Below are 141,344 nucleotides of genomic sequence, written 5' to 3' on the forward strand. Positions count from 1 at the left end.
TTTCTACAAGCAAAAGCTCATGCCATCAGAATGATTTGAAAGATGCTACAGTCATAAAAATTCTATATCTGGGGGCTTTAAAAAATCAATTTGGATTTTACTGGAGAACCAGCGCCACTGCTTCAAATGTCCCAATTCCCAGACAACATGTAGTAAATATATCTTTTCCTCTAGAACATTCATGAAATATACTGTAGACTGTATCTAAATAGAAAGGTTCCTTCTCAACGAGAATCGTCCGCAGCTCCTGTTCTGCTGTCTTCCTCTAGGCTCGTTAACAGCAACAGCTCAAAAAAGAGATCCAAAAAAGACGAGGAGGGTTTATTCTGTCTTTGGGCCCTGTCACAGTCCGTAACGTAATTTCTCTGACAGCACAGTGCCACCGGCGCCCCTGCAGGGGAAACATGACTGAACAGTTCAAGAGCGTATGGATGAAATTGAATCAACACTCTTCACCTCCTCCAATATGCAGGCTGACTTACAGCCAAGTGCACTCAGCGGCAGTCTCTGAGGAGGCACAGACGACAAACCTGGAGAATACACAAGCATCTGCAATCACACCTTCAAACAGTCCTGCAGTGTTTTAGTGCTTTAAGTATGGTCCAGCACATTCTCAAGTGACTGCATGGAATTTGACCCTGGCATGGAAAGGTTTAATGCTTTAGTCAGCGAGTCGGGTTTTTCTCGAGCAGTCGTTTACCGTTGTCTTGAGAAGTGATATTTTGAAATGTCTCTGACTGACAAATCCTGTTGTTTGGAGGGAATAACACTTCAGACCCTGGCCATGTAAGCGACAGCATAACTATTGTATTGTGGAAGAAATGCATCAGCACCGATTGTGGTGTTTTTCGTTTTTCATTTTTATTTTTCTCTTGTTCTGACAGCATACAAGAACATGGTCCCACACTGCAGAAGAAAAAGACTGAAAATGTTCCTAATTACTGATGTTTCTGTGATAGTAATGGATTTACATGATGCTGAGAGCATGCAGCACTCAGGGCTGTTTGCATTACAGCAAAGTAACATGTTTTATGAGCCATTTGCTTTTCATGAGAACCCTGAAAACGGTTGATTTAGTGTTTCTCTTCCAGAAGGGTGTCTGACTTGAGAGACAGATTGTCAAAATCCGATACCCTGATCACGAGTCTCAATAGCAAAGTTTCACTACAGCCTCCCTGTTTGAAGCAAAGGCTTTCTGTCACAAATCTGTCGTTACGAAGCCGAGCTGAGATAACCCTGATGACATCACAATGGCATCATCTGACTGGCGTCCTCCAGACACCACAGATGACGTCTGACAACTGGTCAGTGTGGAAATGAATTCCTAATCTTCTCCCAAAAATGCCACCCCCTACCACAGTGCTTGCCCCCTGCTTTTCATCCTGGAAACTGTGATTGTAAAATAATAGAATTTTTAACCACCATTATATCCATAAACTATGCATAGCAATGCAAAAAACAAGAAATAAAGAGAAAATCGACAAATGATAAATCCTTCTGTAATCACTTTAGGCACCCAAAAGATTCAGGTACGGCACTGCACCAAACGCGCACACGCATGCTGAAGTTCCATATACTGTTGGTCATGTGATGACAACTGAGCCATCTCCATGACAACTGAGCAAACTGCATCCACTGAGGAAGCCCTTTAAATCAGAGTGAAAGCTTAGGAAAAGCTGCTAATTTTCCCAGGAGTCAAAATTCGTTTTTCCAAAGTCAGTACTGTAGTTTAATACTGTTCTCTGGTGATTGGTGCAAATAAATTAAGAATTTGAGAGCGCAATTGATTCATTTATGCACACAAATGATTTTTTTTTAGTATGTCATGCCATGTCATGTGCAGGACTCTGCCCTGGCTAAATTTAGTTTGCTATATTGTTCTCTGAATGCTCATGTTTCTTGCCACATGTAATTTGTTCCAGGGCTGTAGCCAGGATTTTAGCAACACTAAGGTTATCACTCCGAGTCCCCGCAGTGCACCCACCTACACACACACATATGCACACACATTTTGACCAGTTTTTATCCTTTTCATGTAGGTTTTCTGTATTCTACACATTGCCAAGAATACAATTCTGGTGAAGAAACTACTGACCATTTAATCAATCATTTATTGGCAAAAAGTAATTAAATGTAAACACTATGTTGTGTCTAAAAAACAAAAAAACAAACAAAAAAACAAAAACAGGAGAATATAAACTCCCTCCAAGCTGCTAAGTGACTAAATCTCCAGTCTGAAGACATGGGCTCATTGTCGTCACTGGTGACTACAGCCTTGGCAAAATTTCCGTGTTCCTTGATTTCAGCAATTAATGGAGTTGTGATAAACCAGAATTACCCTTTAACATCTAAAACCCCAAAAGTCTTTCTGTGGGTCAGCCATTGCAAACTCATGCTGAACAGAAAAACCCACAGAGCCTGTATTTTAAATTCTAGTGGCGATCCCAAAGTTTTGCAAAGATACCAACAATGTCAGGTTGAATTTTGGGGAATTGTGTTTAAAACTGATTTACAAAACCACAAGAATATTTCCATTCCTGTCTTGAGTCTTTGGTTCTGATATTTAATTCAATGTAAATATCACATTGCTTGAATGAAGAACCGGAACAATCCATAAGCATGCATTTGGTCCTATCAGACAATGTGGAAAAATATTATTTTAATAATCTTTTATTTCAGATTTACTGAAAATAAAAGGGGAAAATACAATGAGGGAAGCTGTTTAAACAAACTTCAAAAAGTAGAAGTTCCTGGCACTCTTGTTGAGAGAGGGCCTTAGTAAAGTAGTGGAAAACTGTGAGCAAAAAAAAAAAAAAGAAAGAAAGAAAAATAAAAAAATTCACCTGCTTATTGTCTGAAATGGCTGCCAGCTGTGGGCCCCTCATACACACACCTCTGTATCCCTGTGTCGCAGCAGGGCTTTGATCAGGTAATTGCCCTTCGGCCCCCAGATTTTGCATCCCATATATGTCGCTATGGCGACCACCTCTCCAGCATCCATCTGTGTGCCCCCTTCACAGGCCTTTTTAAGATGGACATACATGTTATGAGGCTGTGAGTGATGGAGGAAAATGGCAGCGAGGCACTACAAGAAGCACCCCGAGCAACCTTTTTATTGCTGCTCATGTATGGTGATGAACGTGTGTGTGCAGGTGTGTGTTTCTTTTTTGTCTCCCTCTCTGCGAGTCTGTCCATCTGTCCGTCCGTCTGTCTGTTTGCCTGCCCACCACATTCGAGACGCTCCTCATGTCAGTGTCGTCAGCCATCAGCAGATCCACATGTTCTAAGCGGATCAGAGTGCAGGTGGAGCTCAGGGGAAAAGAGTTTGGGGCCTCAAGATGCTGTTTGAAGACACTTTGACGAGAGTGACACATTTTCTCTTGCGGGGGATCAAGGTCTGTGAAGATTTTTTTAAGACAAGACCTTAAGCCCCGCTGTGACACAAATATTATGCATTTATTAGAACCCTTTAACACTAAATACGGCTATTAAAATCATGTTTTTCCACATTGCCTTACAGGATCACATATGTATTCTGCTTCAGTTTGTTCCAGCTCCTCACTGAAAGCTTTATTATATTTACATAGACATACACATTGGAAATGTTCAAATCAAATACTCCATGTTTTTTACAGCTGCACCTTTCCATCAAATTTAAATATTCTAGATGCACTGAGCATCGGCTTTAGACACATTTCCCCAAAATTCAGCCAGACATATTTGGTGTTTTTGGGATCTACACTGGAATTTAAAATCAAGTTCTCTGGATTTAAACAATGCTTTGCTCACCAATGACTGACCCACCAATAGACCATGGGGTTGAAGCCAAATAAGATCACACAGGATTCGTGGTTTCTGTTTCACATTCACGCAGGGAAAAAAAGCAAATCCACACCTGGAAACTGCACAGTTTCACATCTTCTGCCGTTGACCGCTTCCAAGGGAAAAGTTTCGCCTTACGTGCCTTGCTTGAGGGCACTGCAGTGGTGGAGCTGCTGCAGTACCCTCAGATGTTTAATGACGTCATGCGCATGAATGCTTGCAGGTGCTGGGTGACAATTATCTACACTGACAGACAGAAAACACTGAGGCAAAGATCTGAGGAGGACGGTCTGGAAGCACTGACAAACATGTTCACATAGGAAAAAAGGGGATTTGCTACTACATATGCAGAACTAAAGTTTTTGAAAATTTAGAGTGAAACTGAATAGTATTAAGAGTAGAGCAGGGCTGCAACCCCTGATGTTTTTCATTATATATAAATCTATTTTTTCAATTAAATGAGTAATGATTCAGTTTATTAAAAAAGCTTCCCAGAGTCCAAGGTGAGATGTTCAGACTGCTTGTTTTGTCCGACCAACAGTCCAAAGTCTAAAGATATTCAGTTTACAATGATATAAAAGAGAGAAAAACAGAAAGTCCTCACATTGGAGAAGCTGAAATCAGAGAATCTTTGACCTTTTAGCTTCACGAATGACTTAAATGATCAATCGATAATCAAAATGGTTATTGCTTAATGATCTGCTAAAGGACAAATCATTCTAATCGTTCACTTCAGTGAAGCCACAGGAGATTTCACATTCACCTCTTCCTCATTTTTGTCACTCACTTAACAACAAATTTCGTTTTCAAATGTTGAATCTAAAAGGCATGAATCTGTACACAAATAATAAATGGTGGTTTCAGAACAGTTATTAAAAATGATCTCTTTATTGAACATTACACAACATGAGGAGGAACATGGAGCTTCAATCAAACGATCACAGCTTTATCTATGCATAGGCTACAGACATCTCTGGGAATATTCAAGGATGGTGATCATCAGCAGTAATCATTATGAGCCCTCTGTTCGGTTTCAGCATCGATCTTGATTCAGAACAATCTCTTTGTGCCACTTTTACAGGCTGATGTTTTGTGAGTCTATGGTGACAGCACTAAAACTGAAACCATCACGGTCTGCAGAAATGACACTTGATAATTTTCTTGAATGCGCTCTGGAAGTCTTTGTTGAAGTACGCGTAAATGATGGGGTTGAGTAAAGAGTTGGAGTAGCCCAGCCAGTTTATCACGGCCTCCAGCCAGCGGGGCATGTAGCACGACTCTTGGCAAAAAGGCATGACCAGGGCGACGATGAAGAAGGGCAGCCAGCAGAGGATGAAGGTGCCCATGATGATGCCCAGAGTCTTCACCGTTTTGCGCTCCCGTGCCAGCGCGATCTTCCGCTTGGCCTCGGTCGCCTTCTCGTGCCTGCTTTCGAACAGCGGCACGGAGCTCGGGGTGTTGGGCAGCGGCAGGTTGCCCTTGGCGTTGCTGTGAACTTCGATGATCTCCAGAGACTCGCCGTCCTCCGCATGTTTCACCGCGCCGTTGACGTTCGGCAGCGGCCGGGGCTCCACGCTCCTTTTCCAGCTCTTACCCTGCGCGTCTCCGGGAGTGTTTTTGTGGAAGGGCGCCGGGGACAACGCCAAGCAGGAGTCGGACACTTTCTTCTTCTCCGTTTTGCGCACCGTCCTCCTGATCCGAAACCTGGCAGCTTTGAATATCCGACCGTATAAAACCAGCATCAGCGTCAGCGGGATGTAAAAAGCCCCGAATGTGGAGTATATTGTGTACCATGGGTCTTGCCTGATCTTACACTGCTTGGGGTTCGCCCTGTCCTCTGCCATGCTGTTGGGCTGGGAGCGCATGATCAGCATTGGCGGCACTGAGATGGAGAATCCGACGAGCCAGGTGACACTGATGAGGACCGCGGCTCTCCTCGGCGTCCTCTTCTTCATGTAGTCTATGGGCTCGGTGATGGCCCAGTATCTGTCCAGAGCGATGGCGCACAGGTGCAGGATGGACGAAGTGCAGCACAGCACATCCAGAGAGATGAAGATGTCGCACGGAGCCTGCCCGAGAGTCCATCGGTTCAAGACCTGGTAAAGCGCCGCCATGGGCAGCACCAGCACCGACACCATCAGGTCGGTGACAGCCAGAGAACCGATCAGGTAGTTGGCCACGTTCTGGAGAGACCGCTCCAGGGCGATGGCTGCAACCACGCACGCGTTCCCAAATATTGCGCACAGGATGAGCGCGCCGAGCAGGAAGGATGTGACCACCTGGTAACTCAGCTTCACCTCTCCGTCCTCGGGTCTGGGGGTTTTGGCGGAAAGGTTGACGAGCCGCGACCAGGCCGTGGTGTTGTTTGTGCTCTCCATTGCTGGCGAGACCCGGTGTGTTCGGAGAGCTTCGGTCACAGCCCGGTGCGCACAACAGCCTCGCTCTCGGCAGAGCGCATGTTGGAGTGTGTAGCTCTGCAGAGCGGGTCGGAAGCTGCAGGTCTCGGCTGCTGATGGAGAATGATGCTGAGTATTTATACCGATGATGGAAAATGCGTCACTCGTCCGCGAGGATGTAACAGAGTCCGGCTGTTGGTGTCTGTTTAGTCGGCAGCTCAGGCACTGAAGGCGTCGGAGTTATTAAATAAACATATGAAAACTTTCACAAATTTAACTTTAGTTTAATTGTATTTTTTTTTTAAGTTTTCTGCTCTTCAGACTGAAAGTGAATTTCCTGGGTGTCAAATGAGACTTTTTTGAGTCTTATCATTGATGCTAGTGAGGCCATCTGCAGTGGTTGTGTACTAAGGAATAAATGAAAACTCGCAGTAAAAAAAGTAGTGTGATAGTGTGATTTTCTAATAGGCTGATTCAGCACGTGCTGTTTCTTTGGAAGTTTAAAACCTACCACAATTTAAAAGTATCAGTTGCTTCAGGTTGACCTCGTTAGCACTTAACACGCTCTTCGTCCCCCCAAATTTTTAGGACTACTTTCACAGCAACCTTCACAAGACAAAATGATTCCCCTTCTTTTTCAGCCCCTTCGATCAGCGCACTGGGGCCGTCAGGTGTGACACTGCCACCTGGCGTTGGTCCACTTTCATAACAGTTACAAATTGACTGCGATCTTTGCTACTTTTAGTAACAATGACATTGTAAAACAAATCAAAAATGACAAATAATTGAATCAAACACACATAGAAAGTGGGGCCGTTATGTCGAAGTATTGTATGCACAACAAATATATACACCTCCGAATATATACGTATATATATTTTTTTTCATCAGGAAGATGGCCCCCAAAGATGAACCGCTAAGCGAATGCCTCAGGCAGCAGAAACCCAATGATGCAGAGGAGGAGGAGGAACCATTATGGAGGGACAAGCCCCTACACGGCATGTACCACCGACAGATAGAAGAAGTGGCTGATATCAAAAAATCCTACCAGTGGCTGGAAAAGGCCGGACTGAAGGACAGCACAGAAGCATAATCATGGCACAAGAACAGGCACTCAGTACAAGATCAATAGAGGCGGGGATCTACCACACCGGACAGGACCCCAGGCGCAGGCTGTGCAAAGATGCTCCTGAGACAGTTCAGCAAGATGCAGGCAGGAACAGCGTACATGGAACGCCATAACCAAGTGGCTGGCATAGTGTACAGGAACATCTGCACTGAGTATGGGTTGGAGGTCCCAAGGTCACAATGGAAGACACCTCCTAAGGTGGTTGAGAATGACCAAGCCAAGATCCTGTGGGACTTCCAGATCCAGACTGACAAACTGGTGATGGCCAACCAACCGGACATCGTGTTGATCGACAAACAACAGGAGAAGGCATTAGTGATAGACGTAGCGATCCCAGGCGACAGCAACATCAAGAAAAAGGAACACGAGAAGATCGAGAAATACCAAGGGCTGAAAGAGGAGCTGGAAAAGATGTGGGGAGTAAAGGCAACAGTGGTGCCAGTGGCAATTGGAGCACTGGGGGGCTGTGACCCACAAACTGGGAGAATGGCTCCAGCAGAATCCGGGTACAATATCTGAAGTCTCTGTACAGAAGAGGGCAGTGCCAGGAACAGCTAAGATACTGCGCAGAACCCCTCAAACTCCCAGGCGTCTGGTAGAGGACCCGAGCTTGAGGAAGACACACCACCATCCCCTATGGGAGGGGGGTGAGAGGGAGATTTTTAATTTTTTTATTTATTTACAAAAAGTATGTATTGGTAAAAAATGTTTTCACTGGAATTATTATGTTCACAGCAAAAGTCTGAGAAATTGGGACTGGCTGTTTTTCTTTTATAAATATGCTTCTTAAATGTAACTAGTAATTGTAGTACCAAAAAAAATCTGATTATTTTCTGTTCAGCCTGGCCGGATCAACCTGTTTACGGGGTGCGGGGACAAAAAACTTGCTGTTAGGCCCCTACTGACCTGAGCACTCCTACCCTTGGGGCACTGTTAATGTACCCAGTCATCTACAAGTTCCCGGGAAGTACAGCGCAGCCTCACGCAGGGCAAGTCAGTTAGCAGTGTACTTTTTTTTACTTGTGCAAATACCCTTAAACATTTGCAGTTGATAAAATTACAAACAAACCAAAACAAAATAAAATGAAACAACTGACGTACAGGGAACCTGCGTCTTTTGGGCCCCCCTGGGGGTTTGGGACCCTGGGGGTGTTGGCCACTTTGCCCAGTTGACTGTCTAGCCTCACTGTTAAGTTCTTTACAAATATGTTGGATAAGCTCTAAAAGTGTGAAAAATGTTCTCGCTAAAAGGCCTAGATTTTCAACCTTTTCAGGTTGAGGCGAACACTTTCACCTGAGATTTTATGCAACAAAGGTATATTTAGAATGTTTTTAAGTGAATTTCTCCTGGGTAAATTTAGGTCAGACCAGGAGGTTCTACATAATAATGTCAGTACAACATGACATGAATCTTTTTTTAGGCTAATCAAAGAGTTTTAATGGAGGTGGCGGCAGAAGTCTCAGTTTTTGGAATTGCTAGATGCCACTAAGGGAAAGTGGTCTTTTGTTTTGTGTTGTGTTGTGTTGTGTTGTGTTTTCTGCATTCTGGGCGTACTGACACTTAAAGCTGCCAGAGCGAAAGGGCGGAGAGGTTTTTGGTCTCTACCACTCACCGTTGTGTCCCAGTTTTCATGACGTCAACGCGAATGGCGTGTTTAACTTTCTCATTTTACGGACGTTTCCTCGTCGCCATCACTCCAAAACTCCGCCGAGCTGTCAGGTAGGCGACTTTATAGCATAAAAATTATATTACCCACATTATTAATATGATATTTGTCATTGTCTGCAGACTGTTTTGCAGGGGAGCCTGTTGTTGTTGTCGTTGACCGAGCTAAGTGAGAAGCTAGCATCACACGGGTTTTATCCTGCCACCGGGGTCGTTGGCTGTTGCACTTGCTAAAACAGGAGAAAAGTAAACCGTGATTTCGCTGTTGTTGTCCGAACTCTGTGGAAGAGACAGGAAGTCCTCTCAACCTGCTGCCGAACCGACACCTGGATAAAGACGTGGGTTTTTCACCTCAGAGCCTCATATCCCAGGGTCAGCAGGCTGCACGTGTGAAGTTCCATCAAAAAATAAATAAATAAAAAACGATAATAATAATAATATACAAAATACAGTGATTGTAGACAGGCGCGTGCTTCGAACTGTGTAGCACTTTGGACATGACAGTGCCCAGGAACACCAACTCAGACCTGATCACCAAGCGTCAGCGTTGGACTCACTAGTGCAGCTGCGGCTGAATGGGAGCAAATCCCCGCAGCCAGGCTCCACAAGCTGTGTAGAGATGGTGCAGTTAGAGCAGTATAGCATTGCCCATGGTTTCTTCAGTCACTTGTAGCTGTAATGTTCAGCTCTCCGCATACTTCTTTCATGTAAGTAGTGTATTGTGCTCTCTTTATGAATTTAACAGCTGTGTTCATTTGAAACAAGTCAGGGTACATGTATTTCCTGTTCTGGTCCAGTCAGAACTCTAAAGAGGATCACTCGAAAAACAGCCACATGACATACTGTACATTTAGTCCTAAGTACAGAATCAGGTGACCTCGTTTGTAAATAAGGTCCGTGCTGCCATAGCCTCTCTTACTATAACTCTTTTTAAAGGTTTATCAGCTCATAGGACTGAGATTTTATGCAACAGAGGTCTATACATAAACATTTTTTACTTAGTTTCTTTTGCCTTCATTTACACTACATGCAGAGAGCTTTGCAAAACAAAGGCAATTACAAACAAAATACAAATCTGATAAGAAATTATAGCATGTGAGAATATCTGGTAAAACATACAGTATATAGACACGGCTGACTATGCTGAGCCTCCAGTTTTTGAAAATTAGTTTAGGATGTTTGACTCCTCTCTGAATTCAGTCTGTCTGGCCAGACCTGCATGGACTTTAACCAGGACAAAGTCATTCTTAACAGAGTGTATGCTAGCGCAGCTGGGTTTTTAGTTATGTGTCTTGACTGTCGTTATTTTCACCATCAACAGAGCTAGACTTAAAAGCTAGTGTTGGTAAGCTTGAAGAAAGGAAACCATGCTCCGCTGCAGGAGGTGTCGGAGAGGCATCATAGACTCATCGTGTTTGGCCAGGGTGGGTGAAAATTTTTGAAAGTTTGGTCCCAAGTTGCTTCATCTGTAAACTCACTTTTGCATATATTCTCAGGCCATTCTCTACCCAGTAATCTGTTACTGTGCTGGCATTGTTTTGACTCATAGTAAGTTGCTGTTGCTGAGACAGTTAATCAGTTCATCAATTGCTTAAAATGAATCACCAGTGATTTTTATTATTGTGTACATCATTTAACAAGCTAAATGTCAAACATTCTGTGTCTCCAGCTACTGCTTTTCTTATATCATTTGGCTCTAGGAAATTTTGATGGGCATATTATACAATTATTTTCTATTTTATAGACTAATCTTTTAATTGATTAATCTGAAATACAAAATGAAAATAGTAAGTAGTTGCAGCTCTAATCAGGGTTATAGTCTTTGAAGTTGTTAGGGAATGTCAGTGTTGGTAAAGCTCAAAGATAACAGCTTGGGTTTCAGTCATAAAAGATGGTTGGTTATCAGGGTCAGAGAAACTGGGTCTGATGGGAACTGTCCTTATGGACTGTTGGTCTTTTACATTGGAACAGGTTGAGGCCACAGATGAAAGCTCAGCTGCTGTTTGCAGTATTTGGCACGTGAATGTTGACTCGCTGCCAGAGTGGATACTGACCTCACTTCACCAGGTGGGTATGTCAGCTTAGGAGTGAAGTGCGTGCAGTGGTAGATGGTTGCGCTCACGGCCATTAGGGCAAGCAAGGTAAACAACAGAAAAGAGGAAATGAATTTTTGTTCTTTCTCATGCAGATTTGGATACACCGTGATCACAGAGTTCCATATTTTTAATTCTATTAAATGAATACTAAAGTTAACTTTAGAGAAAATCCAGTTGCACAGTTTTCTAATAACCTTCACACAGTAGCTTCAGAAAGTGTTCAGACCCCTTCACCTTATGCACACTTTATTATGCTGTAGATATATTTGTAAAGACTCAAAGCTTTAGAAATGGTTTTATACTCTTTCTCTGATCTGTGCCTCACCACAATTTTATCGTGGAGGTCTACAGAGAGAGTGAAATGCTCAACCTTATTTACACAGGTGTGTGCCTTTCCAAACTATGTCCGTTCAGTTTAGTTTGCCACAGGTGGACTACAGTCAAATTCCAGGCACATCTCAAGGATAATAAAAGCAAACAGATTGCACCTGACCACAATTTTGGAGAGCCAGAGCAAAGGCTTTGAATACCTTTCTAAATGAGACATTTCAGTCTTTGATTTTGTTATAAATTTCCAAAAGTGTCTTAAAACATGTTTTTACTTTATCATTAGACATTATTGAGTATAGATGGGAAAATAATGGCAATTTTATCCAATGAAAATGAAATCTAAAACACAATAAAGTGTACAAAACATGAAGGGTCTGAATACTTTCTGAAGCCACTGTATTATGTGTAACTACTTTTATGTTTATGTGCTATTTTATAGATGAGTTTTTCTTAATTGTAATTTAAAACTTTAAATGAAAAAACATACATAAATTTACAATGAATGGATTTATCATTTAAGTCATTTATCAAGCAGAAATATTGAGATTTTTTTTAAATATATGATAGCCGAGCATTTACTGCTTTTTCTGTTTTTATATCATTATAAACTGAATATGTTTGGGGTTTTGGACTGTTGGACAGACAAAACAAGCAATGTGAAGACATCACCTTTTGCATGTGCTTGGCATTTTTCACTATTTTCTGACATTTTCAGGATGAAATAATAAATCAAATAAATAATTAACAGATAAATCGATAAGAAAAATAAACAGTATTTGCAACCCCATATTTGATCTTGCAAAAATGTTGATGGAGTTGACATTTTATTTTCAAGATGATGTTGTGATTTATATATCTGTGGTTTCTGTCTAGGCCCAGTGGACTGTAGGAAAACTGAACTGCCAGAACTGCAGAGCTCGTTTGGGTGGCTTCAACTTCATTAATCGCAGTAAGTGTCCCTGTGGCCGGGACGCCACAGTCCACCTCAACAAAAGCCGCGTGGATCTTGACCACAAGCGCTACGTTTTCATCGTCCAGCCGAGGAGGACGAGGCCTGAGAAGGGACAGGCTGGTCGGCCCAAAAACAGCACTCAGAATAATGAGAGGCCTGAGTTTAACAGGACTGCACTGGACAGTTTGCAGCTTAATTGTGCTGCTGTCATGTCCCACACCAGCCATGCACAGGACTCAAATTCACTGACTGACAGTGAAAACACCCAGTCATTTCCTCTCAGCCCTCTGTACTGCATCTCTAATAGGAGAAGGCGTAATTTGGAAGATGATGCCACCTTCAGGTCTTCATGTTTTTGCCCTTCAGGTCTTATGAACAGGTCTGCTGTTGATTTGACAAGGGCAGGGACAGATGAGTTGACACAGTCACCTATCTCATATCCCACAAGTCAGCAGGTTGACACAGATGGTGAAGCCTTAGTGGATGCTGCTGCCTTGCGTTCATTTGTTTCTGGGGGGAGACGGTTACCTCTGGATCAGCAGCTGCTGCAAACTGCGGAAGATGTCGAGTCCTCTGTAGAGTCCACAGCTGTCCACGAGGAGGTTTCTGATTCGACCGTTTTCCTCAGAGGAAGAACTGTTTCTGACATTGTAGCTGAGCAGGAAGAGGAGATGGTGGTATGTTGCTTACATTTCTAATCTGCATTAATTAGAAATGTAGCCAATGATTATTTTAATATACACTGCTCAAAAAAAATAATGGAACACTTTTTAATCAGTGTTTCATCAAGTCAATTAAACGTCTGGAATATTGTTCTGGTCAGTGATAGGAAATTCTAAAACTAACTCAGGAACACCATCTGAAATTCACAAGAGTAGGTTGTTTATTCTTGCGGCAAGGGAAAAAGTTATACACAGAGAGTCTGCAGTGCAAATGTCAAAAAAATACAGAGTTCACATGAGACTTTTATAATGCCAGATGGGCAGAGGCTTGCATTCTCACTGACATATATCACACACATGGTGAAGATAGTTCTTTGCTTATCATACAGGAACAGACAAGTGAGACGGCCTTGAGGAGAGGAACAAAAGGGCCCTGTTCCTCTCTGGTATTCACTTCCTTCCCTGGGCGCAGCCTCTGTTGTCATGAGATAGTTGTACAGACTCTCTCACAAGTAATAATATGAGGTCAATACGAGGTGATTACACGGTCATGAGCATAAAGGGTAAGAATTTTTCCAACAGTCAGTTAAGTAGCAGAGGGGGTTGTTAATCAGTTTCAGCTGCTTTGGTGTTAATGAAATTACTAACAGGTGCAGTGGAGGGAAAAAATTAGACGACCCCCAAAACAGGAATAGTTTTCCAGGTGGATGCCACTGACAGTTTTTCCCCTCCTCATTTTTTCTGACTGTTTTTCACTAGTTTTTCATTTGGTTATGGTCAGTGCCACAACTGGTAGCATGAGGCAATACCTGGACCCTACAGAGGTTGCACAGGCAGTCCAACTCGTCCAGGATTGCACATCAATACGTGCCATTGCCAGAAGGTTTCCTGTGTCTCCTAGCACAGTCTCGAGCATGGAGGAGATTCCAGGAGACAGGCAGTTACTCTAGGAGAGCTGGACAGGGCCGTAGAAGGTCCTTAACCCATCCGCAGGACCGGTATCTGCTCCTTTGTGCAAGGAGGAACAGGGTGAGCACTGCCAGAGCCCTACTAAATGACCTCCAGCAGGCCACTGGTGTGAATGTCTACGACTAAACAAACAGAAACAGACTTCAAGAGGGTGGCCTAAGGGCCCGACGTCCTCTAGTGGGCCCTGTGGTCACTGCCCGGCACTTTGGAACTCGATTGGCATTTGCCATAGAACACCAGAATTGGCGCCTTGTGCTTTTCACAGATTAGAGCACATTCCCCCTCGAGCACATGTGACAGATGTGAAAAGGGTCTGGAGAAGCCCTGGAGAACGTTATGCTGCCTGTAACAGCGTTCAGCACGACAGGTTTGGTGGTGGGTCAGTGATGATCTGGGGAGGCATATCCATGGAGGTACGCACAGACCTCTACAGGCTAGACAACTGCACCCATTTGCTGCCATTAGGTATCAGGATGAAATCCTTGGACCCATTTTCAGAACCTACGCCAGCGCAGTAGGTCCTGGGTTCCTCATGCTGCATGACAATGCCCGGCTTCATGTGGCGAGAGTAAACAGGCAGTTCCTGGAGGATGAAGGAATTGATACCATTGACTGGCCCCCACGCTCGCCTGGCCTAAATCCAATAGAACACCTCTGGGACATTATGTTTCGGTCCGTCTGACGCCGCCAGGTTGCACCTCAGACTGTCCAGGAGCTCAGTGATGCCCTGGTCCAGATCTGGGAGGAGATACCCCAGGACACCATCCGTCATCTCATTAGGAGCATGCCCCGACGACGTCAGGCAGTACTGAGTACCATTTTGAGTTGCTGCAATGGAATTTCAGCAAAATGGACTAGCCTGCCGCATCATCTTTTCACTTTGATTTTCGGGGTGGCTTTGAATTCAGCACTCTGTAGGTTGATAATTTTCATTTCCACCCCACGACGTGGCAATTTTTTAGATCCTAACACATTACCCAGTCCATATCAGTATAAATATCAAGCATGATTTTTTTTTCCCCATTGAGATCTGATGTGTTTCAAAGTGTTCCTTCAATTTTTTTGAGCAGTGTATTGTCACATTATATCAACATAATTCTACTATTTTTTTTATAACCAATTTTGTATTAGATTTCACATAATGTAAATGCATATGGAGCCCCTTTAAGGTATTTAGGAGCAGTATGTAAGAGCCCAGAAACCAGTAAATTCTGATCCAAAGCATAACACATCATTTGTCAGTTCTGGGTAAGTAATGACCTGAAATGTGCCGTGGATGTTGATGATCGCCAGTGGATTGTTGTTTATAATGACCTTCGGACCTTGTTTATAGGACAACCATCAGTCCAAAATGGTCTCTATGTCAAAATTCCCATTAAATTTACTGATGACGCTGAAATTCCCCAGGAGCTAAACCTTTAGATTTCAATGACCGCATGTCCTTTGCTCTACCCTCCTCCACTCTCAGATCAAACTTGAGAGCTTTAGTTTCACTAATGGTAGGGCTCAAAGAATTAGGTACCTCATTATTATAGTGTTATGTCCACTATTTTATTCTGTGTTGTGGGATACAAATTCATGTCTTCCTACCCTGTGTGTGCGTGTGTGTGTGTGTGCACGCATGCGTGTGTGCGTTTCCTTCGTAGATTCAAGCCCCTATGGCCTCCCCAGCCCTGAACAGCTTGAGCAAAACAGAGAAGAATCATTTGAAGAGTCTTCAGAGGAAACAGAGGAGGAGACAGCGATGGCTGCTGGAGCAGGTAAGTGAGCCGAATTCACACTGATATCATGGGTGACTGCAGAGTGTATTTCAAAAGGGGTCTTATTCAAAGGTATAGGGTCCAGATTCAATTCAAAAGTACTACCACTTAACAAAAAATGTAATCACAGCGCTTATATTATATTATATTATATTATATTATATTATATTATATTATATTATATTATATTATATTATATTATATTATATTATATTATATACACGCGCACATATAAATAATGAGGGGAAGAGAAGAGTGTGGAGAAGGAATGGAACAAATGGATAATGGCCCAAACCTACCATGAAAGCAACCCAAGAGCTTCTCAGGCCAAAGAAATGGCATATTGTTCAACGGCCAAGTCAGTCACCTGACCTCAACCCAGTTGGGCATGCTTTTCACTTTGTGAAGACAAAACTGAGGGCAGAAAGACCCACAAACAAGCAGCAACTGAAGGCAGCTGCAGTAAAGGTCTGGCAAAGCATCTCAAGGGAGGAAACTCAGCATTTGGTGATGTCCATGGCTTCCAGACTTCAGGCAGTCAGTGACTGCACAGGATTTTCATCCAAGGGTTAAAAATAATCCATATATTTATAATTAGGTTTGTTTGTCAAATTACCCTTGAGCCTCTTAAAAGGAGGGACTGTATAAAAATGGTTGGTTGAATTAAAGATGAAAGTCTACATTTCAGTTACATCTTGATGGCTTCGTTTCAAATCCATTTTGGTGGTGTACAGAGGCAAAAATACAAAAACTGTTACCGTTCAAATACTTATGGATCTAACTATATAAAGCAATATTCTCAGTTTCACAGATATATGTAGGTTAGGTCTTACAAAACATTGAAACTCAGAGATTAATGTGTTTTTTTTCTTTCTTTTTTTTTTTTGATATTTTCACTAGGACTTTGTATAAGAAAAAGTGCCATAAGTACATTCTGTACATTAATTGTCCTCTCTGAACTGTATCTTGAACATAAAAGTGCATAGAAAACAGTTTCTGAAATTAAATAGCTGATAGGGCTGCAAGGATTCAAATGTGTTACAAAGAGGTTTTGAAGGATGAAAATGTTATGAAATGCTGTAGGAAATCTTCAGAGAAAATGATTGGAAAGTAACTTCAATCATAAAAACAGACATCCTGTTAAAATAAAAGCATTTGTGAGACAATTATTATATTTTTATTATTGTTGGAATATATTAAAACTTTTAGCTTGGGAAAATTATCCTTTGTGTGTACATTTGTTTGTGTGCAGGCTGAGAGTATGAGTGGGTCACTGTTGGACAGTGAGGAGGAGGACAGAGAGGGCTTCACCTGCGCCGTGTGTCTTGACGTCTACTTCAGTCCGTACAGCTGTCAGCCCTGTGGTCACGTCTTCTGCGAGCCGTGCCTTCGCAGGCTTGCCAAGAACCGACCGTCGAACACACCCTGCCCTCTCTGCCGCACCCTGATCTCACACACCAAATTCCACAAAGGTGAGCTTCCTCCAGGACTCCAAACCAAACTTCAGAAATATCCGACCTATTGTTCTTCTCATTCCAGATATCTGTACTAATTGATTATTAAACAGTCAGAATGAACGATTTACAGCAATTTTGATAATTGATTACTGATAATAATTGATATTGCCAAACATTTGCTGGTACCAGCTTCTCAAAGGTGAGGATTTGCTGTTTTTCTCACTGTGCTGTACGGTTCTCATTCCTCCTCAGAGCTCAACCAGACTGCAAAGACCTTCTTCCCAAAAGTCTACTACGCTCGCAAGCAGAACTTCCAGAGTGCCCCGTGTGCAAAATGGCCTCTGCCCAGCTGTCGCAAGTGCCTCCCTACCTTCTGGGGTGAGAAACTGTAAAACTATCATGTGGTTCTGTGAGCATGTTTGTGTCTTGTGTCTTGAATGTACAGTAGTTCCATTGTAGTCTTCTGTCAGTGAGGACTCTGGATTATCCAGGGTAACCAGGATGCTGGAAAGGGATGAAATGTAAGATTCAGTGCTGTGAGGGTTGACATGGATGACAAATAAATTAAACCAAGTCTGTCTGCTTGTCGTGCGGTGACATTGTTCACTGAGAAAGCAAGAAATCTTATCACTTTGACGCTGAATTTACTGACAACAGTAAACTTAATCTTTCCAGCAGTTGACAATTTAGTCCAACAAACGGCCTTACAGACAATAAAACGCTGTAATACAAAGCCAGTAAGATAAACATTATTGCACAGTGAAATTACTCCACTCTGTATGAGATATGGCGTTGGGAAAAATATTTTCCACATCACTACACATTTCCTACACTGGTAATTGCAACAATAAAAAAATTTAAAAATTTTCTGCAAAAGCTCCTGTTTCAAGATATTTAGCCTGATATCTTTGGAAGTACAGGGCTAGATTAACATTAAAATGAAACTATTTATTAGAATTGCAACATTTTTTCTCTTGTGTCCACATGATGTTTGTCGTTTTTGAAAACGCATTACTACTCCAAAAGTGTGATGAAAACTGCAATGGATTTCTCAGTTGCCCATTGTGCAACCTAAACTTGTCAATGAAATTGTGAACTGGACTTTTGAATTTTAATTAGAATTATGTCCTGATTTTTCATTTTTGATGAAATTGACACAGAAAAGGTCTTTTTCATGGTTATTTTAATATTAGCAGCCCTGAACTTCCATATTATTCAACTACTGGGTCTATGTTTAATTATATTATTATGATAATAATTCTGCCCAGAAAATCCTGTTTCCAAACACAGTTTCTCTTGTTTGGGATGGTTTTTAGGAATGAAATTCAGGACTCTGTAACAGATTGAGCAACTCATTGGGATGGAAATGTTTGCATTGCTCAATAAATAAATTAGGATTAAAAAAAAGCTTTTTTTAAAATTAATTACTACAACAAAATTCAAACCATCATAAGGATATAAGTTGCTTAATGGCACTGACTACAGAGTATCAATTTATCTTTGTAACTTAAGGGTATCGGAGACAGACAGCAACAGCAAGGAGGCGCTGGCACTTCGCCCACGGAGGCTTCACGATTGACACTTTGGATCTCACGGACATGTGGGGCTGGCTCTTGGACATTGGCCTGGTTATCGTCTGCATCCACTCAGTCAACTGGATCCTGGCTTTCCTGTTCCTCTGTTTCCTCCTGTACTACTACTACTTTTGAACACGAGTTTGCAGTGCAGGTTTATCTTAGTCTTCTTTTTCTTTAAAGAAATGTGCATTTTTCCTGTTATTTCAGGAATCCTGCAGGATTCCGAATATTTGCAGGTTTGAAATTTGAACAAATGCAGTGGCTTCCCTTCCATTATAAGACTTAAGCCTCAATTATATTCCCTTGCACATGGACGCGTAGTTGTTCTTATTATACTACTTTCTAGTCCGCTTGGAGTCTACTTGGTGCAGACAATGCGTAGTTGGTGCCCTTGTAGCATAGTGGCAGCGTGGACTTTGCATGTTTACACCAAATCGGAGGGTACACAGAAGTCCACACAGAGCCTCGCATACACCCTCTGATCGCTCGGACCGTAGCGGATCCTATCGTACTTGCAGATATGGAAAGTGTAAGACTAGCCTCAGGCAAGCTATGGTTGTGGCTGTTTTCCAGGGTGAGAACACGTTAACTCAACCTAATTAGTATGGAAAAGATAGAAATGTTATTTCATTCTAAGCACGGGAGATGCCTATTTCTTTTTCCTCTGATGATGGCGGAATACTTAAAAATAGCTGAAAAGAGAGAGAAAAGTGGTACCTAGTGAACTACTAAGGACAATATCTTGTTCATTTTGATAATGACTTCTCGCTTGATTTTCACTTTATTCTGCTACGAAAATGATTGTATTGATCGATGGTAATGATATGATTGAAGCAAGAATTGGGTTTCAACTCTAACCCTAACCGCAATGTCTGATATGAGAGGCCTGGTGTCTAGCAAGCAGTAGCTTGTCCATTTTTGGCCTTGAGCTCATGACGAGAGAGGTAGGCTGTCGGCCATCCTGTGTGAGACAGAAGAAACATAGCAATACACAGACACAGAGGGTTAACCAATGAACGAGTTCCGCTATTACCGTGTTCTCAGGTACCGTGTTCTCGGCAACTGACATACCTCCCTCAGGCACTGCAACTACGCTGAATGAACGGTAGAGACTATGCCGAGAGTTCTGAAAACGTAGGTTTAAATAAAGTGGGGGTTGTCTTATATTTCAGAACTAGACAATTACTTGTACATTTATTATAACAGATATTATTTTTGAATGGAGAGAGTACCCGTGTAACTCCTGACTTCAACAGTGTTGTATTATGGGTTATTTGTAGCCTTATTATGTTGCTAAGCTAGTGAGTGTCGATAGTCTGTTTACAGTGAGTCTTTCAGAGTTAATCAGCACTAAAAGCCAAGACTTACATCAGAACGTCAACGCTGTTAACGCCGTCAGACGGCTAAGGGAGGATGAGGAAATTACTGTTCAGATCCATTCACCATCAGTCTTGTTTTACCAATGTTATTTTTTATGGTGCACAAAAATGTGAAGGGTTACTTCAGGACACAGCGCTCACTTCATCGGTGAGCGTATTTGTTTCTCTTTTCTTCTTGCTAATGTCTGACTGTACTGTGAAAAACAACAACCTGTGTGGTGTTTTGTGTGTTGTGTTTGTAATGATAATGGTCCAAAATGTTGCTCAAAGGACCTGACCAACTAAATAGACAATCAAAAATCAAAATAATGGTTGTGTTTATCGGACTAAAAAATAAAAAACACACAGGATGCATTTTGACACTTTTGCCCTGGATATTTAAAGAAATAGTTTAACATTTTGGGGAAATGTGTTGTTCTCCTTCTCTCTGAGAATTAGATGAGAAGATCAATATGATCTCATGGCTGTTTGAAGTACGGAGCTGGAGCCATGAGGCGATTAGCCTAGCGCAGTTTGAAGACTGAAAGCAGGGAGAAACAGCTATGTTGGTTCTCTCCAAAGGTAAAAAAAACACACCAGCTGGCACCTCCACAGATGAAACAAACAAGATGCAAAGTGTTAGTGAGCCTTGGAAGTGTTAGTAGGTGTATATTTTAGTTTAACACAGATACTCGTTTCCCCCTGCTTTCAGTCTTTATGCTAAATTAGATTAAACACCGCCTGACTCCTGCTCAGTCCTAATGCACAGACATGGGAATAATAATAATCTTCTCATCTAATTCTCTTGAATAAGGCAAATGAGTTTTTAGTCCCAAAATGTTGAACTATCCCTTTAATGTATGAGTCAAACTGGCACTTTACTGAAAAAACAAGGGAGTCAGCAATAAACACATGTGAAAATTATCAACCTCTTGTAATTGTGTTCAATCGTGTACATGTTGTTTTGTTAACAAAGCAAAGGGTTGCTCAGGAACCAAACATCTAACAAGTAAAGAGAGCAGCAGTTATTGATTGATTGATTGACAGTAGCAGGAGCAGAAAGAGAATCATACTCGCAAATTGGTAAAATACCCATTTCGGTGTGGTGCCTTTGCTTTGCTTTGTCTACAACAGGTAACGTGAGACTGGGACCAATCGACTGTAAGTTTTAGCTCTCTGGGACAGTTTACACTGTATTCATAGGAAGCCAGAAAGAAAGTAAAATATTGGAAAGCTTTCAGTGATTTGTGTGTTTTTCTTGAAGGAAAAGACTTACTGAAGTCTGAAAAACAATACTTAAAGGACACACCTGCTTTTAATGGTTATTTTGAGTATGTACCTGTGTAGGTTTTTAATTTAAACATATAGGGTAAGAATCAGTATTTTGTTTTGTTTAGTATATAAATCATTATCAATAATAAATCCCTTGTTTTAATGGTTTTATATTGTAAAAAAAAAAAAAAGAAACCAAGCTACGTTGACATGGTTTCTTTTCACATTATTCTACTCTTGGATCGAGTAATATGAAAAGTAATAATATTGGGCCCCATTCTGCCCCCTGGTGGCCAAACGAATGGACGCCACCTTAAATTAGGGCTTAAACAGGCGCACTCGCGATCACGCCGGCGCGGGTCCGGCGACACTAAGAGCTCGGGGGCTGCGTCTGTTTAAACCCCTGCGGCGGAACAGTCGGCGGTACATCCGTGTCAAGCCGAAGCGCTTCGGAAGGTTGTAGAAGCGGCCTCTCAAATGCGCAAAAATGTCGCCAGTGTAAGGTGAGAGAGAAGGAACCCTGGCCGCTGCCTCCTCTGGGCCGCCGCTGCTCCTGAGCAGTCAACTGCCAGTCGGGAGGCTGACGACCTGATTCGCCGTCGGCTCCCCCCGAGTCCGCCTCACACGTGAGCGCGCGGCGGAAGGCGGAGGAGCCTCCCTCTCGGCCTTCAGGAGGGGCTGAAGGTGACTCTCCTCTCGGCTGGGATGCAGAGGGGGCTGCTGGGGCTCCGTCCGGCCCGCTGCACGCTCCTGCTCCGGGGGAAGACCGACGCACTCTAACCAAACCCTCGACCCTGCGGCCTCTGAGTGGCTCATTTTCTCCTCTATAGAGGACACAGCAGCTGTCAGAAAAGAGGTCTCTCTCTCTCCCTCTCTCTCTCTCTCTCTCTCTCTCTCTCTCTCTCTCTCTCTCTCTCTCTAACTCTCTGTCTGCGTCTGGCTGGGCTCCGGTGGTGGGTGTGCATGAATGTGTTCTGCACCGTACGGCCGGAAAAAGCGCCCGAGGTCTGCAGGGACTATTTTCCCCATCGGTAGAGGGGCGCAGACGGAGCCGGAGCGCAGGGCGAGCACGGAGGGGCCCGCGGACGGCAGCAGGATGGTGAGTGCTGAGATACCGAAATCAGAGGCTCGATAGGAGCTCCGCGTTTTGGCGTAGCCCTGCACCAAGGGACGGGTTCTGTTCGCTGGGTTTGTTGTCATGCAGCGGTGACGCAAAAGGGACAAATCCGGTTAAGGCTGTTTTTGTCGTGGTCCTCCCATCCGCTGAGGATGCATTCACATCAGTACGTTCCCGGTCTGCTTCTCCCTCTCCCCAGACCGTCCAGGAATTCAACACCCTCGTAGCCCTGTACCGGGAGCAGGTCATATCCATCGGGGAGATCTCGGCCGACTGTCCGTCTCTGCGGGCCCAGATGCACCACACGCGGTCCAAAGGATGCTCCATGGCCCGGGCAGCGCACCAGGACCTCGCCGTCATCTCCGTCTCAGGGTGAGAAGGAACCAGAGTGTGATCGTTAGGTAGAAGGGGCCCCCATCAGTTTGGATGAAACACTTGAGCTGCCCGTCGCTGATTCTTTGAGAGAAATTCCTGACCTGGTGAACCCTGCTTCTCCCCTTTAGTGGTGTAGGGCCACTCTTCCAGCAGTGCCCAACACGGCTCCACAAATAATACATCTCATTCAGGCTGTGAGGCACTTTTCAAAGTTAAAGATAAAATGAGTATTGATATTCTAAAACTAACGAGATAAGATGGGAGAAGTGTGGAGGTAAAAAGCTGAATAAGAAAAAACAAAACAAGTTGCAGATGGACAGGGAGGTTCTGGTATTCTACCTGCCATGAAGCCACCGAGACGCAGACAGTTACTTTTGTTTCATGCGGGAAGCGGTGGTGTAAAAATCCGTTGGCAGGGACCTCGAAAGAAGCCGGAGTAACTCGTTCAAGGGAATGTTCCGTTATTACTGTTATTACGAGGAAACCCTGTGACCGCAGAGAGACGTTGAAACAAGCAGACACCGGGGGTCCACTGATGGGGGTGCGAAGTGTCCATTTGTAAGGAAATGGGTGAGAACTGAAGGAGAACATGTGTTTAAAAACAAAAAGCCAAAGTCTGCAGCATGTTTTCGAACTTCAGCTGGACTGTAAAGCACACACACACACCCTCTCCTCTGTCTGATTTCTCTCGCTTTCTCTCCCCCCCTTCCCTCTCCTCGCTGTCTTCCTCTCGCCCCTCCTGCTCGTGCTGCAGTCCAGAGGACGGAGAGATCCACCCCGAGATCTGTCGGCTCTTCATCCAGCTGCAGTGCTGCCTGGAGATGTTCATCACGGAGATGCTCAAGTCCATGTGCCTGCTGGGGGTACTGCAGCTCCACAGAAAACGTACTATCCCCATGTCGTTGTGCCACAACCTTTAGAGAGAGGGGTCAGGAAAATCCCTCTCCCTTTTGAAGCCCGTAGATCTCCTTGGGCAGATGCTCACGAATTTCTGAAAGTGTGACATTTTGGACAGATTCATTCAGTTTAACCGCCCGTGCGTCACGTGGCCAATAATGAAGAACGTGGGTGGAATCAGGTTAATCTGTATTCATTTGCTTTTGACATTAAATATAAACTAAAACCTGACGATCATAGAACAAAGCCACTGTTAATGTTATCAGTAACCTCTGTACTTTTTCTACTGGCCTATTACATAATGACGAATTCAATTTAAATTTAAATTCGGCAAAATGCAACGTAAACGAAAAACAAAGTAATAAGTCATTTTAAAAGCCTGGTTGTAAGAGCACATTTGACAAAAGACACACATTTTACGACTTGAAATTCCTGCGCAAGTCGTTTCAAAGCCAAAAGGCTGGTAGGTAGGTCGTTCAAATGCAAATAAAAAGATGTTGCAGTTCCCTCGTCTCGAGCCAAGAATTTTGGGTGGCCTGGAGGTCCATCGCGTGAGAGGCGAAGTACTGCTGTCAGAGACTTCCAGTGCAGTTTGTAGCTCAACATGCACTCATCTGTTCAGAAACATACACATTTCAAGTCTCTTAACCGGGCACATGACAAGCATTTCTGAGGAATGCTGAGAAACCTGACCAAGCTGCGATGCTTGGAGTAAACAGACGTTTCGGGTAAATAAATACATTAAAAGTGCATTTCCGGAAATGCTTTTCAGATCTATTTCACCCACTATTCCTCTACTTGAAATCCAACCAGTGCTTCTTAAAGTCTATTTAAAATGTACACTACTTGTTTTTTTTAACCTCATTTCAGATGACACGCTTTCTTTCAGTTTCAACTTTGCTGTCATCTGCTGGAAATTTGTTCGCAGTGCAGGCATCAACACACGGGTCACAGGCATAGGTTGATGACAATGAACATTAACAAATGACAAGGACATACGAGCAGTAAAATATAGAAAAAATGAATCAAACTAGCATATTAAAATTCACAAATAAGTAAAGGAAGAATAGAGAAAAACTGGCAGCAGATCAAGCCAAAAAAAAGAAACACTAGAATCACCATCCTGTCCATTAAAGTGACAGGATGGCAGAAGTGGCTTCGGAGTGATCTGATTCTGAGCATGTTGTCAGACATTAGTCTTAGTCTGGCTTTAAAACATCTTGAAATACCATGTTCAACATCCACACAATCAAAATATGGTCAAATTGCAGAAGAGCTGTAGCCGTGGCCACCTTTTACAAAACTTTGTTCTTGTTTTTAAATGACATTTAAATCAAACCTTCATTGGATCGAGAGAAGGGAGCGTTTTCTGTTACTTTTGATTTACTGGTTTGGAACTAAAGCAATTGATCTGACACAATCCAGAGGACGGCATTTTGAAATACCACATGTTGTGCACCACAGTTGCCATTTACACAGTGTATAGCGTGTAGTGGTGGTACTAGTGTTTGAGGCATCTGTATTGACAGTGTCTCTGTTTGGTCCCGAAAGGAACGGACTCAGAGCCGAAGCTGGACTTCAGGATGGATGAAAGCTCTGATGTTCCCATCCTGGAAGACCGATCCTCCTCTCCCATAGACTTTCCTCAGGAGCAGTGGTTGGTGGGAACCGATATCGAGAACATAGAGAGGTACAGTGACTGCACCTGCTTTCTAAAAGTCTTTCTTCCGCCGTTTTTTTCAACTATATTTTCTTCTAATGTTGAGAACTCATGAATAAGTCATCCAAACTGCAAATATCTCTCTGCCGATTCACTGGTTCTTTGTCTTCGCAGAGATATGCGAGAGATGCGAAACTTACTCAGCAAACTCAGGGACACGATGCCATTGCCGCTGAAAAACCAAGGTACGTGATGTTTGTGATAGATAAAATCCATGATCTCACCAATGTGACATTCTGGATACGTAACGCAGAGGGATCAAAACAATAGATGCATCAACAGCATCAGACTAAATAAGAGCAGCAACAGCAGAACAGAGTGAGGAAGAAAGAAGAGAAGCATAAAAGACAAACATGTCAGAAAATGATTGAATTCAAACCTCTGATGTCAGGTAAGCTCAAGTTAGCTGTGGTTACTGAATGATTAGAAAATACATGGTGCTAAATTCTGTCCCTGGTAATTTACTGGCCATTACAGTTGCAGATACTCACGTTAGAAAGACTGATGAAAGAAAGCTTCCTTTAGAAAAGAACCTGAAACCTGTCAGATGTTAACCTTTGCTTTTATTATAGTGAAAAAAACTGTGTGGTTATGCTGCTAAAATTATGAAAGGAATTGTTCGACATTTTGGGGAAATACGCTTATTCGCTATCTTGCTGACAATTAGATGAGAAGACAGATATCACTCTAATAAACACTAAATATTAAAGTAAAGCCGGCAGCTGGTTAGCTTATCTTAGCATAAAGACTGGAAGCAGGGGGAAACAGCTAGCCTGTCACAGCCCAAAATCTGCATTTTTTAAATCCGCATAAAACATGTTATGTAAACACAACAACTAGTTGTGTTTGCATATGTTTTTTATGGGATAAACAAATGAGATATAATGTGTGAATTAGTTTTAGAGGCAGTTCTAGAGGCTGTTAGCTTTGGACAGAGCCAGGCAAGCTACAGTGTGTCCCCCCCGTTTCCAACCCGTACGCCAAGATGCTAAAATGAAAGCCAGTCGGCTGCCGGCCTGATTCTGATGCGAGAAAAATGACTTTTTGGGCAACGATGGAAACACGAAACAGGATGACACGTTGCTATCATCAGCTTGTTTGTTCCAGACGACAGCAGCCTCCTGAATCTGACTCCACAGCCGCTGATCAGACCGAGGAAGAGACGCTTCCCCGGACTCTGCTGCATGGTGTCAGGCTGAGAGTCTGACAGCAGCACTACAGTCAACACACGTACGACTGGACATTCGTTTTAATTCAGTTGAGTTCCTTTTGTGATTCATATTTATGAAGAGATTCTTTAATCTTATCTCATTTTATTCTTCGTGAATTTACAGTATTTTTTTTCCATAATATCTCAAACTGTAGTATCTATTATCTTATTCTTTCCCATTTGTCTGTCTCACCCAGATATTTCCTTTTTTTTTTTTTTGCCACTTAGTTCTGCGACTTGACTCGTTCGAAACGTTTCGTTGCGGAAAGTTTCGCCCTTGGTCCAGGTTTGGTTATTTTTAGTTTTTTGTTAATATTTCTGTCTTACGTTATTTTATATAATGAAAGATAATAAATGTATATATTCAGGCTATGCACAAGCAATTTTAGTTTTCAGGTGTCTCACTGTACTTGGGTCACATCTCCATGTCTGAATGTTTGACAGTGTGAGATGGTTTAGTCTGAACTACTTTCTGATGTATTTCATTTGAGCATCATTCAGTAATAATCCAGGCTCCTGCCAGGTGAGTCTCTGCTTACCTGTGTGGTGTGACACCATGTAGACAAAGCAATTCATCTACAGCATTATGGTGCATACACATAACCGGCTCCTATAATTATACCATACTCCCACTGTAGAAAAAACTATGTTTGTAAAATAAACCATATGCCAGATAAGAAGAAGCAGTTTCAAAGCTTTGCCTAAACTTTAACCTTTAGACGTCATCAGCTTCTTATTCTGTTGAGTACTTTAGTTCGAACTAAGGTACTGGACTGATTCAGTTGGGACAGAGGATGATTTCTAATGGTTTTCGTGACCTCCTGATCTTTTCTGTAGCAACATGTAAACATTTTCTGTTGACCACCACTGTAGTCCATTGTACTCCATAGCAAGGAACCTTAAAAACAATTGCCCGTGTGATATTTTCATGAAATGTTCTGTGTTTACTGTATTCATGGTCCCCAGAGGATGAATACTCATAATGTTACTGACCTCAGCATCATCAGCAGCCATAAACTTCCATCTTTACCCAGGAAATATCAAAACTAAAATTTATTGATTCCAAGCCTGCACCCCAGAGGATAAAGCCTTTCGATTTGAATGACCCCTTAACTTTTCCTCTAGCACCACCTTCAGGACAAGGTTCGAATTTTTAGCTTTAACAGTTGCTCCAATATCTCATACAGCTAAAATCATCAGCGTGTTGCTCGTTCAGTATTTCGGGGTGTAACAAACGCTGCAGCCACTGCAAGACACTAGCAAGACTTTTAGTCTTGTTTACTGTGCTGGACATCATCAGCAGTCTTCCCTGAAAAGGACCATGTTTAACTTTCAGCTTCGGTTTTCCATCACAAGGGCTTTGCAGATGTTCCACATACAGAAACAGCACAACTGAAGAAGCCACACACAAAAAATGAACTGAAATCCACTCACGGAGATTCTTTATCTAAATCATTGTACTAGAGCCATTTTCCCATTGAATGTACTGTAAGTGCAATGTACTTTGTAAATTCGTGTTTGTGAACGTTTTTTTTTTTTTTTTTTTAATTATTATTAATGTAGTCTACTGTGGTGATGTCTAAATTGCTAAATTTTTTGTTTCGGCATGTTTATGACTCAGACTAGGCCATGTGTAGTTAGTGTATCCTGCAATGTAGAAAGTCCACAGCTATAACTAGTATGTACAGCCTAGGACATTTTATAATGTGAATAAAGTTTTATATGCAAATAAGATGGCATTTCTTTTTTTTCTTTTTTTGTCTTTAACTTAAAGGAATAGGTCAGCATTTTGTCCGTGTGAGAAAAGAAGGATGGAAATCAGTCTCATGTCTGCGGGTTAAGCACAGAGCTGGAGTCAGAATGCTCACGGTTGCCTAGTTTAGCATAAAGACGGGAAGCGCGGGGAAACAGCTAGGTGAAAAAAGTGAAAAATTTGCCTACCAGCACTTCTAAAGCTTACAAATTAAAATACAGACTCTTGGTTGCATGACCCAAACAGAAGTAGACAATGTAAAAACAATTTGTAGTTTTACCGGGAGTCCGTCCACCCAGTACTTCCACGCAGCATCTCCAGCTACGGTGTGGGTAGCCAGACTGCAAGCGAGCACAGGCTTTGGTCTCTGCACATGCATGATGCCACCAGACCTGGCAACCTCACGTTGTCTAGCAGCAAGACTCCAGGAAACTGTTCACAGTCCCCGCAGATGGCTGTTGTTCAGAAATAGTTCTAGCACGAAACTCCCTCCAAGTCTACCAAATTGTTGTTTCTATAAATCATTTCTTGTATGGATTAAACAAGTAAGATAAAACATGTTAGGTAGTGAACTTGAGATGTGCTGGTGTATGTTTATTTTTGAAACTTTAGCTGTTTCCCCCTGTTTACAATCTTGCAAGTGATGCTAAGCTAACCACGTCCTGACTCCAGCTTCTGATGCACGAGACTCACATCAATCTTCTCGTCTAAGTCTTGGAAAGAAAGCAAATAAGAGCAGTAACCAATGTTGAACATTTTTTCTGGAATTGCACAAAAACAGTACACAAAATGAAACAATTTGCTTGGGAATCAAATGTGTGTCTAACATTTGACTATCTTGTGGCTAGCTAAATCCTCTTGTCTCTTCCCTTTTCAGTAATGTTTTGAGTCAAATCATTTCGATTCTTCTCAACTATGTAGACCTTTTTTTTTTTTTTAATTAAAGATAACTTTTGGGCATATATATATTTTTTTTTAGCACTTTATCCCCCAGTCTTGAAAAAAAGAGATTTATTAGGCAATAATACATCAAAACAATTAATAATGTTATTCACTAAGTGTAATAAAGTGGACAACAGCCTGTATACATTATTGTTTATAGTTACCAGTTAGCCTGAATTCACTTAGGTGCTTTTTACAACATGGACCAAAACAATGTGTGGATTTTGTTTAGTGCCAGATTGTGCAAATACTTGGACAACTGAAGGAAAGAGCCCACTCCCCATCTCTAGCTGTCAAGTCTCAAACGCACAACATCTGGTTTATGTTTCTGCAGCCGGGAAACTCCCACCCTCTTCACTTCCCGTAACAATGAGGGACAAGAGGGTTATGTAAGAACTTTATTTATCACTATGCGTTCTGATTATTGTTATTATTAGCAAAAAAATGTGTTTTTTATTTTGAGATTTTTTTTCCAAACAGATTGGGCAATGTAAGTCCAAAACCGACAGGATGCCCCTGAGGAGTCACTGAGGGAGGTTTTATATTCCTGCTGTCAACTCAGAGTCGGGTTCAACTCTGCCTGCAGTGCAGAATCAACTTGTTGCAAAGACTCTCAACTGCCTAAATACCATATACAGCCAAGCACAGGGGCTGCTAAGTTATATGCTTTAATATCTGCTGAAGAGGACATCAGTATATGTGGTAAGTTTTTTAATGTTTACTCCACTTTAGAAAATTAAATGTTATAAATAAATATGCATAAATAAAAATGGAATCAATTTCTAGAGTTAATATTTCCATTTAAAACTGCACAATGACCCTTAGTTGCTTTGTGCTATTTTATTTATTTTGTTCTATTTTGTCTTTTTATCATTAAATGTCTTTATATGCCTCATGCTGGTGCATAAAACTTTGAATTCACTCTGCTTATGAAATGTGTGGAACCTAAAACTTACCTGTGCCTAAAAAGTATTTATTTAGTACAAAAGAAAAACATGTAATATTGACAAAAAATCAGTCAGTTTAATATGTTTGCGAACTAAATGTTTTAATGGGAAAACAGCAGACACTGAAAGCTGCACTGCTGTGAAATACTGCAGCATTTTGGACGAGAGGACAGTACAGTAGATGGTAGTTATGGGGCTGGGTTCATGTCCTAAGGGTCTGATCATCATGTTGACATGTTGAGGAAGGTTTGTTGGGATCTTTAGTATGTTCCTCTGTGGGAATCAGAGTTGTTTGATTTTATCCTGTTTGAAATGCTGATAATTTACTGTGATTATCAAGGTGAAATAAATGATAAGTATAATAAAAATCCCAAAAAACAAAATTAAAAATAAAATAACCAGTTTTACTGTTTACTATGTATGGAAGTGGATAAAAGACAGCAGTTGTTGATTCTGGTGTGGTCATCAAATTATTTTCAGAGTAGGTAAAACCAGTTTGGACTCCCCTGATGGCTCCTTCAAGCCAGTTGGTCCTGCTGCTACAGCTCCTCAGCTGCATGTCAGCTGGTCTGGCCTGTTTCTGTGACCGGTACCCGTGGGGACCGTGGTCCACCTGCTCCATGACCTGTAACCACGGCACACAGAAGAGAGAGAGGTGAGACACAGCACTGAGACACTGCACAGAGAGAGTTGGGACACAGCACTGAGACACGGCACAGAGAGACACAGCAGAGAGAGAGGTGAGACAAGGCATAGAGACACTCCAGACAGAGACGGCACAGAGAGAGGTGGGACACAGCACTGAGACACAGCACAGAGAGAGTTGGGACACAGCACTGAGACATGGCACAGAGAGACACAGCAGAGAGAGAGGTGAGACAAGGCATAGAGACACTGCAGACAGAGACGGCACAGAGAGAGGTGGGACACAGCACTGAGACACGGAACAGAGAGAGTTGGGACACAGCAGAGAGACACAGCAGAGAGAGAGGTGAGACAAGGCATAGAGACACTGCAGACAGAGACGGCACAGAGAGAGGTGGGACACAGCACTGAGACACGGCACTGAGACACAGCACAGGCAAGTTGGCTTTTGAGGCCAGATTTAGGTGTGTAGCATTTTGTCTTATGAATGTACAAACTCAAATTGAAAATTGAAAGAACAGTCAAATACTGGAATCAAGAATTATTTTCTCTGCTGTTTTCAGTTATTATTTTGAAATACGAGCCTAATTGCTGGTGATGCCAGCAGCTGCTCGACGTCAAAGTGATTTTCAGACTTTTTGTACAGGAGCTTCCAGATGGATGAGTATTACTGGAAGAGCAGCTGCCCTCAGCTGTGTGAGAGGTACGACAGGAGAGCCTGTAACGAGCAGGCCTGTCCAATCAACTGCGTGCTGACGGAGTTCGGGCCATGGTCTGACTGCTCACCCTGTGCCAAGAAACAGGCAAGAAAGCCACCCTGCCAAACACCGACATATTCCCCCTCATTGCTCTGTAGTGTCCTCAGACCAGAAGTTAAGTATACTCAGGACAGTCACCTGCTGTTGATAGGACGCTGCTATCCCACAATGCAATGCAAGAAAGAAGGTGGTGAGGCTGCTCAGAGCTAGAAATGATCAAAATAATTTTTGTAGATGGTGGCGAGACAATTCCAGGGAGATCTGAAAATAAAAACGAAGTATTTAATCCTTAGAAAAACATTTTGCCTAACGTGTAACTAAATAATCCAGGCTCAAAGGACCATTTTGTGGCGTTCAGAGCTTTAGAGCGTATCTCATTGTCTTCATGACAATGAAGACAATGTCCATCTAGAGAATGTTCTGTTAGTATAAAACCACTGTTAGTATACACTCACCGAGCACTTTATTAGGAACGCCTGTAAAACTGCAGTGCATAAAATCCTGCAGATACAGGTCAGAAGCTGCAGTTAATGTTCACATCAAACATCGGAATGGGGGGAAAAATGTGATCTGTTAATGACTGCTGGTGCCAGACGGGCCGGTTTGAGTATTTCTGAAGCTTCTGATCTCCTGGGACTTTTCACACACAACAGTCTATAGAGTTTATACCAGAATGGTGCTAAAAACAAAAAACATCCAGTGAGCAGCAGTTCTGTGGACGGAAACAAATAGTTGATGAGACCAGAGGAGACCGGCCAGACTGGTTGGAGCTGACAGAAAAGCTAAGGTAACTCAGATAAGCACTCTTTACAACTGTGGTGACAGAAAAGCGTCTTGGGTCAACAGTCCAGGCATCTGGTGGTAGTGGTGGTGTAATGGTGTGGCGAATGTTTTCTTTGCAGACTTTGGGCCCTTAATACCAATGAATCATGGTTTGAATGCCACTGCCTGTCTGAGTATTGCTGCTGACCATGTACAACCCTTTATGGTCACAATTTGCCATCTTCTAATGGCTACTTCCATCAGGATAATGCTCCATGTCACAAAGCAAAAGTCGTCTCAAACTGGTTTCATGAACATGACAATGAGTTTGGTGGACTTCAGCGGCCTCCCCAGTCACCGGATCTGGATCCAGTAGAACACCTTTGGGATGTGGTAGAACGGGAGACTGGCAGCAAGAATGTGCAGCTGACAAATCTGCAGAACTGACGTGGTGCAATCACGTCAACATGGACCAGAGTCTCAAAGGAACAGGATGTCCCCAACATCTAGTTGATTCCAGGCCATGAAGAACTGAAGCTGTTTTGAGAACAAAGGGAGGCCCTACCCATTACTAGTATGGTGTTCCTAATTAAGTGCTCAGTGAGTGTATATAGTACATTCTATATAGAATTTTACTCATTTAATTTTGTCTGTCAGTCCTTTTTGTGTGAGGAAAAGGTAACTTTATTATCATTCAATTTTACCAAAAGCGATTTTTAAAACCTCTGTAAGAAAACTCCACTCTTCACTGCAATCGTTTCCTCTCACTAGTTTCTGTGGCAGCTTGTTTCAAGAGTCCATCGATGAAGTCTGTGACCGAAATCTGTCATTGGACGGGGGTTTTTCATTGCACAGTCTCCCTGTGATTCTTTTGCCATAGTTTCGGACCCGGGCTGTCCAGAGGCCATCCCAGTTTGGTGGATCGCACTGCAGCGTGGAACTGACAGAGGAGAGGCCCTGTCACCCCTCCGCAGAGTGCATGTTAGCACCCATCAACTGCAGAGATGACTTCAAGTGCGATAATGGTAAGTAGTTTTTTTTTTGTTTTTTTTTACATAACTGATGTGTTATAGAATAAAAGGAAAGGCATTAAACATACGCAGTCCTCTAAATATGATGTTCAAATAATAGAAAATTATGTTTTTGTGTTAATGTTTTTATAATCATAATTATTCTATCTGATTGAGGGAGCCAAGCCAACATCTTTTGAATCCCTAAGCTGCTGTCACAACACACACACACACACACACACGCGCACACAAAAAAGACACGTCTAAAAACATTCTTTCTGCTGCAGGACGTTGCATCAACTCAACCCTAACATGCAACAGACAGAACGACTGTGGAGATAACTCTGATGAGAGGGACTGTGTCAACCCCACAGTTGTGTGTCCAGCAGAGAGGAGAGTGGCCCCCGGGGCTGACCTTGTGGGCAATGGGTAAGCTAAGAGTCGAAAGGTCACTGCTGAGCTCACTAACTTTAGTTGAAATGCGGACTGGCTCAAATTCCTACCTGCTGGGATCATAAATTATATTCCCCTCTGTCGAGTGCTCTGTTGTCATGACTCTCCTCTTAAAAACACAGATAATTATCAGAACGTTTTGCACTTTTGCAGTGACTGTGATATTCCTCTAGCTCTGAATGTTTCTGTACCACTTCTGCGAAGACAAAAACACAGTTGTAGCCTGAGTAGTACTGGATTTTTTTGAGGTCAATACTGATGCTAATATAAGAAAATCAGCCTGCCTATGTATTGTTGGGCAATAATATTTACTTCCCTTGAAAAGTCAGTGGATTTGAATTTTCCTTGATTTGTGTTTGAAGGTTTGATGCTCTAGCAGAGGAGCCGAGGGGAGCAGTGCTGGACAACATGTTTATGGGAGGAAGCTGCATTATCAGGAGGCCTCCGACCACACTGCTCTACCATCGAATACCTCACAACTTTGAGAGCTTTGACATTAAGGTAGTATCATTATTTTGAATATTTAATTGTACAGCACCTCTGGAAAGCTTTTCTTTGACTTAACCAACACCAACATTTCAACACCAAGATAAAGGCATTGCATCTGTGTAAAACAGAAAGAGTTGGGTTGTTAGAGCAATCAGAACAAAATAACCCAACTCCCAAACAGAAACCAGCCATCATTGGGATGATATCAGGCTGAATGAATGAAGTTAAACAAATGGCAATGCAGTTTGAGTATCAAACAACTTTAAAGCTCTTTTGTGTAAACTGTGAAGGAAAAGTTGGTTTATCATTCATTCACTTTTGGTGATGCTCCTATTGAAGTTTCAAGGTCTCTCCCAGGGGCCTTTGACAGATGTTTTATGAGTCCAAGGGGGCCTACATATGGAGCAGCCTCCCGCCTTACCATAAAATGGAAATAAGCCAAGCTATGTCTGTCTGAGCTTTCATTTATGACCAGTGCATGGGCAGACCTTGAATATTATGTATGTTTCAATCTTATTAGATGATGTGTTTGGGTGGAAGTAAAAATAACCAATTGGGACCAAGTTCTTTGTCACAAGAAAACAATATAAAAGATGATTGTTTGTCTCCTACATTGTAACTTACAATCTATTTCAATTTAACTCTATCAGTGTTATGTGTGTTTAATTGTGTTCAGAGTCCTTTGAAGAAAATCTTCCACAAAAAAACTTACTTTAATGGTACACATATTTGTTTGCAGAAAAATGAGACAATCCCAGTGAAGAACTTGTCGCCATTGCCGTGTGCCATAGTGTCTTTTTGAAAGTACCACTAGAGCAGCTATGGTCGGAGATTTTCATATCATACACACAGAAGTTTTAACATAATAATTTGAAAAATGTTTATCAGTGTTTTGTAGAGAAGCCCTATTCAGCTTTGGCTTCACCTCCACAGATAAACACTTCAGGAAAAGTACAGTTTTGTTTTGTTGTTACTGTTCTTGTTGTACTAAACCTTGGTTTACAGATGTAGTTGTGGTTGTAAAGGTTGGAGTGCTAGAAGACTTCAGCACCGAGCCCCAGCCACTACACACAGAGTCCATCAGTGTGAAGAGGTCCAGTTCGAGTGAAGACAACAAACAAAATCGAGACACTTTTTTCTTCATCTATTTCCTAAGTACATCTAGGACGCAAGTGAGCTCTAACAAAGAGGCTTTTGAAGCTTCAAAGAAAATCGTGAGTGACTCAGACAACATTACGCGCACACACATGTTGTAGTGATACGTACACTTGTGTAGTTCTTCATTCACATAACACATTCCCTAATCCCCTAACCCTAACTTTAACATAAAAAGTGAGGACCAGGCACATTGTCCCTATTTTACAAAAACATCCTCACTCTCAAGGTCTTAACCATGGTCCCCACAAAGATATAGGCACAAGAGCTCGCACACTCACACACGCACACACACACACACACACACACACACAAACACACACACACACACACACACACACACACACACACACACACACACACACACACACACACACACACACACACACACACACACACACACACACACACACACACACACACACACACACACACACACACGTATCTGTTCACATACTCACAGATTGCTGAATAAAACTATACTCTTCCTCTTCATTTTTCTTTCATCTTTCCCTCCGTAGGACTCCAAGTTTTTCCGGGTACACCAGGTTCTGCCTGTGTCCACATTCAAGGTGAGGGAACCGGGGGACCTTGTCCTGTCACAGCCTTTCCTCCAGTTCCTTCATGCTCTTCCTCTTGATTACAACTACGCCGTCTACAGGGACATCTTCCAGCGCTTTGGGACTCACTACTACAGCTCAGGGACACTGGGAGGCCACTATGACCTGCTGTACCAGTACAACCGACAGGAACTCAACAGTTCAGGTACAACAGCACAGCCTGGTGCAAAGACACCCCGGGCTGCAATGGTAACCTAAAAGCCTTGAAACAAATCAAGAACTGGAAAGGGCTCAGTATACTTGCAACAAACTAGGTCGGATGGCATGTTGTCCAACCTCTTCTAAAGACAACAATGTTTGTACCTGCTCTGAATGGCCACATTCAAGGCAGGGCAACAACTCTGCCATAATAAGCTTCTCCTGGCTGCATCTCACAGCCTCCCTCTCTCCAGGAAGTCTGTGTCTTTTGCACCTTTTTGTAGTCTCAACGCGGTGAGTGATGGAATACACTTTCGCCGGCCCACCATCTCCACAGTCATTTCAGTGAGACCACTGCATTGGTACCAGAAGAGTCTGGACGCTTATGCTGATGAAAAAAAAACTAAAAAAAAAAACTAAAAACTGCAGGGCCCTCTGGTAGATACGTTTTTCTCAACTTTTGCTGCAACACAATGTGATGTCCTCCAACAGTGCTTTGGCCGATCAAATACATGCAAGTGCAAATTCCTACTAGATTACTTTGTAACATGAAAAGCATAATGCTATTTTATACCCCGCACTTGTCAGGAAAGTTAAAATTATTGTGACTGTCACTTCAAACTCCTCGATGTTTTTGTATTTCTTGTATTCTGCATTGTTTCAATAGAGAGGGAAAGAGAAGAAAACTTCTGGATGTATTACACACACTGGACTTTCTCATTAGTATTTTGTTTAAACAAAACGGGGACAAATTAAAATTTTACTGTTACTGTATCTAGCAGCAAGTTGAATCTTCAAGATTTTTAGTATGTAAATATAACAAGTTCATCTTGCAACATTTTTGGAGGGTTAATTGAACATTTTGGTTCTGGTTGTAGAATAATGTTCCCAGAATCTTATTTTGCTGAAAGATAATTCTTGAGAGGTTTGCATTGGAAATCGTTGGACTGCAAACAAAACAAAACAAAACAAAACAAACAAACAAACAAAACAGAATAAGCAGATGGTCAGGGAAATGCCAGAAGTAGACGATAATGTAGTTTACCTTTAATATTTAAATATCACCATTCTATTGGAAAAGACCACCCATATTGTGCTATAATATTTGTTGGTTGTTCCTTTGTTTCTGAGTCAATGTTGCTCCACATTCTTCCTCTCTGGCAGGTGAAACCGAAGAGCACATCAAAGGCTGCCTGGGCCAAGAGACCACCTGGACCATCATCCTCTACACCGAACATAGCAGTGTAACCCGATGCTCTGACAACAGGATGACTCAGAAATATCAAGGTTACATCAAAAATCTCCCAGGAAGCACACTATTTTCATTCCTAACCCTGCTGTTCTTGGCTTACTGACACTGATCTTATTATCACCATGGTCTTTCCTTCTATCATTCCCACCACTTGTCTTTGGTCCAGGCTCGTTCATTCAGGCAGCAGAGAAGTCTTTCTCCATGGTGAAAGGAGGAAGAACCAGAGAGGCAGCAGCTCTGGCATGGGAGAGGCAGGGCCCGGCTCCGGACCGAACATCTTACAAGAATTGGGCTAAGTCCATTCTTGACAACCCTGCTATGGTTGAATACAAGGTTAAATTTAAAGCTTCTTACCCAAACATCAGAAACATCTTCAATCTGCTAAAAATGGCCCCTGAAGAATAATCAGTATAGGTCACATTATAGGTCAATAAAAGCTGATGCTGTGTTCATGTATGTATGTTTGTCCAGCTGCTGCCTATCATAGATCTTGTTCGGGGTATCCCTTGTGCCGCCACAAAGAGGAGACACCTTAGGAAGGCCCTCCTGCAGTACCTGGAGGAATTTGATACCTGCAAGTGTGCTCCGTGTCCCAACAACGCCAGGCCAGTTCTCTCTGGCACAGAGTGCAAGTGTGTTTGCCAGACTGGCACCTTTGGCACCAACTGTGAGAAACGGGCTCCCGACTACACTTCAGGTACATTGGGACAGCTGCAGTACACAATATGCTCTGTGGTTGGGTGATTAAATTTTGACAACACTGTTGCTGGTTGATGAATGAGAAAAAAACAGACATCAAAAGTATTGACTGATGAAGTGGGAGGAAACACTGGTTCCCAAAGTATTTTTCCCCCACTTTGAATTCTAATTTCATTGTTTTCTCTTAATTATATCCTTAAAGTTCCTCAACATAGAAACACCGGAGTTCCTGGATAATTTAACCATAGATTCCTGTTGCGGCCTTCAGTTTTAATATATATAATAATACAAGAATAATTATGTTTATTTCAACTTTGCTTCTGAGAAGTAAATGTGAACTGATTTACAAAGCGTATTTTATTATCAGTTTTCTAACAAGGATAAGAGTCTAAAGCCATGCTAATGTCTCTGAGAGGCTGTACTCAAGCTAAATACTAACATTAGTGTGTTAACATTCTCACAGAGTCAATGCTAACATGCTGATGTTTAGGAGATATGTTTACTGTGTTCACCATCTTAGTTCAACATGGGATGTTAGCATGCTAACATTAGGCTAAACTAGAAGTACAGCAAATCAAAGTCAGTAGGATTAATTCTCTGGGGAACTTGAATGTCTGTACAAGATTTGACGGCAATCCATCCAGTAGATGTTAAGACATTTTACTTGGAGCTAAAGTGGTTGACTGACAGACCGACATTGCCATCCAAAGAGTCAGGGCCAGAAAGCATAATCTTTAACTCCTGCCCATTGTTGACAGTGCACGAAACATAATTTTTAGCTCTGTAATTAGAACCTTCTTACTGAAAGTCATCTTTGGAGTTGATTATTGATGTCCACAGACTAGTACTTTTTGACTTTTTATCAAGGATTCACATACTTCTAACATGGTTGCACATGTTTAGTACCAATTGTTTTCATGTTCTGCCAAGCCTTTAAAGTGCTTGCCAGTCACCTAACATCATGTATGCAAAAACTGAACGGGACTTTTACTTCTGAAACCAGGGCCACCAGAAATTACTCCTCACAATAGGAATGGGCATTAAGAAATGGAAACCAGTTTACCATTGACAGTGACACTTATAATTGTGTGAACCAGCTTTGGGACATTTTCTATGGATTAATTTGTACTCTGCAACTATCAACACCTCAACTTGCAATTTAGGTTTAACCCTGCTACCAGCATGGCCCTAAATTGGCAATGTTGGTTTGTCCAGCTCTGTGTTTGTCAAGCACTTTGTTTCAGAGCAAGATTTTGATTAGCTAGATAGCCAAATTTAGATTACTGTAAATCAGATGTGGATTTTTGTAGTCCACATTGGATGAATCATCAGAATTTTGGTCACTTCCCGACCTTTATTCAATAGCCACCATTAGGCCAGAATTTTCACTTATACACATGAAATCAAAATCTTAATATTATTAAATTTATTGATCATATTCATGGTCCCCAGTTGATGAACCTTTTGATTTTAATGGCTCAGTAACTTTCATTCTAGTATCACTCTCAGGATAACATTCTAAGTTTGAACCCCTCTATTGTTGGAAATAGTCTTAAACTTGCAAATTTATCAGTATGATTGTGGTTCTGTCCAACACTTTCATATTGTGGGATGTGAAGAACACTGTCTGTAGTGGCTGCTAGCAAGTCTTAAGACTTTTAAACTAACACACAATTTCACTTTCATTATACACCCACCAGGATTTGGTTATGTTCACACTGGAAATGTGGTTTGATGTGTAATTTCCACAGAGGAGGTGGATGGTTACTGGAGCTGCTGGGGGCCGTGGAGTCGCTGTGGAGTCTCCATGAAGAGATATCGGACAAGGCGGTGTGATAACCCAGCCCCCCTAAGAGGAGGCCAACCCTGCAATGGTCCTGGCAGACAGGTGGATCCGTGTCACATCTCCATCTTTGAAAAGTAGGACGAATTGTTTGCGTAAACCAGCAACTTTTAACCCATGTTAATTTACTGAAACATAACAAAACTAACAGATACAGTAATGAAAAGTCAAATTTTAGACAGTCATCATGTCTTTACAGCAAGAATTTCCCCATGGAGAAAAGTACTTTACCTTAATGATCGAATTCAAAATGTTTTTTTTTTTTACTTATTAAAACATAATTACTGACATTTGTTTGAGATGGTCACTATTTTTACACTGAAATATGTAAACCCTGATGCTCTGCTGATGCCACACATCTTTAAACTCTAATGTGAAAAATTTCCGGGTTTTATTTTGTCTGTGTTACTTTGGATTTACTGAATGCTCTGGTTCATGTTTTCTTGTCAGACAGGAGACCTGTGACAACGATGACGACTTCACTGTGGGCTGGAGGGATGAGCTGCCTCCTGGTGTGCAGGGCTGTCTGAGGCCACAGAGGCCTGCCAACAGCTTCCTAAGGGTAAAGACTAACCTGCCATGTAAATGTATATATATATATATAAATAAATAAAATGTACTGTATACATACATATACATACAGTACACCAGCATCCAGTTATGGGGTTCAAAACACAATAGCTGGAGTGTTCCACTTTCTAAAAACACTACTGCAGTGACTTATTATAATGAAAATGAACTAATGAATTAAAAATCTTACAACCACTGATTTTAAATTGCATTTAAATTAAACATTAAAAAAGTCAGACAAAAATAAAATAAAATGAAAAAAAACTTTAAAAAGTAAACGATAATTACATTTGTCAAATAATTTATTTTCTTTATTCTTTCTTTGAATGATAGAAGAATTAGAACTACATATGAACATGAAATTGAAAAATTAATGGCAAAAAAAGCTTTTAAATTCTATTTTTGTTACTCATTTACTTATGTTTCTGCCTGTCATATTCCATCTGACAATTAATTTATCTAGCGATGTAATCAAGTTTATCTCGGATTAGTCATGAATCTCCAGAGATGGGGACATTTACCAGACAGGGAGGATCTAGAATACAAGTCATGGTATCCTGTCCGCTGCTTCATTCATTTTTGACATTTTTTTCTTTTGTGAATCCCTCAACTTAACAGAAGTGCAATACTGAAATGCTGGAGTGCCCCTTTAAATATAAGAGAACTCTCTTTAACTTAAAGAAGTGTAAGCACCTTACAGTTAAATAAAGTCCAGCACATGGAGCAGCAGCTCATGTAAGAGCTCCTGTTCTAGTGGCACGCTCCAGACTCCGTATGTCATAAGGTACTAAATTATGATTAAGCATATTTTAATTATGATATAGTATAGCAAAAAGAATTACTAAGTATGTCAAAAGTATCACTTTTTGTATCTCAGTTCTGAATTATTACTTCTATTATAATAGAATAATGATTCAGTATTTCATAGTTTGACAATAGTACGCCATTGTCGTGAGATATCTCAGAGGAAAGGATATAATGTGAAGAAGAAGTGAGGAATGAAGGGAAAGAAACCAGGAAGGTTAGGGGAAAGGAAGGAACGGGTTGAAATTAGAAATTAAGAAATAAGGAAATAAATAAAAAGATTGATGACCAGCAAGGTTTATATATTATATAGAGCCTTCTAACTTTTTATTAATTCGCTCCTCCAACAGAAAGCGAAGCAGTATTATGACTTTGGTGAGGATGAGGAGTTCCAGTGCTACACTGGATTCGAACTGGAGGGTTTTCAGTTCATCAACTGTCTCCCTGATGGAACCTGGAGTCAGCCAAATGGAAAATGCATCAGTAGGTTTGTTTTCTCACTTAACCACTGAACAGTGGTCTAAGTAATTTGACAACCACATCTAGTAACTTTGTCATAGTTGGTCACGGTCACTAGTAACTGTTGAGATTAATTTGAATATTTCTGCACCGGATATCTATAAAACCTGTCCTCCCGTACTTCTAGGAAGGCTCTGCGTTCCTCCTGAGATCCCCGATGGGATTTTGCTGTTCCCCGACAAAGACGAGTACAGAATTGGGGAATCAGTGGGTTTGAACTGCAACGAGACGGGCCTAGTGCCACTGCCACAAAGCTTCTACAAATGCAGCAACAGCCTCGCCTGGGAGCCTCCGTTATCTGCCGACCTACGCTGCACTGACGGTAGAGTAGATTACTAATTTTGAGCTCCATAGGTGATAGGTGATAGGAAATTAGGAAACGCCTGTGAATCCAATACTTTTAATGCAGATGTATGACAGAGGAGCTCAAAAACATGAAGAAATGTCAGCTGAATACATCAGTCTGATGTTTTGGTTCATACAGACTGTCATCTGAGCAAAAACTGAAACCTAAACATCACAGACGCTGAAGACACTAACTGCCATTTCACTGGGCCTGTACTATCTACTGTAAGGAGCATTTTAATGCTTTAGCTGCTTGAAGTGGAGCTACCTTAATTAGCCTACTCGAGTTACTGCTGACTAGTTTAATAGATCTTTTTTCACAGCAAATACATTGACTTGTCATTGCAGAAATGCACAGGTATTACTAACATAAACACTGGCTCTGTTCTATTAAAATGTCCCGGTAAATTTCCATCCAAATTTAGCCCAAATTTTAACAGAATTTTCTGAAAATCAGTGAAAGAAAATATGAACTACTGTGTGTTTCCATCCACTTCTGTTATGCGAATATACAGTCAGATGCCATTAAACTGTAGCAGAAGAAGAGGGCGCGATGAGATTACTTAGAGATTACTTGAATTAAAAGATTACCAGTCAAACTTTAAATAAACATAAACAGACTGAAAAACATGACGGAGATATGACATTTCTGTCTGTATTCATTTGAGGACGTTTACAGTCTCTTCGTCGCTCCACACAGATCATATTTTTTTGCCATTTTTTGTCCTTTCTGTGAAGTAAAAGCTTCAGTGGACATTGAAGTGACACGCTAGATGTAAGTCATAATTTATTAGTTAAGTCTGCCTCTATTGCAGTTTGTCGCATTTTGTTTTTACCAGTACGCCAACTTTTCCACCTCAGCCAAGTGGGAAACCTTTTTATGTGATACTTTGACTTTTCTTTTGAATTGCCAGCAGTTCTGTTAAAGCTTCGCACGTTAAAAAAAAACAGGTGGATGGAAAGGCACTTATTATGAGCCAGCATGCACCAGGACTGAAGCTGCTAAATGGAATTCAGCCATCATTCATTTTTTTGCTTTTCCTAACATGTCAAAATGTATATATAAACTGATTATATATTTTGTATGAACAATGCTCAGTATGAAGTCATTTTTCTTGTTTCTTATTTCTTTTCTTATGTCCTCCTGTATGTAGAGGAACCATTTGTTCCTGAGGGTCAGTGTGGTCCAGGAGAGAAACTGCAGGACTCTCGATGTGTCTGTATCCAACGGGAGAGCTGCCTGTAAGTTGTTTTTTTGAATTCTTTATCCTATTTTACTGTATTTTTTTCATGCTTTTATTTTTCATCTTTGCAGCTGATTGACCTGTGTGTGTGTGTGTGTGTGTGTGTGTGTGTGTGTGTGTGTGTGCGCGCGCAGTTCAAAACCAGCAAATCTCTGTATCCTGAACGTAGACATCGGCATCATCGTGTCGATGTCCCTCTGCTCCTTCCATGCCGGTCGTTGCCACGGTGATCCGCTCTTCTTCGTCAGCGAGGGCGAGTGCGACACGGCCAATTCTGGGGAACTGGAGTGGGCCAAGTTCAGGGCTAAAATGGCCTCTAAGAGCTCCGTTCAGGAGCCCTGTGATCTGGACACCTGTTACGAATGGGAGACTTGCTCTGGTCAGTTTGACATGAAACCACAGCTAGCAGCCAATTAGCTTAGCTTAGTATAAAAACTGGAAGAGAACAAGCTGGCCTGGTTTTGTCCAATGTCCAATATTCAACAGACAGATATGAGAGTGGTATTGAACATCTGATTTAACTCTTGGCAACAAAGCCAAAAAGTATTTCCCAAAATGTCAAGCTATTCCTTCAAATTTCTGTTACAAGCATCCATTGAAATGCTAAACCTGGCTGCAGAAGTACGGCAGGTCAAAGCTGACCCATGTAGCTGCGCAAACTGTAATAGACGGTTACAACATACAGTTTGGACATTTTCACATCAACATAAAAGGCTCAAGTGTGGTTAAACATTGTCTATGTGGCCCCCTTTGCTGCTTGAACTAAGGTTTGAAATCTAGCAGTCAACACATTCATGTCGTACTACAATTATCCTCCTGAGCAAAATGCTAGATCATCATCACAATAATGGGGAAATATAAAATACAAACCAGATTTAAAAGAAATCTAAATTTTCCCTTTAAATTTTGAGTGCACCACATTGACTTGTAGGAGTGGCTTGCTGCACTAATGTTGAAGTCATCATCAGTTTATGCTTTGGTGATTGCATTTTGAATCACTCAAAACTTGTCAAAATAAATTCTTGATTCATCAGATATAATTATCAAAACTTCCGTAGGCATAATGAACACAAATTAGGTTTGAATATTTGAAGACTTTGCATATTAATCAAATTCATTTCCTAACGTTAACTCACATCTCCCCTCAGCCTCTAAGAAGTGTGAGTGCAGAGCTGCTCGGGACTGCTCCGGAGTCAAAGAGCACCAGTTCTGTGTGAAGCTGACCCGGACCCAGAGGACTCGCAGTCTGGACCTTTGTTCTATGGCTGCTCTCAAGTGTGCCAGCTATCAGTTTGAGATTCTCAATGAAGGCATGTGTGAGTCTAAATGATTCTACTAAAGTTTTTCTGTGCCACTACACTCAACCTCTGAATTCTTCTGACAGTGGTGTGTTTAAAATAATGTTTCACCACTGTGGAATAACTGGGACAATAACTACACAGTTACTAATACATATGATTTACAGTAAAGGTAAACTATACAAAACTACTGTGTTTCTTTTTCCATCGCACTGTGCGCTGGAAACCACAATTTTAGAGTCACCATAGACATCATTACATCTTGGACCATGTTACTCTTTAAAAATGTAAGTTATAATTATAGAAGCAAACTATGCTGACAAGCAGATATACCAACGCCCATGCGCCAGAAACAACTCACAACCAAAAGCACACCTCATGATGGGCGATGGGAGAGCCAGCTCACAAAACCGGGCTCAAGCAGGCGGTTTCGGATGTGCTCATTGGGTGGGCTGAGGTGCACCTGATGCACTTTCAGAGTCTGTTTTTCTGAAAGGCCCTAGAAGACAACATCATCATTTTATATATTAAATTTTTATTTGGTATGACTGGAGGATTACCGGACCTGATACCACATGTATCATGCTACCACCTAATGTTAGATTTGCACCAAGTCTAGTATGGTAAATCAGGGGTATGCTGTAATTCGAATGTGCATACAAAATGGCGTCCTTTGGGGAGGTGACCTGGTGGGAAGATATTATCAAATAGTAAACCTTCGTTGAATTTTCACCAAAGTCGGGACGACTGTACTGGAGGACAGACTGGAGAGGCAATTTGGTGACATTTGAACAACACTGTAACATCAAAACAAGGACAGGTGTTACAGCGCAGGTATGATGGATTTCCAATTCATTTGGAAAGACAAATCTGGAGCACATGGTGTACCATATTTCACAATGTCCCCTGAAGACAAAGCACATATACAAGAGTGAAAGCACAAACATTAAGGGAAATGCGCTTCAAAACCAGAAATGCAACAAATATGGATACACTTACACATAAGGAAAACGCATGCAACAAGACCGGCTACAGCCGAAGTGCTCCAGGACGCTAGGGTGAGCGATAGGCTTGATTTTAAACTGTTGGGAAGATTGTTTTTGCCCAGAACAGCTCAGATCTCCAACACATTTCACGAGCCTCACGTAGTGATACAGTATATCAAGCTGGAACTTCACCTAACTTGTCTGCTGACCTGATCTGAGCCACTTTTTTAAGGACACAGAGAAGAAAAAAAAAAGCTGTAGTCAGTCAAGTCAAGTCTTAATACAGGAGCAGTGTGGAATATTCACACTGCCAAATGTTCTTCACATGCAATAAAGCATTTTTTAAAGAATAACATTGTCTGTTTTTTTCATTTCTTACAGAATGTACCTCTTACTGCACCTCTTGCTCACAAATTAAGCATGTATTTCCTATTCTGATCTCACCTCTGAAAATTCTTCAAACCATGAAATGACATTAATGTGACCAAGCAATATCCAGATAAAAATATCCAGACTAAACTGGAGCCAGAGTCTGATATGCCAAAAATAAGGATTTTACTATATGAATTTCCCATTTGATTAGACAGTGTCAAAAAGTGCCCAATAACAACACTTGAATGGAGACCAAAGAGAATTCAGGAAACAAATACAATAATCACTAGGGGGCTACAGAGTACACAGTACAAAGATAAACCTTGTAAATGCTTAAATGCATGAAAAAAGAAATGTCAAGTTTTTACTTCACAAAATCATTATAAGATATAAGGAATTTTGAAATAAACATAATTTGAACTCATTACGGGTGATTTGTAAAATTGCCTGCTGCGTAAATCTGATGGGTGACCAAATGGAAAAATAACCCCTTTCAAATATTTGATATTTTAACAGAAACCATGACAACAAAAATGTATTCTGAAAAGTGTTTTATCAACTTCCTTTAACCAATGCTAAGGCATTTATTTTAGAATTTGTCAGTCAAGCCTTGAGAACAGAACATTATGTTTACTTTGCACGCAATTGTCGTCAATTATCCCTCCTCCATGACAAATATCAAAGGAAACCACAGGATGGCAGAGGAACTTATTTACATCATTCAGGTGTTAGAAAAGAGATTTGCTTCTATTTACAATTTAGTCATTGAGAGAAAAATAAGTTCCTGCTTTATGTACAGTGTGATACTTCTCAGTGAATAAGACAACAACCCGTCTTTATTCTGGACACGCCTCAATACTGATCACCTTCACCTGCTCCCCAGCACACCTTCTGGCCCCCACCTCGCATTCGGTCATTGTCGTGGGTACGCTGCCAACACCATGGTTAACGCACAGGGGGGTGGAGTCTTTAGGGCATTCTGATGCGTTCAAGCATACACATTTTCTCGCTGACTCTAGAATTGAAAAAAATAATGATAACACATACTGATGCAGTCACATACACACACTCATACTAAAGAATTAAAAAACGTTTCTGTTTTTTAAACCTTAGGTCTGATCTTGATGAGAAATGATGGTCAAAACTACAAAAATAAAAACAAGCTGTAATAAACCAGACTCACCCTGACAGACTGTCCCTGGCTTGCAGTCCTCGCAGGATGTGAACGTCTCCTCTGGCCAGTGACAGTCGCTGTCACTGGCCAAAGTGAAGCTCCGTCCCACACACTGCAGAGCTCCGAGCTTACACACACCTAATAAACGGCTTTGGCTTGAGCCAAATCTGGCACACAACTGCAGAGAAGTCCTAAATGAAGACAGTATATAAAGAAAAATGCAGTATCTCAATTGTTACTGTGCTTTTACAACTTAGCCTGGGCAGTTCCCTGACAAAAAGTAGTAAAAAATTCTCAGATCTCATACTCACGGGCACTGAAATGGCATTTTACACACACACACAGTTTTTCCAACATTCTCCCAGGGTTTACACTTCAGGCCAGATGGAGAAGAGGGAGTTGTCGGCGCTGAAAAGAAAATATAGAAAGCAGGATTGGTGTGTGTTTACCCCTCAGAAACACAACCTTAAATTGGCTATAATCAATATTTTTATAATAGCAATCCATTACTTGGCAACTTGTATGTGAAAGGTTTTGCTTGTAGTGATTAACCGACAAAGAACTGTCACCCAACTCTGCAGTTCCCCTCAGCTCTGCTGAGCTTTATAGCTCAATGTTTTGGTTTTCCTGCCCACGGCTTTGCTGTTTTGGGTCAGTCTCATAGCGTCATTTTTGGCTACAGCAGGCAGCTGTTTTCAGTGAAAAAGTTCTAAAAAAAAGGTTCTGTACACTACCTGACAGAGACCAGCTAATAGTAGGGCATAGTGGAGCATTTAGCAGATAAAGAGCCATATATTTCCCACAGGAGTTGGTGGAGGCCAAAAACAAAGCTAAAAGGGGAGTGAACGTTGGACTTAGATTCATCAGGTGGCCTGAAACACAACACCAAATAAATACTAATGTTTCTCAGTACCTGATGAAGGTGCAAAAGGCAACTGTTTGCTAATACGCCATATCAACTTAAAATGTGACAGTAGATCAGCGTTGTTTTCAAAAATTGTTTCACTATAGCAAAGTGGCAAAAAAAATAGTTACTAGATTTAATTAGGATAATTTGGATATTTATTCTGAGAAAAATATCTGGCTCTTTAGTGACTACATGTTCCACCTTGTTCACCAGATAGTCTCTGACTTTGTCTAAAAGTTAGCGACAACATCTGATTCTGAGCATAAATTTACCCGCTTTACAATGAGCGCCTGCTGGAGAAGGAGTCCACTGCAGACTGGGACTGCATATGATCTCTGACACCTCACCATCCAGCACTGACCCCGCAGGACAGGAAAAGAACACTCTGTCTCCAATCTGATAGGCTGCTCTGGTGGGCGTGGCTATAACTTCACCACTGAGTGGGGGGATCCCACATGTGGAACCTGGGACGGGAAGAGAGGAATTCTGAATAAGTGGAAAAAATTAAAAAATATTGTGATTCCTTGACAGTTATATATTGTGGGTGCACAAGAGTGAATAGTAGGGGTCGCCTGCATCTGGATCCATATTTGCATGAAAAAATACACAGTGACAGACATGTTGATTGTCTCATCTTATTATCTGCTTCTTGGATGGGCCGACTAAATCTCACTGAAATCTGTTACAGTTACTTTCTGAGATATCCTGCCAATAAACAAAGAATAAGACAAAAAAAACTTCTTAGTAAGATGAAGACATACTTTTACAAACCATCGTTCCTGTCATCCACGTTTGGTTTTCACTGCATTGAGCCACAGCGTTCCCACTGAGGTAATATCCGTATATGCAGGAGTACTCCACTGTGTTTCCAACCACGTAAAAATCTCTGGGATTCTGAGAAAGAAAAAACAACAGTAGCTCAACTTAAAAAAACATGTACTTAATCACCTGTGCTTCAGTTTGCCAGCCGCTAAAAAACTACATAGAAACGAATTGCAGAAAAGATTATTTTCAAATGAGCCACAAGTTTAATACAGTTTTGCAGCCTTTTCTGTCACTCAAACCAAAACGCTAAGTGGTATACAAAGCTGACAATGATGGAAATATCAGTTTTTCAGACTCACCTGAATAACTCCATTCCTGAGGTTTGGAGGCGGACCACATGTCTTTGGTGGAGTCACAGAGAGACTGAAGCACTGAGGCTCCATCATCCTGCACACAAACAGTTTACAGTGAGAAAAACTTAAAATACTACAGACACCTGCTGCTTCTTAAGCATCTCTGATATTTCTGAAACTAAAGTGTTCGGATTAGATTAGATTGTACTGTATTGTGAGGAAATGACCATCTGATTTAAACTCACATATCTATAACTACGATCAAACCATTAAGGTAAGAACAATATAAACAAATATTAAAAACATGAAAGTATGTGTACTTGTTATAATCATGCCTTAGGGGCAAAAATCTCCCATTCTGTGATAAAGCTGGTTTGCACAAGATAAACCATTATATTTCAGGGTTATAACTTTGGGACAAGCTTAGGGTTAGGTAAAGTGGCTGTCCTACTACTACATGACAAATAAGTTTACTACGTGTGTTTGTGTCCTTACTGTAAATACTGGATCTCTGAGTCCTCACAAGGCTTCCGCTCCACATGCAGTCCAGTGCAGTGGTGGCCACCTCCGCTAGGAGCGGGATTGTTGCAGCTGCGAGTCCTTGACCTTTGACCTCCGGAACAAGATCCCCAGGAGGACCAGCAGCTCCAGCTGCCATGGATCACCCCTGAGAGAAAAGCCAAAGATTCTCTTTCTTGTTCTTTCTTGTTTGTGAAGGAGTTTGTCATGCCGACTGGCTGCCACGGTAACATAAAACTTCAACTTAACCTCTTTAACTTTTTTTAGTAAGTTTTGTAACATATAAATGAGGGTTACACCAACTTCACTTAACTTTAAACCTGGATTAAATGTTGGTTTATCTTGTAATTCTGCTACAGTCAATTTTGAACCATACAGGATTATTTTTAACCCTTTCTTTAAATTTTAACATCAATTTAAAATCCTATCACTTGATTAACTTTAAACTGTCGGCTGAGGCAGTTTAGATTAGATAGATCTTATAAGAATAAACTGTTGTTTACCTGGTTGCTCTCCAATCACAGCTCCATTCTGGCAGGCTTGTCCTGAGGTTCCCTGCCTGCAGATGCAGCGACACTTGGAGCCCGTCAGCAGTGGCTGGCCGTTGTTCTGGCAGGGCCGGCAGTGGCAGGGATGCTCCTCTGCCAGGTACTCCTCTGTGGCTCTCTTCAGGTGGAGCTTTTTCAAACCTGCACACTGAACCTCCTTCACCAGCTCATACAGAGGACGCAGCTGGAAAACAATTTACAGTTTATGAATGGGTTTGTACAGAAAACAAAGAAATACACAGAACACAAGACGAGGTATTTAAAAACACATCCAAAATATCAGACAAACAAAGTAATAATTAAGGGGTGATCATTCATACATTGATATATTACTTAAAAATGTATTTTATTGCTATTATCATAATAATTGATAATGAACATAAATATAATATGCTGATAAACAAACATTTATTATGGAAGACAGTGGAGAAAGAAATGTATAGTGAGCAGATACACATCTTTTTGGTCCTATCTTTAGAGATACTCTATTAAATTGGTGTCAGAAGAGGTGCCAACAGAAAACCAAGAAAAATCTTTTCTGAATTTTGAATATTTCCATCTTTTTACCTCATAACAATTTTGGCCTAGATAATCATGACATAAAATTGTCATATTGGCATCTACCTACCATCAAAACATTATGATAAGCTCTCGACCATTTGCTAAACATTAGCATGTTCAGCTAACCAGATTGGTACCTACAGCAGTAAACTACTTTTCAAAGGCTAACATTTTCAATAGTTAACCACATGGTTACAGGTTACACATTCAGGACTGACACATCTACAGTGAGGAAACTAATGATAGCAGCTCTGTCCTGCTACATATTGGATTTGGGGAAGTTTGCACTCCAGGGACCTGAGCCAAACTCATCTCCAGACATAGCATTACGTTTGCCAGACTCACTGGTAGGTCAAGAGGCTTTTGTAAAAGTGAAACATATTGTTTGAAAACACAAACAGTCAAGTATGAATCAAGCCTTTGCTTTACTATGGTAAACGACTGAACAGGGTTATGTTAGAATGAAACAGCAGTGTGATCTCACATTTTTCCTCATCATACTATACTATAATAATATGGTTAAATATCTCCATCCTGCAATACAAGAACAATACTCCTCCTTTACTTCCATTTTTCCTACATCAATCATCAATTGATGAGGACATTGACCTTTTGCATGGTACATATAGCTTTAGCCTTGGTCCTTTATCGTGATGCATGTGCCACTAAGTACATATTTAAGAGCCTTTAGCAGGGTTGTTGTTGAAACAAGTCAGCGAGAGACAGAGTTTTAAGCCAGTTCACAGGGTTAATGTAAATTAGCTAGCTGGAGTTAATTCAGCCTGCAAAATTTATGGATGCCTGTTTTGAGAAGCTCCACTTGTGTACTTCTGTCACTAATCAAGGACCCATAGACTCACTTGAATTGGCTTGTTTAATTTAAGAAAAAAAAAAAATCAAAAAAGGCTTTTGAATCAATCAGTCCATCAATAACATACAACCAGCTGTGCTGACTGTCATACCTTCTGGTCTATGACTTCAGGGTAGTCTTTGACAGATGAGGCCCAGTTATCATAGACTTCTCCATTAGCTTCTGGGTTTTCCAGATCCAGGAATGTCAGTGCACCTATCATGGCCGGATCTCCACCAAAAATGTTGACCTTAATGGGTATCTTGTTTACACTGTGTTCTGTAGACAAATGACAATGGAGACTGTTTATTACTCAGTCTAGTGTGCGTGATTGTCAAGTTTAATTGTATCTATTTAAATCCAGACTTGACAAAGTTAAATTGAACCCAGAATATAACTAATTTCTTTAATCCTCCATGTTACACTGTGTGGTTTGAGAGTCTAAATATGAAGGCTTTCACTCACCATGGCTGAATGAAAAAGATTTCGTCAGTTTTTCACAAATGGTTTTCACCTTTTTCCTCCAGAAACGGCGTTTCACCTTTTTCCAACACCTCTCGTACTCTATATCTGTTGTATCTTCACACAAACAACACGGGAAGGACAGATTTACAACAGTTCAAAATGCTCAAATTATCAGATGGCAGGCACAAAATTTTGGCACACAGAGAATACAGGAGTAATCACAATTCTAAAGCTTTTATTGGTAGTAATATCAATAGTATGTCTGTTATTTTATTTATTCTAAATTTACTGGCAACATTTTTTGAGAAAATATGATTTAGAAAAGATTTTTATGATAAAACTCTCTTGGTGGTTTAATTTCAACTTGTTGAAAGCAACCAATTGTAGACTTTTGATTACTTCCAAAAATGAACAGTTCATACGTGGAACTGAACAACATAGCCAATGCAAAAAACAAATTCACAATTTTCCCTAAAAATATAGCACATCACATTCACCCCCTTCACATTTCACATGCTGAATCAAGATTACTGGCTATGTAAAGGTACTTATATTGATAGCAACATTATTTGCACCAAAAGTTCTTACTGGTTGAAGCGAGCGCCTGGCGGTCTAACTCCAACAGGGCTTGGTATTCGCCTCCAAGTGAGCCCTCGGAGAGGTAATGTGTGCCATACATCTGAAGCAGCTGGCGGTAGGCAGAGTAGTCATACGTGAATGGCAGCGAGGACAAGGCCTTCCAGAAGCCTTCGGCCAGAGTAAGATATTGGGGGGCGGAGTTTTGGAACTGTGCCAGTTCCACTTTATTCTTCAGGATTATCAATCTGTAGGCCTGAATGATAGATAGGATAAAACCAGGAGGTCATTACCTGCATCATTAAAAGCTTTAACCCAATTGAGCCTAAAGACAGCGAGTCACTCAGTTTGTCCAATACTTACAGGAAGAAAAAGATGTCAAATCAATAAGTGATTTGGAGGTTGTATCATTACCTTATCGTCAGTGAGCTCTTTGTGGAAGGTGCGGCGGTCGTGTCCCACCAAGGCGTTGGCCTGGATGTGCTGCACGTAGGACCAGGAGCTCTCGTAGGATTCATCACTCTCCTCATTGTCTACATTCACCTGCAGCACAAACAAAGGCAACAACTTTCATTTGGTTTCAGTCCAACACTTTGGTTCAGACTGAAATTCTCAACAACCATTCAATGGAAAGTTTTTGCGCAGGCATTCATGTTCCCCTCAGAATGAATTGTAATAATGTTGGTGATCCCCTGAGTCATCTAACACCATCATCACATCAAAACTTTAATTTGTCCACTACTCAATTTATGACAAAATACCTGCAAAACTCAGGTTCTTATCAGCCTTGGCTGTACTTTGAGTTTAACACTAAGAAGCAAATGCTAGCTTGCTAACATGCTGACTTTACACATGCTTTTAACGTCAGCATGTTAGCATTATCATTTTGGTGTGCTGACATTACAGAGCTGTTAGCGTGGCTGTAGACTCTTACTCTTGTTATTTTATTGGTTTATTTAACAGGGACGGTGCATTATAAACAATTGTATAATCGTGCCAGATTTAGCCAAGAATCAGCTGTCCCTAGGTAGATAATATGGTCACCCTAAAATACTAAAAAAAAAAATTAGTGGTAAAAATACTTCACATTTGTATGTTTAAACAAGCATTACCCATTCACCCTGCAGCAAAGTATGGAATAACACTTTATTAATTTTGCATTTTGAAAACCCATAAGTATGATTAGTAATGGGGCTCATATTAAACTATTCTATGTCTAATAGACCTTTTCAACGGCAGACATTTTGACTTGTCATATCAGGAAGAGCACAAATTAAATATATCTTGTTAATCCTGGCTCAGTTCCATCAAGTGTTCCAGTAAGCCATCACAATGAGCCAGCATGCACAAGACCAGGACCCTTGAACTAGCCTACCTATATGGAAAGCAGTCGTTTCTAATGTTATCAGTTGCCCCTGTGTTTTCCTGCTATGGCAAGCCAAAATGTCTGCTATGAAAAAGGTAGCAGTGTTTATATAAATTCATATCACATTCGGTGGAGAAATCAGGACTTTGACTGTGAACATGACCACCAAATATACATTTCTTCGTCAACTCACCTCAAAGTTGTACCTGAGGATGTTCTGTGGAAGTCTGTAATAGACTTTGTGGTCACCACTGAACACCTTCCTGCACTGCCCTCCAAAGCTCAAAGTGTCGATCACACCTGCTCTCAGTTTCCCTGTCAACACGTCATACCTGTAAAACATGATACAACAAATCCATTTGATGGACTTTTATCTAGCAGTTGATAACACGACATACTGATTTGCAAGCGGATATAAATGGGTTATCTAAACTTCTTAGTTATAGTAAAGACTTAGTTTCCTGCTGGTGGAGTTGTAGCTACTCACCCCCTGCCTGTGAAATCAGAGTTGGGAGGCGTCTTGTCGAGGTCACATGAGTAGTGGCTGTCGTCTTGTTGACAGCTTCTCTCATCCAAACCATCATCACAGTCCTGGTCTCCGTTACACACTAGAGAGCGGCTGATACACTGACCTGCATCAGGGTTTCAATAATGAGTTTTCATTCCGTATTGCAAGAGACAAAACTTAGAGAAAAAAAAAATGTAAACAGTCCCTTTTTTTATTCTTTTTGAACCATATATTTTGTGATTAAATATTGAGAAATGGTGAAAACTGAGACATATTGAGGGAAACTTGGAGCAGAACCTTAACCAAAAAAAAACATACAGAGTTGAATCTGATTTTGTATCAAGATGGCTAGAGGAAAAGATCTAAGTGACTTTGAAAGAGGGTTTTTTTTCATTGTTGATGTTGATGGGAAAGACGTCAGTAAATAAGGCCAAATATTGTGGTCGACAGCACACATTTGACATGAATGGCAATGCCCCCATCCTTAGGTCACAAGGGGTCACTGAATGGTTTGATGAGAATGAAAATGATGTGAATCAAATGCTATGGCCTTCACAGCCACCAGATCTCAACCCAGTTGAACACCTATGGGAGATTTTAGACTGACGTGCTAGACAGCATTCTCAACCACCATCAAAACACCAAATGATCTTTTGTAAAAATGGTGTTCATCCCTCCAGTTGAGGTCCAGAGACTCCTAGAATCTATGCCAAGGTGCACTGAAGCTGTTCTGGCGGAAAGTGGCAGCCCAACACCTAACTAAGACACTTTATGTTTGGTTTTCCTTTGTCACCTGTCTGTATGCTGCAACATACCAGACGTGCAGCGGAACCTGTCTCCACATCCTGTTTCCAGAGGACATCCTTTCTGTGGGACGCACGGTTGTGTTTGTGTGGCTTCTCCTGAACATGGCACACCCCTAAACTGGGCATACACCTCCACATGGCGAGTACGCACCTGAAAAGGAAGCAATTATACACGTTAAATGAATTAGAGAAGGGACAAAGTGCAATGATTAGCAGAATCAAAATGTATTTATTGTTGTTATCCTGGCATAAAATCCAGAACCAATAGAAGGCACACTGTAAACTGGTGATTCTATTTCAGGTCCCAGTCGATCATAACTTAATGCTGTGAAACTACTATGAGTCTTTCAGTCCTAGTGCTGCACTTTTGCCTTTTATTTTCAAGATGGAGACAACCACTACTAGACTATATAGACGCTTGTAGACAAATAGTGTTTAATTAAATCTGAAAAACATCTAATTTCACTTGTATTAAAAAAAACCAAACGAATAAGACTGTGTACTCCTAGAAAGCTGTAGTTACCCTGTCTGTACATCAAGTGACACCACATTAGATCCTGACCCCCAAGTTGAGAAACTTGGGGGGGGCGTCAACACTTGGGCGCGTTATCGCCCAGTCACACCAGCATTTAAAACTAACTAACTAATTTAAAACTGTGTTACCTTATAGCCCTTTATGCGACTGAGCTGGTTCGGCCGCACTAATTCGGCAAGCTACTGCGAGTGGCTAGCACTTACGAGTTCCTAGCTAGCATGTTAGCGGCTAGTTCGCCAGCTATCTTTGTGTGTCATCTGTGGCGCTGCGAATGGTAAGGACGTGAGGATGAATTTCACTGTGCCACTTCCTGGTGTGAACAGGCCTTCGGATTACATCTAACGCATGATTCACAATCTAATTGGTAAATTTAATTAACAGGGTCAACATTGTGAGCATCAGACACCAATTGATATTTGTGCATTGTTCCAATAATTTGTGTGAGCTCTGTATTCATTACACTGCTATGTGGGAACAAAAACCTGTTCCCACACTTACATTTTGGGGACTCACCTCCCATATGTTGGCAAAACTTTGTTCCCTACAAGATTAGTTATTTACAGTATTTTATGGTCAAGACTTGTTATTACAGAATGGGTTACAATTATTAAGGTTAGGTAAAGGGTTGAATTTAGGTATTGATTGTTTAGTGTGGTGTTTTGACCACACCTTCAGGCAATGAATATAACTATACACAATTTCCTAATAAGTAAAATATGAGTGTGTGTGTGTGCTTTGAAGTACCTTTGTGCTGGTGCAGCCATCACACTCAGACCACTCTCCATAAGGCCCCCATCTGCAGTTCACAGGCTGCTGACAGCTGAGAAGGGATAGACACTGACATAATTAAAAACATTTCTTTTCTTGAGAATGAACTGATATTTATTGCCCATTTTAAAGTTTACAGTGAATAGAATAGTAGCATAAGATTAGGGACTGTGCGAAAATAATTGGGGTGGTTTGATCCTTATGTTCCATTTTGTCAAAAGGCAAGGCCTTTCCCAGCATGGGGTTAATACTGTTTTATTTAAACCCTCCAACAACCCCAATAAGCTTAATGAAACTTCTAATATCTGGTGCACACCTTGGTAAAACCCTGGCACAGAGACAGAACAACTGCCCTCTGCATATGACAAATTTCAGGTTTATGAACCATGCGACACTAGTGATGTGACAGTTCATGTAACTATTCACTGTATTACAAAGGAAGGCAGAAATAATATATAGGTTTAGGATGAGAAAAAAGATCCTCCCCTGCTCTCTCAAAAAAAAAAAAATCAGACTTCACTACCTTAAGCCAAAATAAAAATCACAATACCTACCAAACTGGAGACAGAAAGACGAGCAACATCGCCAAGGAAGACAGCGCTGCAGCCAAATCCAACTGTGAACAAAAAACAAAAGGTTTTACTCAATCAAAAGAAATTAAAAAGGATAATAAAACATAAAAAAGAAGATAAGATCATTCATGATCAAAACAGACTGCAGCAAAACAAGACGTTCCAATTTTTGATATATTGGTAAATGTGTTGTGGGGTTTTCAGCACCTTCATGATGTGTTCAGCCTTCTCTTCTGCTCCAGCACCGTAGTATTCAGGGTCATATAATGAGTGGTGGGGGTGGGGTGGGTGGGGGTGTTACTCAACAGAAGTTCAGGAATTCCCACGATGAGGAAACTCTCATCCGTCAAATCTGAACAACCAGATTTATTTTGCCTCTGCTCACACACTGAGTCATGAACAGAGACCCAGTGTTCTTTTCCACAGCTTCAGTCCAAATCCGACTGAGCTTTGTTTTGCTCATTTATCTTTGGTCATTTGTGTCCAACAACACAGTGAGCGGCTTATTTCCTGTAAAAAAAAGAAAACACAGATAATCCTGTTTACTTTGAGTGCTGAAGGTTAGAAAAAGAAACATGATGAAATCTGCTTTTTTATTAGAACAACCTCACTGGAGTTTGACAGGAGTAGCTGCGTCACAATTGTTTGTGCTCGATAGGGCTGAAAAATCAGAAGCTGAGTCTGCATGATTAAGGCAAAGGTCAGAAAATTCCCCATTGGAAATAACATTCACATCTTCAGCTGTATTAGTATATAGCAACTAGTAAGTATTAGTAATAGTAACTTAATTCAAGCCATTCAAAGTTATTTATTAAGCGCTATTCATAGTTTTATTCACATTTTTTGTTTGTTTTCCACTTGAAAATATAAACTGAAATCCATAGTTGGGGCAAAAATGTCCAGTCAGCAGACTGCTGATAGGTTGTCCTCTACTCCCCCCCCCCCTTTCTTTCTATCTATTCAATCTTTTTACCAACTTATTCTCAGTCTAATCTCAGTCACACGTTGTTGATATAACTTCTCATCCACCTCTGCGTAGACCCTTCAAGAATTTTCAATCTTGAAAATATGCTGTACAAATGTAGGAATAATAATAAAGTTTATTTAGCAATTATCAAAGTCCTCAATTACAAAGTGCTTTACAAAGGGCAGAAATAGTAGGTCAAATAAGTAAGAAAAAAGTACAAAATAAAATAACCATAAATACACATACATATGTACACATACATTCCTGTATACTGTATATAGTGTTTAAAGGGTTTTAGTGTCTTAAAGTCTTGTGAAATCCGCTGTTTTTGTATTGGGCACAATTAAAACCGGGGTTTATTTATTGTCTGTCACTTACTCATAAACCTACTCTTATTTCGTTTCAAGTAAAGAAAATGCAACAACAAAAAAGAAGAGAAATAAACACCACCCATACACCAAAAGGCACTGAAAAACCTTGCATCCAGTTCACAGAAAGTAGAGAAACTTTCCGTTCGCTTTTGAAAATAGACATGTGACAGATCCTGGGGCACCACGCAGTGTGTCTCAGTTAACGGGACCAAAGAAACCAAAGGCACACTCACCAGATCTGGATCTCATCCGTGGTCTAGCTAGAAAACCACCAACTGACGACTGGAGGGGTCCGAGGGGGAGTCCGTGTGTAGGCAAGCGAGCAGGGTGTCACCATAGGCCTGATTGCGGTTGCCATCTAGTGGTGACTTACTTTCTTCCGTAGGGTTCGGCACCAGGTCACTGTTGTCATACTGTAGCTCCACAGTTCGTCCAGCTGTTTTCATTGTTTCCGAGGCAGGCGGTGTGTGGAGTCTCCTTTTCCCGAGAAGAAGAAGGGATAAATAACAAATGATCAAATCCGGCGTCTGTGGTCGGGAATGTTGGCCAGGGGACTGCAACCCTTTTTAATTTCCCCCCCATACACCCTCACATGCATTTCCACATAGATACTGTACACGCCCACTACAACAGACAGTTCTCCACCAGAATTAACTACTGCACCTGGCACCAGTACGTAAAGTAGGGAGATACAATTTATTGGAAATAAAACTGAAGCGAAATTACTGAAGAAATTCATTCATTGCATGTGAAAATTGTGATTTTGTGTAACTATACAGTCTGGAGGTTGGCCAGTCACATATTTCTTAGGTGGGTGGGTTCCTCCTTGTTCGAAAATCCTGGCTATGACCCTGGCAGCACCAGCACCCAGACAAATAACAAGGCATCAGCAGAAACTTCATGAGAATCACGATAACAAACATGTAGTCTGCTTCTATATTATAAGCCTTTTTTTTACTCTGATCTCAGGTCTTGTGGTCTGTGAAGGTTGCACTTGCCACAGCGCACGACTGGACGTTAAATGCTCAGCTGCGCCGTGCATCTGCATTCCTTCTTCGTTTTCGGCCACTCATCTGTTCGGGTTTTTCCTCTCAGTTTTCAACAGTGGCGCACATTCTCAGGGATTCCCAGGGATTCCCACTGCTTTAACCTGCACTTTTGGGGCCCCCAGGAAACGGGGCGGTACTGCTCCTCCACACCTCTGGAGCGGTGTGACTCCCAGCCTGGGGACTCACATTTCAGCGGCGAGGCACCCAGTCAGTGGTCCATGTGAGTCACACCCACTCACATGTCAGCAACGCCCTGTTTCCCTGGGGGCCCCAAAAGTGCAGGTTAAAGCAGTGGTGTCAAAACCACATGACCAGAGAAGACCTGATCTCAGGTCTCCTCTGGTCGTGTGGTGTCAAACCAGGTTTGAAACCACACACCAGCCACTGCCGAGGCTGGGAGTCACACCGCTCCAGCGGTGTGGAGGAGCAGTTCCATTACAAGCAGCCCTACAAGTTTTTGCAGAAGGAAAAAAAAAAATGGATAAGACCACATACTGGATATCCTGAGAATGTGCGCCAGGGCAATGTGTGCAGTGAAAGCGACTAATGTAATAGAATATGAATGTCAGAAAAATGCAGCCTGCCTTCAGACATCAAATGTCCCACCTTCGGCTTCTTGCATCACTGTGCCTCCCTCTCCGCGTAAAAATGGTTTTGGCTGATTGTTCCTTCGCTATGATGTTTGAGCTTCACTGTGGGGTTTTACTCTCCACAGTTCCAGGCGGACATATGGTCTTTATTCTATAGGCCCCTTTTTCTTCTATTTTTATATTTGAAAAAAATGTTGTCGCAATGTTTTCAGGAATTCAGCAGAAAAAAATAAAAACAAACAAAAACTGACAGCGTGTCGCTTTGAGACAGCACTTAGACCAACTACTACAGCAGAAGCCTGGTCTCAGTCGCTCTCCCTAGGGGTTTGCCGGCTGGCTTTCCCACGGCGGCAGGTGGCGTCCTTCTCCCTGCCTCAGAAACAACAACACGACCGGGAGCTCGACATATGGCTTCAGCCGTGCTGCCGCTCCGGACGCAGACGCGGACCGTCAGCCCGTCTGCCTGGGTTTTTTCTTCCGACAGCGTCGCCGGCCCGTGCGGACCTCGGTGAGACGCATTGCCGGCCGGAACTCGGGAGGTCTCCAGGGTCTTTCCGGTGGGACTGCGAAGTTCAGTTGCGTGAGTCGCCGTCCTACTGAGGAGCGCTGTGGACGGGGAGGACACCGCTCACCGCGCCACCACGCGGTGAGTTCCTTCTCGTGTCTGTCCTGCGTGTTCGGGGTGTCCACGCGGCTGCATTTAAGCCCCCGGCGCCCGATGGGGGACACGGTTTCACCCGAGTCCGTCAGGTGAAAGCTTTAGCGTCTTATATGCGGTAGCGGCAGCCGTAGAACAACACACGGGGGGGGGGTCTGAGCCCAAACAAGCCGGAGATAAAGGGTCGTTTAACTGAAAGTACTCTGAAGGACAGACTGTTGAAAACTGAGAGCAAAAACCCGAACAGATGAGTGGCCGAAAACGAAGGGGGAATGCAGATGCACGGCGCAGCTGAGCATTTAACGTCCAGTCGTGCGCTGTGGCAAGTGCGAAAAGGCCGAGCGGAACCCGTTGATTCGGATTTCGTGTCAATAGGAAACGACCCAAGTGACTTTGAAAGAGGGGTCTCTGTGGGGGCACGGGCGGCAGGGGCTCCGGTCCCAGGGACCGCTCAGCCGGGCCGGTGTTTCCGTAGGAGCAGTGAGTCCGGTCAGTTCGCACGCCTGTGTAGGCTCCCAATTCCGAGGCTGAGAAAATGAAAACAACGCGGCCAAGTATTGTGTGTCGGACACCAGGAGCCACATGGCGCTGAAATACTCTCCCCACCTTTATGTCCTGACCTTGAGTGCGTTAGCAGAGCCCACACCTGTTCACCTAAACGGGGGGTGGGGGGGGGGGCTGTGTTGTTTGCAGCCGAGAGGGTGGTTTAGTCTGCTAGTCTGTCTTATCAGCATGAGACCTGTCTGTTTCCAGCTGTGTGTTTGTAGACCCTCAGCACTTGTTCTCACTCCTCGCCCTGTCACTGGCCTTACCATGTAATGATGACAAAGCCTTTCCCGGCTAACGGGGTTTGGTTAACATAGGTGAAAGATTATGTAACAGGAGCTCTTTTTTAGCCTATTGCTCATGCGACCCTATTGAACCCAACACAGAGCCGACATCCAAATCACAACATATCGGCCAATGTTCTGTTCTTAGATAAACAACATTTTGGGGAAGTAGCCCTCATATTTGGAAGTTAAAGAGGTCTCACAAGGACACACACACTTGATTTCTGTTCCATAGATTCCACTCCTCTTACTGAAAGGCACTTTTTTTTTTTTTAATTTTGTCCTAACCCCTCATTTTCCCATGTTTTCAACAAGATTATAGTTTTAAGGGTGAACTTCACTGGAAAAGAAGTTATTATAATTATGTAGATCAAGCAAATCAGAAATACTGCCGAAATATTTGAACCTAAATGAAGAAAAATGAGTGTCAAATATAAATAATATACATACCCCCCAACACTGACACTGCACGGTATATCTCTGATATAAATTTATACAGTATATCAGTCGAGCTCTAACAGAAACATAATAGTGTAACTGCAACCTAGGAAGCAATCAGGGTGCATCTTTGTACGTCACTGTCAATAGCAAAGACGCGGAACTAACCAGACAAAGCTTGAGAACACGAGTAAGCGTCAGTGGGTCTGAGGGGAGGAAGAGAGATTATGTGTCAACAGGTGGTCACTCAGCATAACAACCTCAACAGCGCCATAAGACTTTGGGTTCGGGCAGAAATATTGGCTTCTTTTCATATTGATTCAAATTGAAACCTTAATTAATTTTCTTGTCATCAGCTAGTCAACTGATTGAATAATTGTTTCAAGAATTGTGTCCACTGGTATGTGAAAATGATCTTCTCAACTGTAACGGGCTCAATAATCCATTGTTCATAAATTGGGGTCAAATGTATTTCACACCTCGACGACACCTGATCATTCATTTTCGACATCCTGACAAATACTCCCTCTAACAAAATGGCTTCAGTGACATGTTCTCAGGGGTTTTTCTCTTTGAGGCCATACACTTTCCAGGGCTTTTCTGCCCTTTACACACATATTTAGGTCTTGAAATTCTCAAAAACGCCAGCTTTTAGGCAGGTGTTAAGTTGCCATTGAAATCTGAAAATCACATTACTATTTTTTATCTTAACACGAGAGCAGCCACAAATATATATATCATAACAATATTGTGAAGTATTTTTAAAAGATATTTTAAACAATATATCAGGATGTTAAATCTCTTGAGAACTCTAAAACGTCACATGAGCCCAAGCTTCTGGGTTTAAAAACTCTTGCATTAGAGGATAAATGAATATGAATCCCAAACAAGGATAAGTAAACAAGATCTAAATGAAGCCCAGAATATAGTAAGGATGGATTTCGCAAGTGTTGACAGCAACCCTGCACTGCTGGCTACTGATGGAGGTCACGTTCAGAACAGAACTGTTTACTGTTTCGATACACACCTTTCCATCAAGTGTAAAGATTGTGAATACCGCAAAAGGAAATAATGAATAAAACATGTTCAGATTCTGATTTTGACCTGCTGGTCTTCCCTGCTGTCTATAGAGTGGGGTGTACAGTGATGGATCACCTTAACCCTTTTTTTTCCTCATGGCACAAATTACAAGAAAAAAACAAAACAAACAAACACTAGACAAGTCTAAATTTTCTCAAGAAAATGTGCTGAAAATTGCAGCTGAAACATTTAAAAATCCTTTTATTGCCTTAACACGTTGAGTCTTTGGAGATTTTAAAATGATAATGTGAACGATAAAACAATACCTTAGGTTGAAGCACTCAAACAACCTGAAAAGCATAACTGAAATATATATTCAAGTGGCAGTTGAAATGGAAAAACCAATTGTTGAGGGTTTAGTTTAAGCCCAAGCCCTCAATGAAGTTGAAGGAGTCTATCAATTGAAGTGAAAGGGGTGAAGCACTTAGTGTTTGGTGTCCTTAGGAATTAGTGTTAGTTCAGGTGTAAAGATGGAAGTGCTGAAAGGAGCTGTGTCAATTTAAGTGTAGCTGCTGAGTGAAGCTAATGCGATGGGTTCAATTTAAGCACTGACTGAAGCTAAAGTACACTATTAGATGAAGTGTTCGCTGAATTGAAACAAAGAGTAAGTCATGAACAGAGTTGAAATGTCATTTGACATCTATGGGAAAAATAGAACGTTAAAGGTGTGAGGTGAAGTAAAGTCCTAAAAAAAAGGAGTTTAGATAACAGTCCAGATTTCTGGAGGAAGTATAAATTGTGGAAGACGGGAAGACTCAGTTAAATTGAAATAATGATATGAATTAGTGTTAGTTCAAGTGTAAAAATTGAGAGACGATCACCGGCCTTTAGAAGGAAGTGCTGACAAGTGTTGAAGTTTCAGTTTAAGTGTGTAACAACTGATGAAACCACAGGGAAATAGACTCAATAGCACGACTGACATGAGACAGGAACTGGATTCAAAGAACAGTCTTTACTTGCCAAAACAGGTTTGATACACAGGTAAGCAGTCAGACGTAGAGGCGGACAAATCTGGCAGGTAGAAGGGGAAAAAAAAGACAATGTTACAGAAACTAACAATAAACAGGAACATAAAAACAAGGAACCTGCTGGAACACTTGATACAAGCTCCAAAGACCAATTGGCACTGAGACCAGGGAACACGTGAACTAAATACACCGGTTAGGGGAAGACAATGAGAGACAGGTGGAACTAATGAGGGCTGGGCAGACAATCATACAGGCGGGAAACACACAATGGCAGGAAGGGAAGCATCTGAAATGAGAGGAGAGGTAACAAAATAAAACTGGAAACAATGAAGGACCGAATGATGTAAAGAAAAACATAACCTAAGGAGCAGAGTTGAAGTGACAATGAAAGTGCTGAAAGGAGGTGAAGTGTAAGTTGAAGTGTAAGTGATAGTGTATAAGGAGCACATATCAGTTCAAGTGTCAATTATTCAAATCACTTGGATGAAAATCTGAACTAAGGTCATTTTATAACCACCAAATATCAAATCCTGCGTAAATCAAAAGCCTAAAGAATTTGAATGTTTTAAAGCAGCACGACTATAAATATTATTCAGCTTATTTATGCTGTTTAAAAAACATGAAATGTTTAGATGGCAAAGGCGTTTGTTGGGTCCTGTCCTCAAGAGTTCATATTTCAATTATTTAACAAAATATTAGCAGAGTGGGAACAGAGTTCACCTGAATTCAGCTGAATGTTAGGATGTAAAATAACCTCATAGATAAGCTGCTGTCCTTTGATGAAGGAGTTTATCTAAAGCACTTTACTGTCCTATGACTCTATACAGTTATGTCATGGGTGTACCCAACCCCTCTTCTTTTTAAAAAAAAAAGTGAAGGAGTGGTAAAAGCGCCCCTGTTTAATGGTGGTGGTGGGCAGGGCCTTCATGGATCGTGTCGTTCAGATGGGTGGACTGCACTGAGAAACTAACATTCACCACATGTTGCCTCCACAGCTCAACACCATGGCTGCTGGTCTTACCACGGTAGTCCTCTTGCTTCACATCCTCACTGCTTCAGCATTGGAATCAACCTCTGAGCAAGGTATGTTCATGAACCTTTATTTGCTGACCATTCTTTTCAGTTTACTTGTGTTGCATAAGTAGGTTAGATTTTTAAAACATTTGTAGGCATTTTAAGACTTGAGACAGGTTTGAAATTATGTTTATTATATACAGTAAAATATTGTATTACATTCTTGGCAAGTTATATGCCTGGCATTGATGATGCTTTCTCTGACATCTGGCGTCCTCTCATGCCTGTTGGTGTTTGTTTTGGAATTAAAAAATTGCAAGATGGAACAAATTTTTGAGATAAATCTTTTTTTAATGGGCCACAGGACAATGCTAGCCTGCAATAATAGAAAACATTAATAGCAGCATAGTTACTGTGCTGCTCTGGCGTGAACATGAAATGTGTTGCACGACAGTAAAGCCCGACACAGAGAGCCATGCAGAGCAGCCAGCAGATTTCTAGTGAAGTGGCTTCCCAGGAATTCTGGAGAGCAGAGAGCACTCCACTGCTGAACAATGGGAAGCTGTTTATGTGTAGAGCCCCCCTTTCAACCAGTCAGTGCCTCAGTGACAGTGGAAAAGCTATGTATTTGAGCATATGTGAGCTTTGCTTTATCCACAGATATAAACGAGGTCTGCATTGACTATTTAAGTCAGCCACGGACATCCTGGGCTTTGTCTTGTTACATAACACTGTTAGTAAGTTAGCGGAGGTGTGGACGGAAGAGGTGTTGCCCTCTACTCCTGGTCTCATTCTACATATTTTTATTCCAGTTTTGTTTCATGTCTTAATGTGGGATTGCACAAGGCTGCTGTGTTCTGACAAGTGTGTTTTCCCCCCTGTAACAAAAATGTGGGAGTGACAGCCAACAATGTGTTCACAGAAATCAGTGGGGCTAAGTCTAATTTTTCTGTGCAGACTCGGCATCAAGTCTGCTGACTTTTGATGGCCTAGGGATTTCCGATTCGCTGCCTACAGCTCAGATTATGTTGAGTGGTTCGCACTGGTCTGCTGTCACTGCGGTGCAGGGCTGCTTGCCGAATTGGAGAAACAACTACATGTAACTGAAGGACAAAGATAAAAAGGGGTTGCTTGTAGTGATGAACCTACAGAGTCATCAGCTGAATCTGCAGCTCCCTCTTGGCTTTAAGGAGCTTTACACTGAGCTCATTGTTTATCTTTCCAGACCTCAGCTTTACGGTTTTAGCTCACTCTCACCGCTCTCACAGAGGGCAGCTCTTTTCAGAGGAGAAAAAGATCTAAAAAGACCAATGTAGACTACCTGTTCACCGGAGCACCAATGTTTATATCCAGCAGGGATCAGGACATTGGGTCTTAATGTAATTAGGTTTTCTTGACTGGAAATGTTATACTGTCACTCTCCACTTTCAGCTGTACACAACCTTTTTTTTTTTTTTTTTTCTTCTATCCACGTTTTGCCAAAAAGGCTTGTTAGGTTAGTAAGGAGCTGAGAGCATTGTGGCTCTCATCCAAGGAAGGAAATGGCTATTCTAAATGCAGAGGATGAGGTATTTTCCCCTGAGAGCACACTGATTGATGCCAGAACACGTGACTCTGTAAATAACCGTTTGCCCTGTGTGCTCACAGGAAAGACATTAATGACAGTTTCCCACCAACACACTGTGCAGATGTTAATAGATGCTGTAATAGGAAAAACACACGCTAATTATCATCAAGAGGTTGTACGAACCAAGCCAGACAATAAACTGGGGTTCTACCTGTGAGTTTATGGCATCTGCTGAGGGTATGAGTTAGTCCTTTAAAGGAAAATAACGCTAGCTGTTATTTCCTGCTCCCTCTGAAATCATGACAAAAAGAGAATGCATCTGGGCTTGTACAAAACAGATTGTGCAAGGATGTTTTGTTTCACCCTGAAATAGACTGTGTCAGCAGCACTCAGAGAAAAAAATCATGCTGTAAATATGTTTACTTGGTAGGGTTGTGGTTGTTTTGCCTCAGAGAGAGGACTCCCGTATTGAGAATACTCTGTAAATTGATGTTATGTTGGAAATTGTCTGTGTGTTTTGTTAATCTAATGATTGTGTTCAGAAAGCACTCCACATCTACTGCTCACATGTTTACTTACGCCAGAAGTGAACTCTGCTTGGCAGCAGCTGAGCAAACACGGCAGCACTTACTTTGACGTGCAAGCACAAAAATGAAGCCTGTCAGTTTGCAAGGTGATCCAGTTCTCCTCACAATATTCCTTGCCAAGAAGGACCTGGTTGTAGACCGCATATGTGCTATGTGAGAAGAAGACATCAAGGAGAAAAACCCTTATTCCCTTTTTTTTTTTCCTATATTGCTCTTTCTCACTCTCACTCAGTAGTGGAAGACGTACTCAGGTCCAGTTGATAAGCTGAAGTAGCAAAACCACAATCTAAAAATACAGGTAAAACTCCGGATTTCAGACTTTTGCTTGAAAGTATATAATTTACTAAGGGGGGTGGTGGGGAGCTAACTCTGACTCTTTTATATACTGTTGGATAAGCTGATGTATGTATATCAATGTATATTTTATAAGTTAAATACATTTTTATATTTGATTTTAAAACCTGCAAAGCACTAGTAACTATAGTATGAACAACCTCTTAGAAATTATGTTTATAAGGGATTCTAATGCTGCCCGGATTGCACTTATCCAAGTAACGACGAAACATTGTTAATTAACATACTTGGAAAGTTGAAAAATTTCGATTTAAAAAAAAAAAAAAGGTAGCAGTAAAATTTTCAATGACGGCGTATTTCAATTATTCACTCTTGCAATTGAGTATCCGCCCATGTCAATTAAATCATGTTTAAAAGTTTTCATGGTGATTTTTAAGCCCTGGGTTAAGTTTAGGGAAGGATTGTGGTCTTGGTGTAATACAGAAAAAGTCAACACTGACTTGAGCCTCAACGCAATGACGTGTTTACTTCTTTTTAACATGGCCTAACCACAGCCACCATATTTCCCTAACCTCAAGCAAAGTGTTTTTGCCATGTAGACCCAACCACACGTGGGTCGTAGGATTCGAACCAGTGTCTCCTGTGTCAGAGTCCTGCAATTTTGTTTACCCACCTTCCGCCCAAACCTCCTACCTATGTGCTGATACCTGCATGGTAAATTGACATAGAGTAGCATTTCATTCACTTGAAGAAATGTTGCCACCTAATGTATAGTAATTATGTTTCCCCTCAAAACGTATGTGGTAATGCTAATTAGTAGTATATAAACATAATTTGTAGGAAACAGAGTTACTAATAAATGTCTTTCTTCACATGTAATTTTTTATATACCATTTTATGATATACTTTGTATTACACAAAATAATCTGGAAATTAATTTGAGAGGTTGAATTACCCAGATGTGAAAGTCTTTGTTTGAATAATCCAGTAAATGAAAAACCCGACTAACCAAGTTATTTCATAACTCAAACATGGGGGACCTTTGAGTTAAGATGACTCTATTTCACTATGCACTGCTGTTCCCAAGGTTAAGACTGAATTTCCATGCTCAAGCTTTTTTAATTACTTTGACGTAGTTAAAAAATTACGTCAAAGATATTGAACAATCCTGTAGATTCAATTTCACAGGGAATCAGTCCTGCTCGTGGATTTGCAGCAGAGATATCTCAGTAGACTGCAAATGGTATGGCAAAATGGAATTGTGAAAAAAAAGTGGAATCTACCCAAGCACTCTCGCACAACCCAAAAATAAAATGAACGAATAAGGCAATCTGTCTTTTTCACACATTTTCCCTGTCGCACACACAGTGTTTACAAACCACCCACATGTCCTCATTTATCTTGACAAGCGAGAAACAAAAATGCTCCGCATAACTGAGTGTCAAATTGATTTTAACTGAGCTAAGCACAGTTCTGAGGAGGGGATCTGGTAAACAGGTTATTTTTACCCTGTAACTCCCCTTCCCTGAAGCGCCCTAAGCAGGCCAGAGGTATTCATCATCTGCTCCCCGCGCTGCCTCTCAGCTGCGAAAGAGCCATCCTGTCCTGACACTTCTCGGTAATCAGCCAGCCCGGGCTTGTGTTGTCCTTCCTCCCTGAAGTGTTGATGTGGTCAGCTGAGTGCCGCGGCTGTCCCCAGAACCACTTATCACAAAGCCTCCTGGTAATACAACGAGCAGAGTTTACTTAAGGTTGGAAAAAAACAAAACAACAAAAAAACCTCCCTCGTGCCTGTTTAAATAAACATATTTCCTCACTTACTTACCTCAAGATCATGAGATGTGATTGAAAGCTCCGGAACAAGTGGTCCTTTAGTTCAGATTAGAGCCCTGGATACTGGAACTTTGAGGCCAATATCAATATTAATATTTGAGGCTTAAAATGATCCAATAACAATGATCATTTTAAGTTAACACATTTAATACATTTTTGACAAACATTTTTATTTGTATCTGGTATTATGCCAATACCAGTGCATAGGCCAAAAATGTCAGCTCGGCTGATGGATCGGTCGCGCTCTAGTCATTGGAACTATTTTCCTTTTTCTATTTAACCCAAAGAAATATTCCCTATGAAAACTGTTCATAGTGTTTTCTGTGAATTACTCAGATTAACCGGAACAGTGTTTTGTGAAAGAGATGTTGGGTGTTGGGTTGGGTGGACCAACCCATTAAGGCGGTAATAGGCAGCTATATAATGGAGATCATGGAGCTAATGGGCTCATAAATGAGGACATACTGAAATGATGATTATAAAGACATGACGGGGCTGGTACATTTCAGTGTGCTCTGGACTTTTCTCATCTTTCATCTTGCACACATTATGCATTTTGAAAATTCTTGAAAGTGCACTGCAGCACTCATTATAGGACAAGATGAACTATACCCCTCTTCTATACTAGATACTAGCGTATACAGAAAAAATTATACGGTTATTATTATTTTATACTGTTGTTGCAGTTACTATATATGAAATGTATGTACTTTATCATTTAAGATATAATGCCAATGCCAATTAAACTTCACAAAGACAAAGCAAAATCCTTTTCCAGAGATCCAATATGGATTTTGGTCTCAAGACGATCGACAATTTGTTTCAAATTTTTGCAGCTGTGAGGAGCTCCTGAATTTCTTTTTAATTGCATTGTGCGACAGTAGCATCTATCAAAAGCACACTCAAAAGGCAAGTAATGTATAATTTTGCACACTAACTTTTTATATTGCGCTCAGTTTTATCAGTTTGACTGTGTGAACACACAATAGACAGACAGGAATTGGGGCACAGCTAAAGGCAGCTGCAAGGAAGCTATAGAGAAGCTCTGTGCACATATCTCAGTTTATGCAGCCAGTAAAACAGGATCCATGTGGTACTTAATGTTTTAGTGCACAGTCTTTGAAAAGTTATTCCACGACAGCCGCAGCAGTGAACTCTGGCTGCAGCTTTCACTTGAAGAGCGGTAAAATGACTTCCAGGAAAATGCTGATGTTTGCCCTGTGGCTGGGCTGCTCACAAGAGTTAGGTTACAGTTTATATCCTGTCCCTGAACTGCAGCTCATAGGTCCTCAAAAGCAACCATGAGTCAGAGCAGCTGCAAAAAAGAAACGAGAGCGGAACAGATCTTTACATTATAAAAAGGGATTAGATATGTAATTACTCTCCCTTCTCCCTCTCTGTCTCCCTGCAGTCCTCCCTCAGAGACGCCCTCACCTCACTGGCTGTGTCTCCGCCAACATGGAGACTTTCCGCTGCAGATGGAATGTCGGCACTTTCCACAACCTCTCCGAGCCTGGAGACCTCCACTTATTCTACATCAACAAAAAGTGAGGGGAAAAATGTTGCCATTGCCATTACAAATATGTGGTTTTCTCTGTGCTGTCAAAGACATCACAAAATGATAGAAAAATGATATTAAAAAAAACCTTTGAAAAACTCTCCTTCGACAAATGATGGACCTAAAGTTGTAATAAACAGGATTGTAGAGTTTTGTTTTTGTATCTTGGTATCTTCAACCAGATTTTTATTCATACTTACTCATCCGTTGCTGATTGAGGTCTAGTGGGTCCACTGCTTTTACAACTCAGCTGTGTACATTGTTGTGTCTGCGCCTGTTGACAAGGCGAAAGTCCAGTTAAGGGTTACACTCAGATGTAACTTATTTACTGTTGAAATGTATAAGCTGGGCCATGGTCAGGTGTTTATGTCGTACTGAATAGTCCACATTAAATTCTTTTGCAATTTAGTTGTCAACAAATCCCATGAGAAGAACAAAACCAGCGCAGTGTGCGTGTTCATGGTAATGGAGGAACATTTCAGTGCAACAGTGGGGCTCACTGATGTGTTTTTTAGAACACAATGGAGCTCTGTGGTGCAGAAGAAGAGCTTATATTGGGCCTTGGATACACATGCAATACTCGTTAGTAGAATCAATTTAATGTTGGTTTTGGTATTTTTCATGGAATTTGTTTACCAAAACAAAAAATGGAATGTCACCAGCCTTATCAAAGTATTAGTAGTTAATTTTAAGAGCTAAATATGTTCATTGATATTGTACACATGGTTATAATCTACAGCTGTAAAAATACGTACTCATCTAAAATACCTAAAAACTGCTTTGTTGAGAAGATTTTCAGAGTGAGTGAGGTGCCGTTTTCTCTCACCTCCTTCCTCTCCTTCATGCAGTGTTTTAGACCGCATGTTGTCTTTCCCCCACCCCGCAGACCCTCCCTTGCCTCTCCGAAAGAGTGGAGTGAGTGTCCTCACTACAGCGCCGACCCGCCAAACGAGTGCTTCTTCAACGAGAACCACACATCCATCTGGACGTATTACAGTGTCCAGCTCCGCTCGAGGGATCAATCCGTCCTCTATGACGAGAACCTCTTCCACGTCCAAGACATCGGTGACTTTTCTGCCTCACTGCTCAGCCGTCACGATCCAGATTAGAAAAAAAAATGATTGAAAAAAACCTAATTAAAAACCCATGCACGGTCATGTGAGGTTTTTCCCATATTCCACACCCACGAAGATTAACGACCAGAGCACTTTGGGGAATCTTTTTCTGTCCATATACTGTTTTTTACTGGTTTCCATGGTTTGGCCCTGTTTGTTTCAGTTAAGGGAATATCTTGATGATACTTCACACAACAGATTTTTAAACAACAGCGTGCTTCTGGAAACAGTTTGGGGGAAGACATTTTCCTGTTTCAGCATGAAAATGAATGAATTGGGATGCTGACTGTGGGGCGGGCCATTTCGTTCAACATCAGCGCTGAACCTTACTAATGCTCTTGTGGCTGAAGTGGAGCAAATCCCTGCAGCTCTGGCTTCAGGGATTTGCAAAGTGGAGGCTGTTGTAATGTAATTGCAATGTAAAATTGCTCACGGTATTGGAATGACATTTTCTTTAACATTCACATATGGATGTAATGTTCAAAGTGTTCACTTAATTTTATCCATGTAGTGTTAAAAAAAAAGCAGTGATCTTGATACAAGGATTAGTTAGAAATAAAAATATAATAGGAATAATCCATGAGTACATGAATGTAAACCTGTACTGTTTGAACTGAAGTTATGTTCAATTGCTGATGATAAAACCCTACTCTAAAATTTTCCGTTCTGCAGTGCAACCAGATCCACCTGTCGGGCTGAACTGGACGCTGCTGAATGTGAGTTTGACCAGCACCTATTATGACATCATGCTGAGCTGGAAGCCTCCTCAGTCCGCAGACGTGGAGATGGGATGGATGACGCTGCAATATGAGGTCCACTACCGCGATGTCAACTCTGACCTATGGGACGCAGTGGGTGTCTTCTAAGTTTTATTTTACTTTGCTAAATTAGAGCTTCAGTTAAGTTGAATTTCACTATTATATTGAACCATACTTTTATGTGCATCAGTTAATTTTAAGACTTCAGGACTGTAATATACCCTGATTGATTTTTATAGTAAGCATGATATTATTGTCAAAGGAAACATGAATGTTTCTTAGAACAGAAGACCGTGATGCTGTACTACTGCTTCTAATATTTGAACCTTATCTTCTCCACCACAGGTCGACCTTGTGAAAAGCACACATCGCTCCCTTTATGGGCTTCAAACTAACGTAAATCACGAGGTTCGGGTCCGATGCAAAATGCTTGGTGGGAAAGAATTTGGAGAATTCAGCGACTCAGTATTTGTCCACATCCCATCCAAAGGTAAACACTCATTGCAATGTTTACAAGCCTGGTGGACTAAGCTCTTACATTTAGTGTTATAAATGTTTTTCACTTTTCCATGAAACCCCTAGAGGCTTCAGCTGATTGTCCAGTAATAAACCTTTCAATATTCCTGCCCACAGTTCACCCGCGCCCTGCCCTTTTCACTGAGCTTTAGCCCCTCAATACAGCATATAAATAAGAAATGGTAACTCAGTAATTACCTGTCTGATCCTCCTAACGCAGTGATCAGAATGTACCATAGCCATTTGTGAATCCAGCCTCAGTTTATGCTTAAATATTTGAGAATTTGCCATTGACAAGCCAATATAAATAAGCCATTGTACTTATGTTGTCTCAAAGTTTTATTTATTTATTTATTTATTTTACAAAAAATGCATCGTTTTTCCGTAATTTTAATGTAATCTTTATTTCAAATATAAAAAACGATGATTACACAAGACACACAGACTGGGACTGGTGTGAGTCTGATGATAGGTTCACATTTTTCAAGTATCTTCAAGTCTTTTTCCATAATGGTCCTGTCATGTCTGAATAAAGCTACAATGAACATTCACTTAATGAGCACCCCATTGTACTGTATGTCTGAAAGACAAAAAGCCTTTACATAAAAAGATAAATGAAGGCAACAGTGTTAAGTGGTCAATGTCTGAAAAAGGCTTCTGTGAATTATACATTTGTCAACCTAAAACTTAAACATAACCTTTAATGTTTTTTTTTTTTTTCCATTTTTTAATATTTTTTTTTTTTTAAAGTACATTTTATGATTATATTAAGTATGTGTGAATTTGTGTGTCTTTCCTTTCCCAGTGTCAAGATTCCCAGTGGTGGCTTTGCTCATCTTTGGTGCCTTGTGTTTAGTGGCCATCCTCATGTTAGTTATCATATCACAGCAGGAAAAGTAAGTATTTTACAACTACCAGGATTTCTGTGCAGAACTGTGAGGTTTTAAAAAGCTTAGAGAAGAAAGGGAGTGCAGTAGGCTGCTCAGTGACCAGCAAGCAGTCTGTGTTGGCTGTTTGACCTCGAAGATCTGTCACGGCGTCTGTGTTATCAGGGGTGTCATTCAAAGGTGTTAAACAGTGAGATAGTCTGTATATCTGCACTGTTTATTTCATTTGTGCATTCTGTCAAATTAACATTTTTTCTTTTTTTTTCTTTCCTAAGGTTGATGGTTATTCTTTTGCCTCCTGTTCCTGGACCTAAAATAAAAGGAATTGACCCAGAGCTACTAAAGGTATTCACCCTATTCACCCGCATGTTATGATGCTTGACCATGACTTGCCCTGATTTATTGGCACTCAGTGTTTATGTGGCGGTCACATTACAAAGTGACATTTGCTCGTTCACGCCCAGTAGATGGGGCTGGAAGCTTGGAGAATACTCGCGGGGCTAGGTGGTGAACTACTAAAGCTAGCAAGCTAACCATTAACTGGCTAGCTTGCCTGTCCGAGCTAACAAGCTTCCCAAGGTCATTTAGAAAAACTCATTCGCTCGTAAGCTTAGTTTTGCTAACGAGACAAAAAGTTTACACATTTTATTCACAAGATGTGTTTTGACTCTTGCATCATAAATGTCTGCAAGCTATCCCTCTTCTATGGAGCAGTTTTTACTTCGACAGAGCAGGATAACTGAAAGTGAGTGGTGCAACACAGTTAGTAAGCTATGATAGCTTCATCTGTTTTTGATTCTTTGGCTCTAGATCCCCTCAAAGGTCAGCACTGTCGAGACGGCTTGCTGATGGTCAATGGCGCAACACAGATCATTCGCTAAGATTAATTTTGCATCCTCGAACGGATCCTCTGATTCCTTTGGAATGAACTGATCTCAGCACAAAAGCTGTTTTAAATCCTGCTGTATCCATGCCTTTAAAGTAATACTTCACCTAAAATGTAGAAGAGAGACAATTTTGAGACCAACAGAAAACTAAACAACTAACACTGGTCAGAGTTTGGTCACTGAGCCCAGCTTTCTAACTTAAAAGACCAGTTCACTCAAATCAAAAAACACATATTTTCACAAGTGACGGGGACGTCTTTCTACAAGATGTTGAAGTTGTTTTTTTCAGACAAAGAGGTAACTTTGTGATGCTTTGAGCACCACAAACTATATTCTGTTTGTCGCCATCATTTTGGCTAATAAATCAAAAAGGTTTTTTTTTTGTGGTATTTATGTCCTTGATTATCTGTTATCTATATTATCTGTCTGCAACACTGATTAGATGATGTCCAACAAGGCAAGAAACACAAGCACAGGTTTTAAAACAAGCCATCAACTTAGCCAAATTAGCTAAAAAACTTTATTTGGAGTTAAAAGTTATATTGAGACCATTGAAAATAATCCTTCAGTGCACAGGAAGTCTGAGTGTTCACAACACAACAGAATAGGAACACATCTGTAAAGCAACTTTTGTAAACTGTGAAACATGGGATTTTGAATAAAACCCCATGTAAGCCTCATGATTGTTTGACCGCTTGTCTCTTGACCTCTCTGACTTCTTTTTAGTGACATCACCACATTCCCAGATCTTAGCAATTGAGAACTATGTTATTATTACTGATGAAAATTATTGCCAAAGCTACAAAATAAGACCCAAATTGTAAAAAAGATTATCCCTGAAGCAGCCGACCTTACTAACGGGCTGAATGTGGCCTCTTTAGTGTATCAACTCTGTTTTCTTTATCTCACAGAAAGGGAAGCTGAGGGAGTTGACATCCATCCTGGGTGGTCCCCCTGATCTGAGGCCAGAGCTGTACAACAACGACCCCTGGGTGGAATTCATCGATCTAGACATTGAGGAACAGAATGACAGACTGACAGAACTGGATACGGACTGTCTCATGGAGCGCTCCCTATCCTCCAACTGCACTCCCGTCTCCATTGGCTTCAGAGATGACGACTCCGGCCGTGCCAGCTGCTGCGACCCTGATCTCCCCATTGACCCGGATGTGTCACCTTTCCATCCTCTGATCCCAAACCAAACCCTCAGTAAAGAACCCTTGTGCCTGGCAGCCTCTGAGCCAACCTCCCCGGTCCAGAGCCCAACTGCTGCAGAGCCTCCTTTTGCAGCTCTAGGCAGGGAGGCTTTGTACACCCAGGTGAGCGAGGTGAGGTCATCTGGCAAGGTGCTGTTGTCACCTGAGGAACAGACTGAGGGGGGGAAAACCACAGGCAAAGACTCAGAGAAAGACATCATGGTGGAGAAGGAGAAAGAAAAGAGAGAATTTCAGCTCCTGGTGGTGAATGCGGATCAGGGAGGTTACACCTCAGAGTTCAACGCAGGGAAAATGAGCCCTAGATTGCCCACAGGGGATGCGAGTGAACCCTGTCAGACAGGAGAGAACTTGAGTTCTTCACCATCCCCATCGCCTTACTATGAATCAGATACCACCACCATGTCCCTATTACCTCCTGCTCCTGTCTACACCATGGTAGAGGGTGTTGACAGACAGAACAGCCTCTTACTGACACAAAATTCGACACCTGCCCGACAGCTGATAATCCCAAAGGCCATGCTGACACCAGACGGCTACCTAACCCCTGACATTTTGGGAAGCGTCACACCGTAGATCAGCTATGTACTGTGCGAAGTTAAGACTATTCAATCAAAGGCAGAGATAAACTTCGGAAGAGACTTGGAGATTGATTTTCCCAAGGTAGTGTTTGAATGTCAGCTCATGTAAAATAGTTGGGGGGCCATCTGTGCCTGTCCTGCCACCACCTCTACCTCCTCCGACCTTGCATTGCACGCTCTGAGAGGGCTGTAAAGTCAACAAGGCTGGAAATTTGGTATGAACGAAGAAGGGGGCACAAGAATGTGTTTCACTTCAGGTGTGGAAAGGGGAACCAAAAGTAAACAACACAAGCAGGGGCTGAAATTGCCTCAATAATTCAATACTCTGACACCTAAAAACAGGCCTACAACCCTACTTATTGAATAACTGTCTTTATTAAAACTGCATTGATCAACTTAGGCCACTAGACGACAGAATAATCCCCCAACCACCTAAGAGAATCAGCCCTAACATATAAAGTTGTTTTGGGTAACGTGTTAGCAAAAAGTTGCGTTTACATATTCAGAAGACAAAGAGCTTTTTTTTTTTTTCATTTAAAGTTGTATTTCTGTCCAACTAATGAATGCAAGTCCACTCTCCTTTTTAGCTCTGGTTTGGTGTCCATCAACTCCTGAGAAGACTATCTGGTTCTTGAGCCAACCAGCTACTCTATAAATTTCGTCTGCCACTTGCTGCTATGAACTAAAAGAGGCTAAAAAAGCTCTGTAAGAGCTGCAGAGTTGCTGGTTATTCCCTGTTGTGTTGTCAATATAAGAGACACCTTTCACATTACAGGTTGTCATTTCATTACATTTTGATATAAAAATATTGACTAATGCTGCTTTAAATGAGAATATATTATTTGTACTTGCTTAATCCTAAAATTTTTATGTCAAAAGCTTTCTTTTTGATAAAATCAGGTAATGTGTATTGATAAACCCTGTGAAAAATGTCAATGTAAACATAATTTAATTATGTTCCCTCTTTTTATGAATCAAAAATACTGTATTTATGCTTTTCATAAAGTTTTCATTCCTTTTCAGGCTTTAAGATCAATACTGCCACATTGAAAATGTTACTTAACCAATAAGTTAGCTATTGCTCTTTTTAATACTCAGTCGTATTGGGGTTTATATAATCATGTTGTTGCCAACAGGTGAACCCCTGAAAAAGCATGAGCTGTATGTAAAATGGTCAACTGGATCATGGAATATTAGATGCTTATCTTACTTTAATGCTATTACATATTGTGTTCTTCATTTATAGTCTAAACTGTGAAATGTGTTCAGAGCTGTGTTTTTTTTTTTTGTTGTTTGTTGTTGTTTTTTTTGTTGTTGTTTTTTTTGTTAGTGCATGGACTGTTAAGGTTTTTGTTTTTCATTTAATTTCTGGTTAACAGCATTTCAACTGTTACAAATGTTAGTTACAAATAAAAAACTTTCATACTTTTGCTCCAGTTTGTCTTCTTATTGAGCTCAGCTAGTTTTTAGTTTTTTCAAAGCACTGCACAGATGACCGATGAATTTATTTTTTGTTGAGAGTGTACTAAAAGGAATATTCTCACTTAAGAGGCGGAAGCAGTACATTTTTTTGAGTGGTAAAATACTTAATTAGAAGAAACATGTACTGCATTAAATGTTAAGTGAAAGTGAAAATGTATAAATAGTAAAACAACTCAGGGGGTCCTAAATTATTGACGTACATCCATGTATGTCCTGTGCATGTATCCATCTACATGCACAGACATTTGAATAAATTGCTCTGTGAAATGTATGGCATTTTAAAGTCGTATTTTCTGTACTACTTTGCTCTGAAATGTTGAGTCAAAGTATTAAGTGCAACAAACGGAAATACTAAAGTACCTAAAATTGTACTTTCTTATACTGAATAGACTGGTACAGTGTTTAAGAAACCGTAATCATGTATCTCCAACTTCTGCTCTTTACTAAAACAAATGAGCCATTTCTCTGTGCGCGAGCCATAGGGACCGGCAAAGCCGTTTAGGCGCTCCCGCACTGAGGTGTGGGCTAACGTTCACAGCCGGACTGCCTAGCTAGCAGCTAAAGAGCATTTTGGTTTACCTAGCTCCACGTTCGTGTGGCTTTACCGAAACGGAAGCGGTAGCACGCTACTATCCCTCTTTGCTACGGTAATGCGCTCTTTCGTGGGCCAGCGCGATGATAAAGTCAAACGGTGTTAACCTTGACAGGTTTTTGGAGGAGTTTGCTAGACTAGAACAGGTAAGCTAGCTAGCTAATGGATGGCTAATTAAGGGTTTTTGTGCCATTTGATTTTATTTCCTGTTTTTCAGTTTGCGCCACTTTATTGGATTAAAAAGTATGAGGAGGAGAAACATAAATTAACTAGTTCTTCACAGGGGAGTGATAACCTCAGTCATAATCTGACAGTTTCAAAGACGATAACGTACTTTTAACGTTACCCTACTTAACGTTACTAACGTTACTTTTTTCCTTCTGCTATTTTTCTCTATATTAAATTGTGCGATATTTCTCTAGTCTCCCATCTCAGTATTTGTCCGCTAGTTTCTATTTTGCGATATAACGCCAGATACAGTAGATAGATAGACAGTGAATTTATGGTATTGCAGCAGCCAAGTCAGATGAAACAGAAGACCGAAACAAAATACAGCAATTAGCCACAAAATGGTAACTGGAATACAATGAAAACCTGTCAATAGACACTGAATTAAAACTGGTATGTAATGAACGTGCCCCACAATAGTAGTGCTGAGTAATATACCGTTTAGTTACACTGTTAGTACATTAGTAACTGTACCCATATGCCTCTTTGCGGGGCCATTGTGGAATAAAGAAAAGGTCTGCGCTTGAAGTCTAGATTATTTCTACTGGCCTGTACTTTTATCCGACAGAAAATTACAGAGCTTCACGGCAAAAACAACTTGTTGGAGATCATGCTGGAAGATGCCAATAGACTCATTAAATTCTATCTGACCAAGGAGAAAAGTCTGATTGAAGGTGAGTTTTTGTCTTTGGATTTAGAAGCTGGAGGTTCACACATGACTTTTTGTTTGTTTGCCAAGGCTCAAGAGCCTCGTGGTGCCTGATTTGGTGTTTGTTTGTCTCCCTCTGCTGGTGATTTTGCAAAAGGCAGGTCTGACTGTTCGCTCGAAGCGGAGATCGTATTTCTAGCACAACTTCGCCTACTTCCAAGGTGCATGGAGAAGGGAGAAAGTTCTCTTTGGTTTATCACTTCAGGAAATCAACTCCTAAATTTGTTAAAATTTACAGATGGGCTGATATAGTATTAGGTCATCTAACTTCTACTACATTGTCATGCAAATCAACATCATAGCAACGTCATAGCAATGGTGACATGATACTGTGTCTGATGGTTGAATATTATTTGCACAGACAGATTTGTCACTGATTTGAATGGAAAATACTGGAGGGGTTAGTTTTAGTTTCAGACAGCATTAAGAAAGTTTCAAATCGGAGAAAAATGAAGCAATACATTAAAAAACGCATTTCAGTGGTTGCATAAACCTTATGTCCCTAATTGATTTGCTTTATACGGGAACTTCTACACTTGTATGTCACCTAAAAATAATCAAACCATCCATGAGAACTTGCTAATTCTATTCCATCTAATCTATCAACCTGTGGCAGAGAGAGACAGCCTTCTCGTCACAGTGACCAGACTGCAGCAGACTGTGCAGGAGCAGTGCGACCACAGAGGTAACTTTAATGACCAGTCGAACACATATATTTAAGAACGGTAAGAAAATCCCTGGGAATTTAAAATACTCACAATAGTCTTTGTCGGGAAGAAAGAATATGTTTGGAGGGTTTCTTTAGCGCTCCCCACCGTGAAGCTAAAGTTACAGAAGAATTAGGTCTAGAATAAATAAGTAGTGTTCCGCTAATAGATGTAATGGTGTCGTCTTTAAGTGAACACTTAACAATACTACCAATAAATTAATACTCTAAAGTACCACTGTTACATACCGTAAATACTGTGTAAGGATTTTGAGGATTTTCATCACGTAAATATTCTAAGACTGTCAATGTTGCAGTGGAGAATGAGAGACTGAAGAATGATATGGCGGACCTGAAACGACAGAGCGAGAAAACAGCAGAGGTAAGGACTGAAGCAGGAGACAAATGTATCTTTATAACAGGCCGTTTTCATGGAAGACATTTTGACTTGTCATAGTAGGATAAACACAGGTGTTACTAATAACATTAAAAATGGCTCCCCTCTTGTCAAGAGTCCCAATAACTCATGAGAGTGTGACAGTGAGCCAGTATGCACAGTATCCATCATTGTCATGAAACTGAAGGAGCTAAATGGAATTTAGCCATCATTCATTCTATTATTTACGCCTCTGCTTTTCCTGCTGTGGCAAGTCAAAATGTCTCTCATGAAAAAGCATGTTGGATCAAAGAGACTGATTATAGCAGCGAATCAAGAGTTTTATTTGAAGGTTGTGCGTTTTCTATTTCCATAGCTGCTCTGGGGACAAGGTAAAGTCATCTATATGGCATGATAGAAATGTTAATTATGTTCTGAGAAATGCATCTAGGGCAGACTTTATACAAGAGCATAATTGGGGATCACTTCTGTTTGATTTATTTACTGTATTATTTATTACTTTATTATTTATTTTATACATTTATTTTTGTGATTTGTGGTTAGAGTTGTAAAACATTATCTCAGTCTCAGCTCATAGTTTTCTGAGTTAGTGCTGTTAGAATACAGAAATTTAGGACACATGTCTTATTCTCAAATTCTGAAGGATTATAATCGAATATAATGAGTAATTTCCTTGGTTAATATAAATGTAATTGAATAAACAGAGCTGACATACTGTATATATTTGGTTTGTCAGGTTGAGAACAAAACAGTAGATGTAAGTGCTTTTTCCTGGTCTCAAATGTACAGCTACTAAATTATAATCCACTTTGAAATCAGAATGATCAGTTGACTCTCTCTATAAATATGCCTTCTTACCAATATTTTAAAGCATTTTAGTGACTTTCAAAACCTTTTAACTAGGTAGCAGTGCTAAATGTTTGGCCAGCTCTGGCATCAGTCAGTGATGTGGTGTGAGGCCTGCGTGTTGTTGACAGGACGGTGAGGCTGAGGTTCAGCGGCTGCTCAGTGAAATGAAAACAGAAGCAGAGAGACACAAGAGGGAGCTAGAGGCTATGAGACAGCAGTGCAGGGGAGAGGTGGAGCAGGCTCACAGGGAGGGTTTCAACCAGCGTAAGACCACGCAAATCACACACTTCACTCACACAGTGGTCCAGTTCCAGTCTCCCAACTTCTATTTGAAGTAAAAACACAAACAACTACACATGCATAGTACTTGTTAACAACATGTGCGATTGTAATTAAAAGGAAAACTTTGTCGCCTTGCCATGTTCGGTTTATTTCTTGTTTTTCTATGGAGCACAATTCAACCATTAATTCGGATTCATTTTTTCAGTGAAACATTATTGAAGTGACATTGTTAGTTTCTTAACAATAATTCGGCAGAAACAGAATAAGCCAAAAATAGAGAAAAATAAAACAAGTATGTTGAAGATGAATCTGCATTTTGCTGGTGCCTCTGGTTGCTTTATTTCCTGACAGTGGAAGCAAAAGATGCTGAAGTAAAGAGGCTCCTGGAGAAAAAGGATCTGGATCTGGAGGAGATGAAGAAGAGGCTGAAGGATCAGGAGAGGGAGAGGCAGAGCGAGCTCCTTAATTTACAAATGGAGGTAAATGGAAAGCTACATTTTACTTCTAACAGTGATGCTGTCATTTACCACCAATATGAATGCAATTAACTCAGGACACATTAACAGGTGTTTGTGATTATTATATTTTACATGATTCGAAAATACAAATTTATGTGGAAAACACTTAAATGTTTGTTTTGATAGAACACAAAGAGTTCCCTTTTTGCGTTAAAAATCTTGCAGTATTTCACGGAATAATTAATTCTTTATTACATAAGAATTACATAGCACAAGAGTTTCTGAGAGTTTATAAAGATTAACAAGTAAAATACAGTCTGTAAGTGGTTATTTTCTCTTCATGATTCATAATTTGCCAGATAATCTGCAGGACTGAAGGGTCACATCTAGTTTCATATATGGAAAACATGACACAAACCACAGCAGCCTTACGTATTTTCAGAAATGCTCTGTGAAATTAGCAGAAGACTTGAGGAATGCTTTCAAGATGAACCCAACTCTACTTCGATCCCGGGCAGTTTGAGTTTTACGAAGTTTATCGTTTTGCTCTGTATGTTTTGGCAGTTTGGTGCAAAGTTAGCCAGAGTTCAGAGCACAGCTCAGTGGAGTCAGCAGCAGCAACATGGCTCCAACCTTCTTCCTCAGAGCGTCTTCAAGAGGGTGAGCAGCCCACACAGACCCCTTCATGTCCTCCCTCTCTCTTTCATTATAGAACTTTATTAACAAATACAAAGCAAATTGAAGTGGTAACCAATCTGTAAATCAGAGTCTTGTTGGGAAGAAACATATTTCATAAGTGTCTGTTTGTGCAGGAGTGATGATAAAATCTTGAGTGTAAGTGATGTTACTGCTGTTTGATCCTGCAAGATCATTTGGGTTTATAAGTTTGTGTCCTGTGAGTGCGTACTCCATATGAGTCTAAATAAAAGAGAAGTTGCTCTTTTTCTTCTCTTATAATCATTGTGAATTGAATAACAAAGACATCACCTTTAGATCTTGGAAATAACAATGTCTACTTTTTATCTACTTTTTTTGTGATATTTTAGAAACTAAACGATTTCAGAAATCATAACAATAATGAAAAACCATTTTTATTACAGTCCTAAAAGACATTTGAACATTTAGCAATTACGAAATACAAAGCACATCACACTCAATTAGTCCAAGTTCAATCAGTCACGGGAATCACTGAATAAAATATTTAATATGAGGGATTGGTATTTCCCTGTCACTGTCTGTGCTGTTTTGTTCTGCGAGATGTTTCTCAGAGTGTGTGTGTGTGTGTGTGTGTGTGTGTGTGTGTGTGTGTGTGTGTGTGTGTGTGTGTGTGTGTGTGTGTGTGTGTGTGTGTGTGTGTGTGTTCTCAGAAGCTGCAGTTTTTCCAGGAGGAGAAGAACAGGGAGATTGCGGCTCTGCGTCATACAATCAAAGAGCTGGAAGAGAACCAGCGTGCCAGCGGCACGAACGACAACCGCCTGAAGAGGAGAAAGATCTAGTTTGTTTACCAGATAACAATGCTAACAAGCTGCTGACCTGTGAGCTCCGCAGGTGCATGAAGCTCCTGATATCCAGGGGCCAGAAGGAACTAAAGTGTTTTGAAAAGTCTAGATTTGTGTTTCAGAGTTGTTGACTTATTTTACAGATCATTTATTCTAACTCTACTGCTTCTTATGCACTGTCATACCTGGCTAGGTTTGCGGTTGCATGCAGTGACCAGTGCGCAGAGAGTACATTTAAACACGAGCTGTATTCCTGTCTAAGGCTTTAATCCAATCGGATGCCTGTGTGTGTGGGGGGGGTGTTGACATCACATTCCTTGCAGTGTGAAACTTGTGTTCTACTAATCTTGACATTTTGTAAAAGTAGATCTCTTGAAGTCTGACTCCTGTAGTTTGTGTTTTCATATTTTTTATGTTTAGGAAAGCAGAGGTCTGCAATGATCTGCTTCTCTCAGTAGCATAAAACTTGTCCACCTGATTGATAAAAGAATTTATTTGCACACACTGCTGTCAGTGAAACATGCATAGTAATGTAGTCATCCTGGAAATCAGTACTCCTGCTTTATTGATTTGAGCTCAATACTATGATCCATTTCTCTGATTGATTATACAGCATTTAGGGTATGTTGGCAGTTATTTTTACATACATCATACACACACACCAGAACCCAACTTTTTGATTTTTGATTTTGGAGGCCTGTGTTTATATTTGAGAATTTAAATTTTTTATTGGAGCAATACTGAGTTGATATTCCCATTTTACCATTCCATTATAATAGTTTGACATGTTAGGAATTACGCTTACTGGCTCTGTTTCCAGACTTACATGAGTAGGTTGATAACACTCTCATGTCTGTATGCTGAATATCAAGCTATTGCCAGCAGTTGGATAGCTTAGCTTAACATAAAAACAGGAAACAGGTGGAAACAGCTAGCCTGGCTCTGATCAAAGGCAACAAAATGCACCTACCTGCACCGCTTAAGCTCACTAATTAAGTTATTGTATCCTGTTTAATATTTACAAAAACAGAACATAAAAACAAAACATTGTGGTTTTGCTTGGGGGGGGGGGTTATGTCCCGGACTATTTCTTGCTTTGTGCAGTCACTTCCTAGAGTCTGTCTTAGTATATGTTTCAACAAATTACAAAAACCAACACTTTTGAAAAGTATTCCTTAAATTTGGTTATTAAAGAATGTAGAGCTGAAGCAGTGGGTTGATTAGTCAGAAATCGACATTCATAGCGATACAGATCTGTATGTGATAAGCTGAAATTGTCCGTAAGTATCAGTCGTGTATTGATCAGGCTGCAAGACACAAACGACATTTGCATTACGTAAAAGAAAATAGATTAAGTTGTGCCCTGGTAAATGTCTCGATGTCTTTTGATTGTAGTGACTCCCTGCTGTCCCTCCACTGCTGCTCACAGGGACACACACCTGAATGAAGAGGCTCTGTCTGGTGAAGCGTTGACCTCATGCTTTGTAATCTCTTTATCTGTTCTGCTCAGCCAGTGTCTAAGGGGGACAGAGAGCTAATCTCTATGGGAACATTGGGTAATACCGTTGCATAACATTTCATCTTCACAATAGCCAGGAGATCAACCTTTGCTGCATAACACACGTGTGTTCTCCTAAACCTGCAACCCAATGCATTCTGATCACATATTCTGTAGATACAAATACATGTAAACATCTGTTGCATGTTTTTGGTGTCATTTTTGCCACCATGGACTGATGTTAACATATTAAGGGATTGGGACAGACCTAAACGGAAACAGGATCAGAGTTCATGACACCGCCTTCATCGTTCATCCCTCATTGAGGAGGAGAGGGTGAAGACAGGGAGAGGTGAGCAGTGAGGGGTGTGGCCAGGGGAGCACATACTGGCTGTCCACTCGGCTGATGGCTCAAGCATGTGTCCCCTCCCCTCCTGTGTTGCTGGCCATCAGTGTACAGTAGTCTGTTAGAGAGGAAAGAGACGGATGGCAGTGTTCTGCTCAGTGGGATCACACTTTTTGAGATGATTTGGCACAAACTGAGTCCGGCTTCATTTTTCCTGGGTCCAATTGGGCTAAAAAGAAGCACTTTGTCGTTTTTCTTAGTTTTTTTGCTTGCAATGGACTCCATGGCTGTGTTTTGATGCAGAGCACCAATTTGGAAACTTGGTAAGAATCTTGTTTTCTACCTTCTAAAAATTTGTACTTAATACATTGATATAGTCTTAAATCTTCAGTGGTATGGCTTCAGTGAAGCACTGGAGGAGTATTATGTCAGGAAATAGCAGGAAAATTAGGCTTCAAGTGGTAAATAGGGAAAAATCTAGATAGAATATTTAGGGCTTCATGGAGCAAATCACTCGCTTATACGTTAATATTTGCCGCGATTGGTTCCTCAATAAGTCCTGGTACATTAAGTTAATGAGTTAGGCCCATTTTGCAGCTGCTTTTGACATCTGATCTCACAAGCAAACCCTTGTGGGGAAATTTTAACATCTTTATTATCTGAGTTGACTGTGAAGTATTTCCAGTTTAGCTGGTTTTAGTTTACTATAATTTTACAAAATGACGATGCACTGTCATGTGGCAGTTTTGTCTACTAACTACTGTCTGTACAAACCATGAGCAGATAATAACGCATTCCCATTATTATGTTCTTGAAGATGAACTTATCTCCAGCCTCCTACAGAGATGCCAGGAGGCCAGTACCAGGTGACAGACACCAGGCTCCACCACAGCCTCTACAGCCTGACGGACAGCTCTGACGCCGGCCCTGAGGATGAGGAGGCCGAGGCCCCGCATCGCCTCACCCCCCTGCAGAAGCTCACCAATGACATGTGCAAGGACGAGAAGATCATCAAGGAGCTGATCATAGGCCGCAGGGTGGGCTTCTACAAGGTCCGTGGTGAGATCGGATACGGAACCTTCTCCAGGGTCAAACTGGCTTTCCACGCCCTTACCAAAGGTAGATGTATATGCTATCTGACTGTACAAGGAAAGTAAACTTATCAAAACCAAGAAGCACCGATGACCATCTGTCCCTCACACCTTAGGAGTCCCATTTCAACCTTTTTGCCTGTGACCCTTTCCGTCATGATTATGCAATCACATAAAAATGCAGGGTATCCCAGTTTAAAACTTTGCTCTGTAAAATGACAGCTTGAGGATAGCTTAAGAAAAGGAATTAGCAGCAGAGGGTGGCCATACAATGTTGAACTATTTATTAATTACAAATATTTTTTCAAGTAAGTAGTTTAGTCTGTAAAATATCCAAGTAATGTAGAGCTGCAACTAACCACTATGTTCATTATGAGTTGATCTGTCGTTAAAGGCTAAAAAATTCCCAACATCAGGAGACAGTTTTTGCTTGAATTGTTGACATTGGATTATAACTGATTAAGCAAATAATAGCTGCAGCACTGAAATAATGAAAGAGATGCTGAAAGTGATGTCTTCTTATTTGACTTATTTTTACTGACTAACAATCCAAAAACCCAGTAGTATTCAGTTTACAGTAATGTGAAAGAGTTTTAAAATCCTCAAATTTAAAAAACTTGAACCATTGTAAGTATGTAAATTACTTACAATCAATTCCAAAAACTGCCATTGATTCATTTTCTGATCATCATTTCAGCTTAAGTCCTTATATGTTGTTTCTGTTCCATGTTCAGCTTCTGGTCCTGCATAGCATCCTCCTCTGTAGTAGAGTTATTTTACCACAACCCACTGTTGACCACCAGACTGCTGTTTAATGTTTCTGTGTCCCTTCATCCTTCCCCCTCTAAGACAAAGTGGCCCTGAAGATCCTGGATAAGACGAGGCTGGACGTTCAGGCCCAGCGTCTGCTCTCCAGGGAGATCAGCAGCATGGAGTCCCTGCAGCACCCCAATGTGGTCCGTCTGTACGAGGTGATGGAGAGACCGAGCCGCCTCTACCTAGTGCTGGAGTACGCCGGAGGAGGAGACCTCCACAACAGGATCTGCAACGAGGGAAAATTTTGTGACAGCTCCAGCAAGATCACCTTCGCCCAGATCCTCTCTGCCATCAAATATATGGTTAGTGATTAGATTTTGTTTTTTTTTTTTTCCGCCATGCAGTTATATTTATTTACCCTAAATGGTTGTGTTGTAATCAAACAATTCTAAATCACAACTGCTTTTAAAGAATTACGGTTTTTATCATATTTATCCAAAATCAAGGACTGAAGAAAATATCTTGAAAATTTTGTTTTCTTATGACAGTTAGTTTTGATAATTCAATTATTTCTATCAGTGAATCTGCTAATTACTTTTGATTCATTGTTTCATCTTGTCTATGACATGAAAAAACTGTGGAAAAAAAGGCCACATTTTTCAGGGCTCAAAATAATTAGTATTGTTTCAAAATAATTCATTTAGAACAAACTGTAATATACAACCATTGAGAGTTCAGTTTGATTTTATCTTTAGACATTAGTTTAAATCCAAGAAAAACAAAAACTAGTGTGAATTACTTTTTTGATAATGAAACCTATGATATTAGGGCAGAGATACTGACATGTACCTTTGCTACCATGCTTAAAAAGATTGGTGTATTATCCTTATTAGGTGAACTGATGATGATATTAGAGGGTTGTTCTCACTAGCAAGAAGTTAGTTTATTTACAGCAGACAGAATCGGCAGATATTATCAATTTATATAGCAGGCTCATTGCTGCAGAGATCACAGGAACTCTGTCCATGCACAGTGGACAATATGAGAAGTGAAAACAGAGACAAAACTCTTATATTACAGTCTATTTTATACTAAAAACAAAGCCCACAGATAATCTACAATCTCAGATCTGTTCAATATTTAGAATTTTCAAACCAAATGTCTGTTTTGCTCTGCAGCATAACATCAACATCATCCACCGGGACCTGAAGGCGGAGAACGTTCTGTTCACCTGCAGCGGCTGTGTGAAGGTGGCTGACTTTGGATTCAGTACGCGGGTTTCAAACCGCAGCGACGCCCTCGACACCTTCTGCGGCTCTCCGCCCTACGCTGCCCCGGAGCTCTTCAGGGACGACTGCTACTTGGGGCCCCCAGTGGATGTGTGGGCCATGGGGGTCCTGCTTTTCTTCATGGTGACCGGCACCATGCCGTTCCGTGCCGAAACCATGGGCAAGCTGCGCCGCTGTATCATCGAAGGCGCCTACACCGTCCCCCCCTGGGTGCCCGGCCCCTGCCAGAAGCTTATCAAGGGCAGCTTGAAGCCAGTCCTGCGCTACGCCGTCGACCAGATGATGGGCTGCGATTGGCTCTTACCTGTGGAGTTTCCCTGGTCGTTGTTGCCTCCTGAACCAGCGAATCCTCTGCAGAGCCTGCTGGACTCAGAGAGCGGGGACCTTGAAGAGGCGGAGGACGTCAGGAACTCCCTGGAGGAGCTCGGCTTTACCATGGAACACCTACGGAACAATCACCCCAAAGACAGCCGCAGCCCTGTCACCGGGGTCTATCGAATCCTGCTGCATCGAGTTCAGAAGAACAGGGGCTGCGACTGTCTCCCTGTGGTCCGAGGGATGGTGAGGGACCCCAAGAGAGAGGGGCTCCGAGCCTACAGGGGCCTCAGACACACCTCCAAGCTCTGTGTGCTTTCATAACACACTGTTGGAGAAGCTTCAGCGCATTTTTTTTTCACAGACTTCTTTTATACCAACACGGAACCAGTGGCAGTAGTGATTTTTTTTATTTTACATTTTACATTGTGCACGGGACAGTTTAGTTTTACTGTCAAATACTTTTTCACAAGTTGTACTAGCTTTTGATTCATTTGTTTTATTCCTTCAAATGCAACGTTTTGGGATAGCCTACCCCACTGTATATGTGAAAGTGCCTGATGAAGTGAAACAAAAGTAATAATTGTGAAAGCATCTGTATAAATTGTTGCCCCTTGCAGAAACAATGAATTTAGATTCATTTGTAAAACTTGCAATAACTACTGCAGCAAGGCAGTATATTCTCTGGCTGCTAATCTGTTCCTTATGTTTTTCTGGTTAAGTGATTAATCATTCGGTCCAGTGATTCCAAGCCTTTTTTGGCTTGTGATCCCTTAAAATAAAGCAATGCTGCTTAAAACCTTTCAGCCTAGGTTATGGCCTTAGTGTCTTAGTGTGGACATGAGTTGTCAGCCGGTCAACCAAAGACTGATTATCCTTCTCAGGCCTGAAGGGGTGAAAGAAGAAAAAGCAAAACTTATTCTGAAACGTATTAACCAAATTATGTGTAAATATTTTTTTTCTTTCTTATCCCTTTAATCTTCTTGGGGCCCAGTGGGGGGGCCCACTGGTTTATTATGTAAGATGTTAGCAAAATAATGAGAAATGCCCTTTAAATGTTCCCAGAGCCAAACAATCCTAAAAACAATTAGTTTATTGTGATGTTTTTTTTTTTTTTAAACCAAAACATTAGTTATTTATTATTTTCTCTAATGCATTAACTCCTTCTATGCAAAATATAATATTTGTGCACATGATTTTGGCCTTTCCTTTCGAGTTTAGGAAATATACTTGTTACAAATGTTTCTTATAGGGAAAAGAAAAAGCCTACACCCTCTTAAACCAGTTCTGTCCCTTGAAAAGACTCTTGTTATTCATGAAAAGATAAATAAAGTGGTGAAAACCTAATGCGTAACGCAGATTTCATTGCTGAGATTCGGAGCAGGTGGCGGCAGCTGCTGCTGCTGCCGCTGCTGCGGCGCCTAAACAGAGCTGATCTCGCGTCTTTGTGGCCTGTTTACCAAAGTTTCACTAAGTGCCTGCGACTAAATAGCAGCCCAGACAGCAGCTGGCAGGACACCAGATGATACTCAGGACCCCCCTCTCGTCTCCACAACCGGCCCAAACCAGTCAGACCCAACCCGACTGCCCCCTCCGGCAGGGGAACCTGACTAACCCCCGGCTCCTCCCAGCCCTGCCCTGCCCGACCCCCACCTGCAGGAAGCGGCAGATGGCGCGGCGTGGCTGCAGAGACATCTGCAGGCCAGACAATAGGCGCTCTGTGCGGACTGCTAGAGCTGACAGGGCCCGGAGCAAGGCTATTGTGCGCCGCGCCATACACATGCAGATGAGGTCTGCGCGGGGAGGGACCGGAGAGTTGTTGTTTTTTTTTTTTTTTAACTGGGACAACAGTAGGCAGATGACAGGCCTTAGCGCCTTCCATGCAAATTTCGCTGAGTCCAAAACTTTTGTTTAGTTTCCTACCCCCCCCCCCCCCGACCCCCCAACCCTCCTTCATCCAAACACACAATACACACAACTCAAGCACAAGAGAGAGTGCAAAAATAAAACAAGAAAGATATGATCGTTTGCCTTTTATTAAACATTTTCACTTACAATTTCGAATATGAAACTCTTAGAGATATGATTAAGTTTGTTTCCAACATTGCTCCAACAGGATCAGAATATCTTAAATCAAATCTTCATTTTTTAGACATTTTCTGTCTTCATTACATAATGAAGTGTTTATAATTCCTACAAATTCTCATTTTTTTACACATTAACTTAATCGAGTCATTTTCTAAAGTGAAACCTTTAGAGAAAAGACATTCAAGCTTGTTTTTTGTTTTTTTGTTTTTTTGTTTTAGAATATTATTTTTGTCATGGTTAAATTTCTAAAGTGAAACCTTTAGAGAATTAAGACAATTCTGGAAAGTGGGAAACATTTCCGCTGATTGCAACTGTTGTCATGTTGCTCAGCAAAGAGGACATCTTTAAAAAGTCCCTTTTTAAGAAGGCCTCTTTCTCAGCACCGCTTCTTCTCCTGCTGCGCGTGCTTCAACGTGCGACTTTCGCTCTGTGGGACCACAGGACGCAGAAGTCGCTTCTCCTTCCTCTCCAAACCTCATCCGCACAAAGAATGAGGGTCGATGTGTCGCTCTCGTGGCATGCCCGACCTCGTTCACATAAAGAATGAGAGTCATCTTGGCATGGACGGGACAAGAGGCGACGGTTCACGGGGGCCCTCCTCGGGCCGGCGCCGCGCTGCCTGGACGGGAATCCTCCTCAGGAGTATCCAGGGATGAGCAGAAACAGGGTCATCCCGTTCATCAGGATGAGTATTTCCAGTTGAGAAGCTTCACAGCATCCGAGCAAGAGAGGAGCCGAGTCCCAGATCAGCGCTCGGGGAGGCTGATCTCAGGAACCCAGTCGTTCAGACGCCGGCTCTCCTCACAGAACAGGTGCAGCTTCTCCAGAGCAGGGTCCTCCCAAGACCCCTCAGCTGGGTTCTGTACAAACAGGGGGGCAAAAGAGGTTTTAGTCACGTGTATCTTTGAAAACAGCATCACCTATAGACATCTGAAAGAGTGAAAGAAAAGAACAGAGTCGCGTCAACTGAGCCCCACATACCGTGATGAGGACGCAGTGGGCGTCTTCCAGCTGCTCCGCCTTGGCACCAGCAATCTCAGCCAGACGCTGCATGTCGCTCACTCTGACGATGCTGATGTCGTTGTCGAAGCAGAAGGACTGGATGAGGGTGAAGTGGATCTGGAGGGCGATGTCACACTCGAACTCCTCATCCATGGCCAGGACGCAGAAGGACACGCTGTCCGGGTCGCTGTGGAGAAGGCATAAGGGAAAAAAAGCCCATGAGATTCCGTCCAAAACATCACACAAACTGTCTGAATTGACTGACGAAAATAACTTTTATTGTCTTAAGCAGAGTCTCATACTTACAGATTCATAACCTTTGCGCACTCGTAGACACCGACGGTGAGGGAGTCGTTGTCTTTTGCGGACACCAGGACCTCCTCAAGGGCTTTGCCGGCGCACTGAGCACGCTCGCTGGGTTTCTGGATCAGAACCTCCTCGAGAGTCATGGTGAAGATGGCGAAGATATTCCGAAAAAAAGGCGAGAGCTTCAGAGAGTTCGGTCGGAGAGTAAATCCGAAGGGGAGCAGAGTGCCTTCAAACCCGCAACCGCCCTGCTTTATACTCTCCAGCTCGTGCGGGGCAGTGAAAGCGCTGCGCCCTGATTGGCTGGAGCTGAATGGTGTATTGGTATGATAATGCCATTGTCACACTCCGGCTCGTGGCAGATTGATGGGGGTCATCGAGCCACGCACGCTCCCCCTCGGAGCGCTGCAGCCTGGCCCGACACTAAAAATAGCTTCTCGAGAAAAAAAAAGAAGTTTGATCACTTTGAAGCACTTTCCCTGCAAACGAACGAAAACACAGCAGGCGATTCCACTCGCAGGCCTGCAGGCTGCGTTTCCCCGTGCATTTGCAAGAACTCTAAAATGGCTCAGACGCGTCTTCTTGTTCTTTTTGGAGACGCAGGAATTATCTAGAAATCATTTTAAGCCCAATACGCCACTTGTCAAATTTTAAAAATCATTATCCCAAATATGAACTCCGGTGACAGAAAAACAACAAAGTCTCAATAATGTTTCTTGCATTTTCAGCAACAACATTGGAGAAAGTGTGAAGGGCCCCTCCGCCCCCGCCCGCTCTCCCCCGAGCAGCAGAGAGAAAGGGCAGGTGGATGATGCCATCTGTGGACTAGAGGCTGGCCATAAAACGGCCCCATTGTGCGCACAGAAGCCCCCTATTATCACGGTCCCCCATACAAATGCAAATGAACAGCGCGTGCCAGAACGCTGTGCGTGCTGCGCAATCTGCACTGCTGGCCCATGCGGACCACGTGGCCATCAGCTGTCCAGAAAATCCTTGCTTGGTTTTTATTTATTTACTCTGGGGAGTTCAGGGGCCACGCGGAATGAATTCTGTAGGAAAACTTCTGAAGTTTATTGCGCTTTTGTTTGGTACTTGGTGCATAAATCCACCAAATGTTTTCATCTGGGATTTAATTTAAACCAATTTCTGGAAACTCTCGCTTTTACGCGCGACAAAACTTTTACGCACGGTTGTATTTGGTCTGTCCCACTGACAGAGCAGTTTCTCCCCAACAGCTCGTGCTTATTTGGGTAATTCAAAACACATTTTGCATCAGCTCAGGTCTCCTGCCGCTGCTGCGTAAATAGTGGAGGGGGGCTGGAGACACAGGTTGGCGGTGATTGATTCAGCGCTATTGTTCGGTGGAGGGCAGAGAGGCAGATGGAGAACTGTCGCTATGAGGGACAACCCCCCCCCCCCCTTTCTCTCCTAAACCCAGGTCAACTCCGACCCCAGGGCGCGCCGATCTTTTGTCAGCAAGTCTCCACATTCGCCGGGCTGTTGTCTGAGTTTTGATTAAATTTGAATGCCTAAGAGGAGAGCTTACGGTCTAAACTTCCACCATGAAAAACGTTATCTCCAAAGTATGCCAGACGTGTAAAGGCAGATCCAAATCACCCCCAGTTTGCGCTGTAAACACGTGCAAGAATGCACGACAGTGTGTTTTGCTACACAACAAATCGCTTATCTGTACATTATTGCAGCAACAAAATCATTTGTTTTGCGGTTTCTGTGCTGCAAACTCAGCGAGGCATCAGCGGGCCGACGGGGCTCACATTTGGGGCCAACGTTTGGTTTGGATCCAGCTGATAGAGACTCAAACACTGAGCTATTTAAGGAAGGATCAGCTTGCATGGCCACAGGGCAGGCGCGTGCAAATCGATACCTATTGTCGCTGGAGCACATCTGCCAGACGGAGGCCTCCCCGGCGGCGCGCGACAGGTGTTGGTGGTCAGAGCTCTTTTCTGGTGACCTGCGCCGACAAGGCGAAGCCCTAAACCTCTTTGTAGGGATGGAAGTCTCTAAAGCTGGAGGATAAGTCAAAGTTGTTTGGATATTTTGCTTTGAGTGTGTGCTAATATGACTCGGGGTTAAGGAAAATAGAGGGATGTTTAGCAGAAACAGAAAAGGCGCAACAATTGTCGTTTATTTTTTTTTTTCATTGATCAAATAAGTGATTCTGAGCAATAAACGACAAACTTCTATAAAGGTGGGTGTGATTTTGCTGCAGTTCCGCGTTCGGATGTTGTTTAACCCGAGACCTAAAAATCCTACTTGCAGCGCAATGAAGAACGGCGGCCATCACGCCCAGCAGGTGCTCCCTGACTTCCTTTGTCCACCCTCCCTTCACCTTCCCCTCGGGGACAGATGGTATCTCTCGGTCGCTATGGAGAATGATGCAGACTGAGAGATAAAGCATGCAGGCATCTCCAGATGCCACGCGCCTCAAGTGAGGACCGGCTTTGAGCATGCAAAGCAGCGGCGCGTGCCACTGCCCAGCGTGCTCTGGCAGTGAAATTGGTCTATGTTTTTAAAAGTCTGTCAGACTCCCAGTACAATTAAAATGGTGGATATCTAAACGTAGGAAGTCTTAAAACAGCTATAATCTACAGCTTGTCAGTGTTTTATCAGTAACCACTGTATCTTACAAACTTTATCATACAGTTTTTATTTTTATTTCTCTTACAGCACAAGATCCTGCCAATAAGGCCTCTGCAAAAATCTGAAGGTGCTTTTGCAAGTTTTAATCTTCTTAACTTCAAACATAATACAGTATCCGCTACATGTTCAAATGTAGGCACAGTTTTAAATTTCATGGTTTCAATTGCAGTATAGGGACATTCAGAGGTAAAATATTGATTTTAAATAAACTCCAAAAAAAGAGGGAGACAAAAAAAAGAGAATGTCAAAACCAAATTTGTGCAGGTTTAAGGAAGCAAAGGTCTGCATGAGACTTAATTTCACAAACTTTAATCTTAAATTGGGTACAGTCAGAGAACAATATTTTTTTTTCTGAATTCAGACTTTTGTTTTGAAAGTTTTACAGAAAAAAAAAACACAATGTAGTGAACAAGTTCTTTCTTTTGACATGAATACGTGCTGGCTGAAGTGGAACCCACCAGAAGCGTTACATTTTGTGTTATATTTTCTCTGCATATTCTTTTCACGTTTGATGATTTCAAGAGTCAGAGTTCACGAAGCGTTTCCCTACCACTGCAGTCAGCCATTGGCTTCCATTCGTTTCTGCACAACATGACAATCCGCAGACTCTTGAAACCTGCTTGAGGTGTGTTCAGTCACAGCGAACATCAAGTCTGTATTTGCTTCTTTTTTTTTATTAGTAGGTGCAGAGTGATTTGAAAAGTCTGCTCTGTATAACCTCATAGCAATAGTTTCAATTTCGACCACAATGAACACAGACATGATGCTCACTGTGATTGATTGCAAACCTAAAGCAAGTTTCAAGTCTGATTTTCACATTTGGACAGAAATGAATGGAAGCCAAGGGCTAACTGCACTGGTAGGGAAATACATCTTAAACTCTGAATCTTGAATCTTGAAATATGACACACTATGGAAGGACAGTAACAAAACAGAGAATGTAGCCCTTCTTGAAGGTTTCACGTCAGCTTGATAGTACTGCTCCAGGGTGCCAATGCTTCTCATTCATTTTCTGAGCAGTCTGAAAAACAATAACATTCTCGTGAACCTTGTTTGAGTTTTGGGAGAAGCTACTGATCGATATTGATCTTTGTTTTTATTAATAGTTACTCATCATTGAATAGTAACAGTTCAAGTGCAGACTTATTTGTAAAGTTGGAACAATAATGTAAGTTGACAAAAATGATCGCAGATGTTCACAGTGATGGACTACACTACTCAAGCAATTTTCGAGAGTCTATTAACAGATTTTCATACCATGTGGAAATGAGTGAAAATCAATAACTGCTTGGAATGTTATAAAGTTACATTAAAAACCTACAGCACAGTGACATGGTTTGCATAATATTCAGCTGTGATGTCAAATCCTGTAGATGTTCACATGCAAACGCCATTGTATGGTCCTCTGTCAGTTTGAATGGGAGTTATTGGCTGCTTCTATTTCATCCAAAACTTTGAGGACTTTGACGACAGCAGTCTGGTCTTCCTGTGTGGTTTCTTTATTCATGTAAGCTGAAAGAATCATTTAAAGGTCAGAGAGCTTCTACATCTGATCCTTCCAACCAAAGCTGCCCCCAACTTTCTAAGACTTTCTATAGGCACGTGTCCCCGAGGGTGGGGTGGGGGCTGCAGGCCTGTTGTTATCATTGTGCCCCAAACAGCCAATCAGGGAGTGAGCGTGTGCCGGCTCTGCAGTATAAATGCAGGCAGATTCTAGGAAGCAGCGCAAACGCCCTTCTCTGGACTCTTTGACCACATCAGCTGAATTCTGAGATACAACGTAAGCATGCAGTCTCCTGGAAAATCTCTGAGGGAAGCTCTGCTCTGTGCCCAGAGCGAGGACAGACTCACTGTTGGAGTCTACGAGAGTGCTAAAATTATGACTGAGTAAGTACACTAAACATGACTTAAATATGACTTCGGCATATTCCCTGATGACGCAACTTGATCAATATCTAAGAGATGTGGCTAACAGGAGGTGTCTCTTCTTTGTCCACAGCGACCCGGACAGCGTGTCCTTCTGCGTCCTGGCCATGGATGAGGAGTTCGAGTGTGACATCGCCCTCCAGATCCACTTCACCCTCATCCAGTCCTTCTGCTTCGACAACGACATCAGCATCGTCAGGGTGAGCGACATGCAGCGTCTGGCTGAGATTGCTGGTGCCAAGGCGGAGCAGCTGGAAGACGCCCACTGCGTCCTCATCACGGTATGTGGGGCTCAGTTGACGCGACTCTGTTCTTTTCTTTCACTCTTTCAGATGTCTATAGGTGAGGCTGTTTTCAAAGATACACGTGACTAAAACCTCTTTTGCCCTCCTGTTTGTACAGAACCCAGCTGAGGGGTCTTGGGAGGACCCTGCTCTGGAGAAGCTGCACCTGTTCTGTGAGGAGAGCCGGCGTCTGAACGACTGGGTTCCTGAGATCAGCCTCCCGGCGCTGATCTGGGACTCGGCTCCTCTCTTGCTCGGATGCTGTGAAGCTTCTCAACTGGAAATACCCATCCTGATGAACAGGATGACCCTGTTTCTGCTCATCCCTGGATACTCCTGAGGAGGATTCCCGTCCAGGCAGCGCGGGCGCCGCCCGAGGAGGGCCCCGTGAACCGTCGCCTCTTGTCCCGTCCATGCCAAGATGACTCTCATTCTTTATGTGAACGAGGTCGGGCATGCCACGAGAGCGACACATCGACCCTCATTCTTTGTGCGGATGAGGTTTGGAGAGGAAGGAGAAGCAACTTCTGCGTCCTGTGGTCCCACAGAGCGAAAGTCGCACGTTGAAGCACGCCAAAGCAGGAGAAGAAGCGGTGCTGAGAAAGAGGCCTTCTTAAAAAGGGACTTTTTAAAGATGTCCTCTTTGCTGAGCAACATGACAACAGTTGCAATCAGCGGAAATGTTTCCCACTTTCCAGAATTGTCCTAATTCTCTAAAGGTTTCACTTTAGAAATTTAACCATGACAAAAATGATATTCTTAAAAAAGAATTGGAAAAAAATATCTAAAGGTTTCACTTTAGATATTTCACTTTGAGAGAAAAAATACAAAAAGTGTTTAAATGAAAAAAAAAAAAAAGAATTGTGTGAACCTAAGCTTGAATCTTGAAAATTGAAAAAAAAAAAAAACTAAAACAGAAAATATAGGACTCCCTGAAGATTTCACCCTAGCTTTATTTTTTTTCTTTGTCGAATGAAATAACTTGTTCACTGAATGTCTGATTTTTTTGTATGATGAAAGCCTAAAAATAAAAGAATTGAATCCAGTGTTGCTTTCTGACTGGCCTTTGACCTTTTAATCTTAGATTACAGTGCCATACGGACCTTTTCTTTGGAAAAACCTGCTCCTGTCTGGTTTGACTTTTTGACTTTCGGGGCTCTTTCTGGGGCTTTCTGTAAAAGTTTCCGTTTCAAATCGTAGTCTGGACAAATTCAACTGATCTGCAACTCCAAACAACAGCAAAAATGTCATGTCTTTATAAATCTTTATATATCACACATACTGTATATTCAGCTCTGGAGAGGTTTGTGATTTGGAAAACTCCTCCCTACATATAAATGCGAGATAGTGAAACAAAACCAGTAAAGTGCCTTTCACCAGAAATGGTTGGAGTTGGGGCTTGTGTTGATCAACTGTTTTGTTATTGAGACGGATATTAGCTCAAGGCTATACGACAGATGACCAACAGTCATCTCTACTCTGAAACCAACGTGTTTCGCCTTGTGACTTTCATCAGGGTTTCTCCATCATCCATCATTTCCCCTCATCGATGCACCTCCGAAGTTGGGGAAGTTGTGCCAGAAGCCCCTGCTCTGCTTCACTCGGTCATTAACGTCAACCCTTCCTGGATCGATGGACCACAAAAAACCTGTTCTGAAAACATCAATTTTTTCATAAACTATTCATAAAACTCAATTTCTGAATAAATTTGGGTCAAATACTATGCATATAAGTCCAAGGCTAAAGGAACAGTTCAAGATTTTGGGAAATATCTTCTTGACTTTCTTGCCAAAGACTGCTATTAAAGCTCATGTCTCAGACTGCAAAAAAAAGGTAACAGCTTGCATGGTTGAATCTAAAGGTAACAGAATCCAGCTACCAGCTCTTCTAAAACTCACTAATCAACACATTGCATTGTGTTTGTTTAATTAGTTCAAAAACCGAAGTGTAAAAACGACAAGCTGCATTTTGGTGGCTATAGCGGCACATTTAGCACACACACACACGAGAGTGGCAGCATTCTTTTCATCTAACTTTCAGCAAGAAAGCACATGAGCGTATTTCCCAACATGTCACACTGTTTTAATGGATACCGGGTTAAGTTCACGTTGGCATTAGCTTGACACGGCTATGTCATTCATTCCAGGACTTTTTTTTGGCAGAGCAGAAAAAAAAGCACAGCGTGTCTGGCAAAAAAGTTGTTTATTTGGCCAATCAAATATTTGCATGCACACAAACCAGGTGAAAGTGCCATGCCCTGTAGCATCATGCTAACTCTGCTGTATACTGTTAAGACAGAGAAGCAAAACATCCCTTCCCAGATAACTGTCCAGAGTTGTAAAATCTTGCATCACACTGCTGCAGCATCTTGGCATCTGATAGGGCTTTGTTCAGGTTCGAATTCCATCCTCTCACCTCACCCCCTTTTTTGTGTAGTGGTATAGTCTGCCAGGTTCCCCGGTCAGACTCAACTGAGTCACAGGAAGTTTGTTCAGGACTGAAACGTCCGGCGACTCGGACCTGGTGACACGTTTTCTGACTTTGTGCGGTTCAGTGATTCAGCAAAAATGTCAGACTGACTTCAACTACAATCATTTACAGCAGTAGGAGTTTTATTCCACGAGCTTGCTCTCTTTGTAAAAGTTAAGGAAACATCAACCAAACTGAAGCTGCAGCTTAATGAAAGTGATCTTTTGCTCCTGGCACACGTTGGTTTTTCTTTTCTTTCTCTCGTGTGATTCTGAATCTTTAAGAGGCTTTTGTGTCTGTGGATTCAAACTCTAAAGTCTCTTTGACCTGCATGTTGCATGTCACTGCGATCTATTGTGGAGCCAACAGCTGCTGCAGACCCCACACCCCACTGTGACTCACACGCGTGCGCACACACACACACACACACACACACACACACACACACACACACACACACACACACACACACACACACACACACACACACACAGACTTCTGTTTTTTTTTAAACTCTCTTGAAGTTGATCATCACAACTTGACATTACACATGCATTTTACCAGAATAAAAAATCAAACCCAAAAAGATCAAAGAAGTAGTAGAATGACTGATTCTGAGTCTGTACGGTCCTGTCCCACTTCGCTGTGTTGCACGCCCACATGTGCACATACACAAACACACAAACCCTCCCTGTCAGAAAAGCAAGAAAAAAAGTAGGACCAGCTGAAACGCAATCACCCCTTTAAATCTCCACGGCAACCATCCCAGCACTCACTCCATCTGCTGTCCACTTTAATGACGAGGAGAAAAAGGGAGAGAAAAGGAGAAAGGGAGGAGTGGACTGTGATGAGAGGAGGAGGAGGAGGAGGAGCAGGTCCTGTGCCCGGCACAAGCCTGCTGCCATTCACCCATTCAGAACCACATCCTGACAAACAACAACATCCCCCAGCAGTCAGCAGAAACACGTCTGAAGTCCCAACACAGCAGCAGGACGGAGCCGAATCCACTCACTGATACATCACTGTGCTCAACGGAGAGAATCATGATCAAATCTGCAAAAATGTGCTTGAAAGGAACCGTTCAACAGTTCCTCACTCTCATGTTATGGTGGAGTCAGGATATAGTTAGCTTAGCTTAGCATAAGGACTGGAAACGGGGGGAAACAGCTAGCCCAGCCCTGTCCAAAGTTCAAAAATACACGTAAGAGGTCCTCTGAAGCTCACTGGTTTATCTGTACACAAACAGACGTTTCTGTCCTTCTCTCTGAACTCTGTCACCCTGAACAACCTTGGCTGCCCTCTGTCTCAACCCCGGTCACAAAGAGCTCTGCCGCTGGAGCCACATGCTGCTTCTCAAGTGTCCTTTCAACATAAAAGTCTCCTCCTCCTCCCAAAATCTTTTCTGTGAGCAGGAGAGCTGCGGCAGATGGTAATGACTGCGGGCTGACTGTGTGTGCACGTGTGTGTGTGTGTGTGTGTGTGTGTGTGTGTGTGTTTGTGTTTTTCTGTGTTCATAGTTTGTTGAGCAGGCTGCCGAGGATACGAGCACCATACTCCTGCATAACCCTTCAGTCTAAAACACATCTAAATTTTATTTATTTTATTTGTTTATCTATTTATTTTTTAGTGGCAGATTTGGTTAAAAAAAAAATGAATATAACAGACAGTAAGTTAATATTAGTCTCAAAATCATGTCAGTAAATCTAACCAAGACACAAGGGCATTATGTTTCTAAAGCCATAAAACCTTTGTTCATCTGTTCATTTGATTCAAACTCTGTTTTATACATGTTCTATCTTTGGGATCTCCTCTGTACTCTACATTTTTGGGGAAAAAAATCTCTGTTGTCTCCGCTGTAAAGATGGAGGACTTAGTTGAAGAGTTTCAGAGGTTAACGTCTGATGACTTGCTCTGTCTGATAACTATGCTAATATATTTTTTAGCTATGCTAATATCGCCCTCCATAATTACCATAAGCATGCTGCTGTTGTGCTGCAGGTCAGAACAGGCTCAGGGTCAAATGTGTACCCCTGTATGTGTGCATTCAGTCAGATTTATGTATACGCGCGCACAAACACACACACAAACACACACACACACACACACACACACACACACGTCCATTCCCTCCATCATCAGCTGTTGATGCTAATTTCTGCTTCTGATCTCCATCAGTCAGGCCTGTTTCTGCTCATGATGAATCTAATCAATAATTACATTAACAAACCTGAGGCCCCCGCACGCTGCTCTTCTTTTATTGGTGGACTGAATTGTGCACTAAAATATTCCTCAGATTACTTTCTTTTTTTAAACATCTTTTGCATTTGCATAATTCAAAAACATTCATGCAGTAATCCTACATTATCATTTTGGATATCAGTTGAGAACTTCAGTAGGAAAACAGTGTTTTTTACATGCCCAACACTGCATTATCACAAACTAATTAGATCTTAGTTGAAAGTGAAAGTGCCTTTGTTTGCATCAGATTTTATCTTTGGAAGTTACTAGACTGTAAATAAATAGATACTTTGTGATGATAAAATTATTTTTATCTGTTTACACTCAGTGTTGCAGCTTGTACAGGCAAAGCGGACTCAGAGTTGACAGCTCACACACACACACACACACACACACACACACACACACACACACACACACACACACACACACACACACACACACACACATTGCCAGCTGTTGCCAAAACACTGGTCTGCTTCTCCATTCAGTGCTGGTGCCCTCAAGGGCTTCCTTCAGACCCTACAGCGACACTGTGTGTGCGTGTTGTGCTTGAGGTAGCCAATATGGCAAATTATGAATCTTTAGCATAAAAGTTCATTCTTGAAAATAGTGGTTTGACAAAAGAATTATAAAAATAAATTTATCTCAATGTCCAGTTACTAGCTTTTTCTGGAGCTTTCAACTGCACATTGGAGATGCTACCATATTTCAGGACTTTGGACTTTGGGAGAGTTCTGGATGCAAATGATTGTTGTTTTCGTCACCAAACTGAGACTAAAATCACAATCATTTACGTAATAATGACCAGACCGGACTTGAGACTGAACTGCACAACACTTGAGTGTATGTCTCTACGTGCATTCATGCAATGTGTGTGCCGTAGATCTGATGGCTAAATGTGCTTGTACTGCGCCCCCCCCCATCCACTGCACACCCTCACCAAACAAAACTCAGACAAAAGCTAGAGCCAGCACCTCTACACCCTTATCAATGGGCACAAAGAGCAGAAAAACGACAGGAGGGGCCCCTCACAAAGGTGCACCGAGACCCCAGCTCACTCTCCTCTATTGTGCTGGAGAATGGCAAGGTCCAGGAGCAGCTGCTGTTGGCTGCACGGGACATTTGAGACGGTCCCTTTCACTAAAAACAAAGTCTGGAGCTGTGAGTGTGCAGGCTGCAGGGCTGCAGGGGTGAGGAGGGGGGAGGTTGTATACAAAACGAAAGGCACACTTTGCCAGATCAACATGGAGCTGACTCCCCAGTTATCCTGCAGATCAGCAGCAGGAGAAGGGGGGAGGGGTTAAAGTGAAGGAGGGAGCCTTTAAAGTTGACGTGAGTCACATCAGTCACCGGACAAAGGAGTCCCAGAGGTCTGCCATATGGACCAGGCACTTCATCTGTTCAGGAATCATTAGGAGAAACCCAGCCAACAGCATTTCAAGCTCTGCCCCCTTCTCTACCCGGAGACACCACATCTCTGGTTTCTGATTGGCTGCAGAGGTGTCGCCATTAACACAGTGTCTCAATTAGCCGGATAGGTAGGAGGGCACTTTGTTGTTTTAGTGCTTGAGGATGATCAGTGTGTGTCTGATCGATTAGTGTTGATGGGTGGAAAAAAGACAAATTGAGGAGTTGTGTTGAAAAATATTTTATTTCCTCTCTCTTTACAACATGTATATGTAGTTCTCCAAAATGTCAAATATCATTTTATAAGCCACAAGTCGAGACATATTAGTTTACATTTTCCTAATCGTCTAAAATCATTTTTGGTATCACTGTTTTTAAAGGTATGTTTTGATAACGTTCTTCATTTGCTTTTGTCAATCAACAGAGGACTTTTGGCTCAGCTGATTTCTCTATCAGCTATCCAGTGAAAACAATCAGTCAATGACAGAACGAGCAAATCAGATCAATGAAATAAATCAATGCATCTTGCAGGATTCATATCAAACTCACACATTAATAGCAAATGTCTTATTCCTTCACTTCAAAGTAAAAAGACAAACTGCAGCCTATTTGGGAATGGCTGTACTAATTCTCAAATACACTGCACTCACTGCCACTGCGCAGATAAATCTTCAGAACTTTCTGTCTCTTCAGTGAAGTGCCAGTGTAATACAGAAAACAGAAGAGTGCACATCTGACCGGAAAGTGCTGTTACGGCGCCCCCTAGACCCCCATGGCGGAAATTCACATCTTGCAGCAGCACAAGAAAAAGATACATGACATGAACTATGTGAAAATTAAAAAAAAAAATGTAATTCCAAGCTCAATAGTTAATATAGGTTTATTTTGAAATGTTTCTTTTAATACCCACCATTGTGATATGTACACGGCAGGTCATCTGCTGTCTTTAAATACCAGAGAATTTTTAAACGCATTCATTTTAATAACCCAGTTTATATGAAGCGGTTTCATTGTATTTTTTAAGATGAGATACTCTGATCAGTCAGAAACAGGTTAAAAAAAAACTTTTAAAGCTCCCTTTGATTGGAAGAATTTACCATTACACATTAAATCCGCAACATATTTTGGATTATTCAAAGTAACCTTTTGTCTTTCTTTTCTTTTTCTTTTCTTTTTTTTTTAACTATTTCCACCCTGACGAAAAGCTGGCGAGGTTTTGAGCTGGTCAGCGTTTAAACTGATATGCAAGACTAAATAAAGGCTCACACCAGCGCTTCTTGCTCTGCCTAAGAGCGCAGGGGGGGACATTGCATTTCATCATAATGTGCTGAGTTTAAAAATGTATTTGATTATTCTGCAATTTCATGGTTACTTGAGATATTTTGGCATCACTTGGGTCTCTATATAGACCAGATGCATGGCTTGTGCAAAAATATTAGCCCAGTAGTGCAAAAACCTTTGAATCATTATTGTCAAAGTTATAATAGTATATATAAAGGAAGATAAATATGTATAAGTATGAATAATAAGTACAAAATACCTGACACAACACAAAGAGATTATTATCTTGTAACAGGGGCCCCCACCCCCTAGTTAGGAGCCACTATTTCAAACACACTCAGGTGCGACGGGAGTTTGAGTCTGAACTCAGCCAAGAGGGGGAAAAGCCCCATGTGCAGTTGAGGGCGGTGAACACGTCATCGTGCGCCACCCAGCGGCGTCACCGTGGTACTGCAGGTTGCTGTGCTTCCAGTCCTCTCGGGCACGAAGACGTTGCTCCTCCGTTGAGCCCCGATGAGCGCAGCGCGACACCCCCACCTGGTGGTTGACAGTCGCTCCCGCATCACAGTGCATGACGAATTCGACTGCTGGCATCAGGCAATCTGGTTTTGATGAAACCTATTTTCAAATGAATGATCAGGATGATCATGACAAAATAAGGAATTCTCCGAGGTTTTTTTTAAACCCAGTAAATACATTCAGTTGAACGCGGAGCCAAAAGATAACACAAAATATTACCTACAAAAACACTAGCCACTTTTCTCTGTTTTTTTAATCGACATCCAATTCTACATGCTGACTGAGGCTATCGAGGACGTACAGACACAGGCAAACATGGATAGCTACACAACCAGTGGGCTTTCCAATAGCTACTTTCTCTAATGCCAATTCATTTCTTATGTTAAATTTGGGGCAACTTATTACTGCACTGTAATTGCATTTCTTGTCTCCTTTATTTTCCAATTTGTATTGATTCTCATTGATTTTTTTTCCTCTAAATTCTGAGGTTTGAAGGTTATTCTAATCCTTTCATTTGCCTTTAAAAAAGGACTTTGAATGACCTCTATGTCTGAAAGGTACCAGTACCTTGATCACATTTATTTTTGCCCATGGATTTTTATTTCTGATTTATATTTGTTAATTGAACCTGGGAGGAAAAAAATGGCAGATGCTTAATCCCAAAGTAAAACAAGAAGAAAGGGACTTGCACCTTACATATCTATTATACTTTCTGTTCAATTTGTAATTTCCAAGCCCAAGTCAGGGTAACCCTGATGACATCATAATGGCATCATTAGGGTTAGCTTCTCAGACTTGACAAAGCTCCTGCATGTAGACATTATTCTGCTGTTTTCACAGGCTGAGTAGCACTACACATGATGGGTAACATGAGCTTTACATGTAAAACCACTGGAGCCTTTTTTTTTTGTCCTCATCCAAAACCTCTATGCCTCTCCTCCTCCCTCACACGTTATCTGCCGCTATCCCTCTCTCCAGATGTTTCCCAGCTGCTAACAAGCACACTAACAGAAACACTTGTTTCACAGTAATCCTTTAAGTCAACACACCCTGTCCGTTGCACTGGTTAAGACACAGAGAATGGAAAAAAAAAGAAGGAATACAAAAACAAAATAGTTTCCATCTCTGGACGTGCACTCACCAGGCCATTAACCATGAATGACTAGACAATTTTAGTAATTGTTATGTTTTTTGTGTGTCCTCCTGCAGTGTCAGGTGACTTCTAAAGCGGTTTGAGCCCTGTTTCCATTTTCCTGAGCAGACAATAAAGTTGAATTTCGAACCGTGAAAGGAGAGCAGCAGCCTCAGCACATATTCCACAGAATGGGGAGCAAACCTGCGTCTCCCTGCCTCGACAACCAGACCACCCACACACGAGGACGGGCCGCATAGGGAGAAACAGGCTGCCCATGTTTTCAGCTCACAGTTTACTCAGTCAATAGAGGATGTGTGTGGTCAGAGCGCTGTGTTAGCGATTCATCCATGCTCCCTTCAGACAGACCTGCAGCTGTGAGTGGAGTATGGCAACAAACTACAGGCACTGACATGTTTAGGCCCTTATGTTCATGCACAGTCCATTCAACTGCCGACAGACAGATGAGTGAGAGTTTAAAGCACAATGACACCATTACAGCCACATTTTGCTCGACCTGGAGACACACAGTTCAGACTGAAGTGCTGTGGGTTTTTTTTCTTTTTTTCGAATCTCAGCACCAGGAAAATAGATGTTCACTTAGACATTAATAAAAATATGTTAGCGCTGATGCAATCCTTGTTAAGTTCTTAAGATCAACATTTTGGCAATTTGCCTCCTTCAGGATCAAATCCCGGAGTTAAGTAACTGACATTTTTAGCACGGGCTTTTCAGTTCACTAAGTTCACAGGAGAATCAACATGAACGTCGGTCACGTGGTAAAGGGTGGTCACGTCCAATAACCAGCAAGTACAAACTGAGAAGTTCATCCCCTACAGATCAACCTTGCCAGAATCACCCTGATACTAGCCAAGTTTACGTCCAAATTCAGTGCAAATTTTACATTAATTTCATAAACAGTTGGTGGTTCTGAGACAATACTCAGAGCTAAAAAAAACCCTATGCAACCTCCTCCATGTTATTCAGAAACAAAATGATTTGTTTTACAGGTGACAGAGTGTCTACTTCTAATATTCTCTTAAAAAGATGCTGGAATTTAACATCAATCAAAGATAAGGCACTAAAGATTCTGTCTCTGCTTTTTCCCTTCATCTTAGTAATGGGCAGACCAGTTATTCTCAGTGCACTGAGCCATTGGAATCAGTTCATTAAAAAAGAGTTGTCGCAAAGATCCGTTCACCAAATCGTTCAGTGTTTGACCCGAGGTTCAAAACACCCCCTTTGCGCGTCAGTGCCTTGCACAGCCTACTGTCTAATAGACTTGACCACTTTCTCTGTTCCCCGTACAACTGGTCTGTATTCAGGGGCGAGCAGAATGGGATTATGATCAGCAGCTCCGAGAGGCGGGAGGGGCAGAGATTTGCAGGCCCCTGGAACACAAGCGTAGCACTTATCAAGAACTGTGTCGAAATTTGTGGCACGTGTGATGTATCGCTGGAATCTTTTGAGAGATTTTTCCATGGAGCAGTGATTAAAATCTCCCAACATATACACATTTGGGGGAGTCAGGTGAAATCGGTTCCAGTCTGTCTCCAGCAATCACGATATGTTCAGAGGCAGTGTACACATGGGCTTTGCGACCGATGTAAATTCGAATAGAAAATAGCTGGGGAAATTCTCTTTGTAGATAAAGAAGGACGGAGTGACACAGCCACGAGCTCTATATCAGGCTTACACAGACTCACACGGATGATGTTTGTGGATCACCAGCGCTTGTTGATATAAATACAAGCTCCATGTCCGTGTACTTTACCGGTAATTTGTTTTTCTCTATCGAGTCTTAATGGGGTGCCAAAACCGCTAATAAAGAATTGCATGACCACCTACACGACTGTCAAGCCAAGTTTCTGTGAAATGCTTCCATCTTGGTGATGGAAGCATTTCTATATTCATGTGTGTAGTTAACATCCGCTTGAAGTTCATCTATCGTGTTTCTCAGGTAGCAGACGTCGCTGAGGATGACAGAGGGCAGCGATCTGGTTGATTGTCCTGTTTGAGTTTCATTCTGAGTCCTGCTCTCCTGCTCAGTTTCCTGGTTCGTCTCCTCCTCCTCCTATGTGTCCTCTTTCTTGTTATTTGGAGTTTGGGAGAGTAACCCAGCTGGAATATTCCATACATAATTAGTCAGGTTAGTTTGCAGGTCCCGCAGGCTAATAGGAATTACCTCAAGTATCCGGGCTGTCGGTCGCCTCCGAGTAGATTGTCCTTAGTTTCCCAGCCAAAGGTGGGATGTAGTCCCAAGCAGCATAAAATCCAAAACAGTTTGTGTGTATCCACGGCTAATTGAGTTCAAAAGGTGATAAAAGTAATAAAAAAGAAAAAAGAGCAGCAAATCTTTGTTTGGTCAGTGGTTGGAAGACCATGAAACACTGGCTTAAAAACAGTAAAATGCAATAAAATCCACAAATCGACAAAGAATATATACAGATTAGCAGCGACACACACACATGTGAGTGTATCCTCATAGCTGCCCTCTTTTCAAAACAGTAACATTGTGTGTGTGTGAGTGTGTGTGTGTGTGTGTGCGCACACACTCGGTAACAATAAATGTTAGCCTATGCATATAATATCAATCTTGATAATGTCTTATATCTGGATTGCAATCCAAGACCAATCCCGAATCAGCTGTGTATTTGCTGTCTTGAACGAACCCCGTTCCTCCTGCGAATGAACGACTTGAATCATTCACTCAGTGAGTCGCGACTGACTGCGAGCTCAGCTGAACTGATTCAGAACTGATTGAGAACGAACTGTTCGCTCACGCAAAAGATTTGTTCTTTCGAACGAAACATTCGTGAGCGACACAACACTTCTTCGTCTCCCTCTCTTAACCTCTCTCTCCCCCTGTCTCCGTCCCGGGGTGCACACGAAACAGACTGGAAGTCATTTCAGAAAGAAATTAACACAGGAGTCTAATACTCTAATGCTCCCACACAGCAAATTGGATCCGTGCGCTTCACTGACTCTGAGTATCAGTGTGTTGCAGGACACAAAGCCTCCTGCAGCTAGTCAGAAACACAGACCCGGGGGGGGGCACTGGTAAACTCTCAGACTGAAAAAAGAGGTGAGTGTCTGGTCTGGGATAGTTAACTTCAGATGTATAAGAACTCACAAGACATGGCCAGAGTATATGGACACCTGAATATTAAACCCACATGTGAAACATCTCAGTCTGAAACCATGGGCATTAATCTGCTGCTATAAGAGCCTCCTCTTCTGGTTTCAGGAGTTTCTCCGGATTTTAAAAATCTGGCTGCAGGGATTTGCTCCCACTCATCCCGAAGAGTTTTGGTGAGGTCCCACACAGAAACCAATCAAGTTCCTCCACACCGACTTGGGACAACCGTTTCTCTACTGTATCGGGGCACTGGTATGTTGAAATAGGAAAGGGCCTTCTCCAAGCGTTGTCACAAAGTTGGAAGGACACAGTTGTCTAAATTATCACAGCCCCAGAGCAGAAGTACACAAAAGTAAGTTAATGTAGTTTCTACGTGACAAACTTGCAAATGCAAATGCAAATGCTAATGATAATAATAATAATAATAATAATGATAGTAAAATAATAACAACAAAAAAGTGGTAATGTTAGGACTTTTATTTTCATTTTAGTGTTAATTGAGTTTTTTTTTGGGGGGGGGTGGGCTAAGGTAAAATATTTTGGCTAAGTAAAGGACAAAGTGTTGGTCAGGGTTGTTTTTTTTCTATTATTACTAAATTAAATATATGAATAAATAAATAAATATTAACTCTAACACTCCCAAAAGACATGTTCACTCCTCTCAGAAGAAAAATAGATTAAACTTTTTTTTATTTTCATACAGAGAAACACAGACTTCCTGAGTGATCAGGCTGCACCAAAACACTTCTTAAATTCTTAATGGACAACTCTAACTACTAATTCAGTTGAGTTAAATAGACTTTCACAAGTTCTCCCTTGAGGTAAAAATCTTGTTACATCTAAACCTAAATCAGCACATTCATGACTTTCCACTTTATATTGCTGTAATGTTGTAATACGTTTCATTACTTTGTTGCCCTGTCGCATGAATGTTAATTAGGTTTGCTGGAAAAACCTCTGTTCCAACATGGACACACAGCTCGTCAGTACAGAGACATTGGTTGGTACTAGAAGATGTGGATGAGGTTGAGCTCAAGAAGCTACTGAAAAATACTGTTAGTAGTGTTGCAGTTTTGTGTTCAGTATCAGTATCACTATCACTCACAACATTAAAACTGGTTACCGCTTATAATGTTGTAAAGCGGTATATATATATGTATGTATGTATGTATGTATGTGCGTGTGTGTGTGTGTGTGTGTGTGTGTGTGTGTGTGTGTATGTATTCATACTGAAGGACTTTTGGATATGTCACAATAGGAAAAACACTAATAAAACAAAAATAATAAATAATTCCATTCCATTAAGCTGCTTCGGTTTCAGGGCCTTGGTATTTTTTATGCTAGTTCACTTGAATAGAACAGAGCCATAGATAATGTTATTAGCAATACCTATGCTTTTTCTACTATGACAAGTGAAAATGGGATAATGCTGTGTAAAAGGTTTATTTCTAACCAACAAATCCTGACAGAGCTGCTTGGAATACAGGCTTTAAGGCTTTACAGGCCCTAAAGCTTGGTTTGAACCTAATTTTATCCGGTGTCGGGGCTCAGATGTAGGAAGATGACCATTTTGTTTTTGAAAGGGTCTTGTCATTTAGAGGTAGTTAACATACATGTGTTTGTCCACAAAATGTCAGCTGATGACCTTTGAAAGGTCTTCATATGGCTGGATTTAGAGTGGAGTGTGTGAACCTTCAGCTGATATTAAACCATGAAAGTCAAAGGTTGGATTTACGAGGTTTTGGCAGGACGGCGGGTGTCTGTAGGCATGACGGACACATTAAGAACACCGACTGCATCGCTGCACTTCTGTCGAGCTCCTTAAACAATTTCCCCACAGCTCATTTTTAACCTGCCACATAGCCGTCATCGTTTAGCCCCATAATTCCCCAAATTCACGCATAATCAAACAAATTAGCCTTTATGCTAATTTCTTATGACTCAATTATGTTAAAAGCCTGGCTTGAATGACAGTCATAATTACAGTCATAAAGCTGGCAGAAATATTACCGGCGAATAATACGGTAATGGATATCAGAGGAGCAGACTTCATCTGCTCTATAAAGACTCTGCTGAGTGGGTTAGAAGGAGTAAATAAACTCTGATGTGTTTGCTGATGAACTGTTTTTGTCCTACAGCCCTGCTGAGGATTCACAGAGGTCAGAGCAACAAACACACTAATGGACGGAAAGAGATGTGATCTGATTTCAGCTGTGTGCCTTTATTTACCGTCTGTCTGTTTTCGAATCTTTTGAAAGTGTGATGTTTTATAGATTTTTTTTTTTAACAAAAGATGCTGTCTTTACCTTATTACCTGGATGTGTGTGTGACTTCTCAAGGTTTTAAAACTTTAATTTAATATTGTGAAACGGATCGATGACTTGCAGAGCCCAGAAATAATAGGCATAATATCTGTGCTGTGAATCGTCTACTGGTTGTTGACAGTGGTGTGTGGAATCTCCCTTGATGTATGTTCAACAAGTCCCCCAATTTGTTTGTCCAGGCCCTCTACACCATAGAAGCATTTTTGGGAACTGTCGCCCATAGCGGCCTTCCAAAACCGTTACAAATCACTGCTGAAAAGTAAAAACCAATTTATGACGTGACACCACCATGGTTATGCTTTGGTTAGCTTTAGGCACAAACACGACTTGGTTAGGTTCAGGGAAAAATTATGGTTTGGGTTAAAATAAGTACTTGTACTTTGTTGCTCTATTACAACGTCACCTAACTTCTTCCTTTGCCCCTGTCATAATTACTATGAACACTAGAGGGCTTTGTCATTTGAACGTGAACATACATCATTCTGGAGCACTTGCCGAAACGACTGACGTTCTGGGAGGACTGTCTCGTACATTGACTGTGTGGTGGAGGAAGTCGTGGATCTAGTGGATTTGTGAGGATACCCTCGATTTGGCATCCTGGCGAGATCAGAGCTCGCAATCCCGATGGCCTGAGGAAAAAAAGTTGCTCTTGAGTCTTTGTGTGCTGGTTCTGAGACAGCAGAGCCGCGTGCCGGACTGCCACCACCGAAAGAGTCAGTTCAGGTGTTTCGAGAGTGCTTCATAATCTGGTCTGCCCTAGCTCTGCACAGCCAGTCACAGCAGATTGGTGCTGTTTCTGTACCAGGTAGTGTTTCTCCCTGCCAGGATGCTTTCAACAGCACCAGGGTTAACTGTATTCAGCGTTTTTGGAGAAACCTTGACTTTTCTAACCTGCCTGAGGTGATAAAGTTGTTGCTGTATGCGTCGCCCACAACAGGCTCCTATGTGACGTTGATCCCCAGATACCGTTGTTGATGATGAGACTGACCACTAGTGTGTCATCATCAAACCTGACTATGGGGTTTGAGCAGTGTCTGGTCACGTAGTCATGTGCACAGTGACTGAGGATCGCAGAGATTGTGGGTGATTGCAAGTTGATTCCAGGAGAGGGAGTCTGGACCTGGCACTGTGGCAGATGACTTTGTCAGCTGGTGCTTCAAGCACCAGCTGAAGGCGAATGTCACTAAAACAAAACGCATGGCTGTCGATTCCCAACATCACATCTTCCCACAGTCACCACTCACGTAGGACAAAAAGTGGATGCTGTGGAACAATTATTGACAAAGCTGCTGAGTTTCAACAGAAATACAGAGGCAACCCAACACAGTTCTTCTGGCAACATGTTGATTGATATATCTGCTTATAACAGCGGGAGTCCTCGTGAGGATCATGTCTGATGTTTTGAAGCCGTGGAAATTTGTGACAAAATGAGATATTTGGCATTTAAAACTGCAGTTGGACTCATGACAGATAGCAGTAAAAAAAAAGAAGGACATCAAATCATGGTAGTTTCTCAAAGGATGGCAGGAGCTCAGAGTTCTTGTTGACAGAATAATGAGACCTTAAGAGACCTTACATTAGATTTCCTTGGGGAATGATTTTTCTTTGTCTCAGGACGGATTGATTGTGTTTTGGAAATAGTTCTTTCACTCCCTGGCTCCTCATTGTTAGGGTCAGAAGTCAAAACACAACACTTGGCTGTTCACTGTGGGGGATTTTTTTGTGATAGTTTCCTCCATGTTGCGTTCCTATTGTGCATCATAACAAAGCATGCAGGTCCGTAATGTTCTATCCCTTAACTGTTGTGTTGATGAAAGCAGCGCCTGATAGATGGAATCGGAGCAACTGCAGAGTAATTGCATTTTTTAGGGCCCTCAGATGAATTATCCAGTGCTGATCTGTCTTTATAATACTGAAACTCAGGCTGTCATTTGCGGTGAGGGATGTTGCTTGACACTGGTGTTTGCACAGCTGCAGGGGGTCATAAATTATTGCTGAGGACATGCGCACATTAGTTCAAGTCTTTCATCATAAGTTCTCAAACAAGATAGCTTCCTCCTCCCCTGCATGTCGTTGAGGAAGATCTCTCTCACATTCTCCGTGTCCCTTTAGCCTACTCTGTCTACTTCTGCGTATTTTACCTATTTGTGCAGTTTTGCAGGACGAAGTTAAAATATCTGATGTTTTGCAGTATAAAGAGCAATCCACGCCCACGGTGCTTTCTGAAGAGCTTCTGGAGCTTTTCAGACATCTGTCAGTCTGTCTATCCATCGGCGACTATCCTGACCAGGAAAATTACATCAGTGGTTGATTATTCAGACACTTGAAATAGTTTTCCATTCATGCAACCTCTTGTGGTTGTGTAAATAACCGTTGTCTCTCAGTAGCAAAAGTGGACTTTTTTGCTACTGAAAAAACATAATTAAAACAAGAGCACTAGTTGTGCTCTTGTATTAGTGCAACAATAAGTCTTGTAGAAGATGTTTGAGGACAACAGCCCTGTTTCCTTTGTGTTTACATTCCAATGACCTGAACTTGTGAGAGTCTGTAAAGCTTTGGTACTAGGTTCCGCCTTGTGTTTCTGCAGTGTTTTACATATATATTGGATATACATCCTGTGCTGTTTGGTAGGCACGTGAAGTTGAGGGACACATATGAACAGATAAAGTGGTGCTAATATTGTTATTGAATTTCCTTCATATTTACACAATATACATTTTTATTCTAAGTATCGTTAAAATTCATTAGGGGTGTATGCACAGTCATTTCTGAGGTTCTTTTTTTCGAGAGAGAAAATGAAATACAGCGATGAAATGTGGGGTCGGTATGGAAACATTGTATGATTTTAAAACCACATATGCTATACATGCCCAAAGTATAGCATAGCAAGCAGTTCATCTGCTTGACGAATCCTGATCAACAGTGCTGCCAGCAGCTCCAAGAAGAATACTACGAGAATGGACTGACTGTCACTGGTAACTCCACAGCTGCTCTATAATTGCGTCCCGTAACCCGGGCGGCGAGCAGTGGAAAACTAGAAGGGCACTCCGAGAGCGCAGACCTCCGCCAAGGCCAAACAAGATACGCCAGACTTCAGAGATTCTAATTCATATTAAATACTCCAGATCTGCATCAGAGTTGAATGGGTTCTCCCCTGGCCCATGCCCCGTCCCTCCACCAAGTTCGGTGCAAATCGGTTCAGTACCTTTTGCGTAATCCTGCCGATAAATAAACCAACCAACAAAAAGACACAGGTGACAACTTAACCCCCTTGGCGGAGGTAACAAAAGCACTTCTATTTAAACAAATGTATGAAAAGACACCCGCTCTAAAAATCTTGCATTCTCCCAAAATGTGTCTCATTTGTCGCCTACTGATGTTCAGAAAAAAATTGCCTTTTTGCAGTGTTTTTGACGCTCCCCGTCATAACAAAAACCTATGTGCTGTTTAATCGGCTCATTGATATGTCACATCTGCCATAGGTGGATTATCATGGCATCAGATTAAATAAAAATAGACTTGTAAACATTTTTTTCTGTAAAAATTCAAAGAATTCATTTTGGCAAACGCACATAAAATCAGATTAGACTTTTCTTTAATTAATAGATGTGAGCAAAAACAAAAGTGTTGAAATTCGAGTGAGGATGACTATTAATGTGCAGATCTGTAAACCAGTCTTGGCTCTAAATCTGAGTAAGACATATTGACACTAAAATGACCATGATACACTGAATGTGTGTGTGTGTGTGTGTGTGTGTGTGTGTGTGTGTGTGTGCGCGGATGTGTTTACGAGTATGTCTGTGAGTTGATGCATGTGTGGGATGCCCTTAATGTCTCTCTGTCACTCTTAACGACTCCTCATTCTCGCTGTGAGCAGGATATGGATCACCGCCGCACGCCGCTCCGCTGCCGCTGTTCAGCGTCTGATAACTTTGTCCAATTAGATGACAGAAGCTGCTGACACTCACCGCCTCAGCTCGCTTCTGAGGGTGACAAATATGACAATTACCCAAAGTACCAGGCGCTGCTGTTCATTCCTTATTAGAGAATTAATCAGGACCAGGAGTGCTGGGGCCCCAAGGCGCCGGCACTTCTAGAGCCGCAAGGAAGGAAGGCTGGGGGTTATTCTGCATGTTGGCTTCGTGTCTTATAAGAGTTGAAATTGCTTGTTGCGGTTGGGTAAAAACAATTGAATATAACTGATGAGCAACCTGTGGTATGAATACAAAAATGCAATTGTGCAAATGTGCTTTTACAGAAACACCACTATCCTGATGATCAGAAATGCTTTGGATTGTCAAATTCTATTACAAATTGGAAATTGAAACAAAAAGTAGTGATTTAATTGCAAGACATGAAGACTCATAACACTCTACAGTTTGATTTTTCACGATCACACGGGCCAGATGGGATTATCTACCCAGCCGTAAAAAAAGTATTTTGGTTCATATGTTAGGGCATTATGCACTCTTTGCTGAAACCTTGTGTCGGCACTACCTTTGACAAATTTGGTGTAAACCTCACTTCACTACTCCAACAACCTGGTAACGATTTAAACCAGCAACCTTAGTGCCTGGTCACACATTTCAATCTGGTTTTGATTTTGCATAGGTTTATTAGCATTTTAGAGAAACATCATTTTCTAGATGTAGCACATACATTTACTTAAGGTTGTATCGTTAACAGTAGTCAACTTTATCTTTAAGTTGCATGAATATAACTTTCTTTTCGTTTCCGCCTTCACCATTCAAAAGATGCCTCCCACGGCAAGGTCTGAAGAGATAACGTCAGGTTTTAGTTACTATGGACCCAAGTTGTAGAATTCCCTCCCTGACAATCCCAAGGTGGCTGATACACCTTTAGCTTTTTAGAAGAATCTGGAAATCTGGCTTTTAATTTATATTTTATTATTTATTTTATTTTGCTCACCTTTATTATTTTAAACATATTTTCTCTGTATTGATGTCCTGTCTTTATTGTAATTTTCTTTATTTTTAATCCTGTAAAGCACTTTGTTGACTTTGTGTTTTAAAAAGTGCTATACAATAGAGCTATTATTATTATTATTATTATTATTATTATTATTATTATTATTATTATTATTATTACACTGTGACAGAGGAGGGTTGCACAAAATTAAAGGGTGAAACACAGCTAATACTATGGCTCTCTCCATTTGGGACCAGGTTTTCTCTGTTCTCTCAGTGGGGGGCATCAAGGCAGTGTGCAATTGGTCAATGGCCTGAATTCATGTGTCAGATTTCAAAAATTTGAACTCTACATGGAAGCAACAGGCCTTTAGTTCGTCTCCGCAAGCTAATCCACAGATCATCACAATTAAAGCTACAATATGCAATTCTGGAAATCAAGCTAGCATGAGCGTGATACTTAAAGGTGACCACGCGGCCCCGCACACCCTTCCCTCTCCCTGCTCCGTTACGTTTTGCCAAGCCCTTCGCCTACATCATTGTCATGTTTGCTGTCTCAGCTAATGCAGGAATCTGCAGCTTTAAAAGGGAATATCTCTGCACTGCTGCCAGGAAGTTCAATGAGTCTGGGTCACGGAAAACTTTGACAGCACCTCTTCACATTATGATGTGTTTTGGAGCATATTTCAACTGAAAAATATTCCAAAAAAATTACAGACTGTAGCTTTAAGTTGCAATGAATTTGTGGCTCTGAAGACATACTGTACTTTGTAATGACTCCAACAGAAAGCTTCATTGATTAAAAGTAAAACCAGACTGTAGGGATCAAAGCCACAGAGCTCAGATAATAGCAAGTATTTTTGCAATATTTATAAGGAGGTAAGAATCTGGCAGAAAGTTTATTTTTTCATCGAAACAGCAGCAACATGAGTAGGACATAGACGTGGCTGAATAGAGGACATTGGATGGTATGTGAAGTACTTGTGGAACATATAACTTCCTCAAAAATTTTGTCACACTGCAGGACAGACAAAACATACAGATATAAAAAACGAAGCTCCAGCTGCAGTGGGGACCTTGACCAGTAAGCATTTCTTAGCAATCTGTGAGCTGGATAAACAACTCCACATGTGGTCCTTAAGTTCAGGCCTGTAAATGGATTTGTCGAAGCTGCTGTCATTCTGTCAACAAGCATGAGACATCCAAGACAAACACAGATTGGAATAAGAATGAACAACACGTACACTCTGTCAGTCTTTGGTCTGTCACATGACTTAATTGTTGTAATAGACATTTCTCTCTCTGCAGTTTTGCATGTTGTTTTAGTGTTTCTTATACTTTTAATGATGCTGCTTTGTCTCGCTGAAAAAAAAAACATTCTAATAGTAAAAGAGAATCATTAGACTTCAGTTCGCACGTACGTGCGTCAAATTTTGGTTTCTTGTCTTTTTTTATTACTTACAGGAAAGACACTAAGGGCAAGCTTCTTTACCTACACTGCCAGTCAGCCGTTTTTCAACACACTACATTTCAACAATTTTGGTCATATGTAATACACCCTAAAATAAAAAAATTGTAAATTAGGAACACATTTTTGTGATAATACCTGGTATGCGCTGACCTTCAGGGCCAAACTTGGCCCCTAAAGTGCGGGCCAGCAAGGTTGAAAGTACTTCCAATCTTTGACTCTTATTTTACTGTTCAGTAAAATGTCAGCCATCTTTTTTAATGATTTTAAACAATTGTTTGCATATCTCTTCCAGAGGAACCTCCTAAACCCTGACCAGTCTGGGTTCAAGCTACTTCACTCAACTGAGATGACCCTCTTTGCAGTGACAGAGGCTCTTTGCACTCTAGTGTCTGCCTGTCTGTTGCATGCCTCTACCCTTAAAGGGTTGGTTGTCTGAGTCTCTGCACTCTCTCTGTTTGCTTCCTACCTGATGGGTCATGTCTGCCACTTGTCAAGGACAGGATCAGTCAGTGAACCATGTAGCCTGTTACCTTGAGTTCCATAAGGCTCAAGTCTGGGCCCACCTTGCTTCCCCCTAAACACAAGGATGCTTCTTGCTGCCAATCACATGGCTATGACTGCTATGCTGACAGCATCCACCTTTTCTTGTCACCCATGCAGACCCATCTTGCTTGAGCTTCTCTGCAGTTATTCCAGAAAGCTACACACTAGAAAATGTGTTCTGCTCCCTGCAGCCACAGTGCCACTCTACACTCCAGGGCGACCATTGTGCTCCTATGCCTCTGGATGATTGGCTGCCCCATCACACCGAGGACCCTGTGGTTGCTCATTTTAGTCAAGTCTCCTCTCTCTCCTGGCCTCATAGTGGTGATGTGGTCGCTTTTTAAATCAAGACAGCAGAGTCAGAGGATTTGGCAAATGGAGGGCTGTGCAGAGAGCGCATTTTGAGGGACCGCAAAGAAATTATTGCAGAAAGTGATGACTGGCTATTCAGTAGATTTCATTTGCAAAGGGTAATCTTATTTGATTTCTGTCATCAACTCGTCCCATTTTGGAGAGGCCACCAGATGCACAAATGACATCCTCCTGCACACCCAAGTCTTGCCAGTTCTGCAGAACTCTGAACAAGTGGTGCATGAACTGGCAAATCCCGTAAATCGTCTTGAAATACGGTAAAAATCATTTGTGTTTCTCATTTCCGTGAAAGTATCACCATTAGGGATGATTTCACTCAGGGATGACTCACCTATTACTACCAATTTTGCTATCAGCACCTGAAGTTGATATGGTGGACTGCCGTTTGCCTGTGCCACTTGTTTTTCTTTTTGTGGGCACACATTATTTTCTTTTTAACTTCTGCTATTCTAATTTCTATATAATTTCTTATTTCTTATAATAGCATAGAGCCCAGCTTTACACGAGTTCAGCCGTGTAGTGTCTGGGATTTGTCACTGCTGATAGCGCACAACTGTGTCAGGTAATATTTGGAACTGAGCGTTAATTAGCTTATTCTTGATGGTTTCTCCTTGATCTACAGGACTCAGTTAATGTCAGAGGAGAGACAATATAGCATGCACTGTTTCCCGTGAAAGAAGATTACGTCCTATTAAATACGTAAATGCAAAGTACTTTCACTTTTCCCATTCTTCTGCCATGCACCTCTGTCACTGTCATTGTCTTTGATGGCTTTGCAGTAATGGCCACTATTACAGTAGCAATGAGGAGAGCAAAGCTGTGAAACCATAATTTAGTTTCACAGTTTTCTTCTCCTCATCGCTACTGTAATAGTGGCCATTACTGCTGAGCCATCAAAGACAATGTCATCATGATCATTGCCTTAATTATGATCCTAACCATTAGCATCCATACCTGATTTGATTTTAAGATCATTGCCTGGTGGTGAGCTTCGTTATGTTGGTATATTTATGAAGTTGTGAAGAGTCACTCTTCACGGACATTCAGTTACTCACTTTAATTCACTTACCTGTCGTGAGGAGCACTAATCAGCCCCTGGAAACAGTTATATGATGTCTTCTGTGGCTCTGGAGGGAGTGCTCCAAAGTTTGAAAAACTATCCCTGACGATGTCGTAGCGATGTCTTCAGGGTTATTGCAGCTTGAGCTCGAGACTACAAGTTATTAACGCGAAGAATGTGTTTTAAACTCAAGGTGTGGAGTGTGGAGAAAGAAGTGGGTGATTACCAAGCAGGGAGGGGCTAAGAATAATCTGTTGAGTTGTATTTATGGAAAATGTAGTATTTAGTGTTTTTGGAGTCCAAAGCATCAGGATATCTCCCCCTCCACTGCTTCAACTTTGTACATTCTTTTCAAAATCTGTCTCTTGTGAGCCCATCAACTTTACGTAAGTGTAATACTAAATGATTGGAAAACAAACCACTGGAATTTGCAGTTGTTATATTGGTTTTAGTTATATATTAAATTTAGTTAATCTTGTTGTCATATTTAAACTCAAAAGTCATTCAGATTAAGGCAATATGATTATGAATATGATATCAAATGAATTTTTATTCCTCCTGTTGCGACAGACAGACTTTTCTGCACATGACTCGTACGACAGGTCTGGACCACTGGATAATTTTGTCCGCACCCAAGAGAAAATTTTACGGATAATAAAATTGGTGAATGCCAAAAACTCTCTCAAATCACTCACAAGAGCCACTTGAGAACAAATCTCTTCATACAAATGGTTCTTACAGGAGGTCCACTGTTAGCTGTTGTGAAATGACCTTTAATTTGGTGACTTGGGCAACGACATCGCTCAAACCTATCTTGAAATGATGTCCAAAACGTCTTTATTTTTCATTCAGCTCCTGAATCTTTCCCAATGACATCAGAGCTCACCTGAGCACCTGCAGCTCACCTGTCTGTGTTGCTCAGGCTGCTGCTGACAGGATTTTCAGAATAAAATGATGCTCGACATTAATCAACAAATCAGCTGGACAAGCTGTGGCTAATTTACTTTATAAATAAGATTCACATCTTAATGACCCACGTGCAGCAATAACTCTTGATCTACTCATGGAAAGGGGGACGGGGGCATTAAACAGTAAATATTTTTACCCACTAATGTCAAAGATGATACATTTTTATTAGCTACTTACACCTCGGTTCTTTAAAAAGGAACTGATGTCTTAACTTGGTTTGGGAGGCATTTTCACCAACAGTGATAAAGTTTTTTAATAAAAAGACATGTCTGAGCAACGATCCCAAACTAGCTAACAACACTAATCCCTGTTATTTAAATATAGTATCAACTGATGTTAGTTTTTTCCAGTGAAGACGTTTTCAATTCTGTGATGTTTGGAGCATTTAAATACTTAATGCTTCAGATTTACGACAGCAACTCCACTACTGTCACTACTCCACTGCTGCACCTAGTCAACAATGCGTAACGCAGTTTGAAGATGAGGATTGACAGATCAAGTATCCCATATCCCAGTCTTTCACTCTTTATAAAAATAACCAATGTTTGGCAGAAAACACCCAAACCTGCCCCCCCTGCATAGATCTTACTGGTAACAATTTGTGGAGTTAAAATGGCAAGATTGTTTGAGATGGGTAAAAATTTTGATAGGGAATTTTCAGTAACATTTTTTACAGTGTTGAATTAACACTTGATAGCGTGGAACTATATAAAAACTTGGCCAGTGTTAATTTAAATCTATTAGTTGATTTAATACCAAGTAGTTGCTGTGCATCATTCATTTTATTACTGACACCTATGCTTTAACCACTGGGACAGGACAAAATGTGGTCTGATAACAGGGCCTACCTGTGTTCCACTTTGTTTCAAGTTCATGTTTTCGCAGTTTTCTTCTCCTCATCGCTACTGTAATAGTGGCCATTACTGCTGTTCATGTTCAAGTTCATGTTTTCTTTTTTAAGTAGTTTGTCATTTCTTTGGTTACATAATGCTACAGGACTATGATATTTTTAATATATATATATATATATATATATATGTATATATATATATATTGCTCATTGTTCAAAAAAGTATTAGAAATGGGTATTTCCTTCCAACTTGTTTCATTTAAATGTATGTTTTTTTTGTGGCTCTTTGTGGGAGCTTTATAATGGACTCCATAATGGCAGTATTTTCTCTTGCAATACTAAGAACCAGCTGGAAAAGCCATTCAAACTAATATCCTTGATTAATGACAGATATAATATCCTCAGTAGCCATAATGTGTTGCAATGGTTTTACTTCAGGGTCAGTCTTGTGTATTTACACAGAATGAAAGTTGTTTTTTTTCCCCCTGTATCTCATATTCCAAGATATAAAGTTAAGATAAAGTTTGTCAGGTGTATAATACTTTTCTCATTTCTTTTTAACAATCAGACTGTTTCTAGGCCTTTAATCATTGTTTATTATGTCTGGACTTAACAGAAAACATGCTTTCTCATCAGCTGACACACTTGACTGGCATTCACATGGACACATTATTTTCCTCTCAGGAATTCTTCCCTGCCGGCGACCCGGAGTGTCTCATCCATACTCATGGGATGACCGATACCTGATCCCGTCCAGGAACCTCCGAGATCTTCCCAGCCAAAAGGTACACTTTGTTTAATGAATAAATAACGGTTCGGCCTGGCATGCCAGATCACAGGCGAACATGTTTTGAGTTAGTTCACGGCAGGAAGAGGTGACACAGATACTGCCGGGGAAATACGATGAGAGCAGGAATAACATTTACGGGGGGAGGAGAACATCAGAGCAGGTTTGGTGGAGAACTCGCTCACATTAAGACACAAGGGAAGGGTGTGTTTTTGATGTAGAATCAAGCTGAGAGGAAAGGCTCAGTTCAAATGGACAATAACTGTGCAGAAAGTGGTCACTGGTGAGGAGACGACTGATGTCTTACAGACATTCACAGTATATTGCTCCACACATTGCTCCACAATATATTTGCTAACATACTGATGCCAATTGACTCTTTGCTAAGCCCCGTCACTTTGTTGTTAGCCACTGCTAGTCCGTCAAGCTGTCGGAGCTAGCATTGCGCCCACACTGTCATTAACTGCATGCCCTGAAGAAATATTATCCAATTTTTGGAAAAATGAAAAAGCAATTTCAGAGAGAAGCAGAGAGAAGGGTCTGCTGTATGCGTTTGAGGGATATATTTCCAGGATTTCAAATTGACTCAGCAGCAAATACACTATTATTGGCCAGTCAGTGTTCGAGGGGCAGGACTTAGTGAAGGCTCAATTAGAACCATATAAAGTATGCATGAGGCTGATGGGAATGTCATTATTTTTGCATGTATTTGGTCATAAACCAAAGTGTGGAAGTGCTATTCCATCCAGCAGTTGTAGATACATCTCACGCAAAACCACAAACGCCCCCCTCATGGTGGCACTACAGGAAAAGTCAGGGGATCAACATAGTCCTTAGGATACAACATCTGGGGACCATGAATATCATTTAAAGTTTCATGGTAATCTATTGAATACTTTTGACATATTTTAATCTGGACCAAAGTAGTAGTCCAACCAACAGACAGACCAACATTGTCATCCCTAAAGCCATGCTACTAGCATGGCAAAAAATCTGTGAGCGAGAAAGTTAGAATTTTAGTCACGGTAAGGGCCCAGCTTGCTCTCTTGGGCTTTTATCCAGCTTCCCCACTCTGACTGTGCTCTCACTTTCCAACATTTTAGTTCAGTGCTATGTCTCCTCAAAGTAACTCTTGTGGTTGAATTGATTTTTCTCAGTTTTCAGGAGACTTGCAAACATCTGGCTTTCAAGATGAAAATGCCTTTCACAGACTAGCAATGAACACTTTCAGCGTGCTGAGTGATTTGACTTGTTTAGATGTCCACATATTGGATATATGTATGTGTTTTGGAATAGAAGTCTTGAGGTGCTCAGATGAAATATTTTGTTTGGTTGAGGAGGTTCATGCTTGAGTAGAAGCCTCCGGGGCCCTTCTTTTCAATTGGCCCAACTCCTCATGTCACGACCCTGTTGTGACCCTCATCATTTCTCACTTCCCGCTCTGCATTTTCCCACCGAAATAATGACACACTCCTGATGGTCTCATAGGCCATTTTGATACAACTTCTGCCACCTTATTTAATTTCAACTCAATAGGTCAGAGTCATTTCAAAGATGTTTTCCCACTTGTCCTTTTCAAAATAAACTTTTCCCTGCTGTTTTAGTGATACAGTGAAGAAAATAAAAGGGAAGGCTTGTTCTCAGATAAAAATTAAGTGTTAAATATTATTTAAACTGCAGGTGAAATGTGTTTATGGGTTAGTCCAGGGGTTCCTTTTGGAGTGCCAACCAAGTCAAATAAACATCACGCTAAGTGTCAGCGCTTGTTCCTTCATTTACCCACAAAAGTCAAACATGCCACAGTCATATTTTATGCTACTAGTGTGCACCTCTCTGGAGAGTTTGTTGTACATGTTTAACTGACTTCTAATGACTGCTCATGAAACAAATTTCCTGAAAGAAAGGGCTGAATAAGAGCCTTTGTTTAAATGAAGCGATGTATAATTTAGACACCTGAGAATTTTCATCTTCAACCATTAAGCAGGGAGAGAGAAAAGCTCAAGAGATGCGCATAACATTTCCCAGGATATGCATTTAAGGCCATCATACGTCAGTGAGTAATGTGTTTTCTCCACTGGGTTTATCACCCTGACACTGAGGGCTTTTTTCTCCCACAATTATTATTGCCCTTTTGCATTATTCATACCAGTGGTGTCATGTAGATGATATATACATGTTCTTATTCTTTACATACATGATATGGCTGGCAGTGTCTGGCTGCCCAACACTGAACCAGATTTCAACTGCTTGCTAGGTTTTCATAAAATTTACCGGGGATCTTCATGGTCTCCAAAGGATGTGTCCAAATTAATTTAATGAGTTATATCCTCCAGCACCAGTATCAGGACAAAATTTCACCTTTAAAAAGAATGTTTTCATAGAAGATATATAGTAAAGCGATGGCCAGATTTACTTGGAATTTCTGTCGATATTTATCATCCACACAGAATGAATCTTTGTGATTTTGGTGGTCCACTTAGTTGTCTTCCACTGCCAACCTCAGGCCAACATTTCAATGTATACAAAGAAATATAAAGGATCTAAAAGACAGATTGTCATGAAAATCTTTGATCGTCTCCCCAGAGGATGAACCCTTTTAATTTTAATGACCCCATTGACTTTCCTTTAGCACCAACCTCTGGATAAACTTTATATTTTTAGCCACACTGCTGCCTATACTATATATTGTAGGATATGAATTGCAACATTTAGGGAAAAAAAAAACTTTTTTACTATCATTTTTTACCGTGATCCAAAAAACCCAATTCTTCTGTTTCACCTTTTTAATTTTTTAATTTTTATTTTTTCTATTTTTAGTCTGGCTTTTTTTTGTTTGTCACTATGCGTATTCAGTAATCAGCTTTCCATGTCCATACAGTGGGAAACTGAGAGAAATGACACAAAGACAGTTAACATAAAGATCGATTAGACATCCATTAATTAAATAGTAATCAATACTGTTTGGACACAACACTAGATGAAATGGTCTTGTAGGATGATATTTGCGCAGTTTTAAGCTTACCATATCAGTCAAACTACAGTTAAGACAAAGGTTGATGTAGCTTGTTTTCAAACATGCGGGTCATCTAAAGGGCTGTAATCAAGTGGCGGTGACTGATTGTGTGATTGCTGGTGTTGTTATTGTTGGCACCATTGGTTCTCATTCTCCACTTCTTCCAGACCTGGATCTATATATAGAGAACAAGACTGTGTAATGGGATGATAAATGGACTCAGTGAGGCCTAATTCCATGGAGCAGGAAGTCACTGGAGAAAAGCTAAACTGTAGAGGCTGTAATTATCCTCAGGGAGAGATCAGTCACAAACTACAATACAGGAAATGGATGAATCATGATTCATGGTAAAGTAACATGTTGTACATTCAATCTTTCACAGTGATACCACTTTCATCTGCTTGTGCCCATTTGTGTGCTTTTTCAAGGAGATATTTTCTTTTTTTAAGTGATACACTATTCAAATGACCTCATCTCATTCCACTTCTCAGCCACGCCGTGTTGGTCACTCACCACCATTTCCTCTACAGCTGCAGCTACACCGCATGATGTAGATGCATATAAACAGTGTTTGTAGAGTGATATACTGTCTTGCAGCATACATGTTGTTTTTTTGCACTGTGACATTATTTTGCTTCATGTGCTTCAGCCTGCACTGTCAAATTTTCTCAGTATGTCTTTGGGTCCACGTTCAGTAGAATCTGGAAATAAAAACCTAGTAGGGGAGACCGGAGTTGATTGACTACAGAGCCTTTATAGCTGCACCAGGGGGTACTATGACATGAGCTATCTATCAAATATGTAGCTGTAGCAGAGCCTGGTTGAGAAAAAAACAAGCCCACAGGTCATCTATGCAAGCAGCTTATTATGACCCATAGTTACGTTTTATTGTTAGGCGACCTCTAGTGCCTGTAGTAATTATGACTGGAGGGAGACGTAGCATATAGAGCGACAATGTCTGCATTGGGAGGAAGCTGGAGTGGATGGATGGGTCAACAAAACATGGGAATTTGACAAAGGGGAGCACTGTGTGTTTCCAGATGACACATTGTGTTTAAAGGACAAGGCCGGTCCATGTTGTATATTTGTCTTATTGTCAACAAATCCCGTGGCACATCAGTGAGCCACACTGCACTGGGTGACACATTCCTTCAGTACCAAAAACAGAGTCAGCCACTGTAGTTTCTTCTCAAATGAATCCCACATAACACCTTGCTGCTGTAAATACTCGCTAAAGCACCAAATGTGCTTCTTGCTGCTGAAAATAGTCCCCAAAAAATGCACAATTTCCTCTTGTTTGAGTTATGTTGTCTATAAACTGCAGTGCCTTTTTTAAAAATGAAAAACGATATATTTTCGATTAATTTTCAAAGATTTATTTCCTCAGTACAAACGGCGAAATCTGGGCTGAGTGCAACTGACAGGGTAGAGAACTCAGAAAGTATTGAGATCCTACGTTATTGAGAGCATGAATGAAGGACACACATTTTTAACTAGAGGGCAGGGAAATGAATATTTTGAGCTCACCAGTAATTTGTAGAATATTTTGAAATTTCAGGATAAAACTCATTCACAAACTCCACAATTTGCAAGCTCCACATTAAGGAGTTTTAAAATGTGACTAAAAAAATTAGTGATGGAGTGAAAGTGAGCTTGATGTTTTATACTTTAGTTTTCTTTTAATGTCACTTTCTTGTAGTGTTATTCTTGAATTTAACAGTGTGGGATTAACATTTTCATACCGTATATATATTGAATATTGGATACTAGTAAATTATTTTATGCTGTCACTTATACATTTTGATAAACATTTTACGTAGCCCCTTTTTATTATTTGTGATTCACAACTTCATTAGCTGTATATAGCGGTGTATGACCCCGAAGTTGGGCTAAACTGTTGTTTTCTGGTCAAATTTTGATTCAAAGGTATTAGACAGATAGATACAGTCTCTACCAAAGACTTTAAGCTCTTGAAGAAGATACTATACCTACCACCTAATATCTGATCACTGTATGATGCGCCAGTGATGATGTTCTATCTCCACCAGAAGAGGGAGCCATTCTTTGCCAGTTTGATGATATCAAGTTCCCGCTCTTGGTTAATACACAAGTGTCAATCTTTGTCAGCTTTTGTCAATTTTTGTGCAACAGCTATGGTTATGTCTTTGTGTGTGTGTGTGTGTGTGTGTGTGTGTGTGTGTGTGTGTGTGTGTGTGTGTGTGTGTGTGTACTGTGTAATTTAAGCTGGTTCGTTCAGAGTGCTGTTTGGCCTTCTGATGCTCTGGAGTAAATATGAAAATAAAGCTTCACACAGGAAGGCCCTAATTAGTCTGTCACTCCAAACGTACCGTACCCCCCCCCCACACACACACACACATACACCCCTCACCTTATCTGCCCCCTTCAACTACCACACCCTCACATCCCACTTCCCCCATCCTCACCCGCAGTATTTTCACTCCCTGTCAGAGTCGGTCATGAGTGTCAGATTTAATCTGGTGCACAGGTCGAGCGAGCCCTGGGGTGCAGGGAGAAACCCATCATTTTGAGTTTGTTTGTGTGTATGTGTGTGTGTGTTTGTGTGATAGATGGAATGGACAGAGGAAAGGATTGGGGCGCAGAGAAGGAAACAGCCTGACAAATTCAATAAAACACCTCTGAGGAGTGCCCACCGCGCCTTCTGCTTCACTTCGCCTCTCAGAATAAATATGAGTTTGTCTAAATCTGCCACACACTGCATTACCGTTGTGTATAATTGTCTCATTTTTTCTGGACCATACCTCTGTTCCGTTGTTTCTCAGAGTGAAACCAATTACAGGTGTCACCATCACTCATGTTGCTGGATGGAGTGGGTGATGCAGGGACCTAGACGATTGATCGGTTGTTTGTGGGGTGATCATATTGATTAGTGAAATGTTCCGCTCAACAGTTGGGGGGGGGGGGGGTATCAATGAACTGATTGCTGACAGTTTCCTCTGAGTGATGCTTAAAGTAGACCCAAGATATTTGTCTTTAGATTTCTTGTGAGTTTTGAAAAACTGCATATTTTTGTAAACCACAAAGATAGATCAGCCAATTAGAAAACACAGTAATTTTCACAGGTGTAAATGTGGTGGCTGTCTATATATACATATGTATATATATATACACACACATATATATATATATATATATATGTGTGTGTATATATATATATATATGTATATATATATATATATATATATGTGTGTATGTATGTGTGTGTGTGTGTGTGTAAGAATGAGACATTCCCACTATCTCAGCTTCTTGACAAGCTCGAGTCATGATTCTGGAAGCTGCATCTACATTTTTGGAAAATAAATTAAAAATTTTTATGACAGCATCTGTAATTTTAAAGAAATTCTAAGGAAATGCTCATCAATAAAAATATTTGGGGAATGGAATCTAACTTGGTCACCCGTTTCAACAAACACAATTGGCAGTGTTTGTGGATGGGAAGCCTGTGAGGGATCATGTCGTTCATAGTTGCTGCACAAGCAACTACTGGTTGGTTGGGGCACCTACCACTACTTGCTACTCTGTCCTCCAGCCTGTGGTGTGGAAATCGACCAAGGTCCGCCATTGTTGAGGTTCCAATCCCTTAAATTTCTCTCTGGAGAAACGAGGCATGTGGAGACAGCGGGTTTTCTGAGGAACTTGGAGCATAAGTGTATCATGTGTTTTAATCAAGGCCAACATCCCATTATCACAACTGATTTAGCAAGATTTACAATTGGCAAACTACCTGGGCACCAGGGATAACAGCGTCAGTGGCCTGTTAATGTTGTTAATCATAAATTGAAATTATAGATTTGTATATCATTTGAATCATGAATGAATTCTAAAAAATATCCTGCCACTTTGCCTACTTTTTCATTAGCCAAAAGGTCTTTCTTTTCATCCTCTCTTATTTTCCATTCCAAGTGCATCTTGTCTCATTAGTCACATCATCCACATTCTGTGAAGCCTTGATACCACAAAAAAAAGCAGGAGTCATCAGGGGTTAATTGGTTTTTCATAAAAACTGTTACTTAATTATAATCAAATAATTGCTGTATCCTCAAAATAATGCTGAAGTGAGCGCGGACGTCCCATTTGGTGAATACAATTCATCCGTCCTCCCATCTCTTCCTCACATCTCTTTCACATTATAAGGAGCTAAGACATGGGGGAGAAACAGCAATGAGGGGAGGCAAGGAGCCAAAAGCGAAGCAGCCTATGTGTCATGGAGGTACAGTAGAACATTTCTCTCTGGTCGTTTACAAGTAAAAGATTGCAGAGTAAAAGGGAATTGGACATCACAAATGTGGGAGAAAATTGGGGAAGATTAGTCATTGGAAAACCCACAGTTTGTCAGCTTAAGAAAAAATGAAATGCCCACTATACTGGCAAAATTTGTCTTTTGAATGTTTTATTTGATTTAGGTTTTTAAATCTCAAAGTCTGAACTAAAGCCACGGTGCTACACCTCACAAGACACAGTGAACCTGATCCTTTTATGGAAGATAGCATGAGGAAAAGCTGAAATTGTTCCCAGCATCTTTTGTCCACAGAAGAGGACAGACATGGATCCATTTTGTGAACTAAGCACAAACACAACAATATGAGCCTGTTCCTTGGCCTTGGGGGGGTCACAGTTAAGTGATGGGGTTAGAGGTGCAGAGAACTGATGCCCTGCCCTGCCCTGAGTTTCAGGGGGCGAGGGCAGGACTCTCTAATCAATGGCCACAAGCTTTCAAAGACTCAGGACAAGTGTGTAGACCACTGATTCATTAGATCCACTGAGTTTAAAATTAAAGTGACACTCATCATCCCTTCCCCTTAACTTCATGTGGATTTAATTTCATGCTTTTCGAGTGTTTATGTTTGCAAATGAATCAGCTAATTTGATTTAAAAGATACTTGTAATACGTAACATGACTGGTCAGATTGAAATCCTTGTAAGTATGTAATTCGTGTATTTGAAAAATTTAACAAAACAGTAAACCTGTAACAGAGAAGAGGAGAAAACAAGTGACTGTGCTGGTGAGATTAATGACACATGAAGGCATCGCTCAAACCTTTTACTGCAGGATTGTCAATAGTTGTAAGATTCTACCATGACTTCATCATTAATCTAAGAATAGATTACTTAGCCAAAGATGTCAAATGCATAATACAGCCATCACTCCAGAAGTATAATCAATACATTTATTCCAAATACCTATATTTAAACACCAAAGCATTTGCCCCTGCTGTGAATTTGAAATGCTTTATAAGTTTTATCTTATCTTAACAGAATTCATAATGTATTAGTTTACTTGTGGTTTTTTTTTTTTTACTTAGATACACTTCTTTGAAGCTTTTCTTTTTACTGTTTTAGGTAAAAAATTAAACAGACGCTGTATTATTACCAGTAGCAGGCGGTTTCGAGTACTTTGGCGGGTGTTTATATGTCTGTCTGATAGCGTCAGACAGACATATGTCCAAGATACAGTCATGAAACTTTACAGGTGTGTAGGTGAGATCAAAATGAAGGCCGAGTTTGAAGATGGGCATGGTCCGACAGACGCCGTCTGTCTTGAGTAACACTTTATAATACAACCCTGCAATTGATAGTGTAATTATGACTTTGGTTGCTCAAACAAAGGTAATCTTTAATGTTTAAAGAGGAACCTTAATTCTTGTAACTACACTGTAAAAATAAAGGGCTGTGATATAATATGTGGTTGTTGTGCCCTTTAATTAAACAGTAAGAAAAAGCTAATCACCAATTTTCCCAAATCTCAGAGTTGTTTCGCACTAATATAAACCATAGGTTTCAGTTTTTAGTCAATATAATAGAATGTATTCCTCCTTTCCTCTAAAATACCCAAATGTTATCTCCTTGTTCTTCATAGTCTTGTTTCCTTCCTGGGGTTTGTTTAAACACCAGTAGGAACCAGTAAGAATTTTATTACTACCTGATTGACACAATGAAAGTACACTGTAAATTGTAGGCTATGTAAGTTGTATAAAGTGTTACCTACTGCTGCATGTTGCATTATCTCTACTACTTTTAACACTACACATTTTAATCGCCCTCCCTGCACGGCCAAATGTAACACACTTCAGTGTGCACTCCGTTCTAACTATCACTCATGCCATTGGAGCTCACACTGAACATGAACACAGAGCCCACGATCGGATTTTACGCGGTGGCAACTGCAGTAAACTCTGATTTAGACAAGGTGGCTGCATCCTCAAAACTGTTGATAAAAAAGGGAAAGGCCTTGTTACTTTGTGCAATTCGACTTTAAGCTAAAGTTTTTTTTCACTGTACACACAATCACACAAACTGTTGTTGGCATATGAAGAATACAGGCGATTTTTTTCCCCACAAAATTCATTTTATGTGTAAAACCGCCTTTCTCTGGTCAAATGTAGCTAGGTCCTATCTGTTTGGATTTGAACCCAGGTCTACTCTGTACATTGTAGTACATTCTAGCTGGATTAGAGGGTGTAATTACACTTTAAAGCGAGTGGGAAAAAAGATGGATATGGACACACAGAACAGTCTCAGTCTCTTCGAACAATTAATCATCTGTCTAACCCCCTCAAACTGAAAGTGATTTGATGAAAATTCATCCAGACTCTAAAATAAGTTGGGAGCAACCAGTTCAGGGTTAAAAGTGGCTTTATCTGTACAGTATCTACCCAGTTGTTGTACCAGCTGTAAAGAACTTTTGGGCTAAATAAAGAAACTGACGACGTTCTCAGTGCATCTAAACATCACTGTAACCGTAACTTTTTAATTATCTGGTGCTTAATGATCATTTCATATTCTAAAAAGAACTTAATTTTGTGTCGGCTAGTTTTATGGTGCATAAAAACTCATTTCCAGTGAGAGAAGAGAAATCTTTGTGGATGTGAACGTAATTAAAATAATAGTTTTACACTGTCTGGATAGTCCAAAAGCTTCAATTTGTTTCTCTTTCGTATTTTCTCATCCACATGCGAATTCTGCTCAACATGTGTAAACTACCTTGAACTGTTGATAATCAATGTTCACCCATAAAAACCTGGTTGAGCCGCTCCCCATGGTGAGGCGTGGTGGTGTCTTATTTATGAAATTCAATATGCGTGCAGAGTGAGTGGACTGCGGTCCTCGGTGCTATCAGTAATCGTCTGGAATAACTTCCAATTAATGATCCAGATGGTATTTTCACACTAACACCTGGGATGTCCAGGCACTCAGTATGCAGGAATTAATTTCACTTAGAGTAATATTTCAAAAAGTGTTATCCCCTACATCCCCGCTTCTTCGTTTTTCCACTGCTGGCTGCTTAAAGCTGTAATAAATACCCTTCGTGCCTTAATATTAGAGCAAGTCCGATTCACCAGCACAGGCCTCTCTTGTTTCTGGGGGCTTGTAGTCCTTAGTAATCCTGCTGAAAGACATAACTGTCTGGGATGACTTCCAGGAAAGCACAAGGGCAAAAAATAGAAAATGGCAAATTCCATGTGTTGGTCTGTTTATAACTTAATATGCCACTCAGGCTCCTGCAGCGCAAAGTGAGGGCTCTGGCCCAGTGCACATGGGCTAAATCGTATTAGTTAGACAAACACTGCAACATGACATGATTAACCAGGAATGTGAGTGAAGGCACAGCAGCCGGCAGGGTCCACGCTCTGCTCACTGTATTTTGTCTCCTGTAAAAATGAGTAATTATGTCTAAGATCAGTCAATTCATTGACCACATTAACCACATCAATAAATACAAACGTCACATGTAATGAATGGCTCTCTATGGGGCAACTGGGGCAGAGTGATGCATTATGAGCAAAAAGTTGTGCGCCACTGGCTTCTGTGCTGCTAATTTAATTGGTTGAGTTTATATTGATTCATTTAGAAAATGTGGTGGCCTTGGGGTGCAAAGTAAAACCTTTCACAAAAAAAAATCAGAAAGTGGGCGGATAAACAACATTTCAGAAAAAATCAACAAGAGCATTTATCACAACAGTTTTACAAAATAACACTTAATACGCAATACACAAATCAACAAAATAAGCTAAACCATGTGAAAAAAAAAAGGAAAACAAAAAACACTTGAAGCAAATTAGAGACAAAGATGAGAAAGTTGCAAATAAGGAGCCACATTTCCCAAAACTGAAAACACAACGCTAAATAAAAACAAAATTCAAACTAAAAGAAAATAAATGAAGGAGATTTACATTTAAAAAATAAATGGATAGAATTTAAAAAAAAAAAAAAACACAGACAAATAAAACCTATTTTCTGCACACAAATTCATTAGAAGAACCTGATGATAATTTGAAAGTACAATCGACTTAAACATGAGCATGAATCCAAACACATATTTATCCTGTCACCTGTTTCAGCATATAAATGAAAACAGAAAACATTTCACGTAACACAGAATCAGAACCTAAACAGAACAGAAAAAAAGGTTTACAAAGTCAGCAAAACAATTCTAAAAAATAAACACACACACCAGAAAAAAAGAATACTTCAGTCATTAGAGTAGAGTTAATGTATTTACAATATGTTTGTTGCTCAGAGCATACTTCAGTGTGGGTGGCATGAAAGTCAAAAACATTACAGACCAGACAAATATGAAGAGAAAATGACCAAGAGGAGTTCCAAACCACAGCGCTGAGGCTGATGTCTTCACCCTGGGCTTCAGGCCTGCTCAGCGCCGATCTCTGACCAGAGCCATTAAACGAAAGGAGCATTTTCTGTAACATTTGTACAGTTTTATTTTTACGAGATGAGTCATCTTATGGCCACAGGGAAAAATCTGGGTGGTTGAGTAATAATCCTAATTGACTTAACCACATTATCACTTTGAGTTTGAAGATAATGGTAGCGCTGCATTGGCTTTTCATTAGCTTCACGGCAACATATTTAGAGAACATTCATTCAACAGTCAACATTCAAACTGCACTTTACTAACTGCACCATCATCATCATCATCATCATCATCATCTGTGCAAATTAAAATAATTTCTCCCAGGGCACCGAGAGACAGAACAGATTACTTAGCCAAAGATGTCAAATGCATAATACAGCCATCATTCCAGAAGTATAATCAATACATTTATTCCAAATACCTACATTTAAACACCAAAGCATTTGCCCCTGCTATGAATTTGAAATGCTTTATTACAAAAAAAGTGGGGAAGAGATTCCATCTAATGAAACTAATGAAACTTGGCATGTTTTGTCTGTGCTTCTTTGCAAACGATATTGAGTTTACTGTCAAGTGCACAATGGGCGTGCTGTGATGAACTGCCTTTGATGATCATAAATGAAATCAGAGCTCATTATGATGAGTTTGTTGATCATCAGCCAGTCCTTTTTTTTCCTGCTCAGAATGATCAAAGTCGGCTCAAACGCGTCTTCCCCGGGAAAGTGCTTGTACTCGCGATGTGCCGTCATCTTGTTTTCAGGGGCAGAGCTGCAGCCCGGGGGCTTGGCCCTCCATATGGAGGACATATGCACCCATTTATTTGCTCATGTAGAGACAGCCTGCCTCTCTGCCTGCACCCTATGATGTAATTAGTAGCTTCCCATGTCAGAAATTAGGGTTACTGTTTATCTTTCTCGAAGCCCGTCCATTAAATCATTATTAGCTGACTAAATGCTAGGGGAGGAGTTCACTGCATGCGTGGCCGGTCCACTGAGTTATGACCAAATATCGGCTGTGCCTGACTGTCCTATAATTGATGGCTCTTGTTAAGCTCGGGTTGATCCATAAAGAGCAGTTTCTGCGCTGTGGTTAATGTGGGCCTGGAAACTGAGGAAATATGAGATAGAGGAGGCAGTGAGTCACAGGAGGACACAGGAAGTCCTCACATGAGAGCCAGAACAGACATTACATAGATCCATGTAATGTAATGTTCCCCATGTCCACCCTGAACATACCATGTATTACTTTTAGGAGATTAATAAGAGACAAACAAAGAGGCCGTTCTCCTGAGGCCACTTTTACTGTTTACATTTTTATTGTTGTTCAGCATTCAACATATATCTACAAGAAAAATAGAAAATTTTTGAACCCCTCCTTTTTTACAGACTAATGACATGTGGAAATCTCTAGATGTCTTAGCAAGGCATGCAATATACCCGTTTTTTGATACTATCTAAGGTCAGCATTCTTTCAGCAATACCCGGTCAGTTTATTTCCATTTTGTACCTCTATTGTTTGTGGCGGAGTCCTTCATTCCCGTGCACGATACAAATTGCCTACCTACGCATGAGAGACACACAGGAAACAATGTATGTATGTAATCCAGAATTCCTGTTCACATAAAACATTTGACTGGTAAAACACAGGGTAGCTTTTGTTGTGAAGCAACCACAGGAAATGTATTGCATTTGCCTCTGAGGTTTAATTAGCGCTCACCTTGACTGCTTCAAGGACAGTATGCTGTCCCCAAAACTCTGGGATCTGTAATATTAAACCACACTTGCTCATACCACCAGTAACCATGTGTCTCCAAATCAACCTGGACTGAAATCTTAAGGATTATAATTGTTAAGTCAAGCTACTCAGAGAAAAAGACAAAAAATTTGACAAAAAAGGCACTATTTCTAATAAGATAGGTATCAGATGCTAAGGACATACTTAAAAGGTGTTCGTCAGAAGCAATCTGAGTAAATCAAGAATCTATTTGAAGTACAATAAAAAAAACGGGTAATTTAAAAATCGGATTTAGGGTTGAGTTACCATTTAAAATTTGTCCTGAGGGTGGTAGTAGACAAAGGGTCATGCAGGTCAGCAAATTGCGTGTTACATGTTGATATTTGTAGTGTTTGACATTTTGCCCCTGGAGGAAAGGTCATAGAGTGTTCAGAATGGAATTACTCCGGCTCATCCTGTGGGGAGCATGACTGTGTTCAGAAAAGTCTGTGGGAATTTCTTGGGGTCTCATAATTTGGGGATGTCTTGGGTACCTACGGAATTTTTGAGGTGATGATAGTGCTGGAGGAATGGCCCGAAAACCACTGAAAACATTAGGAATCCTCCTCTGGGGACCATGAATATCTACAGCAACATATTTACACCCCACTGCAAGCAGGTCAACAATAGTTAGAAACCTAACATTCACAATGCTGTTTTCCATGAGAGTTGTTTCTTCTGGAGAGATCCAGCTTGAGAAGCAAAGAGATGCAAAGAGCTGTTTGTGACGACAAATGGAGCATCTGAACTTCTGACATAAATGTGAAATATTAAAAGCACCTCTCACTGTTTGAAGTCTGCAGCTCTTGGCAGACCTGCAGAGGACTCACAGGGAAACGTCTGTCCTCAGCAAATGTGTGTGTGCGCGCGCGGGTGCGTGCGCGTGTGTGGGTGTGATTGCATGCTTTTGTTTGTGAATATGTGTGTCCCTCTGTGGTCCCAATTTGCCAGGAAGTCTGGCTCTGTGGGCAACATGCAGTGATGCATGCTGGGAGCCTGAGGCATGGCAATATTAATTAGCTCAGAGGAAACAATAGATGACTGGCTAACAGAGAGCAGAGCACAATAATGGCTTTCAAACAGGCTCATTTTAATGCTAACTAAATGGAGTACCTCATATACATACCATGATTTAAACAGCATATTCATTTATCTAATGTGATGAAAAATTTACTCCTGGCAGTTTTATAGTACAGTATGAAAATCTCATATTGTATTTATGATGGAAGATGAAACAGGAAATGCTGCTCTGTAAAGAGATCCCTAAACAAATAAAGTGGCTCTTTTGCAAAGTATTAAAAAAGTCTTCATTACAGGTGTCTAAATTGTTTTCCAACATATTGCAGAGTCAGGGGTTCCATTCAACATCAGGTTTCACATCAGGCAGTAAACATTAATTGAAATTCTTTGTGCAGTGAAATCAAACACATCATCATGTTTTCATCTGCTGTTGTCTTTAGACAGAGTTTTTGAACCTTATTTTGTAAAATTAATATCTCAGTTCTGCTTTCAGGCACTTGGGTTTGAAATGGGAACATTATTATCATTATTACTACTAAATGAGATTGATTTTTTAATAAATAATGCTTTATGTTGAGACCAGAAACAACGGTGATTGAAAAAAACATTCTCAAATGGTTACTGTGAAAGTGAGAAGCATGTTTTTTTCTATTCGAATTATGATTTGAGTAAGTTATTAAAATGAAAGGTGACTCTGCCATCAGTGTTTGTTTCTTTTGAGTGGAGAGAAAACACTTATTCTCTTTGTTCCTGTTCCTCTGGAGCCCATGTAAGAAATGAATAACATAACTATAGAGATAGAGAGCATTCAGAACAGGTTTGTTTTAAAAGAACTCCATAAACAGTCAAAAACAATATCATTATAATGAAATATCAGAATCTTGAGTCCATCTGAAGGTTACAGAATACTTCTTTAATCCCTTAGTTGAGAGAAAAATGTTATTTTTGCACCACTTTAGAAAATAATATATTGCTTTAGAAATGAGAGTAAGGGCCCTATTTTTAACCACGCAAGTGCAACGAGAAATTGGTAGGTTTTGGCTGCACGGACTGTTTGGACGTCTCCAAGTGTTTTTTCCTTTCATAGTTTGCATCAAAATGTTTGCAGAGTTTTTTCAGAAATCTACTTATAGGTAACAATAAATAACAGGCTTATGAAAATCCCAGTAAACATAACCTTGTTACAATAAATACAATCACAAATGGGTAGCACTCTAATAGACATGGCGTGGCTGACAGGCAACAATAACAAGTACAAGTACTTTCATTCAAGCGTAAATGGAACCAGTCACGCGCAACACAAAGTATACGTTTCTGTATATGAGCCATTTTTCGGCAAATGGGTTTTACAATACCAAAGCTTCTTAAATTAAGCTGTCATCGGATGCAACCCTTAAACAACAGGTTTTATAAATGTGTTTTATTCTTAAAATAAATTAAATAAAAATAAAACACTAAGACGACTAATGCTACTAACCTATGCTGAAAAATACTGGCCAACAGCGGAGTTAGTGGTGACCCCTGTCGTATGAGATATGGAAACCTTTCATTGATACATAATTATATGAAAGACAATTCTCCAAACCAGACTGACTGTGGTTCCATGAATAATATAATAATGTAATTTAACTGTGTAATTATGATATTTTTTGCTGTAATATAAACTGTCACATTCCATGAATTCGCTGAACGGTTCCACCAATACCTCTTAGTTGTTGAGCCAGTATTTATTTGTGTTCTACACCTTAGCAGACTACAGTGTTATTAAACTGGAACATGGAGATAACGAGATGTCATAAAACACACTATTACTAATATTCATACCAATCTGTGATGAGAGCGTGAGAGCAAACAAAAAACAAAAAAATGTATTTCTGATTTTTTTCTGTTTAAATTCCGATGAAAAAGTTAAAAAAATAAAACAAAACTTCTTTCTTAACAGAGGTATCATAAAATATCTCCCAGTGGGGGAGGGTGGATCCGCACTAGCAATGCTAACAATTGTATGCATTTTATATTTACCAAAAAAAAACGTCATGTTTTTAACGTCTTCCAAATTAAAGTATAGGTTTGCATTTTTATCAAGTATGCCTGAAAACAATACAATGTAAACAGAAAGCCCTGTTTGTTGCTGCAATTGCTCCTTCTGTCTATACTGGCCCGAAAGAGAGCCCTTCTTAAAGCACTTTCAGTGTAAGCGATGGGAGACTAAACCACTAAACCCACAGTCCTTTGTCCCTGCAAAAATGTATGAAAATGAATGTTCGGTTTATGCAAATATCTGACTTGATCAGCCTGGGTTAGACAAATCAACCAAATCAAGGTATCTTCCGAAGTTACAGTCTTTTTAATATAAAATTCCCTCTCTTTGCCACTATCCCTCCTCTCAAGCTCAGCAGGGAAACACTGAGGAAACACAAACCGTGAATTCGGCAATAAAAAGACCGTATGTTTGAAAGATACCCGTTTGATTTTTCTGGCTCAGACTGCTGAAGCGGGACTTTTAACATGTTTATACACAGAACGATGACTGAAATCAATTTAGGAAGATATGTTTTTTTCAGTTGGCACGATTAGAATGAACAATCAGAATCACCATTAACACATTCAGTGTACAAATGGGAATGTGAGTGTTCTTTTAAGACACGTGAAGAAATGGGAACCTATCCGTGAAATAACAAAATAAATCATTGGTCAATTCCCTCCTGAAGGAAACATAAGCATTTACTGCCATTTCTGTCTCTTGCCTAACAACCATACTTTGGCTAACAACACAGCCATTTAACCTCCTAACCAGGTAAAGACACACATTTTTAAAAAGATATAATTATTGCTGGCAAACCTCTGAAATATACCCGGATATGTAGCTAGAGACTTAATTAAACAGTCAACTACTTCTACAAACTGCATATTTATCAGAGACTGTCTGTTCTGTTAGGCATCACCAATAACTAGTTCTTTGGGTTTCAATGTGTTTATTTCCAATGCACTGCCACTGCAACAATCTTGCTGGGTTTCATAGTTACTGTGTGTGTTTTGTACTTGTATTGTTTTTACACATACATGTTAGAAATGCATTCAAAAGGAATATATCTTAAAAATGTTACTTTTATTAGACAGTCCACGGACTGAAATATGAGACCGATGAAGGACAAAACACCTCTCTGACACTGTTTTCCATTCTGTTGC

At 41.1% G+C, this 141,344-nt stretch overlaps 9 protein-coding genes and 2 long non-coding RNA genes across 24 annotated transcripts; 6 read left to right on the plus strand and 5 right to left on the minus strand.

The window, feature by feature from the left end:
• Positions 1-4,727: 4,727 nt before the first annotated feature.
• LOC120806197 (5-hydroxytryptamine receptor 1A-beta) lies at positions 4,728-6,878 on the minus strand. Of its 2 annotated transcripts, none has more exons than XM_040157072.1 (2): positions 6,730-6,878; positions 4,728-6,328 (listed from the first exon to the last, which is right to left on the minus strand). In XM_040157072.1, the coding sequence occupies exon 2, from the start codon at positions 6,198-6,200 to the stop codon at positions 4,950-4,952; it is 1,251 nt and encodes a 416-aa protein (XP_040013006.1). In that variant the 5' UTR covers positions 6,201-6,328; positions 6,730-6,878; the 3' UTR covers positions 4,728-4,949. The 2 variants fall into 2 exon arrangements, with proteins under 2 accessions (XP_040013006.1, XP_040013005.1); XM_040157071.1 differs by having other exon boundaries at positions 4,728-6,443.
• A 2,075-nt stretch (positions 6,879-8,953) lies between these two features.
• LOC120806196 (E3 ubiquitin-protein ligase RNF180-like) lies at positions 8,954-21,098 on the plus strand. 4 transcript variants are annotated; one of them, XM_040157067.1, is made up of 9 exons: positions 8,954-9,385; positions 9,466-9,720; positions 10,335-10,437; positions 10,985-11,080; positions 12,313-13,068; positions 15,669-15,782; positions 17,035-17,254; positions 17,492-17,617; positions 18,752-21,098. In XM_040157067.1, exons 3-9 carry the CDS (start codon positions 10,381-10,383, stop codon positions 18,946-18,948), a joined length of 1,566 nt encoding a protein of 521 aa, XP_040013001.1. In that variant the 5' UTR covers positions 8,954-9,385; positions 9,466-9,720; positions 10,335-10,380; the 3' UTR covers positions 18,949-21,098. The 4 variants fall into 4 exon arrangements, with proteins under 4 accessions (XP_040013001.1, XP_040013003.1, XP_040013002.1 ...); XM_040157069.1 differs by having other exon boundaries at positions 8,954-9,067; positions 9,149-9,720; XM_040157068.1 differs by lacking the exon at positions 9,466-9,720 and having other exon boundaries at positions 8,954-9,351.
• A 1,366-nt stretch (positions 21,099-22,464) lies between these two features.
• c6 (complement component 6) lies at positions 22,465-46,347 on the plus strand. 3 transcript variants are annotated; one of them, XM_040156968.1, is made up of 21 exons: positions 22,465-22,545; positions 22,763-22,935; positions 23,693-23,823; positions 25,387-25,525; positions 30,931-31,062; positions 31,699-31,855; positions 33,453-33,597; positions 33,870-34,011; positions 34,398-34,536; positions 35,550-35,738; positions 36,201-36,444; positions 37,602-37,724; positions 37,856-38,022; positions 38,161-38,386; positions 40,140-40,308; positions 40,682-40,793; positions 41,956-42,088; positions 42,252-42,446; positions 43,624-43,711; positions 43,848-44,092; positions 44,862-46,347. In XM_040156968.1, exons 1-21 carry the CDS (start codon positions 22,543-22,545, stop codon positions 45,041-45,043), a joined length of 3,234 nt encoding a protein of 1,077 aa, XP_040012902.1. In that variant the 5' UTR covers positions 22,465-22,542; the 3' UTR covers positions 45,044-46,347. The 3 variants fall into 3 exon arrangements, with proteins under 3 accessions (XP_040012902.1, XP_040012899.1, XP_040012900.1); XM_040156965.1 differs by lacking the exons at positions 22,465-22,545; positions 22,763-22,935; positions 23,693-23,823; positions 25,387-25,525 and adding exons at positions 29,803-29,849; positions 29,941-30,162 and having other exon boundaries at positions 30,888-31,062; XM_040156966.1 differs by lacking the exons at positions 22,465-22,545; positions 22,763-22,935; positions 23,693-23,823; positions 25,387-25,525 and adding an exon at positions 29,838-30,162 and having other exon boundaries at positions 30,888-31,062.
• Positions 46,330-61,121, minus strand: LOC120806157 (complement component C7-like). Its single transcript, XM_040156969.1, is given in 22 exon segments — positions 46,330-47,384; positions 47,553-47,734; positions 47,855-47,951; positions 48,723-48,914; positions 49,212-49,344; positions 49,575-49,662; positions 50,064-50,235; positions 50,591-50,819; positions 52,159-52,325; positions 52,512-52,625; positions 53,100-53,343; positions 53,502-53,630; positions 54,647-54,785; positions 54,941-55,085; positions 55,777-55,918; positions 57,047-57,122; positions 57,625-57,686; positions 57,850-57,866; positions 57,869-58,152; positions 58,249-58,323; positions 59,214-59,457; positions 60,636-61,121. Coding segments are annotated over 19 exon segments (2,544 nt in total). The 5' UTR covers positions 57,906-58,152; positions 58,249-58,323; positions 59,214-59,457; positions 60,636-61,121; the 3' UTR covers positions 46,330-47,205.
• A 67-nt stretch (positions 61,122-61,188) lies between these two features.
• Positions 61,189-78,696, plus strand: LOC120806158 (growth hormone receptor-like). 5 transcript variants are annotated; one of them, XM_040156971.1, is made up of 9 exons: positions 61,189-61,265; positions 65,589-65,676; positions 71,300-71,435; positions 72,333-72,511; positions 73,234-73,412; positions 73,665-73,809; positions 74,641-74,731; positions 74,998-75,067; positions 76,521-78,696. In XM_040156971.1, the coding sequence occupies exons 2-9, from the start codon at positions 65,598-65,600 to the stop codon at positions 77,397-77,399; spliced, it is 1,758 nt and encodes a 585-aa protein (XP_040012905.1). In that variant the 5' UTR covers positions 61,189-61,265; positions 65,589-65,597; the 3' UTR covers positions 77,400-78,696. The 5 variants fall into 5 exon arrangements, with proteins under 5 accessions (XP_040012905.1, XP_040012907.1, XP_040012906.1 ...); XM_040156973.1 differs by lacking the exon at positions 61,189-61,265 and adding an exon at positions 64,076-64,229; XM_040156972.1 differs by lacking the exon at positions 61,189-61,265 and adding an exon at positions 64,902-65,015.
• On the minus strand, positions 68,374-71,854 carry LOC120806159. 3 transcript variants are annotated; one of them, XR_005709647.1, is made up of 4 exons: positions 71,647-71,854; positions 71,323-71,420; positions 69,881-69,957; positions 68,374-69,775 (listed from the first exon to the last, which is right to left on the minus strand). It is a non-coding gene; the product is annotated as an uncharacterized LOC120806159 (long non-coding RNA). The 3 variants fall into 3 exon arrangements; XR_005709649.1 differs by lacking the exon at positions 71,647-71,854 and adding an exon at positions 71,535-71,630; XR_005709648.1 differs by lacking the exon at positions 69,881-69,957.
• Positions 78,697-79,373: 677 nt separating the features above from the next.
• LOC120806488 (coiled-coil domain-containing protein 152-like) lies at positions 79,374-85,552 on the plus strand. 2 transcript variants are annotated; one of them, XM_040157714.1, is made up of 8 exons: positions 79,374-79,624; positions 80,275-80,380; positions 81,032-81,100; positions 81,439-81,503; positions 82,496-82,631; positions 83,001-83,128; positions 83,672-83,767; positions 84,475-85,552. In XM_040157714.1, exons 1-8 carry the CDS (start codon positions 79,562-79,564, stop codon positions 84,601-84,603), a joined length of 792 nt encoding a protein of 263 aa, XP_040013648.1. In that variant the 5' UTR covers positions 79,374-79,561; the 3' UTR covers positions 84,604-85,552. The 2 variants fall into 2 exon arrangements, with proteins under 2 accessions (XP_040013648.1, XP_040013649.1); XM_040157715.1 differs by having other exon boundaries at positions 79,374-79,533.
• Positions 85,553-86,353: 801 nt separating this feature from the next.
• On the plus strand, positions 86,354-90,983 carry nim1kb (NIM1 serine/threonine protein kinase). The gene is made up of 4 exons (XM_040157681.1): positions 86,354-86,773; positions 87,268-87,569; positions 88,391-88,659; positions 89,476-90,983. Exons 2-4 carry the CDS (start codon positions 87,296-87,298, stop codon positions 90,223-90,225), a joined length of 1,293 nt encoding a protein of 430 aa, XP_040013615.1. The 5' UTR covers positions 86,354-86,773; positions 87,268-87,295; the 3' UTR covers positions 90,226-90,983.
• Positions 90,984-91,942: 959 nt separating this feature from the next.
• gadd45gb.1 (growth arrest and DNA-damage-inducible, gamma b, tandem duplicate 1) lies at positions 91,943-93,717 on the minus strand. The gene is made up of 3 exons (XM_040158302.1): positions 93,298-93,717; positions 92,971-93,178; positions 91,943-92,849 (listed from the first exon to the last, which is right to left on the minus strand). The coding sequence occupies exons 1-3, from the start codon at positions 93,438-93,440 to the stop codon at positions 92,736-92,738; spliced, it is 465 nt and encodes a 154-aa protein (XP_040014236.1). The 5' UTR covers positions 93,441-93,717; the 3' UTR covers positions 91,943-92,735.
• A 3,124-nt stretch (positions 93,718-96,841) lies between these two features.
• LOC120806666 (growth arrest and DNA damage-inducible protein GADD45 gamma-like) lies at positions 96,842-98,508 on the plus strand. The gene is made up of 3 exons (XM_040158034.1): positions 96,842-97,845; positions 97,958-98,165; positions 98,287-98,508. The coding sequence occupies exons 1-3, from the start codon at positions 97,745-97,747 to the stop codon at positions 98,506-98,508; spliced, it is 531 nt and encodes a 176-aa protein (XP_040013968.1). The 5' UTR covers positions 96,842-97,744.
• Positions 98,509-104,510: 6,002 nt separating this feature from the next.
• On the minus strand, positions 104,511-109,976 carry LOC120806032. The gene is made up of 2 exons (XR_005709625.1): positions 109,403-109,976; positions 104,511-106,184 (listed from the first exon to the last, which is right to left on the minus strand). It is a non-coding gene; the product is annotated as an uncharacterized LOC120806032 (long non-coding RNA).
• Positions 109,977-141,344: the final 31,368 nt, after the last annotated feature.

The sequence above is a fragment of the Xiphias gladius genome, chromosome 20 (genome assembly GCF_016859285.1).
Source record: "Xiphias gladius isolate SHS-SW01 ecotype Sanya breed wild chromosome 20, ASM1685928v1, whole genome shotgun sequence".
Classification (NCBI taxonomy): Eukaryota; Metazoa; Chordata; class Actinopteri; order Istiophoriformes; family Xiphiidae; genus Xiphias; species Xiphias gladius.

What these genes read in the sequence shown, in the direction of transcription:
- LOC120806197 (XM_040157072.1), bottom strand. Translation starts at nt 6,200, where the DNA reads ATGGAGAGCACAAACAACACCACGGCCTGGTCGCGGCTCGTCAACCTT.
- LOC120806196 (XM_040157067.1), top strand. Translation starts at nt 10,381, where the DNA reads ATGCTCCGCTGCAGGAGGTGTCGGAGAGGCATCATAGACTCATCGTGT. An exon ending in ACTCATCGTGTTTGGCCAGG is followed by an intron (nt 10,438 to 10,984) that starts GTGGGTGAAAAT and finishes ACATTGGAACAG; the next exon opens with GTTGAGGCCACAGATGAAAG. An exon ending in ACACACCAAATTCCACAAAG is followed by an intron (nt 17,255 to 17,491) that starts GTGAGCTTCCTC and finishes ATTCCTCCTCAG; the next exon opens with AGCTCAACCAGACTGCAAAG.
- c6 (XM_040156968.1), top strand. An exon ending in TGACTTCAAGTGCGATAATG is followed by an intron (nt 33,598 to 33,869) that starts GTAAGTAGTTTT and finishes TTTCTGCTGCAG; the next exon opens with GACGTTGCATCAACTCAACC. An exon ending in TTGAGAGCTTTGACATTAAG is followed by an intron (nt 34,537 to 35,549) that starts GTAGTATCATTA and finishes GTGGTTGTAAAG; the next exon opens with GTTGGAGTGCTAGAAGACTT.
- LOC120806158 (XM_040156970.1), top strand. Translation starts at nt 65,574, where the DNA reads ATGTTGCCTCCACAGCTCAACACCATGGCTGCTGGTCTTACCACGGTA. An exon ending in TTATTCTACATCAACAAAAA is followed by an intron (nt 71,436 to 72,332) that starts GTGAGGGGAAAA and finishes CCCACCCCGCAG; the next exon opens with ACCCTCCCTTGCCTCTCCGA. An exon ending in TGTCCACATCCCATCCAAAG is followed by an intron (nt 73,810 to 74,640) that starts GTAAACACTCAT and finishes TTCCTTTCCCAG; the next exon opens with TGTCAAGATTCCCAGTGGTG.
- LOC120806488 (XM_040157714.1), top strand. Translation starts at nt 79,562, where the DNA reads ATGATAAAGTCAAACGGTGTTAACCTTGACAGGTTTTTGGAGGAGTTT. An exon ending in CAGGGAGGGTTTCAACCAGC is followed by an intron (nt 82,632 to 83,000) that starts GTAAGACCACGC and finishes ATTTCCTGACAG; the next exon opens with TGGAAGCAAAAGATGCTGAA. An exon ending in TCCTTAATTTACAAATGGAG is followed by an intron (nt 83,129 to 83,671) that starts GTAAATGGAAAG and finishes ATGTTTTGGCAG; the next exon opens with TTTGGTGCAAAGTTAGCCAG.
- nim1kb (XM_040157681.1), top strand. Translation starts at nt 87,296, where the DNA reads ATGCCAGGAGGCCAGTACCAGGTGACAGACACCAGGCTCCACCACAGC. An exon ending in TTTCCACGCCCTTACCAAAG is followed by an intron (nt 87,570 to 88,390) that starts GTAGATGTATAT and finishes TCCCCCTCTAAG; the next exon opens with ACAAAGTGGCCCTGAAGATC. An exon ending in TCTCTGCCATCAAATATATG is followed by an intron (nt 88,660 to 89,475) that starts GTTAGTGATTAG and finishes TTTGCTCTGCAG; the next exon opens with CATAACATCAACATCATCCA.
- gadd45gb.1 (XM_040158302.1), bottom strand. Translation starts at nt 93,440, where the DNA reads ATGACTCTCGAGGAGGTTCTGATCCAGAAACCCAGCGAGCGTGCTCAG. An exon ending in TGCGCAAAGGTTATGAATCT is followed by an intron (nt 93,179 to 93,297) that starts GTAAGTATGAGA and finishes CCTTCTCCACAG; the next exon opens with CGACCCGGACAGCGTGTCCT. An exon ending in CCCACTGCGTCCTCATCACG is followed by an intron (nt 92,850 to 92,970) that starts GTATGTGGGGCT and finishes CTGTTTGTACAG; the next exon opens with AACCCAGCTGAGGGGTCTTG.
- LOC120806666 (XM_040158034.1), top strand. Translation starts at nt 97,745, where the DNA reads ATGCAGTCTCCTGGAAAATCTCTGAGGGAAGCTCTGCTCTGTGCCCAG. An exon ending in AGTGCTAAAATTATGACTGA is followed by an intron (nt 97,846 to 97,957) that starts GTAAGTACACTA and finishes CTTTGTCCACAG; the next exon opens with CGACCCGGACAGCGTGTCCT. An exon ending in CCCACTGCGTCCTCATCACG is followed by an intron (nt 98,166 to 98,286) that starts GTATGTGGGGCT and finishes CTGTTTGTACAG; the next exon opens with AACCCAGCTGAGGGGTCTTG.